The sequence below is a fragment of the Pholcus phalangioides genome, unplaced genomic scaffold, assembly GCF_987345545.1.
Source record: "Pholcus phalangioides strain wild (caught in Gottingen) unplaced genomic scaffold, Ppha-v1.0 ptg000029l_1, whole genome shotgun sequence".
In the NCBI taxonomy this organism is placed as follows: domain Eukaryota; kingdom Metazoa; phylum Arthropoda; class Arachnida; order Araneae; family Pholcidae; genus Pholcus; species Pholcus phalangioides.
In genome coordinates this window covers 10,228,428-10,350,323 of record NW_028301619.1, presented here as the reverse complement: position 1 = coordinate 10,350,323, position 121,896 = coordinate 10,228,428, and the positions used below count along the sequence as shown (strand labels likewise).

Below are 121,896 nucleotides of genomic sequence, written 5' to 3'. Positions count from 1 at the left end.
AAAATTTCATATCCTTTAAACTGATAATTTATTACATACATGTACTCTGGATTGCTTTTCAATTTACTCGAATGACGAAAATATGAAGGAATGCTAGAGGCGGTTTCTTGGTTTCTTCAACAAAAGTTGGCGGCGACTAGCATGCCAGTTGCCAAGTGATTGAGTCACATTCGATATTTCGTCGCCAATACGCCAATTTCCTCGTGTGAGGGCGTCTATTGAAATATGTGTGCTGGTTTTCTGGAAACGGTTTCTCTTATCAGTTGTGGGACTTTAGTTTCTCCGAGGAGGGCCCTAATACAGCCGAAAAAAGTACTAAAAAGGCTGAAATACTCTAAACCTTTTCTCAAAATAAACGCTGCATGAGTTTTAATGTTTTTTTTGCACACCGGTGTGCAGAACCCACTCTCAATAGTTCAGATGCAATTTAATCAGTTGATAGGTGATAACATTCACAGTCAGTTTCATTTTGTGATGTTATTTGAAATTATCATGAAATTTAATTTGAAACAAAATCATATGTACTACAAGCCTCCAAAAGTATGTTTCAAAAATCATGAGCACAGTGCCAGATAGACCAAGAAACACAGCACACAAGATATGAGCATTAAAAAGTTTGACTAAAACTACCCTTTTATTTCATGTTCAAGGTCAAGCAAATCCTAAAGTTTATATATAGCATGCAATTGATATATTGATTTGTAGCACATAAGATATTGTGCAAATTTCAGATCAGATACAGCTAAAAAGTTCCAGCTAATGTGAATAAGGGCAATAGTGTTGTCGTGTGCCACTATGAAGTGACTTTTTGACTTTAATTTAAAAAAATGTCTTTAACCCTCAAACTGTGCAAATAGTTAGAGATTTACTTTTTCTCAATACATGAAGAAAAAATTTCCTTTTTCTGTTTTTCAGTATTTCCTACTTCCTCTAGGTAACAAACCAGTTCTTCTAAAGCCCTGATTTAGTTAAAAGTAATAAAACGCAGAAATAAACCGAACATATTTAGACCTATAGCCCACATCTAAAACATCATTCTCAAAGCTTTAAAAATCTATAATAATTTAAATTGTCAACTGTCAATAAAAAAATTCAGCACTCTACCAACCCATCGGTTATAAGTAATAGGAGCAGTTTAAGGGTTAATGAACCTCTATAAAAAGAGACAGGGCTTGACAAATCACCAAAAAATCTAGGCACAAGAAAAACTTTTAGGAGCGTTTTTTTTCTTAAAGAAAAACATGTTCAAAATAATATTTCTATGAACTTTTCCAGGAAATAGCAGACTTCTTCCATGCAGATAGATATGCTGATGTGAATTCAAAAAGTTTTGTGTTGTCAACTTTAATTTAGTTACCACATGGAAAATTTTAGGTGCCAATCCCAATCTTTTAGTCACCATGACACCTGGAATTTGTCTAGCCCTGAAAAGAGATTAGGTATTATGCCAGCAGAATTTGGAGGCTACTTACTATGTTAGATATTATCTGTTCTACAGACTAAGTAAATGATGATTCAAGCATACACAAATTTCTAATGACTTATGAGGAAGAGGATGGATAGAGATCTTGATGCAAAATTACATAAGGTACCTCTTGCAATAGCAAAATGACAAACAGTAAAAACATGGTATGTGGTAGCAAGTATTACATCTGCAAAAACAAACTCAAAACAGGGAGAAAAATACAACTTAAGGAACAAACTTCTTTTACCTTATTTCAAACTTGGACAGAAAATAAAAGGTTAGTTTTACGATTAGTTTTTGAAAAAATAACTTTTTAAATTGTACATATAATTTCCAAAAACATTCTGTATTACTCTGATAGTTAGCTATTTTTTATTAATTGACTAGGACTTGGATTTTTCTGCCCCTAAAGATGAAATGTCGTTGCTGATTGGGGGTAAATTCAGGTTTTTTTTTAACCTATCAGCAATGTTGTTTCATATTTAGGGCATAAAAATCCAAGCCCTAGTAATGACCAATATTACATTGATTTGAAATAATAAATTTGTTGAAAACATGCGCTTATTACATCTTATCACAAATACATATTCAAAAGATCCATGATATACAATTAGCTTTCTTGATAAATTTAAAAAATTAAGTACATATTCAGGGGTGGATCTATGGTTGTGCGACCTATTTGGCGTTGCTGTACTAGGCGCACCAAATCAGGAGTAGAGGGATGAATAATTGAAAAATTCAAAAAAGTTTTTTCTGCACTATTTAAACTATGAATGTATAAAATGGAATGATTTGTGCAAGGAAAAAAAATTTTTTGAAGCATTTCATCTAGCTCTGGGAACAGAGCTGCAAGTTTCCGGGTTGTTTTACTGATTCAGCTTATATGCGAAAGGGATGCTGAAGCAATGTCTTGCACGAGAGAAAATTTTGTCTCCAGTTATCCCATACATATTTCTTAGAATAATTTCCAAGCTAATTGAAAGTTGTGAATTGTATCTGTTGCAAAGAAAATATAAAATGATTATTTTATTATTTATGTAATGACTTACTTCATATATGTAAATAGCAGTAAGTTTACTTTTATAAACAAACTTTTCCAAGCAATGCAAAAATCTTGGTATTAATGTAACCAATCAAATATTTGTAGGTTTTAATGTGAATACTTTATAAAAGGAATGTTTATTTGATGATAGAACTTGAGTTTTGATACACTTGAACATAATTCATTCCAATAAAGAATTGTGATTTGACATATAAAGAAACTGCCTGAGACACAAGAAAAACCCATAATGATTGCTACCAGTGGCTATGTTGCAGGGTTGCACAACCAGTTGTCGATATACCTGTCTTCATCGATAAAAACCTTTTTATAGGTCTTGATGTATTGCAGTTAGGTTATAATGTAGAGGTAAACCATGCCCAAATAACATTCAGTGTCTTCTGTGCTGGAGAAATGGCACTAAATTACAGTGAAAAGCAATAGATGCTTTCTGATTTTGACTATCATTTATTTATTTATGCAATATTGTTGGCCTAGAGGCCTATGCAAGAGGATGGCGTTGATTTACACATAGACATTTCGTAACATTGAACAAGAAATTTGTTATCGGGGGAATCAACAGTAGCGGAGGGGAGTTTGTTCCACTCAGCTATGGTATTAAGAAAGAAGCTGTATTTAAAACAGACGGCAGGGGCAAAAATAGGTTTTAAGTTTTTGGAGTGGTCAAGTAACGAGTGAGTGGAGATTAACCATGTTTAATTTTTCTTCCAAGTTCTCTTTATATATTCAATGTTAATATAATTTTCTCTCTCTCTCTCTCTCTATGGATATATTATTGTAATTGACATCTGAACCAGTAAGTTTCATGTATTTTCAGAAAGACAAATTCACAGCAGTGAAAAATACTACATTAAAGGTTGTTTTTTCTATTCATTTTTTTACATTATCACAATTCAGATAATCAAGATCCAAAATACTTCATTTTTGATGAAAATGGTTAATTTTTCCTTCAAGTATCCAGTTCTACAACAGCTTGATAGTCACTGGGTTCATAACCATTATTTTACATTCTGAAGTGTGTTACATACTAAAACCATGGCCGCGTATACTGGAAGTAGGCCCATATGCTGAGACCTTAGACAAGGGGCTCCTCTATAGTTAATTTATTGTGTAAGAAATAAAAAATGAGATTCATCTCCGAGACTCCCAGAATAAAGCCGACTATATTTGGCCAAAAAATAACAATAAAAGTTGTCTCAAAACCGTTGATATGTGTGAAATTAGCAGGTTTCTGAGCTTTTCTTATTGTCTCTCTCGATAAACTTATAGTTATAACTATATATTACACATATATCAATTGAAAATAATTTTCTTAAGGCATTTTTAATTTTCTATGTAACCTGAACTATTATGAATACGATAAGTCACTCTTGCAGCATTGATTTTCCTTCCTGGAGCATCTACAGATAAATTGCAGATTGCAGAAAAAGAAAATTTTTACTTTATATACATCTGCTCACCATACTATTTGATTATAAAAAAAAAAAAAGACATTTTGTGAGAAGCAGTGATTTAAAATGATATAAATGTTTTTTCAGTCTATCATTTTGATGCACCATCACCATTCTTATGCACAAAAAGAGCCAATTGGATTGAGACCTACATCTTCACACTCAGTATGTTCAATTAATCACAAGTACACAATAAGTAACAATTGAAAAATTAAAAATAATTTGACTGAATTACAAAATAATAAGGTGTGTTATAACCAGGGCCTGGATGTCAATGACATTTGCTTTTTTTGCATTTTTCACTGTTGGGGAAATTTTTTTAGTTTTGGTTCATTTTTTGGAATTTTCACGATTTTTTTACTTTTTAAATTTTTGACAATATTGAAAACAATTATGCAAATAGGCTTACTGATGGCATTGAGCACTTATGAAAAAATATGCTTGAATTTCTTGAAGGATAAAATAAAAGATGTTTTCTTTGGCTTCCTAACCATAGGCATACACAGGACTTTCTTGGGGAAGGGGGGGGGGGGTTTCATTTTGCCTTTCTTACTGCAAAAACCATATTTTCCCCCTCCCCAGTATGCCAGTCATGGCCCCCACATATAGCAATAAGGCCCTCCAGTCAGATTCTTCACAGGCCTCTCAATAATGAATTTCTTGTGAAAAAAAAAATTTATAAGAATTGTGTCAGGACCTCAAGCCACACTTGTGGGGGGGGGGGCATAATGTGTCAGTGTTTCTCATCAATTCATGAATTACAACTCTATTATAAAAATTGTTATTTTTGATGAAATCTAAACAAGATAGGAAAAAAATTTACATATGATTTTGATGCCGTCAAAACGTTTTCTTTTGACATTTGAACATACTGGTTTTTCAAGAGAACTTTGTTGTTATTTTGATGGATTTTTTTTTCATATTTTTATGGTTTTTCAATTTTTATGGAATTTTTTCAAGTTTTTAGGGCATTTCTCAGTTATTTTTCAGGATTTTTTAAGGCAACAACATCCAGGTCTTGGTTATGACAATGCCAAAGAAATAAACAATATGAGTAGAATCTGTGATACTGGGGCATACTTCAATATTGATTTGTATATATTATGGACATTGACATGTGTCTCCCACTATTTTAAAGGAGTATCTACACTCTGCACATCATGAATTGTTCATGAGTGATTTGCTGAGCTCCTTATTTGTCAGGATATGAATGTGGTCACTACATCAAAGAGACTATACCACACCTCCAGGATCTGGTATGGCAGAAACCTGTATAGCAATGCATTTACAATCAGTTTGTATGTGGACAGTAAAGGAAGTAGAGAAGTAGTAGGTAGAGAAAATAAGTGAGGTGATAGGTGTGAAACACCAGTCAGATTGTATATGCTCACCTAATGTAACTTGCCACCAATAAGCAATAAACTGTACAGAAATATGTAAGACAAGTTAGCAAGAATAAACCAAGAGACTTTCTGCAATGAAGAAATAAAAATATGTAATATTTGCAATGATTTCAATGAGTTTGTTGAAATTATTTTACTGTAATTGTAGAAGTACTATGATCAATTTACATTCACTTGAAAAATAAGCTTCACTACACTATAGATAGGTTAGAATACAGGTGTACACATGTCAAGCAACCATAGTATAACAGGATTCTACTTTGAATACATAAACATTTTCTGTCAAGAAAAAAAAATTAAATTCAAGTTAAAAAAATTAAAATTTTTACAGAAACATATTTTGTTGAAAATTGATATATAAAATATTTTTTTCCATTTTAAATCAACATAATTTCTATGAATGCAGAACATACTACATGTTTACATATCTTCATTTGTGACTTGATAGATTATGGAGCACTAATTTGTAAAACCAGAAAAGAGTGAATCCTTCAGAAGCAATACAGTTTACTAATATGTGCAGAATACCAACAGTTCAGATTTGAACATACAGTAATCAATCATTCTGGGAAAACTTTAGGACTTATGTCAATCTGCCATTGAATATAAGGAGTATTCACTATGGAAACAATAGATAATTTGATGTTCAAAAATATATTAAACGTAAAGTCAAACTATTAGCATACATACCTACAGAACATTCTACTTAAACAAATATCTAGTCTCAAAAAATAAACGTCTTTCAAACATGCCACGGCTTTATGGATGTTTTTATAATCAGTATTTTTTTTTAAGTTATTCTTTATTGGACTTCATATTATTTTTTAAAATCTTATTGTTCACAAAAATTTGATTCCCTCCTAAAAGAAAAATTCATGACATTAGAAATTCCAAAAATAGAGAGAGAGAGAAATTTCTTTTTACAACAACATTCTCACTTACTCAGCATAAATTTGAAACAATCTAAAACACTATATGTTCCACAAAATTTTAGTATGCAATTGACTAATTTATCTTCAAATAAATTGCTTTGAAACTTGATAATATTGTAATTACTAGTACAACACTTGAAAAACAAACATGCGTAAATAAAGTGTACAGCATAATGAATATATTTTTCAACTCACAGATTGTATGTGAGCTGCAAAATCAGATACAGGACAAACACATCAAATTCTGCTTATAATTTTATGAACTTTGCTGTACTACAATAACACACAAACTATTCTGCTAATTACTAACTATTATTCAAATAATTGTGATACTTCTTTGAAAAAAGTTTTTTTTCCTAAAATTGATTTCATCAGAAAAATCTTATTTCATTTCCCAAACCTTTATGGAATGAACAGAGATGTACAAGTGTAGGAAAAATTCACTTGCCAGTGCAGTTGCTTTCGCCATTATTTTTATCAGAAAAAAAAAAAAATTAAACAATAAAGTACTCACAGCAGATACATATCATCTTGTTTTAAAAAGATACAGAATTTTATAATAACAGCTGCAAACAGGCATGCTTCTGCTGCTCAAACATTTGTTTTGTGCTACATACGAGAAACAGCTGCACATAACAAAAAATACATATACATATATGTATTCTACATGAAATATATACAACCAGCATATCACCCCTGAAAAAAAGCATTTCAATAATACCTAAAATTAAGTTTATCCAACTAATGATCTGGATATTTCAATACCTTGATTAAATTAAATAGCACTCTCTCACTGAAAAGAAAAACATAACTTTCAAATATACCCTCCTTTACGCAGTGTTCTAAGAGTACCAACAGTACCAACATCAGAGCTATTTGGCCGCATGTTACGCAAAGTATTAAGCTGCAGCACAGGATTAGGCATTCGTGACAGTGGTGGGGGTACAGTAGGAGTCAGACCTATAGCAGCTGGACTTTTAACCATAGCTACTGGTGGAACAATTCGGCTCATCACAAAATCTGGACTTAGTACTCTAGCTGTTGAAGCAATATTCAAACCTTCACCTTCTGCATATGCCTCAATTTGATCCTTACATATAGAACTTGATGTGGCAGATAAAGAAGATTCGTCAGTCATGTTTTGTAGCTGTAAAGAAGGGTCAGAACTATCACATATGACTGTAGATGATGAATTATCAGCAGATATAAGTTTTCCAATACCAATTTTGCTTATCTGACCCATCAAGTCTACATTCACACTTGAAGAGTCTCTATTATTTTGCTTTGAAGGAGGTTGTGAACGAGAACGTCTCTGTTTTTTTAGTAAATGAAAGCCTTTAGCTATTGAAGAGCTACCAACTAAATCAGGAATACGTACACCAGTGAATGGAAGAGGTGTTGATGGAGGAGAACCTTCTGGAGAAGGAGCAGGCGTTGGTGTTGGCGATGTTGCCTGAAATAATAAATTATTAAAGTTGTGGATTTTAATGAAATAAAAAGTTCCATGCAAAACAAACTTCTTATTCATAATTCCATCAAAATACTGATGTTATACAGGGTGTTACCTTGAAATGGCAACAAACTCAGAGGGGTGATATTACTCATCAAGAGGAACAAAAATTGCCATACAACATGGTAAAGCAAACCATGTTTAGTTGGTGAAAATCTCAAAAATACCTAAATACCTATGAAGGATGTGACATCACGTAGGACAAAAAGGCCAATAATAAGTGGGAAAACATTTATTTCACAGCATGATTACAATAACAGATCTTCGTGGCTGCAACTTCAAACAACTCCTATAATCATTTCTCTTCATCTACTTTCTGACATTGAATTGTGCTGGACAGGCTGTATTGTAATCATGCTGTCAAGTAAATGGTTTTTGCACACTTATTTATTTTACTTTTTTGTACTTACTATTGTACTCCACAGGCTATGTTGTAATCATGCTGTCAAATAAATGTTTTCTCAACTTATTATTGGCCTTTTTGTCTCACTCGACCTCACACCCTTCATAAGTATTTTTGAGATTTTCACCAACTAAATGGGGTATGCGATACCATGTCCTACGACAATTTTTGTTCCGTTTGATGGCTAATATCACCCCTTAGTTTGTTGCCACTTCAAAGCAACACCCTGTATGTATTATACTCAATTTTTGCAATAGGACATCCAGAATCAAATGAAAGCCCTTTTTTCATGGTCAAAAATGATGAAATGATATTGGAATTTGCAACATAAGTATCGTTCAAAAAGAAAGATTCTTTTAAAGCAAAAACAGTTATACAGTGAAACCTCTCTAAAATAACCATTTGGCCTTCTAAGAAACTTCAAAAGTTGTTATTAATTGAAATTTAAAAAAAAGACGTAATTTATGAGGTTTTTTTATGAATACCTGGAATTTTATGTACACAAACTCAAACAACTCCAACCAACATGTCAATGACCTTACAATCAGAGCACATCATCCTTCTTAAAAATCTGGAAAAAGTTTCTACAGGTCTCTATACCAAAATAATTTATTCTCCATCATCATCTATCACATTCCCTTCCATGATTGGCTATGCCATTTTTCCTTCCTCCTCCTCACGTGGCAGGTCATTTTTATTTTGCATCCTGATAAGGCAGCAACCCTGCTATAGAAGGTTTTTTTGCCTTTTTTTTTTAAATTTTACTGAAGAAGGAACTTCATATAGTTTCAAAACATGTATAAAATTTGTTTTCCCCTCATATTTTGGGCATATCTAAGTGCTTTACTTATTCTTTCACCCAAAAGGTAATCCTTTCTAAAGATAATCTCTTTGTTTCCTGCTCCCCAAAAGAAGAATGTACTCTTTATTCCCAGTTGCAGTCAGCCATGGAATTGAAATAGTTTCAACATTATGCCAATGGGTTTTATTATTTATTGTTCACTCTGAGAAAAACTGGTCATGAAAGAAGGTGAGTTGCCTAATAGAGGTGGTTGCTTATAGAAGTTTCATTATACTTCACAGAAGTAACCAATAGAAAAGGATAACATGAGTTTACCATGAATATGGGAAAGCTGTAATTACCTAAAAGATCATTTGTTTTTTTAATGCAATCTAATAATTTTTTGTTGTCTGCCTGCACTCTATAGAGAGGTGTTTACAAAGGAAAAGCAGACTAAATGCACTTAAGAAATGCATCAAATTTTTGCTATCAACTTAATAAGGTTATGCAATAAAGGAATATTCAAAATTGATGAATGTTTACTTGCTCAACCAAAACTGAATCTGACCTTTCGATATGGGCTCATTACTGATGGAATCATGGCATGAATTCCTCTCTGTGTAAGCAGCTTTGCTAAACTTTGTCCTCCTGAAGACATGCAAGTAGGTTTTTCTTGAGGGCTGTTCAAAGCAGATGGTGGCTGAGAAGTCACACGAGTAGTGACTTGCAAAGATGGATAACTGCAAAGCAAACATTATATTATAGTAGCTAAATGTACAGAAAAAAATGTATTCTTACTTGTACCGTTTTGCAACATAAGGCTCTTTTATACCTATGAATCAATTCTTATTGCCACATTATTTTATGTATAAGTAAGGAATCTAAAACTGAAGAAATTTAATATTTTGAATTTTGTTTCAACTACCTTCATCAAGCAACCATAAAATATTTGGAAATCATCATATACTCTATGCTGAAAACAGTTTCTAGACCAGGGATTCCCAAACTTTTTATATTCAAAACACCCTTGAAAAAATTTTGAAATATCTCATGGCACATTGTGTGAAAATCACAGCTTTATAAATACAAATTAATTTTAACAATTTCTTGCGACACTCGAGCCAGTCTCATGGCTACATCACTTTTTGAGAATCATTGCTCCAAACCATAGTTTCCCAACCTTTTTTTGTCCCATCGTCCCCTTCTCCAGAAATTTTTTCTCCCATCGCCCCACCAACACAATCTAACCCCTAGGATCCTGTTATACCTGTAGCTTCTACCACTCCTTGGAACATTCCATTGTCACCCCAGGGGCATTAACACCCACATTGGGAATCACTGCTCTAGACACTGGAGTGTGCAAAACTTTTCTTGTTTTTATTGCGAATTTGGTATAGGGCCACTTTCTGTTGTATTTACACTCTCCATTCTTCTGTAGGTATACTTTAAATTAGTTTCTAATAATATTCCTCCTTTATCACAGGAGTTAAATATGACAGAGAAGAAGGATGTTTTGGCAAAGATCACAAACCAGGCATTCTTACCAAAGATCCTCTGTTACAGAGGGTGCACAACTTCCAGCTCACCAAACACTTTCACCTGGCCTATGAAAGGTGTTCCTAACAAAAACATTCTCCACCATTGACTCGCTGAATTTATGTGCTGAAATTGCATGTAGTAATGAGCTAACTCAATGTTGGCTAATTCACAATACACTCAAATTTCATACAAACACATTCTCAAAACCTATTCTATGCCAACTCTCTTATAATCCTGCTGGCGGGATCCCTTGATAGTAATCTGCACATTCCTACAATCTATCAGGTGTCTAGACACTTTTTGAACATAGAGTATACTCAACATGCAAATGATCATTAAGAACACCCAATAGAAATTAAGTAAGAGTTCATTGCATCTCATTGATACAATCAACTGTATTATAAATCAGGCTGGATAAAAAGTCTTTCCAGAAATATATAATATATCATTATCAGAAGCCATTAAACTAAGAAAGGTGATTAAAAAGTTAATTTTGAAAGTGGATATAATTGGTGCTCCTATGGCTGGTGCATGCATCATATTTTAAAGCAAATTTTTGATTAACTGTTTCTACTTTAACACACGGCCAATTTATTCTATGAATAAATGACTGTGCATTGAATTACCTAGGAGTAACACTGGTCAAGGCATTGGGATTTTGGAGGCTTGATGTTGTAAATGTATAGACTGAACAAGTTGGCATAAAGCTCTTTCCAGGGTAACAGATCTCTGAAAACAGTGAAAAATTGGAATAATATTTATGTTTTGTGATCTCTATAAAATATAATAGAAATTATTAAGCCCATTTTTAAAAAAATAAATGACTTGAATTATAAATGAAAGAAAATTATGCACACCTTCATCTTCTTCATAATCAGCCAAACTGACTCTTTCATCAAAATCTTTCAATTTTGTTTCACCCTTAATCCTTACACCCGGTCGAGATTCAAAAATTCCACCTAGATGAGGCGTAGCCAGTCGTTGCCAATGTTTCAATGTCTGTGAGCCTGAAATACCAATAAAATCATGGTTTATGTTTAAAATGAAATATAATAAGGGTGCATAGTTGAAAACCGAAAACAAGTTTTACATTAAAGCAAGAATGAAAAATCAATACAGTCCATATTGCTGTAGACTACAACTTAATAATATGGTAGCTGATTTAAAATGAGGCCATTGTCAGATGGTCCTGTTTTTTTTTTGTCTTTGAAGCACTCAGTCCTTTGAAGACTAACCCTGAAAAAAAAGATGATCTTCAAGCATAAAAAAAAATAAAAAATAAAAAAAACGGCCTCCAATATTAGATTCCACCTACCCAGTATACCTTAAGAATTTTTACCCATGCATAAAATGCACCATTTTAAAAGCCAAAACATGTTTTATACACCAAAAATTCAATTATTATTATTATTGTATATTAAAAGGCATAAAAAAATGACATTTTTAAAAATATCACCTTCTAAAGGTTTGATAATCTGTAGCTTCTCAGGTAGTTGATACCTGCGAAATGAGCGATTATAAAATATCTTCTTCATGTTAGGTGTCCACCTGTTAGCACATGTTCCATCACTATCATTGCTGAGATCACTCTCCACACCACTGCTTAATGCAGTCAAGCCTATGTCTAAGACATTTGGCCTGGATGTGCGAAACTTTCCCCCAGTGTATCTACAAGATTACATAAAAATGAAAAATATATATAATGTGAAACATACATTTTTTATTTTATTTTTAATGTAATACTTTAATTTGCTTTCTGCAAAAATTATATTAAGCCCTTCCCTTTCCTTTCAAACTGAGCAAAACTGTGGTCTTATCGCAATGGGCAATTTACTATCGAGTGAGTTGTGCTAGAGTGTGAGAGTGTGCGTATCTAACAATCTGAGTGCATATCTAGTGTTGTCTCTGATTTTTCAGTGCTGCCATCCAAATTCAAATTGTGAGTGGAGTGCAATGATTGAATATTTATACTGTTGTAGGCATGCTGCATGTTTCACTGATTGGCATTAGGAGTGGCACACATCTTTTTCTTCAAATTTTCAGCACGCACAAGTGCCTTTCCTCCCCAAACTTTGAGACTAATTAAACCCAGAAGAGAAATACTCCATTTTCTTCTATTATATATACTGAATGTGTATATTCTTCTACTAACTTGAATAACACAAATAAAAAAAGATCAATTTAAAACACCACCTCTTTTACCATCATCAAAATATGAATGAAAGGAGGATTGCTAGGAGTTGGTGATGGTGGGGAAGGAGGGTTTGAGAACCTGGTCAATTGAGAAATACTTTGCAAAACTTCTAAGCTCGTCATTGCCGTTGGGAGGGTTAAACCAGTATTTTTAAACCTGCACTCCACAGCCAATATAAGAGAATAAAATAACAACTGAATGAAATTGGAAGAATAACAAACAAAAAGAAGAAGACAAGGGGACACCAGTATCATTTAGTAAGGGACAATTCCAGGTTCTGGTGTTGCAGGGTTTTTCTCTAATACAGTAGTTAATAAATGGAATAACTTACCTCCAGGGGTAGTGAATTCTAACACAACTGATACATTCAAAAAGAAATACGATAGCAGAGTGGGATAAATCGAGAAGCTATCCATACTTAGATAAGACAACTGTAATCTTTTTTTACGAGCAGTGTATTATTAATTTTATTTTTTCGTGATACATGCTTTTATATTGGGTTGCTGCATTTTGGTTATATTTGACATCCATATTTTTTAAGGGCATAATTTTGTCAGCCACCTCATTGGGCAATTTGCCTGTTTTGGCCTTTGTATTTGTACCTTTTTTATGTATTGATATTGCTGAAATTCCACCTCACGTCAAAATTACAACTTACGTTTCTTGACCTTCATCATCTGTGTTATAGCTTTCAGCATATGCAGACTCAGTATCTGATGCAAGATCATTAAATCCTGATGACATTGAAGATAGCTGACTCAAGGATGAAAAACAAGATGAAGTCAATGCCTTGCTAGCACCTGAGCTCATAGTATAATGAGACTGCGATGAATTTAAACGATTTCGACTGATGCAACCATGATGTGCATATCGCACAGTGTCAAATACTTTTCTACTATGGCAACTGCAATAAGAAGAAAAATAGCAATTTTAAACAATTTTTTTTAACTTTCAATATGCATTACATGAAAAGTATGTAGATTTTGTTTGATAATTTATTAAATATATTTCACAGAATAATAATTTCATTTAGGAGAGATGAACAGCTTTTTTTCCCCTACTGTCCCACCTGTGCGATATTTGCTGAAGTTAAAAGAGGCTACTAATGCCTCTACTTTTGTGCCTCACGGCACAGTGTGTGAAACAAAAAAGGCAGAGTCGTGTCTATAGTGGTGTAGATGGTAGCATGCTTGCCCGGTTTGCAAGAGGGCCTGGGTTTAAGTCCCAGCGCAGACCAGAAGACTTTTCTTTCCGAGTTCACCTCAGAATAATATCCAGAAAATATCTGTTCCCAATCATTTTATTTGTTTATCTATTTAAAATATAAAATTTCTCCTTTGGTCTGATAGCAATCATTAAATCAAGATTTCACTGAATAATTGAATGACACATTGTAATTTATGTCATTAATCATATTGTTGAACACAAATAAAAATCTGAGTCTGTCACCCAGTCTTAACAGACGAGTTGGTGTGGCATTACTACACATATGGTTAATATAGAGTCAAAGAATATTTCAAATACAACCAAAATAATGTTTAAAATCATGTTTAAATTTTAGGTTGAAACAAATCTTTGGTTCAGTCTTACCTTTTTCCATCAGATGAGTAACCATCACTATCCCTGCCTAGTGACTGTTCCAGTTCTAATGCTAGAGAATCTGGATTTAAGTAAGCATTATTATATCCATAAAACTGGAACTTATTTGCACTTGGAAGACGGCTACGTTGCGCTTGTTTTACATCAGCCTGTAGTTCTTGAAAAGCTGCCATAAGTTCACCATATTTCTCTTTCATTTCTATCAATTCCTCCGAAAGATCATGTTGACATTCTTCTGCTACTTCCAACTTGCTGGCCAAACATTCGTTGTCTGCAGTCAACTATGGAAAAAAACAGATGTTGAATAATTCCAGAAATTTCGGTGCATTTCTTTTTTAATCTTATGGATAAACTCACTATTTGATTTTGTTTCTGAAGCAGAATTTCTGATTAAAACACTTACATCTCGAAGTCTCCGTTGTAAATCAACCACTTGAGATAAAAGCTGAGTGATTTCTTCTTGCTGACGAATATTATCTTCTGTTTTTTTAGCAATTTCTTCTTCGAGATATGATATCTGACAATTAGCTTCTCCTAATTAGAAATAAAAATTATATTTTAAATGTTGTTTTATCTGAAGTCAATCAATGAATAAAGAATTGTTGAAACAAGGTTTCACTGTAACTTCAAAACAAATCTCAATATCTAGAAAATCTATCTTAAATTGACATAATTTATACCTGAAAAAAATTAAATATAATACTACCCAATTGCTTCACACAATCAGTTATGAGCTGCATTTCTCTTTTCTCTTCTTTTTCAATATCACTAGATCTGGAAAATGCTTCTGTTCGGAGTATACTGTTTTCTTCTTGCAAGGAGCTGATTTTCTTGTTGAGAAGCTCCCAGTTGATAACAAGTGTTTTTTCTCGGCTAATTATGATTGAAAAATGTTTGTTACTGAGAGAGGAAAAAAGAAACTGTTAAAAATTACAAACCCAAATACTAAGTAACTCAGGAAATTAAAAATTTTTTATAACAAGCTTACACAGGAGAGCCGGATTCCAATTCTGTGTCCAAATCTTGCGTATAAATTTGCAGCAGCCCATTCTTTACAGCCAAATCATGTCGCAACTGGGTAACCTAACATGAAATAAATGAACATGAAAAAAGCAATAACACAGAATAAAATTTTCATTAATAGAGAAAACTCTAATGACAATTAAAAAATGGGTATTTTGAAAAAAATGTCTAAAATATGAAACTTAAAAGTAGCAAAAAAAAATACATGTATTCTTACACTTTCATTAGCGGTAATAAGCTCTTGTTCAATCTGTTCATTGCGAATTCTAAGGTCTTTATTCTGTTCCAGCAAGGATTGTCCAATACGGGCTGCAAGCTCTAAATCGCGTTCTTTCTATGTATAAATAATAACAATAACACTTTTACAAAATGATTGAGTAATTTGTACACATCACATTCATAATAAATATAGGTACACATATTATTTCAATATTCAATTTCAGCTTATTTGTCTAAATACAAATACAAAGGTCACAACAGGCAAACTGCAAAAAAGAAGTGACCTGAAAAAAGAAGAAAAAGCATCAGTAAAAATGGTCTTATTTAATCATTTGTCCCAGAATCACTTTTTTAAATCTATTTAGTACATTTTCCAGCAATGCTTTCAACTGTTATTCAAAGATTTATTTTACAGAATGAGTACATATGCAATAACCATATTATAATATTCATGTTTATTAAAAGTAACAGCGTAATTAATACAGTAGAAACTCTCTCAAACATTTTTGTCAACCCTTTTTTTCTCAACTCTGGCCTTTGATATTTTTTCTACCAAAAATACATTTTGGCTGTTTTATATTATGCTCACTTTTTCTAAACTTTGTAGCACAACATTGTTGAAATACAGTAAAATATTTTCAAAATGAAAATTGTTTGAGAAAATTTATTGTTTTCCATTGACCACCAAACTACACATTTGTTAACAAACCCTCAAAAAGAGCATGGTGTGATCCTATGAGAGTAATCTTCTTTCTTAATAGAACTTAGACTTACATGAATAATGTTAAGAATGTGTAAAATTACATCATGCAGATCTGCAATGATATATGTAGTTTAGGCAGTTGTACTAGAGCTAGGGAAAGTGTCACTTGAAACTGAAGAATTGCTACTACAATTTATGCCCTACTTATAACTTTACTTCTTGAAGACAGACACAGTGGCGTCAGAATTTCAACTAAATGTAAAACCTCTATATAGTATGACTACCACAATTTCAAACTTATTGGAATGTACCAGCAGTGCACACATATAAAAACTTTAATTCAGAACACTGACAAAATTATGGACATTGACGATGATGGGCTGATTCTTCACATATTAATGGAGGATGAACTTTGGGACAGGGTTTCAAATTAAGAAGAGATTGATTAGACATCAGACGCATTGGAATGGAACTGGCTATAAATCTCATAACATACAATGTGTACAAACACTCTATTTTGAACACCTCTCTATCTTGAGCAATGGATACACTGTGTCCAGTAGCACAGCTAGGTTTTGGTCAGTGGGGGAGCAAAATTTGGAACGGTGCCATGTTTTGTTTCTGCTTTAGGAGCAAATTTAAAATTATGCATTAGTAGAAAGAACTTGAAATTTTTCAGTTTAAAAAATCAAATTAATTTTATTGTTTTTACTTGATGTTATTTTTGAAATTAAATTAACTGCTTTTTAATTGATAAATTCATTTTAATTTTTTAATTAATTTAAAAAATGTATGTATAATATTTTATTCATACAAATACAAACACTAAAACACACAACTGGGAAATCACCCAAAAAGTTGTTTGGAAAAAAATTAGATTAAGGTATAAAAAATGATAGGAGAATAAAATGAATAGAAAAAAAAAATTATCTCTCTCCAAAATTAACCCAAGATATGATAGTAGAAAAAATCTTCATGCTTCCATCTAATCGCTTTCATCATGTTATACTCTTATTGTAAGTACACATCACATATACATGACTACTACTCAATCGTACATATACTTCTGAAACATTTCTCTATAGAATTTCTAACAAAGTGGTGCATGTTGTGTGGACAGCTTCCTTATATTATACTGACCATAACATATCTATGATGTAATAGTTATGCGTAGCTTGTGCTTGAGAAGTTTTGTCATCTGTATTTCCCATATTAGAAGTAAAACTAGCAGATGTCTGAAGTTTCATGTTATGCAAATACCACGTTAAAAGCCCACCTGCTCTCTGCGGGAAAACTTTTCAAACAAAAGACTGGTTGGCATTCTTGCCTCAAAGCTAAAAAACCGGAAAAAGAACTTACTCCAGTCAGTTATCACTGTCTCACTGGTAGGGTTCAAACATGGATCATCGCGATGTGAGTCCATCATGATGCCATTGCTCCACCACACCACTGCACAGTGGCTATCACATGCTACTAAATTGCAGATACACAACCAAAGGGCCTCATGAATCCAAAAAAGGTTTGGGAACCAGAGTTTTGGGAACCAAACTGCTTAGAAATTTCAAATGAATTGGTGAATGCTGGAAATTTTTGTATGTGTCCATAATGCATATAAGTATGTCTGATGCAAATTAAGCGTTTTAAATGACACTGTCCATTTTCCAAATAATTTTGTGCTTGCTGGTCTACCGCCTCCCTTTGGAGAAACTGTTCGAGGTTAAGAAACTGTAAAGTTGATTTCTTAATGGAAAACTCCCTATACCCTTTAGTTTGCACCTGCTGAAAATCCTACTAAGTAAGAAATAAAGAAAGCCTACTTCATTAAAAAAGATATGCAGGGTTCATACAAAATTTTTAAAATGAAAAGTAAGGAGTTTTTAAGGACTTTTTAAGGAGTTTCAAGCAGTTTTTAAGGAGTCATGGCAAACTTCATAACTTACAAGTTTTACAGCAAAAAAGGGGGCGGGGCACATATGCAAATTTATTTTTAATTTGCAAACAAACTTTCCCTTTTCTACATCTATATTTTTGAGAAGTGGTTCAAAAATTACAAGTTTTGATTTGTTACCCAGCATCATAAGAATTCATAAAATAATCACTCCACATACATGCTTTCTGTCGTCACCAAAGTGTTCTAAAACCTTCAAGTATTAGTCAAAAATATAACTCATAACAGCATCACATAAATTCTAAAAGTGATATTCATTCCCCCTCCAATTATTCAAACTAAAAACCACAGCCGACAAAGATTTTTCTTACAAAATTATTTATATTTGCTCTAGGCACACACACACACTTCCAGCACAACTTCCTGGATAGTAAATTGCCCATAGATGGTAATAGACCTGAGTTGTGCTTGGTTTGAAAGAAAGAAACCCCCCCCCCCCGGAAATCACTCACTCAAACAATCTGGGAATGTACCGCGGGCCACTCAATTGAAGTAAGAATTTGCCACGAGCCACTTGAGGCAGGCCACATTTAGGCCATGTGTTGAGCACATGTATGCTTTAAAATAAGGGGCTGTTCAAGTATTACATCAGCAAATTTTCAGCAATTTTTGACTCAACCCTCTTGTCAGAAAAAGTCAGCAAAACTCTCACCCTCCCCCTGTCAGCGCTCTGCCCCCTTCCTCCTAACGCTTATTGGTGGAATCTGAATTGGGGGCTTCCCCCCAGATGATCATAAATTTATTTTTTTAATCCACAAAATATTTTTAAAATATTTTTTCGAAACAAAATACCTTTATATGTTATTATAATCAATTTTTGTTAATTTCAATGCTATTTTAAGGCTAAGAACCCAAAATTGCTCAAGAAATTCACTGTGACCCTACCTCTCTAAGCCCTTGGTAACCCTTGACCCGCGGTAAACATTCGACCTGTGCAGACCAAATGTGGCCTGGCGTTATGATGTGGCCTGTCCCTAAATCTATTTTTGTAACAATGAACCAAGTGACACATTTACAGATCGCTTAAGTGACTTGTGGCAAAATTCCAGACCATTTAAGCGATCCCTTGAGTGACATGTGACAAAGTTTTAGAGCATTGGTCCTGCCACCAGTGCGGTTCTACATCACTCAAGTTATCCATGGCACATTCCCAGATTACTTAAGTGATCTGCGGCATAATCACGGATCACTTATATTACGCACGGCACAGCTCCAGAGCATTTGGATCCGCTAAGTATTTGAAGATCACTAGAGTGGCTCTGTAGGGGACTCAATAGGGAGAATGTTAGTTCAGGTGCCCACAAACTAGTGAAAAGTTTTACTCGTTTTTCACGCACAGAGTAAGACGCCATTAAGAATATTTCATATTTTTTATAAAGGGTGGTTGATGACGTAAGAATCATCCAACCCCCCCCCCTCCACGTCAGCAAATCGAAAATCCCCCATCCATGCTGACGTAATACTTAAATGACCCATAACATAAAGATAACCAAAAGTTATTTTCTGAAGGTTAAAAAAAGTGGGTTCAGCTATAGCGGCTGATCGGCTCATCCCCCCCCCTCCTGTAAAACCAGACGTGGCTCGGGCGGTCACTTTTAAAAGCCGGGTTTTACTAGCAGGTTTTCTATGCCGCACGCAACGCGAATCACCCAGCGCGACACACCGTCTATTCATCAATATGAAAAGCAGTACGACTGTTTTCCTACAGAGCGCAATACGGCTCACGACAGCGCGTTACGTCGGGCGTGATTGGCAGACTGCTTCTGGAGGAGCACGCGTTTCAGCAATCTTGCCTTCATTTTCGTGTTGTGTCTCTTCCCTTTAAACCGGAGCATGCAGCCGATAGAGTATATGACGCCAGGGTCATATACTATGTAGCCGTCCTGAGCCGATGCGCCACGCTTGGCAAATGCGTAACGTCATTATGTAACTCATTTCTGCCGACACGAAATGATCCAGTTAGGTTCACGCGGCGCAAAAAGCCTACTCCTAGGAAAACCTGGCTTCAGGGATGAACGCTCGTTACGGGATCCCAGGAGAGATAAACCCATTGTCTCTCATAGAGATCTCTTGTGTGTGGATAGAGCCTGTTCCTATTTTTTTTTGCCTTTTTATTTACGGTAACCAATCTGCGAAACAGATTCGCTTTCCCCACTGGACTTCAGTTTTTAGCACTTTAAGGCGCGGCGGCGAAAAGATACGCTTGTCGTCGTCCCTTACTCCATTGGAATTGAAATTTTTTTTCCTTTCTTCTTTTTCAGTAGTGAGTTGTAATGTGTATAAAACACGTCAAAAAAAAAACTGCGGAAAGCAGTGACATTTTGCGGTTTCTCGGAATTTTCGTAGTGAGATATTGGCTGTAAGCAAATGGGAAGGAGGGATAAAATAGGAATAGTAGGAGAGAATTGCAGTAAAAAAAAAAGACGATTGCGGCAAAAGTAGGAAATATAGGAAAGCTGCAAGGTCTGCACTCAGTATACTGCGTAATATAGGAGGTTCGAGACATCGTTTTGCCGCATAAGTAAAAACTTAAAAAAACTTTCTCACCACTGGGCATGGGGGAATTTTCGGCTACTGGTTCAATGGAGTGATGTCGTTCTACGGACCATCAATTTCTAACGATGACCAGTTTGCGACATAGGCAGGAAAACACGTCAAAACTAGCAATTCGGTAAAAAATCATATTTTTAGAAGCAAAAGCGTATAACCGTATTAATTTACTAAATACGACAAAATCGTAACGGTTGGCAGGTATGCACAACCATTGGATGTTCCAATCCCATCCCCTGCTTTCACATTTCCTATTACAAAGGGATAGGGCATTTTTTTTTTCTCTTTTCTTCCTCTTCATATTTGGGGTAAGTTTCCTCTTATTTTTTTAGGCAATGCTATTCATCACCATGGGGAATGCCTATTCTAAGAAAGATCATCCCTTCACAGAAAAAAAAAGGACTTTTTCAGGTGTGGCTGCAAAAAGTAAGAACTTATAAGGGCCCTTCCAGAGGGAAATGAAAAGTTAGGAGTTTTTAAGGAGTTTGTAAGGATGTGCGAACCCTGATATGGCATTTTGAAGTGAAGTTTAGGGATTTATAATGCTTATGGAAGAAAAAGTCTTCCAGAATCTGTTTTTTCTAGTGCTCAAAAGCTCGGAGCTTTTCTCTACGTCTCCCTAGTCTTGACACTGCCCCCTACACAAGCTAGTAGCTCTTGCCAAGGCACCTACAGGTAACGTGGCATTTCTAGGCACTAACCAATTCTCCTATACATAAGGTTAGGGGTCTCCAACCTGTGGTCCGCCATCAATTTTTTGGTGGCCCGCCAAAACATTTTGATTGACTGATGCAATATCATTCAAAAATAGGGTAAAACGAAAATTTCAGCAAAAAAAAAAAGTTACCCAGCTTCATATAGACTTATAACAAGGACAGGCTGGTCAGTCCTAGCTTCTTAGCTAGTCAGTATTTAGCTTCTTAATAAGGCATTAAATGCAAAAGAAACCACACCATACACTTCTTCATCATAAATAACTTCGAGTACATCCCATCCTACTTGAGTGGGAGAAAGCAGAAAATGAATGGAATTTCCATGGTATCACATTTATAGGGTACATGGCTGGGAAAGCAGCAGGTGGATGTATGCATCTTGATTGGTTGGAAGAATTTGTACAATATTAGTACAGTTAGTTTACTTGTGTTTTTGGTCTTTGAAGCCTTTGGTCAGAAGTCTTTAAATGAGTGCATGATGGCAAACAGTGATAGCAAAAAAAGGAGAGTTGAAGTAAAAGTGAGATTTTTTCAAGAGAAGTGGTCATCCCTTAATTTTTTCATCGAACACAATGCTAAAGCAGTTTGTCTCACTTGCAATGAGAGCATAGCCATGATGAAAGAATACAATATTAAGAGACATTACGATACCAAGTATAGTGTGAAGAATTGAAGAGACATTTTCAAAGTAAAAAAGTCAATGAACTGGAATCGAAGCTGAACTATCAACAGCCATTATTCTTCGGAAGAAATGAACACTATGAAAATTGTGTTCATGCTAATTACATAATAGCAGAAAAAATTGCAAAACGTGAGAAGCCCTTCGTTGATGGAGAATTTGTTAAAGAATGTCTTCAGTCTGAGTTGACGTGCTTTGCCCATCACAAGCTCAAGCTGGAGGATCTGTCAGCAGATGTATTCAAGACCTTCAAATCAAAATGTGAGGAATTTTTGTTTTTCTCAGTAGCTATGGATGAATTGACGGATACAACAGATGCAGTGCAAGCAGCCATTTTCATTCGTGGTATTGACAAAAACTTCAAAATTGTTGAGGAGTTAGTTCATTATAAGTTTCGACTGATATACAAGTTTTGCAGAAACATTGGCCAAATGTAAGAGTTGGACTTAGGCAACATATCTGCCATAACTACAGACGATGCTCCCTCTATGACCAGTCAGATGACAGGGATAATTACATTGATGAAGTCAAATGCAAAAAAATGTGGAAATACGAAGATCATGGCTTTCCACTGCATCATACACCAGGAAAATTCGTGCAAAAAGTTTTTCTCCAACTTTGAACATGCAATGTCTGTTGTAGTGAAAGTGGTTAACTTCACTCGATTCAAAGGACTTCACCATAGACAGTTTCAAAAATTCTTAGAGGATTTGGAAGCTGAGCATGGGGACGTAATTTATTATACACAAGTATGCTTGTTGAGCCGGGGACAGATGATTCAGCGCCTGTTTTCCTTGATGAAAAAAGTAGAGAGAGAAAACCTCCCAAACTTTTTTTCCCTTTTTTATCTTCTTTTCACAGTCTATCACGATTGTGCGACCTTGAAAAAGTAGTTTTACTACTTTGTATACTGTACTGTATTGTATTGATATACATGCAGATTGTTGAAGATATTTAGTTTCCCTAAATGAGGGGCTGTGTACAGAATTTTCAAAGAGAATTTCAGAGTTTTTACTCATCTGCGGATTTTCTCCCCTCCGGTTACATATCAGAAATTACGGTACTTTCGTGGCTATCTGCTGGCATTCAAAGACAGCGGCCTATATGGCGTAAATTTGCCTTGTTCTTACGAGATTGCAAATGCACATTTTTTTGAAAAATCATAAAGGATTTAGAACACCTGTACAAAGTGTAAACCATTTTCCGAGATCGTTCAGAAAAAAATAAAAAAACACAAATCTGTAAAACCCCAGATTTTGCCTTTTTGAAAATCCAGGTTTCCAATCCGCAATTGCGCAGTGGTAATCAGCGAAAATATGATTTTCTAAGGTTTTCCAATTTTGAGTCTACTATTTCTTTGAAAAAAGCTATGGTTGCCACGACAATCACACAAACCTACAACCATTGGCCCAGGGCTGCCAACAATACCACCCAACTTAACCCTGTTTGTTAGATTTCAATAAAAGCCACCAAATCATGGGACATGCATATGACATCCATATTTGTTATGGGCAACTTTTTCTAAGTTATCTCGTTAGGCATTTTGCCTGTTGTGGTGTTGTATTTGTATGTATGAAGGTGTGGTTAATTTTTTTTTGTCACATTCTATTGATTAAATGCCATGAGTGATACTATAAAACTTTTCTTTGTTCTTCTGTATGGGGTGGTCTATTATAGAAAAATTTTAATGGAACCATAGATATGTCTATAACAAGTTTCACTATATATATTACTTTAAAATTTTCTTTTTTTTTTGTTTAAAACAAACTGTGAAGAAAATAAAAAAACGTATTTAAGAATGAAAGTAGATAAAAAAAATCAAGGTTTAAATACATATAAATGATTAAACTACGATTTACTAGTTATAAATTATTGTTTTCAAATGTACTAACTTCTTCCAATAATCGAGTTACCGCATCAATGTCATGGTATGTCTTGGTCATCTGGCTAAGCCGATCAGCACATAACACTATAAGGAAAATTAACATTACAATTTTTTATACACTGGTGAAATAAATTAAGAGAATTTGCATATTTTATCGAATTTCATGAAAAGAACTGAATGTAAAACCACTGCTTCTAGACAAAAATGCAAATCTTATACGTCAAATACGTAAGCGTACATACACGTGTGTGTAGGCGGAGCCAGTAGAGAAACAGGCTTTATAAGCACGCGTAAGTTATGACGCATTTCATTCGCTAGCACACCAATTCTTGGTGTTATTTTGCAGCAACCGGTTAATTTCAAATTGTAACAGTAAAAATGAGTAACCACCAACGTTTAGATGATGGAATGAGGTGGATAATTGTGGGGAGGCTAGAAGCAGGCCAATCTCAAGTCCAGATTTGTAGAGAGTTCAATTTAACGCCCAGTGTCGTGTGTAACTTATGGAAACAGTTCCAGGATACCGGATCCATCAAGAGAAAGCCTGGGCAAGGTCATCCAAGAGCCACGACGGCCAGAGAAGATCGCCATTTGTTGATTATAGCGAGGCGTAACAGGAGTGCTACAACTTCTCAGCTCTCTCGTGACTTGTATGCAGCCACAGGAACCCGTGTATTAAGGGTGACTGTTTCCAAAAGACTTCATGAGAGAGGGTTGTTTGCAAGAAGACCTGCTGTTTGCGTCCCGCTCACTTCTACGGACAGGAGAATCCGTTTATCATGGTGCAGAGAGCATAGAGATTGGAGTATGGATCAATGGGCGACCATTCTCTTCACTGATGAGTCCGGTTCAGCCTAAGCACCGATTCTCGCCATACGTTCATATGGAGAGAACCAGGGACCCGCTACCTACCCTCCAAGGTCCGCGAAATCGACCATTATGGCGGAGGAGGTTTAATGGTCTGGGCAGGCATCATGTTGGATGGCCGCACACCTCTCCATGTCTTTGAAAGAGGCACTGTGATTGGTGTGAGGTATAGGGATGAGGTCTTGGAGCCCTATGTTCGCCTTTCCAGGGGTGCAGTTGGCCCTGAGTTCAATTTAATGGACGATAACGCGAGGCCACATAGAGCTCTTCTGCTCGATGATTTTCTAGAGGGTGAGGATATTCGCCGGATGGATTGGCCAACCAGATCTCCAGACCTTTACCCTATAGAGCATGTCTGGGACGCTCTGGGGAGGGCATTTGCAACTCGCAACCCCCTCCGGGAACCATCCAGGGAATGGAAACAGCGTTGTTGAACGAGTGGGACCAATTGCCACAGGAAATGATAAACTGCCTTATTTCAAGTATGAAATCATGCTGCGAGACCTGTATATCTGTAAGAGGGGACCATACCCCCTATTAACCCATTTTTTCTTTATTCTGCAACCGCTGTTTCATACCTTCCGACTCCAACGAGTGTTACGCACGATCATGTGTGTGTGTATTACAGTTATTGAATCGTTATTTGTTTTGTATTGTATCAATGTATGTACATATCAAATTTCATTAAAATCGGTACAGTAGTTCTAGAGATAATCGACCAAGTCTGCAAATTCTCTTAATTTCTTACACCAGTGTAGGTAAAAAGTTTAAAACAATATGATGTATAATTGGATCCTATCAAGTACATCTTGCAAATGACATTGCTATTATCAGTAATAATCCAAATGAATTTGAAGAAATTATGCAAGAACTGGTGAAGGCAAGCATTAAAGCGAGTTTGAGAATCTGCAAAAGTAAAATGTTATGTTCAACTCGTTTGCTTTGAAGAAGATTTTTACATGCCATATGGTCAAAGCAGATGTAAGTCATCTCACCAATTTCGGATGTCAGAAGGCAGAATTCACACTGGCTGTTTGATGAATTTTGTCTTTCCCACCTCCACGAAAAAAGAAATATTTCTTGCGATTTGATGCAAGGGAGACAATTTACATTATGTTTGTAGCATTGTTTTGGGGATTAAAAATGTAGGCAACATATTTTTTTCCAGGTAAATTTTTTCTTAAGGGATTATCCCCCCCCCCCCACAAAAAAGTAGGGATTTTTTGTAACCATAGTCAAAATCTGGGAGATGGAGTGAAAATTCGGAAGACTTAGCAGCTATAGCAACCAGCACTAACTCAGGAAACTAAAAAACGGACATCTCAAGCAAAACAACACTAAGACTGCAAAAAGTACAAAGAATGAAAAAAGATATATTTCAAGTATTACAAGAAGAGATAGAAAAAGAATCAATTGGATAAGAGACCAAACAAAATTATATAATGTCATGGAGAGAATTGAACATTTGAAATGGAAATGGGCTGGACACACTGAACGATAGAACAGATGGACCACTGGAGCTGATACCCCGGGGTGCTGAACATACAAGTGGGTGCCCCAAACAATATAGAGCAATGAAAGTTGGAAGATGGTTTGGGTCAACTGGATGGCAATAGCATGAGAGAGAGAGAAATGAAAAATTTAGAGGAGGCATACATCCAGCAGTAGATTCGAAATGGTTGGTTATGATGAGGATTTATATGATTATCTTTTGGCTCACATTGATATATGCTGTTGAATAATTTCTTACCAAAATACTTTAGGGTCTCTTCTACAACTTCTGGACTGAGTTGCAGGTCACAATCTGGTGTTAAAACAGGAGTTTTAATGAACCAATCTTCGTTCTCGTAGCCTGCATAAAAACAAAGAATAAGATGCTATTATATTTTAAAGACACAGTTTAATATGAAAATGATGTATGTTCATATGTGTTATATTTATAATGTCTGAATGCTAAATCACAAACTTAAAATCCAATAAATATTACAAATCAAACTTACCACCAAATTCTGTTAGAGTGTCAGCTCTTAATTTATAGTGTGGAATTTGCTCTTGTAGCAAGCTAACTAATTCAACTTCAGCTGCGTCTTCTGTACATATATCTGCATCAAAAAACAATATGAAATAGAAACATCTAAATTTCAATAATTAACAGTCTGACAAGGATAGCTAATAACATAGAAGTTATAACTTACCAAGAAATATACTACTACTAAACCACACATGCATCTTGTCCATATTCCTCTGCAGAACTTCTAAAAAATTGGTACATGTTGGAATGTGTGCGCCCATGTTGTGAACCAAACATGAAGTTTGTTTCTGTGTAATGCTTGTTAGTGTAGTGCTACCATCAACTTTTTCTAACTATGCGTGAAGTTTAATGATTGAATAATTGTACCATTGTAACACAATTATATATGACACTTCTATAAATTATATTGGAAATACCTGAAGTAGAAACTTAATGATCCACCCATATGTTACATTAATTTATATATAATTTTTTAAAATTAAACTGTTACACAAAGGCATTTTTTAATAAGATTTTTAATCATTTAAATATTGGTGGTACTTCGACACTTGCCTATAATTCATTTTAGAATTCATGAAATCAACAAGTACTAAGCAAATTTTTTTATGATATTGTCCCCTCATGCCAGAAGCATGAATGTGCAATGTCCTTGGAAAAAAAGAACATGGGAAATGACGTTTGAGTTTTTACTCTAATCATGTATACTTCCGTACTCTATGGAACTTATTTTTCTAAAATTTTTTGTAGTATGTGCTTCAGTAGAGATACACATTCATGTTTCAGGCAAAACTTACATAGCAAAATAACTTGTCCAATGAGCTGATTAAAAAAGTGAAAATTTACACATTCATGCTTTTAACACAAGGCGATATAATATAATGCAAAAGACCGACTGCAAATAGGCAAAGAGCCCAGAAATATTTTTATAGAAACTATCAATAAAAAGGTAAAATGAAAATTTTAGTATGCATATAGGTGGCATATATATAACAAAATATATAGAAAAATCCCAACCTTAAAATATTGGAAGGAGGAAAAGAAAAACATATAGCAGTGAGGTCACTGACCCAAAACTTCACAGAAAATATGTGTACAAATTTAATTTATGCCTTCCCATGGGACACTACAGTATTTTGCTTTACACAACTGATTAGTTCCATAAAATAATTGCCAGAGATAAAATCATGTAAAGTGAGTTGAATCTGTTATGGTCAAGATACGAGGGATTTCTTCAGAAGGATAAAACAACAAAAAAATTTCCGATCGCATTATTAACCTTTTAATGGTCAATTTTCCAAATTAGGAACATTGGCTTTATTAATTAGAGAAAATAATTTCTTATGTCAAAGAACTTGATTTTTCCCCTGAACGCGAGATTCCAAACTTAATTCCCAAAAAAAAAAAAAATTTCACCCATTTCTGGCACCTGTCACAAATTAAATTTCTTTTTAAATCACCTATTTTCAAGGAAGAATAAAATTTAATTATTTTGTTTTTAATTTTAATATTTTTTATGGACATGAGCAAGTTCAGAAAATATAAAGGAAATTTTTTTCATGAATTTTATGGTTGATATTTCTAAAGGATCAGAAGGGAAAAAACAGAAAAACAATTGAGAAAATCAATTTAAATCTTAATTCAGCCCGTAAAAAGTTAAGATACCATACAGTCCCAAAATAGAATGACGGTTTCAAAATTAATTGCCAAAATTAAATGTCATCGAAGGGTGGCGCTTTGGTTTCAGCAGCTATCAGGAATTTAAAAATCCCACCACAATCTTCTCCAAATATTCACTATATCTTGCAATCACATGGTAAGCAAAGTATAAAATTAGCATATGCTTTCTGCAATGTCACTACTAGAATGACTTCACATTCATCACTGTAAAGTCAGACATCGCCCAGGCTCTGTCATATGGAGGATATAACATTCATAACTGGAAACTTGCTCCAGTCCCAGAAGTATGGTGGGATTCTGTCAGTACATTGCTTCCTTTGTGCCACTTGAAGGATGCTATCCCCTGAATTGAGATCTGCAACCAATTCATACTCTGGCTATACAGTCCCCTGGTGCTGTACAGCCATCTGTCAGATTTTTGGTAATGAAAGAAGAAAGTCCACTAACAAAACAGCTACATAATCTCACACATTTTTCTGCAAGAATAACTTCAATAACTACCACCATTAGCTTGTTCTATTCCATTTTAAAAACCCTCAGTCTATTTTAGGACACCCTGTCTAATGTCCCCTTGTGAAAGCAGTCGATTGACAATGTCGTCATTGACAATGAGCTCTAATGAATGGGATTTGGGATAGATATGATGGACCATGAATTATTAATACATTGTCAATCAACTGCTTTCACAAGGGGGCATCCGTATCAATTGGTAAGGGACAGTTATAGGTTTTGGTGTCGCAGGAAATTTCTCTCTAATAGGGTTGTAAATAAATGGAATAGCTTACCCCAGGGGTAGTAAATCAAACTCCTGGCCAAATTTTACAGGTTGTGATTTTTTAAACAAACTTTTCGAAATTGCGTAATAGAGAGAGAGCACGCCCACACACATATTTCCCTCTTCTTTCAATTGTCTACAAGTTGGACCATTTTTTTCTCAATTTATAACATGATTTGATATAACTTCTAAAAAACCTGAATATTGTTGTCTTGCAGCTGAGTGATCAGTTCGCCAAAATTTGGTTTGACGTGTCTGGTGGAATCTTTGTGAGTTGCATCATGCCCCCCCCCCCCAATGGTGGGGCTGACAGGACTCCAGCTTTGGGGCCCACGACAATTACCATAATTTTTTTTTTTTTTCATGCTCTAAATTCATTGTAAAAGGATCTGCTTAAAGTCTGACTTGGGGGGCCTGCCTAGGGATCATATAGAAGCCCTGCTCCAGGATGTGTGGGCCATGCGTTGCATAGATATTTAAAGTTGTTTTAAAACTGTAGGTGTTGGTTGTATTACCACCTTTAAGAATGTAAAATGACTAATGCAACAAAAACTATCAAACCGCTGAATTAAAAAACAATTTATGTGCTTCAAAAAATCAGTTTTCCATTTACTTAGTATTGGTGGAACCAGAATACATTAAATACAGGTTCTCCACAATATATATTGAAAACAAGAATCAGAGACTACAAGAAAAGAAGAAAAAAAAAACTAAATTTATTTTAAAATATACAATGAAACTTTTCTGTCAATAGCAACACTTAAACACAGAGCAGTTATACAAATAATAATTATTTTAAGGCAGGGCTGTGACTTGTGGCAAGCATCAGCATGTGCTACAAAAAAGAAATTTATAAAATAATAGGAAAAACTCATTTAAGACTAAATATGAAAAGACTATTTCACTAAAAAAAGTCAAACTCTTGCCTGTTATGGTTGATGAATGACTGAACTTGGATGATGCAACTTCAGTCATCTCATTTTGAAGGCTGTGCTTAGAAACACCAGTAGCAAGCAAAGTTCTTGCAGGTGATGTGGAAGAAGAGGCTTCCGCATGGAGTTCCAGTTTGGTGCCTCAAAGAAAGCAGATGAAAGCACCAACTCTACCTTAAGCCAGTAGAGAAGCGCAAAAGCATGATCCACATCTGCATCAGGGTGAAGCTAGAAAAAAATTCTAATCAAACTGACGCAATCACAAACATTTAGTATTCATGAAGAAAAAAAAAATTAAGGTATATATTGCTCGTGAAAGACAAACTTTTATGAAGAAAAAATAAGATCTTAAATAAAAACTTACACCATAATAAGAAAATGCACAGGAAAACACAAACATCCATCCATTAACTTAACATCCAACATAAACTCTATTGCTTTATTTCTTCATATGTTGAGAGTTATATTTCTAGGGATCAACAAGGTTTGCTACTTTCTAATGCACTTTCTCTATCTTAACCTTTTTACACCCACGGCTTCCTTTATACCACTTTTTTTCTCTTTAAGCCGTCTAGATACTGTCTTTGAGGGTCTGTAGATAGTCGCAAAAGTACCCTAATTTCCGATATGTAACTGGAGAGGAAAACATTCACAGGGGAATAGAAACTCAGAAATTTGAAAACTCTGTACACGGCCTCTCATTCAAGAAAGCAACTAAATATCTGTCATCTTATTCTCCAACTAACCACGTGTATATCAATACAATACAGTACACAAAGTAGTAGAACCACTTTTTCAAGGTCGCACCCTCTTCAAAAAATTTCTTTTCTCATTGCCCCTAACTTAAGCTAACCTATACAAAACCCAAAGCTTCTACTGCCCCCGGACCATTCCCCTATTGTCAACTTTGAGAAACATTGCCTTATAGGCAAATAAATTGATGATTAAGTTGCAATTTGTCATCATTTTACGGATCCAGAATAGATTAATTGGATAATTCGAACTTTTTGCTGTCTCCTGTTCAAATTAACCAGGTTGAAATATACCTTACACATCTTTGTTACTAGAGATGGGACAAATAGTAATTTGGCCAAATATTGAATACTTGGTTGATTTTGAATATTTGGTTGATTTTGAATATTTGGTTGATTTTGAGGCTGAATACAATATTAAATGTTTGTCAACCAAATATCTTTTTTGTTTAATTCATGAAAACTATAAATGAAGCTTTTTTTTTTTTTTTAATTCAAAACAAAAGGATAATTTTGAATGATTGAAATTGATCTTCTAAATATTCAATGGCTGAATACCTGCTTTTTGTAAAATCCATCATAGAAATAAAATTAGTACTTAATTCAGAAGATCATTGAGAATAATTTCAAACAACTGAAATTCATCTTTTATTAAACAATTTTAAATAAATATTTAAAAAAAAACTAATTCTTCTAATAGTGTGATACTGATAAGCATTAATTTTTCTTCAGACACACTACAGTTTTAGAACAAATTAAGAATACTCAGGGCCACAACTAGGGGGGAGCAGGTGGGTCTGCTGCCCCAGGCACTGGACCAGAAGGGGTGTAAATTTCACACTTTTACCTCTCTTTCAACATCACAAAGGGGCGTCAAAATGCATGCTTGCCCCTGCTAACCAAGCTTCTAGTCACGGCTCTGAGAATACTATTTCAAGATATAATTAACCTTATATTATCCATGGCCCTCCCAAAGGTTAGGCTGACAGGGCTAGTACCCGAGTGGTGCAGTGGTAAAATGCTCGTCTTACACTATGAAGGTTGCTGTCAAGGTCCATGGTTCGAATCAAGCCAAAAGAACATCAGGAAAAGTTCTTTACCTATCAAGCCTGGGATAACCACTGATAGACGGCGCTTTCATTTTGCACTCAACTCCACTAGTTGGATATTGCCATATGGCGATATATGACTGGAGTTGGTGCGCGGTATAGTGTTAGTCCTGGGGCCCAAGATAATTACCATAATTTTTTTGCCTTTTATGCTATAAATTCACTATAGAAAGGATCAGTGAAAAGGATGGCTTGAGGTCCCTGCTCTGGGATGTGGGGGCCATGTATTTATACTAATGCCTTTTTCTTTTTTGATTAAAAAAACGTTTTTCTTTTATGTATTTTTTTCCCCAGAAATACAGCATAAATTAGAAAATCGGTAGGCCTATTCGATCATTTTTGTCGCACCACGGTAATTTTCTGCACACGAGGGCTAGACTCTCTCTGGAGCCTACAATTTATTGCCGATTCCAAATGTCAGGCTTGTTTTTTATACTCATCGAGCGGTTGGCGCGCTAACCCCTCGATGGGGACTCCCTGCGGTAGCAATTTTTTTTGCAGTCTGGTCGCCATTTCTATTGTACCCGTGTCAGGAATGTTTTCTGACAAGTACAAACTGTGTATCGAACTCGTGACACCTCTAAACATCCTTTGGTACTTTAGGCGAGTATCTTATTGACCTGGTCTACCGCGCCCTTCACTATAAGAAAAGCCTGACCTCAAGCTCTATTCTTTCATCCTTTTAAGCAATGGGTGCATAAATTTTGGCCTGTGGGGTAATTAGAATAATATAATACATTATTTATTTTAGTGTGATGATAATTAACTTATGCAGAAGTACCTTAGCACCAATTAGATATGTTTAAACTAATATATTGTCAGTATTTTTCATATTTGTTTCATGAAGTAACAAGTTTCACGATTGCTTTTATACTAGATGTTGTCAAATAAAAAAACGTGACAGCAACAGTCTTTGGAGGGGCCATGGCCCCCACATCCTGGGGCAGGGCTCGTAGACTTGGATCTTTGGCAGGCCCCAAAGCCAGACTTTTCATGGGTCTCTTCTATAATGAATTTATAACATGAAAATACAAAAACCATGGTACTTGTCCCAGGGCACTAGGTCTGCAGCCCTGTCAGCCCCACTCTTGTAAGGGCTATGGGAGGAACACAAGGAAAAACTTTCACAGAAATTTTGGGTCACTAACTCTCAAAAAGAATTTAAAATTAAAAGATTGCATGAGAATGTATTTTTTTTCATGCATGTATGTATGTATGTATACAAATGTATTTTAATTTTATGAAAAAATATTTTTAATTTTCTCTCTCTTTTGGGGGCATGCCCTCCTCAGATTTTTCCTGTGGCGAAAATCCGAGTTTGCAACCTGTGATTGGTAATTGGATAAATACAATTTTCTAAGGTTTTTCAACTTGGGTTAGCTATCTCTTTGAAAAAACTGTTGCCATGACGATCACACAGACCTACAACACAAATATGTATGTTACTGCCAAAGTTCGAAATACGGTCAATTCGCGCCGGAAGGCCATTTTGTGAAGTGGCCAGAGATCCCTGACCAAAGATCGATGTGCTGATGTAAGATGGTCTGGTATGAGCCAAATCCATTTTGTTTTATCGTCAACGTGTGATACATGTCTATATATTACAGTTGTATTGGATTAGCTACTTGCGACGAGAGGGGGAAAAAAGTGAAATTTAAGCGAAAGAACTATAAAAATAATTCTATAAACATATTTTTTTCTGCCAAATTTTGGAGAAAAAAAAAAGATTACCGCATCGTGACTGTGGTTTGATGGGTTGCCATAACTGACGTAGACATAATTATGAAAAAATACTTCAACTTGACGATAATCCCAAATCATGTCATTTTTCATCAGGCTTTGGCCAGGGATCACTGGCCACTTCGCGAATAGCCCAATTTCGGACTTTGGCAAAAACATATACATTACATTTCAAATCTACACATTATCGATTTGGCGGATAGATGACACCATACTGAGCACTAACAATGTCAAACGCTGGACACACACACAAGCACACTTAAATTTCACCAACAGAAATCTGGCATAGCTCCCATATGTACTTTACATATTTTCAGGTGTGAAAATATGTGGCAGTTAAATGGAGGTAGACATGGGGAGCAGTGATCCCCAGCGTCAAAGGTGGAGTCGACTGATCTAATGTATATAGGTGAAGGCCTATATGAATTGACATCATCATCATCATCGTGCCCCCCAACAATAATGACCATGCCCCCAGACTTCCAAGTCTATCTCCGCCTATGGTGGTAGATCTGAGTTGTGGACCATCTCAACGAGAGAAAAGAAAATCATTCCACCAGGAAATTGCTTCGCAAATATTTATATGATTAGGGTATCAGAAGATAAACTTCAGAATCTCATGTGCATTCAATGTGAATTCAATCAGAATATATTATTGAAAGAGCAATTTTTTCGAATTGGAAAATCAATCAGAACAGAATTTAGAGATTGATTTTATTAGTAAATATATAAATGTACCTAATTCAGTTATATTTGTTTTAGATTTATTACATGTGTTAAATTCCATGTTAAATTCTTAGTATGCTTATGGGTTTCTTTGTAAGCTTTCTCTACTAGTAGACAATGAAAGTAAAAAACCTAGTTATAAACTGGTAAATTAACCTGCGAGCACGTGCGAAGGGATGTTTCGCACCCCATGTGAATATATATTACAGACTTTGTAACTTCACTATTTTTTAAATGGGTATAACCCAGTGTAGCTGCTTCTAAGATCATCTTTTAGTAGAAGAACGTGTCAGACACGAAATTTCCTCTTTTGTTCTCTTGAATGCAGCAACTGGGGTGTTAAACACTCCCTTGCGCGTCCTGGTGTTACTTTACTTGTACGAAAATGTCTCTCAATTTGAGTTCCGAAGATAAGATCAAATACTTAAAAAGTTTTTGAAGGTGTTTATGCGGATGAAAAATCAATAAATGAGTCAGATTGGTACGTGTTGTAGGAATTATACTCTCTCTTCTGAAAAAAAACTTGTGAAGATACCGTGGATGTTGTAGATGAAATGGGTGTTCCATATTCTGCTGCTAAAATTTCAAATAGATGGCCTATAATAATATTTTTTACATTGCTGACCATCGCTGCAATCAATGCAAGGGTGCTCTTGTTATCAATGAAAAAACTGCCAAAAGAATTCAAGAAAAGAAGGCTATCTTTCATTTAGAAAGGCCCTAGCCCTTCAACTAATCAGATCCTAAATAGTAGAAGTCTGCTAACTTTTAGGGAGATTCTCTGAACAAATTCTTCAGCTTCTAAACCATTTGCAAAAAAGCTAAAGACTTCATACAAACGTTGTTTTTTATGTGCATGCGCAAAAGATGAAAAAACAAAAACGAGCTGCTCCATGAACAGCAAGAATACACTATCAGTCTTTGTGTGGAATAATTAATGTAAATTTTCCTATCAAATAAATGCTGATAGTCACTCAAAATTTCTTCCATTTTGATTAAATATAGTTTTCAAGATACATATTTACTAAAATTTAAATAAAAAACGTGTTTCAGAAGAAATTAACTAGTGGGGTGCAAATCACCCCCTTGCGCGTTCTCGTGTTCTTACCCGTAGTGTCTGTGCTCCAGTGTTAAATTTTTTTTTTTTTATGAACATGTGGATTGAACAGCTTTTTAGAAAGAAATTATTTGATTCACAGGGATAGCAGTGAATGATGGGGAGGGGGGGGGGACCATACACTGATTTTTTTCAAGAGGGATCCACTTTCACTCTCAAAGGACCACAGATTTTGACAATGATCTGGGTCCCGGGACACAGGTAAATCAGAGTACAGCGGCCTCTGAGAGATGAACACTGGTCACCATCCATGCATTATAAAGTTCAAAAGGGATTTAAAATTAATTTTAGAATTATTTTTGCTATTTTTCTTATCACATTCTTTCATCTCTACAAGAAAATGTTCTCCCTCCCACTATTAATCCCTATGAATGCCTCTTGTTTAATAAAGATGAAGTTCTCTGTGAACCAGAGTTATGATTAACCTACTCGCTCAGCCTGCATGTTTCACTGAATGTACACAAGTGAAAATAAAAATTATTTTGGTTCTTTCAGATATAGATATATTGGCAAATATTTTTACTGAGACATATATAGGCATAAAGGTACTGAAAATAATAGGAGGGCCTGAAAAAGTATTGGAGGAAGGGGGAGCTTAAACCCAATATTTAAAAGTTATTACAAATATTGTGACATACTACAGGGGAAGGGCGGCTCAGGTTCATGAGCTCAATACAAGTTTATACCTATGGTGAAAATCTGAATTTCTCAATGGATTCTATGAAAAAGATCAACTCTTTACGATCTGAACTTATGAAGTTCACAAGCAGAACTTATAAGACACAAGCAGATGAAATTTGTAACTAGGACACACATTTTTTAATAAAAAAAATCATGATAGGAGTGAAAATATTAATGCAGTACGATCCAAGAATAAACACAAGAAAAGCAATGTAGATGTACCCAAAATGTGATGAAAACTGTCGTGTCTACCAAAATTTAGCACCTAGATAAGTGAATGCTCGCTTATCCAGACATAAAGGCAAAAACTTCCAAAGTTTTTTTCGTCCTAATAAGCAAGCAGTCTCTGCTATATGAGGTTATGTTTTGCAGTTTTTGCTTTTTTTTAATATGCTACTGAAGAAGGAACTTCGTGTAGTTCCGAAACGAGCATAGCTGTCATTTTCACCACATTTAGGGTATACCTATGTTGTTTTTATGTTTATTCTTCCACCCAAAAAGTAATCTCTTTCTACAATCCAAAAAATCAATTATTTTTCACCCACATGTGATTGTGAAGACTTATCCTTTTACACACACATAAAATAGTATTTAATCTTCGGCTGAATTTGAGAAATCCCGTTATTTATAATTATCACAAACACCGGAAATTAAAAAAGGTAATGACATTATTTAAAAAGTGAGCTCGCGATGTATTGCGAAGTATTCAATAAAATCTCTCGATTCCATTCATTCGCGTCGACTGTTTTAATCGAATGTGGTAAAAAATAAATAAAGTAGAAAAATGCAAAATGTTAGTCATTAGCAACTTTTCATCGAGTTTAAACACAAAAAGAGTTAATAATGTTGAGATTGATGAGTGACTCATAGAGAGGATGTTTATTTCATAATATCAATATCTAATGCTTATATAAAGTTTGAAAAGAAACTATTGCGTCAAATCATTTAAATGGCTCGACCTTACCAAGAAGAGTTAGGAAGCCCGTTCATAAATGTAGGTAATTTATTGGAGATTGGCGATCACTGATTGCGTGAAATAATGTATTGGTGGCCCGCCGAAGGACATTAAAAATTTTGGTTCCTATTCAGTTGACCATACTTATTCCGCAAAGGTAACTACAAAGGGTAAACTTAAGCTTTGTTGCCACTCATGAGTAGATCAAGAAAAATATCAACAGAAAAATTGAATATCATGACCATATGCCTCCGATTTTGAACGGGACAAACTTGTGGCTTTTTGGATATTCCCTCTCTCATAAGTTCGAACCCGGGACCGTGACAGCAACCTTCACTGTGAGACGAGCATTTTACCACCACGCCACTCGGGCGTTTAATTCATCTCTGCCCCCACAGGAACGTCTTAGTTCTGCTTTCACTAGGAAAGTCCCTATATTCGATTTCTATTAACTTTACCTTTATCTACATATCGTGTAGGACAGTCGTTATCAAACTTTTTTCACTCGCCGCTCCCCATAATAGTTTAGTGGATATTTTCACTAATAAAAAAAACCACTTCAAAGCATAAATAGGTACACAACGCTCACTTTAACGTGTATTTTAAATTTCAAATAACTTTTTTTTTGTCGGAAATCTGTGTTTCCCATAATATAATAACAAATTTCTGAAAAATATGATTCCTAAGACGTTCTTCATAGGCTTCTAATTGGGGGATTTATTTTATAATATATATATATATTGGCCTATAATATATATATATATATATAAATATATTTATATATATATTGGCCATGAACGTGGGCCCCACTTTTCTGGTGATACTGTTTATGTGATAAAGTAAGAATCGGATGAGTGAGATGGTTTTTAATACGTGATTTGCTATCAACATTTATCTAAATACGAAAAGATTAGAAAGCGCTTGATTACTGAATGTTTTGTTATGTCGAGTGCCTCTTGTTTACGTCTTCATAAAATTTACATGGTGATTTATTTACCTGCGCAATTTGTTATCAATATGTAATACGTTAACTTCTTTGGATGAATGCTACGATTTAAAGGCTATGCTATTCAAAAATAAAAATATGATAGTTATTTTTCTAAGAAATAGTTGGGAAAAAATTAGAAACACAACTTAGAAACAAAAATCCCACGGTTCTCTTGCGAGTTGAATGGTGTCACTATCCCGGATGCAACTAGGGTCACCGATTTGGGAATTCTCATTGACGAGCGGCTTAGGTTTTCTGAACATTGTTCAGCGGTAGTCAAAAAAACGAATAGAATGCTTGGTCTCATTTTCAAAAAGGTCTCTTCGCGTTCTCCTAAAATCATTCTTCCGCTTTTTCGAGGCTTAGTTCGCCCTGGAATGGAGTATGCTGTAAGGTTTTGGAGACCATACCTACAGAGGGACATAGACTTGGTTGAAGGGGTGCAGAGAAGAGCTACGCGTATCCTTATTGGCACACGGGGCTAGAGTTATGAAGAGAGACTTCATTTTTTGAATATGTTTACATTGGATGAACGCAGGTGTCGAGGAGATATGATCGAAGTGTTCAAAATTTTCAATGGGATGGATAGGATGGACCATGAACTTTTAGTACACCGCCAATCGACTGCTTTTACAAGGGGACACTAGTATCGATTGGTGAGGGACAATGCAAGGTTATGGTGTCGCAGGGAATTCTTCTCTTATAGGGTTGTTAATAAATGGAATAGCTTACCCCCGGAGCTAGTAAATTGTAACACAATTGACACGTTTAAAAAGAAGTATGATAAACATGTTGGGGTAAATCGACAAGCTATCCATACTTAGAATAAGACAACCATTAGTATTCTTATGGGCATTGTATGATATTTATCACGTGTATTGTTTATAATTTTTGTTAATTGCATTTTTAATTGGGTTGCTGTATTTTTGAAATGTATGACATCCATATTTTTATGGGCATCTTTTTCTCATCCACCCCGTTGGGCATTTTGCCTGTTGTGGCGTTGTATTTGTATTTTACGTTGTTACAGTGACTACGTATTGTCAAATAAATTATTGGTCTTAGCGAGGCCAGTCTGTAATGATCACACACACACATGCGTACAAAATTGCAGTTTAACCCCATAGGGCAATTTCCTATCAATTGTTTTTGCAAGCGTATATTTTTTCTGACTGACTGAAAGTGGGCTTTTTGTTGGAAAATTCCAGATCTCTTTATCCTTATTCTTTTCCTTCAATAGTACTGCCCCGTGCGGGCTTGTGAATATTCTTTCGATCCAGACCGGTTTATGCGTTAAACACCCGGCCACCAGGCAATACTAAACGTTTTAAACGGGAACTTCTCAAACAGGATCTACAATATATTAGTAATCGCAATGCTTCACAGCACTTATTTAGCTATGGGGCCGTTTAAGTATTACGTCATCATCGATGGGGGGGAGGGTTTCCGATTTGCTGACTTTTGATGACAAGGGGGGAGTGGGGTTTGGATAATGCTTACGTCATCAACCACCCTTTATGAAAATATGAGTTAGGATTCAGAGGGGCAGAGCTGATGACGAAATTTTGCTGACAAGGGGGGGGAGGGGGGGGGGGTCAGCATTTTGCTGACTTTTGCTGACAAGGGGGGGGGAGGGGGTCGAAAATAGCTAAAAATTTGCTTACGTAATCCTTGAACGGCCCCTATGACCTGATACTGTAAACAGCGGCGAAAGGTAGTTGAGAAACGATGAAAAAGTGTGTATAATAAATCGATAACGATAATATACTTGAGAAAAGATTGTAATGAAAATTTCTTTTTCACATAATATCATACAATTATGAAAAATAAATATTACTCAAAATTGATAAAAGAAAATATAATTCTAAACCTTACCTATGTTTGAAGATGGTCCTCTGTGGATTTGTAGTAGGTGAAATAGAGCCCAAATTTCCATCACTAACTGACGCAAGGATCCACGAAAAGTTGGAGATTCAGGCCAAAAATTGTGGCGCGTTCCTCTTTTTCTTGAAAAAATTCTTAAACTATTTTTTCCTTTTCTTATGTATCTTCACGTCAATTTACTCGACTGGTCGATAGCATAACGTTCAAGTTCCATATATTGTATGTTACGGCCAAAGTCCGAAATTCCAGATGTAACATATACGTATTTATATAATCTTTATAATGGGAAATAATTATTGAGACAACCGTTAATTATTAACTACTATTGAAAACTCGGCATTATAAAAAAAATCCGCTTCCCTATAAATTTATGTAGTCGAAACTTTAGGAGACATGTTCAGAGAAGAGATGTCTCTGCTTGAGAGAAAACATTTCTTGTCTCAGTCTATTGATATAAGGATAATCATATACAGTGTATCCTCAATAAAACGATACTCTGCGGACAAAAAAAAATATTGTTGTAGAGGGATTATCGTTATATCGAGAGACAACATTGTAAACATGTGTCACCAAATTTATGCTGTTGTTGACATTTTTTCTAAATCTGCGTTATTGGTACCATCAGAAAATGCGTTTCAAAGTATTTGTTCCCCGTGAAAAATTGTAATTAGTTGTTTGATTAATAACGGTTGGTGAGATAAAGGCTGTGCTAGCACTTACAGGACACCCTGTATAGCCCAGAATCCACGTGTCCCTCACGTACAAAGTGCTGTTTTTCTGTGGGTGCGATAAAAAGGTATGCAAGTTATGTATTGCATAACTTGCACATTATAGCCTTCATTATTTAATCTAAAAATCCTGGAAATTAGAAGACAAGTTCATTATGAAGAACATAGCAAAGGCTTCGTAAGTTTAAATCAGCAATGGATTGTTTCCATGAAATAAACCCGTACGTGGTAGGTTTTTATATGTAGAAAAAGTTGTAAATGAAGCCTTGCTATATAGGCCTAACTCTAACAAATTAACTATACTTCACCAACTCTGGCCATATCGCTATATTGCAATTTACTGCCATTAATAAGATGGGTTAGAAATGAAGGCGCTGTCTATCGATGGGCGCCTCAAGTTTGTTAGGGAAAATATCTTATATACATCCTCCCTTGGGTTCGACCCGGGACCGTGACAGCAACCTTCGTGGTGGTAGACGTGCATCTTACCACCACGCCATTCGGGCACGACAAATTAACTAGATTTTAGAAGAAATCACTAACAGACATCATGTTCTTTTCAGAAAGCATCGCCTTGAATCACTTGACCCCCCCCCCCCACTTCTTCCCCACAAAGCAGATATTGCAAAAATGAAATGCCTAAAAACAAAATTTTAGGGTTTGTGTCATTCGCGGTCACCCCTGGAACGTAACCCCTGCGAATACGGAGGGACGACTATACTACTTCATTAAAAAGATATGACATTTTGAAGGGGTTTAGTGATTTCTACTGCGCTAACTTAAAGGGTTAATGAAAAATAAAAATGTATTCTAAATGTGGATTTTCTTTTTACAATATTTTTTTTTAAATATTTCCCGACACAAAATTTTTTTACAGTCTATAATGATCTAGGTAGGAACTGTATTATGTACGTCACACACATAGCACACATAAGGACTTGCACGTCATATGTATCGACTCGACGCATTTGTTTGCATCACGGCACAGAACGCAGTGCTACGACTAACGATTTTCAGTTGATTTATATCGTCTTTTCACACATCGCATCATTGAACATAACTCGAGGTATGAAAGCAAAATATTAAAAGAGGTAATGGAATTTTCCCAAATAAATCAATGAGCGATGTTTCAATTTATTTTACGAATTTGAATGCATTCCCAAATTGAAATTTGAGCACATTTTGTCGTTTTGTAAAACTTTTCCTTGTAACATACCTAATTTTTCTTTCATCCCCTACTTAACTATTTGAATGGCAATCAGATTGCATATTGCCAATTTTTCCCCCTACATAAATATTTTTTAAAGTTTCAATTATTGTTGTATATAGAGGTACATTGGCGTACGCAAAGGGGGGAGGTTAAAAAATAATCATGTACGAACACATTCAAAAATGGATAGTTTCTTGGTTTTGTATTTACAATGTTTTAGTTGCTGTTTTTTTTCCCAACAATGTGGCCACATGGCGCTTTTTGTGTCTTGTTATAGTCTGTGATACTTGTATTCGCATATTAAATAATGTATAGATTTCGTTAACCATCTCATTTTGTATGCCATTAATTTTACTCCAAACAAAGCCTAAAACATTTGAGAATGTTAATCATCGAGCGAATATAACAATTCGTGTGATAGTGGTGTATTAACGTAAGTATGCTTCTGATGCTATCGCTTTTATCGAATTGTTTTTCCCGATTACCATGACTGAAAAGGATTGTTAAATATATATATATATATTTATATTTAATGTACAACGCATGTACACATGTACAGTATTTCTTAATTTTGATTAAAGAGGGAAGGGAAACTGCACCATTTTATAACATTTGTCACTTCCATGAAATTTGAGAAAATTTATTTGTAAACACCAAAATTTTTTAATACCGTATTCCTTCTCATTATCCGGCATGACGTGAAACTCGAGGGAACCAGATTTTTGAATGTTGGGGTCCGATCCGTTTTCGGCAGTGAGGATTAATAAGGATCACAATATGCAATCCGCCAATTCAATGGTTTTTTAGAATACAGATTTAAAATTTTTTTTTGCAGAATCTGTGACTCGAATTTCCCGGCATGCCGGCTAATGCGGGGGGAACACGGTATACCCAACAGATACTGTATTTCATGAGTAGTGTAATGTCTTTTGTGAAATTATAATATGAATTTTCGGGAACGCTTCATGAACCTCAGTGTTTCCATAATATAAAGATTACAGTAAAGTCTCGATTATCCGAAATGAACAGGACCGAAACCCCCTCGAATTAATAAAAAGTCTGATTATCCGAAAAACAATAGAAACTCATATGATGTTTGTTTTACTTGAAAATATATCATATTGCAAAAAATATTTGAGCGGACCCCTTGTCCAAGATGTTTGGTTTAGTTTTTCACCAGGCGAAGATTTGCAAAGGGTCCTACCCTTGTATTGAATTTATGGAATTTATAGTGAAAATAAAGTAAAATCTAAGGCCTGTCTTGGGCTGGAGCCCCGTCAGACTCACATTTATACACAGGGAAATTATATACTTAATGCACACGGAGGCCTAAGCCATTCTACATATAACCCCTAGGAAAAAAGTATTCAATAATGGGACAAGGAAATTAGGGTGATGATAAACGTTTATTGCAAACCAGTGAATGAACCGAATGAAATTAATGAAATAAGATAAAATAGCATTTACAGGGTGATCAGCGAATAAGCCCTTATTTCAAAATTAAATATCTCTACAACAAAGATCAATAGAATTAGGCGGTAAACGGTACGTTTATTAGCAAAACTGTAAGAATGTTGTACAGAAATTTCGAAAATTTAGTTTTTTTTTTAATTTTTTTAAAATTTAAAAAAAAACAAAACTGGAGAGATTTTGGGGTTCCGAAAATCCTCATTTGTGTGAAGAGAAACCACTGCATCCTCCAGAAGTTACTGCATGGGCTGCGGTATGCGCCAGAGGCATTATCGGCCCCTTCTTCGTGCGAGAAACGATTACTACTGAACGTTACGTTACAATTTTGGAACAATTTGTCAGCACACATGGCGCATACCGCAGCCCATGCAGTAACTTTAGACGAATGCAGTGGTTTCTCTTCACACAAATGAGGATTTTCGGAACCCCAAAATCTCCAGTTTTGTTTTGTTTTTTTTGAATTTTAAAAAATTTAAAAAAAACTAAATTTACGAAATTTCTGTACAACATTCTTACAGTTTTGCTAATAAACGTACCGTTTACCGCATAATTCTATTGATCTTTGTTGTAGAGATATTTAATTTTGAAATAAGGGCTTATTCGCTGATCACCCTGTATATAGCATTATTTTGTAAGTAATTGACAAAAAGAACATATGCATATATTCATTTGATGTGGTTGGTCATCATGGATTTTGTGTAACCTTTCCAAATGCAATGAAAAGTGCACAAAAAACAAAATGCTTGAAAAATATGGTTATTCTGACTGATTCAGTGATAGGATATATCAAGTTTGATATCATTCCTTGCGAACATTCATCAATCTACCTCTTCTAATTTCGTTTTTCCCTCTTTTAACATGTATTCAATGCTCTGTTTGACATCATTCCTAATTTCTTAACGTTTAGCCACGTTTGAAAACATTTCAGTAAGGAAACCTCTTAAATGTCTTATCAATGATTTGCTGCATGCCCCCTCCCATATCCGGCAGCAGCACCCATAAAATGATATTTTTGGAGGGCCCCCAAGGAGAAAAAAAAAAAAAAAAAATATATATATATATATATATATATATATATATATATATAAGAATCGTCCGGGGGACCCCCGGGCTGGATCCCTGCCAGCCCCACACTTAGGATAGGCATGATCTGCTAGTACTGTACTAGAATACTAGAACAGTGTTTCTCAACCACCGGGCCATGACATCAGTCAAACCGGGCCATGAGTGATTCACTGTTTCATTTTGTTCCCTTTGTTGCTTATTAGTCTTGTGCATGATTGGGCCTTCCATTCACAAAAAAGAAATCAGCCAGACCGCGGGCTTACAAAGGTTGAGAACCACTATACTATAACATGCCTTTTAAGTACGTTGCTACAGCTACCCACCAAAAATTTTCTGTTCTTCGTTTCGTTTGCATGTTACATACCTTTTTTTCCGAACAAAAAAAAAGTCATTATTAAATACTTTTTCCAACAGAATGATTTTGTTTTCCTCGCTATTTTTCATTCTATCTAAACTACTATATCTATCTAATTCAAACATAAGCCTAGCGAATCTTATATTATTTCATATTATTCGATTCATCCACTGGTTTGTGATAATCTTTTCTTTTCATTTCCGTATCGCATTATTAAATACTTCTTACCCAGGCGTAATTGAAGTAGGTATACTATAGAAAATGAAAGCAAACTATTTTTCTTTGATGAAATAATTTTTCTAAGTTGTTTTCTTTGAGCCTGACCATTTCACCGATTGCTATGGGAAAAAACCAACTCTCCCCCTCCTCCTCTCGTCGCTGTTGCGAAATACATAATTAATGGCTGTCGCTTGTGCGAAATATATGATTATTGTGAATTGGCATGTTTACCTAAGGATAAATGTTCAGGTGTTGGGGTCTCCAAAAAGTCCTAAGTCAAAGTGTTAAGAATTATAAATGTGCGTCAATCTCCAGCCTACGGCAAAGTTGTCATAACACACACACACGGGAGATACCAATTCAACTTCACCGCTGTGCCGGTCATGGGACAAGATTCCGGGCTTTCACCACAATACTAAGTGATGAACCCGAATAACAACCTTCGCATATCGTAGTTACACTTAATTTTCGGATACGAGTGTGTTTATTTCGCGTCAATGTATGTTATTGACTACACATTTGAGTTTCAACTGGTGAGGGATAGGTCCAGGCATGCACCCAACAAGGGAAGGGCTGACAGTCCCGGGGCCCGGGACTATTACCATCATTTTTTTCATGCTATAAATTCCCTATAGAAGGGCCCATGAAAGTCTGGCTTGAGGGCCCTCAGCCTAGGGGTACTGCTCCAGTATGTGGAGGAGCATGGATCCAGGTTGTGGTGTCGAAACTATAACCGAGAAGCTGCCCATGATGCTCAACATGATATATCAAGTGATATCATAATTATTAGGGAGAGTAACTAATTTTTTCATTGAAAAAATTTCGAGTGTTTTAGTTATATAATTATAATAATTTTTTTGTCAACCACTTTCGATGTCGTTTGTGGTCTGTTTTATTTATGCCGAGCAGAATAAAGTCGGTGGATATATGCTCCGTGGATAATTATGATGAAGATGAACTGCTTCATTCGCATTTTCACTTAAAAATGATAAATGCATAAAAAGTGATGAGAGCGTTTTCTGATTTTATAAGGTTTAGTATTCATGGTTATTTCTCAGGTTTTTCATGATAATCAATTCACATATTTACATAAAAACTCATTTGAATAATAATCGCATTTTAGAGAAGTTATAAGAAAAGCTGAAAAAGAACATTTTAAAAACCGCTTCTTTAAAAAAAATTAATGTTAAGCATTGCATTTTGACAGTAATCGCAATGGTTTTTGCTCATTAGTTTATTTTTTATTACGGAGCCCTTTGTTCTAGTGTAGAAAAAGTAAGAGTGAAATTTAATTTTCAAAATAAACGAAATAAATAGAGAATTAGTGCCAAGTGTGATCATACATTATATTTTTTCACAACGCAATGCAACATTTAAAACCGGCAGGTAGAATTTCTTACCAGTGCTTTTGAAAATCTCAGAATTCGAGTAATATTCATCGAAGTTTTGGGAATTTACGTATTGAAAAATGTTGTACATTACGTTAATCATGAACGAAGCTTTTTTGTTGATTACTGCGATACTAAAATTCGCACCTAAGAGTGAACAAACAATTATTTTATGTACGTCGTTTCTTGACTTGGCACATTACGGAGTTTTATCGAAGAATCGCAGTTTTTATCATCAACGTGAAGGAGAATTGATAAGGTATCGAATATTGTCATTTCGCTCAGCTTAATGTGTTGGAGGACGTGTAATAATGTTTTATTCGAAAAAATACATATATGTGCATTTATATATGCTGTATTTGTCTATAATTTATTCACGCTTTTTCTAATGTGTAAATAATTGAATTTTTATAATGACGAATATTGTAGAGGTAGATGAGGGTAAGTTTCTTGTTACATAATACTTGTCACGTGTAACGTTGTTTAAAACTATTCATATGCTTCTTTCTATCAGGACTGATGACGAGATGATCAAAATATGATAGCGAGACAATAAGGGGGGGAAATGGCTGGGTTTTGTTCAATGTTGACACGAGTTTAGAGCAAGTTCATTCCAGCTGGAATCTGATTTGTTTACAATACATATTTTACACATTTTATACAAATACACAAACACTTTTTTTAATACACAAACACAAAGGCCACAACAGAAAATTGCCCGACAAGGTGGCTGAAAAAAAATATGGATGAATGAAAAATTTTCATGATGTTTATATCATGCATATGTTAGAGTATCGGATTACATATAAAAGATATTCAACTCTATCAATTTTTACCTGTTTTTTATAACAATCTAGAATTAAACATGTCGGAATTCGAACCTCAGTTCAGACATCGATGTATCGAAGCCATTTTGGAACCGGCTTCAAAATGTGGGTTCCAGTGTAAACTGTAGTCTAATTACAGCTCAACTGTGTTATTAGTCTAGAATGGTATAATGTTACAAATGAACATAGTTGCTGCAGACTGTACCCGAGTGTGAGTTTGGAAAATTCTTACAATATGAAAAAAAGAGAACGCGTATAGCATCAAATGCACGGAAAGTTAATATAAGTAATATAAAATAAATTCTACTTTCACAGTTGATTTAGATTAAACACGTGGATTTAAGAGTATTTTGCGTTACTTAAACTGTGATTTATTGCTCATTGTTTATCACCGTAGAATATTTGGTCTTTTTTATATGTTCCAGATCAAACTCATCTCACATCGAACATGAAAACTTTCATTTTACCAAAACAATGGAAGGTGTATGGTTTTTTGCTAGTGGTGACAGCTGTCCTTATTCTATATTACTCCTCATTAGAAAACTTTAAAGTAAAAGCAGTTGCCAAACTAACAGCCCAACAAACAAATTCTGTTCCGGAAATAAAAAAGTTTTCGAAAGTGACTGACACAACTTTGAATTTTTCTGTTCATCATACTATTTCAAACCGAAATAAAATCTCGTCATATGAGGCACACTCGCAAACTGTTAAGGGCTTTTCATCTCATATCACAAGTATAATCTTCAAAACCACGCAGTCTTTAGCTTCATTCAGCGTTTCTCCGTACGATGTAAATACACGACATACTATGAATGGAAAATTTGCTACTGTTGGTAAAATGGCAGCTGAATCTTCTGAGAGAAAACTCAGTTCAAGATATCGTGATATTACAACCCACAAGTTTGCAAGAAGAAATCATACTAAAGCCACCACAGTCCGTGCCTATATGATTTCTAATGTTAGCTCCAGAAACCATTCAGCTACGATGACTACTAATATTGAAACCTCTAGTGATTTCGCGGTTCCAGCTCATTCTGTTCGTATGAAATCAGTCAGCTCAACATTCTTTCCATCCAGAAGGACCCCAAATCAACGTAGAATATCTTCTGTTTCACCAAGTTTTCATGGCAAAACTTCAATGAATGAAGTGTCTAAAGTCTTCCCTACTGCTGCCTCTTTTGATTACTTGGTATATTCCAAAAACTGTAAAATTCCTGATTTGGACCCTTTTCACGACAGTGTGAAAAAGTTCATTAAATACGCTAAGCCATTAGACTGTTCTAAAGACTACGCTGCACTGACTTACAGCGACGATAATAAGTTGATTATAAACAACACAATCGCATATGAAAAAGGATACAGTCATTTCCGTTGTTGTTATAGAGCATTGTACAGGGACGGCGATGGAGAAACCGACGATGAATATAGGTAAGCGATATCCGTAAGTTGAAAAAAGTGGTCTCTTTTTTTTCCTTAAAATTATATTGTATGTGGAGCAGATTATCTTAAGAAATTCTCATCTATTTTACAGTAAAAATACTGTATCGCATGCAGTATGTAAAATAGATGCGAAAAACCGAAAATAGCGTAATCCTTGGGTTTTGCCAAAGCAAACTGCTATAATTTTTTTTTTTTTTTTTTTAATAATAACGTGATCTTCACGTATTCCCAAAGGATCAGCATGATCCGTCCAGGGAATTTGTTAGTGTTAGGTTAGTAGACATCCATGCCCGAACCGGGATTCGAACCCAGACCTGCACAGTGAGAAACTAGTTCCCTAACCACTCGACTGCCAGGCGGCAGTCGAGTGGTTAGGGTAGAGCAGTTCTCCTAATGTCGGGCGTTTACCCGTGACCAGGGCCGCAGCTAGATGCTTGGTCACCCGGGGCAAGCGCGCATTTTGACGCCCTCTTGTAATGTTGAAGGAGAGGTTTCAGAATAAAATTTGCGCCCCCTCGGGTCTACCACCCGGGGCACGAGATCTGCCTGCTCCCCCTGCCCGTAAATGTCAGAATTTATTCATTAATCAATTATGTATTATGCATTTTAATTATATATCATTAAATAATAACTCGTTGATTGTGCATCAGGTATTTCAACATTGTCGAACTTGTCCACCAGCTCGCTGCGGTGAAACATAGAATTCACCGGTCTTTGTGCTTTTACCGTATCATATGCATGTATATGTATGCGGTTTCAAGAAAGTACTTATTTAACTACTAACTCAAGTGATGGCCATTAGCCAGAGGTTTGTATGAAAAGTGGAGGTATATATATATGCTTTAGAGTTCTTAAAATAATCTGCTCCGCTTTCAGTGACGTTCTGTTTTGAGGCACGAATCTCTGTCGAGGTTCATTAGGTTTTTGTTTTAACAACCAAAATCTTTTAGCCTCACGTACATTCAACGCTTATTTTTTTTACAAATCTAAGTAGATAGTATATAAATAAATATTAAGTGACATATTCCCACATGGGGGTGGAGATACGGGAGATCATGAGAAAATTTAAGTTAATCAAGTTAAATTAGGTTTATTAAAATAATTTATCATTTTATTTAAGATTTACTCGCTAATCATTTTATTTTAGATTTATTAAGTCCTTGTTCAAAAATTTATTTAGATGTATTTAATGTAATTGGGTGTTTTCTGTAACTGGATTGTAGTTTTTATCTTTCTTGATTTTTGAGTGTGTCATTAATGACCTTGAATTATGGAAGTGCCTTGTTCGAACTACAGCTTACCATTCACGATGTTTTTTTTATCTAGCTGTTGGTTTTGTAAAATGTAGTGTAGGGAAAGAATATAAAGCATCACAATTGTGCGTAAGTTAAACAAAAAGAAAGACATCTATTTCATAATCAAAATTCTTAAAACTCAGGATGATACTCTCAAGAGTATTCATTTATCTCAAGGAATGAAAAACGAAACTAAATTTGAAGTCATGATGATTACACAATAATTATCTAAGTGAATGTATGGAATGAAGGGATGAATAATTATATCAATCACGTGTAGTAACGATTTTCTTCGACAAAAATACCACTTCATTTGAGAATCAGCCTGGGTTGTGTATGAGTTTAATATTTCAAAGATTTACACAGCTTTAAATAGGCATCGGTTATTAAGAAAATCATTTTTTTCAAAATTAAACCTTCTCGCGGGCCACCTTTTTTCTTTCGAATTTCTCAAAAAATTTTGTGATTTATTATTGTTCTGAAAATACCAATAAATGAAACAATTTTTATTTTATTTAATATATTGGACTCGTATAATAGGACGCCTAAACTATTATAGCGCGATATACATTTCCCAAAGGAGTATTTAAGAAGAAATATAAGAAGTAGGGGGAAGTATGCTTTTTCCGCGGCCATTGGAAAAGGTTGAAATTAATTTTTTAATGTGTTCTCAACTATATCTCGAGTGTAAGGAATTTATAGCCACACAAAAAAAAATTGCAGTGGCCTACATACAAAAAATCTTAATTTAGCACTATTAAATTTAGTCTATACTTGATGCGCTTTTTGTAGCTGCCGTTTTTGGACCACTTTAGTAATAAGCTTATGACGCTGTTTCCGTTACTCTCCCTCTATATTTCAATCCCTCCCTAAATTTTAACCTATTTCCAGCCATAGTTTTATCGCATATTTTAGTGCAAGCTCGGTCTTTCACGTGATAAGAAAAGTGTCTATTCGATGATTTGAGTCTTGTTTTAGTCTATATATATATAACTAGTTGTTATCGGCGGCTTCGCTCGCGTGAATTCGGTAATCCGAAAATTCTTCCTTGAGATCCCTTTAGGGAGTGAATTTTGAGACATCCCTTCTCAGCGAGTCTTTGCATCATAAAATGAAGATACTGACCAAATTTCAAATTTATAGTTTCAGTAATTTTCACTCGGCATGATTTCTCTGCATAGCATTTCAACCCCCTTATGACCCCCCCTTAAGGGTCAAATTTTGAAAAACCTTCTAAGAGTGAGTCTTTATGTCATAAAATAAAACTGCTGACCAAATTTCATAAATATGACTTCACTAGTTTCGGTTAGGCGTGATTTCTATATGTAACCGTTGATGACCCCCTCTTATGACCCCCTCAGGGGTCGAATTTTGTAAAACCCCTTCTGAGTCGGTCTTTACATCATAAAATAAAATTACTGACCAAATTTCATAAATATAGCTTCAGTGGTTTTGGTTCGGCGTTATTTCTCTGTATAACCTTTGAACCCCCCTTATGACCCCTTTAGGAGTCGAATTTTGAAAAACCTCTTCTTAGTGAGTCTTTACGTCATAAAATTAAACTACGGACGAAATTTCATATTCATAACTCCAGTGGTTTTGGCTCGGCGATGATGAATCAGTCAGTCAGGACATGTCATTGTATATATACATATATAGATGACATGTCCTGACTGACTGATTCAATTCACTGATTTATCATCGCCGAACCGAAACCACTTTAGTTATGAATATGAAATTCGGTCAGTAGTTTTATTTTATGAAGTAAAGACCTACTAAGAGAGGATTTTTCGAAATTCGACCCCTAAAGGGGTTATAAGGGGATTTAAAGGTTATACAGAAAAATCACGCCGAGTCAAAACCACTGAAGCTATATTTATGAAATTTGGTCAGTAATTTTATTTCATGACATAAAGTAAAGAAGGTTCTAAGACATCTAAGAAGGTTTTTCAAAATTTGACCCTTAAGGGGGTCATAATGGGAGTTGAAATGCTATGTGGAGAAATCATGCCGAGTGAAAACCGCTGAAACTATAAATTTGAAATTTAGTCAGTATCTTCATTTTATAATGCTAAGAAGGGATTTCTCAAAATTAATTTCTTAATGGGGGTCTCAAGGAAAAATTTTCGAATTACCAAATTCACGCGAGCGAAACCGCGGGTAACAGCTAGTTATTGTATATACGTACTATAGAAGAGGACCAAAGTCTTAAAAAAAACTCACTTTTCATAATTTTAAGGAGAGCTTTAAATCTTTAATGAACGAAGAAGACGAATTTTTAAAAATTCTGTACGCATGAATTTGATATGACACTGACGTAGTAAAGGCAGTTCTCAATCGTGGCTCTTTTTAAATTACTGCAAACATTCGAAACCTATCCTGTACGGCGTCAAAAAAAATCTTATTTCTCGATGATGAAAAACATCTCTGAAAATTTTGAGTTAGACAAAAATTTTGAGTAAAAACTGTGAATAAAAGTTTATTTTTGAATAAAATACATTCTTAGGCAGTTTTTAATCAAATAAAATAATAAGTAAAATAAACTGATGAGGATCCAACTGCGTTGGAGGGAATACGTTCCGACGTTGCCGACGCAGTCCACATGCTGTTACTGTTATTACTTTTTCCCGCACAGTGTAGTATGTTGCATCGTATATTCAAAATGAGCCATCATAAAAAAATGGTGCATAATTACTAATTAGTTTTGGTAAGTGTGATAAATTGTCCGTAGAAAGTCAAATTTAACATATATATCAGGAGTATACGCAGGATCGATCTTTCGGGGAGTGGTACAAGAAATTTCTTACACAGAGGTAAAGGGTAAAAAAGTAATTGATTTTATACCCTCTTTTTTGTAATCTAGTGATTATGCATAATCGCCGATTATCACATACGATTACACTAATCTTTGTAAACTCCTCGCATTCACAGCCAATTGTGTATGAATTTCATTAATAGCGATTATGCATAATGGTTCGATAAATTTCCATTAATTAACAACGATATATCATATCTACTAACGCCAACCAGTGAGCATGCGTAATCATTGGTAAATGTGATTAATTTCCAATACCGTAATAATCTCAATTTCATTTTCTTATTCATTTAATCAAATACAAAACGACTTGTGAGCCCCGAAGAAAAATAAATTTCAAAACGATATTTTATTTTCTTCAAACCCAACTTCAAAACTCCATATTTATTTGCTCCAACTTCGGCAAACAAAAAATGTTAAAGGCTCCACCTCCATGTGTGCCCAAAACCTTCGTTTCTGATATGGTATTAAATAGAACATGTTAAGTACCAGGTGTGAACTTTACGAACATTTATTATTTCACAATAATTTAAAAAAAAATTCTGAAAAATGGAACAAATTATACACCACCTTGCACCATTTCCAAATCAATGTGGTTTTAATGGAAGAGTATTATAGATCCGCAGTTAATTTTTTTAAATCAACTTTAAGTGTTTATGTGCGTTAGTAGGTGATTCTAATAAGATGACCCAACTTGTATTTTGCTAAATTTGTTGTATATTTTATTCTTTGTTTACCTACATGTCTTGTTTGTGTGTATATACAGTACATATAAGTATACTAAATAATACTTGTAAGAAATTGTGTACTAAATTTACTAAGAATTGTGTTTTCTTTTCTTGTTTTTTTTTGTCTAAATTAAATTCAAATTGAAAATTGAAAATTAAATTCCTCCTGAGACAATTTTAAATTTAGTTACTGTATAGTTCGTCATTGACTGTGATGTCACGAATCACAAATGTTTAAAAATTAGTTTATTTGAACAAATAATACTCGACGTCATCTTTTTGGACTTTGCCATGTTTTGGTATCAGTCTTCAGAAGAAACAAATACAGTCGAACTTGATTAATCCAAAGTCACTGAAAAAAAGTTCGAATTATAAAATTAATCTATCCTGGATCTGTAAAATGACTACAAATTGTAACTTCATCGTCAACATTCACATAGGATAATAATTATCAATTATTAAAATTTTTTATCCTAGTTACGAAATTGTTTCTCAAATTTTAATAATTTGTAATTATAATATAATTGATCTTAGCTGTTACATAATTCCACTGCTCTAGAGAATCAGCATCACTTCAGAATTTTTTGACTATGTTCAAAGTTTGATTTACGGAAACATTTTATGATCATCCGTTATGAAATCGTTTCTCAAATTTTGCTTGTAATTTTTATGCTACCAAGGAAATAACTTTCATTAACATATCACAATTTGAACTTTCCGATACTTCCTTAATGACGACAAAAAGATTCAGATTGTGATTGTTACACCTTGATCTATGGATTGAAAAGCATAATCGATATTAAGTGGTACACATTCTCGATGCACTCCGGTTAAACAATCTTAAAATATGCATTAAATTATAAAAAAAAATTGTAGAAAAAAACAGAATTTTCAAAACTTTAATTTGTCTTTAAAGATTTACTTTTAACAACCTGGTCGAGAAAAGCAGAGTTTGACTTGTAGAATTTTTAAAACTAAGTTTGTGCTAAAACAAAAATTTCAATTTTCTTCCTCCAACTTCGAGTTATTCAAAAAATTCGAAAAAAACAAATTAAACAAGAAATTTTAACATTAAATTAGATAGAAAACTCAAGGGATGTTCGTAAGAGTTTGAATTAACCAAGTTCTACTGTATAAAGCCGAATACTTTTTTTAGTATTGAAGTATTATATTCTAGCTTTATTTTCTTTTTCTTCACACTCACCTCCATTGCCGATGAATTTTCACCCACAATTATGAAGAACTTCACCTCAGCAAAAGAAATTTTTCCTGTAAAAAGATCCAATTATAAATATTATTAAAAATATACACGGTGTGTTAAACGAAGAGTGTCCGAAAGGAATGAAAATTCTACAGTTGATTCTAAAATTAAAATAAAATATAAAATTTATCAGCAAAAACAGTAAATTTAGTTGTCATCCCGTTAAATCATAATTGGAGGAAACAGAAAAATTGAACGTTTTCGTCCCATAATCGAAAAGGTGTTAGTTGACAAAATTTCCCCTCTTTGTCTTATGAGGAAAAAAAAATTACCCTCATAACATTTGAAGAAGAGCATCGATAATCATTTTGAAAGCCATCGGCGACTGAAATCCTTGACCTAACGCTATATACAGCTGAATTCAACTCTTTATTTTTCTTATCGTCAGAGGGTTCAGTTTTGGAGCAAATCTTTGAATTTTTATTTCTCTCGTTATTCTTCGTGAAACGCTCATTTGTTTTATGAATTTAATAAATATTTATTCATAACCCATTTCTAATTCATCAATTTAAGGAAGTCGTTAAAATAAAATCACAAGTTATCAAGTACATGCGCATAGACCATACCTACAGAGGGACACAGACATTGTTGAGGGTGTGAAGAGAAGCTCTTCTTGGCACACAAAGCTTGAGCTATGAAGAAAGACTCGATTTCTTGAATATGTTTACATTGAAGGAACGTAGGTGTCGGAGGGATATGATCGAAGTGTTTGAAATTTTCAACGGGATGGACAGGATGGACTATGAGTTATTGTCCATCGATATAATGCACCGTCAATCAACTGCTTCGACAAGGGGACACCGGTATCGTTTAGTAAGGGACAATTCCAGGTTTTGGTGTCTAAGGGAGTTTTTCTAATAGGGTGTTGTCAATAAATGAAATAGTTCACCTCCGGGGGTTGTGTATTCTAACACAATCGACACGTTTAAAAAGAAGTACGATAAACGTAGTGGGATAAATCGAGAAGCTATCCATACTTAGATAAGACAACCGTAATCTTTTTTTATGGACAGTATATTATTATTATTATTGATTATTATTATTATTGATTATTATTATTATTGATTATTATTATTATTGATTATTATTATTATTGATTATTATTATTATTGATTATTATTATTATTGATTATTATTATTATTGATTATTATTATTATTATTATTATTGATTATTATTATTATTGATATACTGTATATATGCTTTTATATTAGGTTGTGTATTTTGGTTATTTGGCATACATATTTTTTATGGACATAATTTTTTCAGCCACATCGTTGGGCAATTTTCTTGTTGTGGCCTTTACATTTGTATTAAAATATGAAAACTAAAAATAATTACAAAGTTTAAAAAATAAAATCAATTTATTTAGGCCTGCGCATAAAAAGGTGCCAAAATTGTATCATATACGCAAATATTAGAAAAATTTGAACAAGAAAAGATGAATATTGATTCGTTACATTTTCTTCTGATGTTTTGACTTGATTATACACTGAGTGGCCACATTATTATGACCACATCATGATATTTCGTTAAGTCATTTTTTGTTTGTATTGATTTGATTCCTCTTGGCTTGGACAGTGCAAGATGTTGATAGGTCGTCTGCTGCAATTCGCTGCACTATTACCGTTCCATTGTCTTTTAAAAGTCTGGAGACTCTCCGTTCCACCCGAGCATTTACCAGTTGGTGACGGCCACAAGTTGCACGTTGAGACCCAGTTTTTGCCTGACAGTCCCGTCTTTAAACACTTCAAATGCAGCTGCTCTTGAACAGTTTACAAATGCGGTGGTTTCGCTGATACTCGTTCCATGGCTCCAAGCTCCTACTGTCATCAAAGTCTTTAAATCACATTTTTTCCCATATATTCACACACAACAGACAATTCACCTATATTGCCTCAGGAACTAAGCTTTCTCCTTTTTTTATACTCGCCTAGCTTTCTAGCGGCAACAGTGATACTAAGCCATAGCTCACTTGCTTAAAACTGTCATCTGGTTATAATAAAATGGCCACTGAGTATATGTGTCTAGCTTTTAATAACGTTTTTTATAAACTAGCTTTTTCTCATCTTGGTGTATGTTCGAGGTGCCCATAGCATACTTAGTTGTGTGTTGTATACAAAAACAACCAAATAAAAACATAATTTATAAACAAATCTTCTAAAGAACTTAAACTTTTTATGCAATTTTATTGACGAATGAAAAGATTTTCTTTATTACTAAAAACCGTGAAACCTATAAACTAGTCTTACAATAATTAAATTCAATCAAATAATTGAATATCTTTCATAGGTTCAGTGAAAATTGCATAGAAATGTCCAATCAAATTAGCATCGTTCAAGAAGAATTCGTGAGAGTTGAATGTGAAACAGAAAACGAGACCATGTTCTATCAAAATTATCACAGTTTTATTCAAGAAAAGGCTGATGTAGAGAAGAGGTGCAACGATTCATCTAATAAGTACAGCGTATTGGTAATTGGAGTCGATTCTATGTCTAGAATGAACATGCACAGACAACTTAACAAAACTGCAACTTTCTTATTGGAGAAATTGCATGCCGTTGAAATGTTTGGTTTCAACAAAGTTGGTGATAATACATTTCCGAACTTAATACCACTTTTAACTGGATTTAATGAATCTGAACTCTCGAATGTTTGCTGGGACTCTTCCAAAAAACCGCTTGACAACTGTGATTTTATATGGAAAAAGTTCCAAAAAAAGAAATATAGGACCCTTTATGCTGAAGATACTCCTTACATATCATCATTCAACTACGTTAAAAGGGGATTCTACAACCAACCGACTGATTATTATTTCCGACCATTTATACGTGCTTATGAAGATGATTTCGGTAGAAAAAAAGAAGGTAATTGCCATTTATGCGTCGGATCTGTTTCTGAAACTGAAGCGGTTCTCCATTGGACAGAAAAGTTTGCAACGCTATTTAAACATAAACCCTATTTTGCCTTTTCTTGGATTAATAGCTTGAGTCACGATTTTTTGAATTCTGGTTCTTCTGGAGATCACATGTACCTTCATTTTTTTCAAAAACTTCACTCCTCTGGATCCTTAGAAAATACATTTGTTATATTAATGGGCGATCACGGAATGCGATGGGGTTCGATTCGCTCCACGTACATTGGTCGGTTGGAAGAACGATTACCGATGCTTATGTTCGTAATACCAAAAAGGTTTAGGAATGAATACCCTGAGGAAGCACGTAACTTAGAGCTGAACAGTCACCGTTTAATAACTCCTCATGATATATACGCTACTTTCGACCATTTAATGAGCATTGATGAAAAATGGAAATCACTCGATGTAAGTGACGTGCCAGAAAATTTGGTCACTATCTTCACTAGTAGAGCTCTAAGCTTGCTGCAGCCTATTCCAAAAGAAAGATCTTGCAGGGATGCATTCATACAAGAACATTGGTGCACATGCGAATTATATCTGGCAGCAGATCCCCATAGCTCTGAAGTTCAAATGACGGCATATTTTATAGTAGATGAGTTGAATGATATTTTATCTCCTAGAGCTAAAGTTTGCGAAAGATTACATTTAAAGAGCATTAAAATGTCAAGAGTATTACCGGCACATACCGATCCAAGCATGGGGAACCATATCGGTAATATATATTCACTTATCGTGGTGACGAAGCCAGGAAATGGCATTTTCGAAGCAACTGTTAGGTTAGATGAGAATGAAGAGGAATTCGAATTACTTGGAACGATATCTCGCCTCAATCTGTACAAAAACCAGTCAGCATGCGTTGACGATGCCATATTGAAAAAGTACTGCTATTGTAAAAAACCTAAAAAATATTCATCTAAATCAATGATCCTTTCTACTAGACCACACTCCACGTCAACTTCATTCCATTTCAAGCATCCGTAGTGTACTTCAATTTACATTCTTCCATTTAATGCGTATTCCAGCATTCAATTCACGTTAAGTTACGTTATCTTTCCCTTAGAATATTTCATGTATCATGGAATATTTTCCAGCTCGAACCTCTGACTGTCTCCTCGTACTTCTAGTACACGCATACATGACTAAGACGCACTGAAATGATTTATTTTATTAAGAACACACGTACTCTTTCGGGTAATACTATTGTGATAAACTGATGGACTCTAGTCACCTTCGAAAAATTCTGTAAAATATCAGAAACAAATATAGGACGCTGTTAACAACGCCCTCTTTTGAGCATTAAAAAATATTTATTTTCATCATAAATTTCGATCGTGAGAATCAATTAGGTACAGTATTTTTAATTCTTTTTTTATGTGTGTTGTTTCATAAAAGCTAATCGACAGTATATTAACTTTACACGGTACATAGAAAAATCCTTTCTACCTGAAATAACTTGCGAACGGAGAGAGCTACAGCTTATGCAACTTAGATAACGGCATGGATAAGTGACTTTTCCCAGTCAGATGCAAAACACGTCAATGCGTAAAATGATAATCAATAAGAGATATAAAAATTTTAAGTGAAATTTGTGCTTGTCTCTCTTCTACCAAAAATAAATTTAATGCGCAATATCTGGATGAAAGTTCACAAAGTTATCGATAATTAAAATTTTTGGTGCTAGTCTTGAAAGAAATATGAAGATGTGTGTGATTGTAAAAAGTGAAAACAATTGGGGATTTTAAATATCGACAATTCCACGAATTTTTCTGCAAATATTACCGAGGTTAATTTCATTAGGTATAATAGAGAAGTGAAACTTTTACCAATTGACATTTTTTGGATCAGAGGCCACATGCAAATTTTATTTTTTAATATTCTGTATACCCCCTCATCCCAATTATTTTACGCACTGCTGTTTGCTGCGTGAGATCGAGTATAGTCACTACTAACAAATTAACTAATGTGGTCTACATTACCCAAATTGTGCAGGTGTAGCTCTAGGCGCCGATCCAGAGGAGGATGATAGACCCCTACCATAAAAAAACCCGAGTGCACAAAAAAATAATATAAAGGACGTGTAGTCATCTCTGGTACGGCATTTACTCCCATTAAGCCACCCACGCCGACAGATTACTCTGGATCTGGCGCGGCGCGTGTGTAACTTTCATCGTTCGCAGAATATTTAAGGTTGGAAAGACTTTTCAATGTGCATCCTATTTATGTTTTACATACCCTACTTAAGTGATGTGGGGAAGGAAAGGTCCCAGGAAAATTTCTTGTTACTTCTGTCATTGCGACGTTAGTCACTATATTAGTGATTTTCCTTTCGACGTACATAAAGCTCAAGTTAAGTTGTAGTACTAGCTCGTTCATATCAATTTTTACTGATCATATTCTTCAATTCATGAACGAATATCCCGTCATCACAGTCTTTTTTTAAGTTTCAAATTGAATTGTTGCAACGCTATTTAGAATTTCCACGTTGTAGACGAAGTTTTAAGAGACAGATATCGGTTTTATTACAATATTTCAAAAAACAGACGTTGTTTATTTATTTTTATTTACTTCACAAATATAAACGTGTAATACACAAATTTAGACATGTGTTACACAAATTTAGACATGTGTTACACAAATTTAGACATGTGTTACACAAATTTAGACATGTGTTACACAAATTTAGACATGTGTTACACAAATTTAGACATGTGTTACACAAATTTAGACATGTGTTACACAAATTTAGACATGTGTTACACAAATTTAGACATGTGTTACACGAATACAAACATATTAATTCACAAAAAATACATACACACATATCACAAACAAACACTTTGTAGCCTCAAGGGACTGAAAAGTCCTTCCAGCAGGCCTTAAAGGTATAAGCTATAGAATATTTAATATTATTTTAATTTAATAATATTTAATATTTAATTTTTTTTCGCTAAGGACACAAAAACATCAAAATTGTTTGTAAGGCCTACGCTGATATCATTCATAAATTTATCAGTTTTTCTTTGCTTTAAGCCGACCTTACAGATGAAAAACTCTGATAAATTAAAAAAATAAAATACAAATTTGTGACTCTAAGTAAATATCAAGCTACAACTGTTTAATTGAGATTTTCTTTTTTTTTTTTTAATTCATCAAGGAAATGAAACGTTGTTTCTTTCTTAAACCGAACAAAAAAAACTAAAAAACTTACGTATTTTCCGTGCCAGGGTGATAAACCGCCAGTTATGAATTAATCAGCGATAATATGAAATATAGCAATCCTTTTACCTCTTCGGTCCGTCCATATAGAGGACGGAAATAATGGCGATGTGATAATATCTAATGCGAGAAAGATGACTTTTTTATGTTCAAATATTCTTTATTCATTTAAATTAATTATTTATCATAAAGTGTGATTATTAGTTTGAAAATTACTTATTCATAAAGTTATCATTTTTTGAATATGTTTACATTGGATGAACGCAGATGTCGAGGAGATACGATCGAAGTGTTCAAAATTTTCAATGGGATGGATAGAATGGACCATCAACTTTTAGTATACCGCCAATCGACTGCTTTTACAAGGAGACACCAGTATCGATTGGTAAGGGACAATGCAAGATTATGGTGTCGCAGGGAATTTTTCTCTAATAGAGTTGTCAATAAATTGACTAGCTTACCCCCGAAGGTAGTAAATTGTAACACAATTGACACGTTTAAAAAGAAATACGATAAACATGTTGGGGTAAATCGAGAAGCTATCCATTCTTAGAATAAGACAACCATAAGTATTCTTTATGGGCGTTGTATAATATTTTATCATGTGTATATATTGTTTATAATTTGTGTTAATTGCATTTTTAATTGGGTTGCTGTATTTTTGAAATATATGACATCCATATTTGTTATGGGCATCTTTTTCTCAGCCACTTCGTTGGGCATTTTGCCTGTTGTGGTGTTGTATTTGTATTTGTATTTGTTATAATTATTGCATAATTATACGCATTATCCGTGCCCGTTTCACTTGCACTCTAAGCCGATAGTTTGTATCCCGACATTCCCGGGGGTGAAGGATTATGATGCCCTTGCTGCGTGTGGCATAAAAAAAAGCGGAATCGCGTGCCTGCGAAATATAAATGGCTATCGCATCGATGCGATTTCGCTATTATTTTGTCGTGATGAGTCGCTGCTCGCGCATAATTTTTCAGGGGTGGCTGAGCAGCACGCGAAGCGCGTCCGCCACCCCACACAGGACTCAGCAAGTGCGACTCTCCGTGCCGGGTCGGGACGGTAACTATTGGCTTTGAGCTCAAGTGAAAACAAAGTATGATGTAAGTAAGAGGCTGAAGAGATAAAACCGAAGTCATGAGCTGAGCATATTGAAAAAAACTTCAAAGCAGTTTCCCCCAGAAATCAAAATATCGTCATAAATATTTTTTGTCGCCAAAAAACGCTAACCTGGCACGAATAATGCGCAACTACCCCGATATTTATAGGATTTCTCTTTCTGATATTGTTTCAGAGTGAGGAAATGAATTTCGAAATTTAAAATGGTCAATATGCACTTCAAACTATTTGAAGTAATTACATCGTTATCCAAATCAAACTTTTCTGACTCAGATGATTCAAATCAGAAAACAGGCACTCGTTATTTGTTAAATTAAAAATAGTTCATAAATCCAATGATAGGTAGCACTGCAGCATTCGTTCTACAGGTGATCAATCGGTCCTCTAGGTACTTGGTTTTAAAAAATATTTTTATTTGCACTACAGTTTTCCCCACAGCAAAAAGCAGGAATTTTCGGGGACTTTATTCCTTGAACATGCCAACGAATGTTATCTTTCAAACCACACAACCAGGTCCAGAAGTCATATATGGTGAGATCGTGCGAGAGAGGTGACCAAGCTGTTGAAAAACAACGCCTGATCACCCGTCTATGAAAGTTTGCCGTAAAAGCTGTTGAATAATATGGGAAATGTGTGAGAAGACGCACATTCACGAATAAATACAGTAGGACCACTCAAATCCGGACTCCTCGGGGCCTAGGTGATTGCGGATTATGGATAAACTTTTTGTTCATTTCCCAAGTTTTCATATCTAAAACAGTAATATGCCTCTTTAAGCAATTTGATTCATATTTTTCTTTAAAAGAATTAATAATAATTAAAATTAATGTTGCTTATAGTAACAGATAATTTAATTAAAACCATAACTTCTAATTTACATACATACCGTTACTAGCTTTCCATAGGAAAAAAAACCTAATTTTTTAAATCTTTTTTGCAGTCATTCCTTCGGATCCAAACAAAACTGATATAATAATTTTCTTTTTTTGTATCTGAAAGATCGTAAACAGTAGATTTTTTGATTCCATGTTTTGCACTTAATATTTGTACTAGTGTTTTCACTTTCTAGTTTTTTTTCTTCAAATGCCCAACTTTCTCACGTATACATAAACCGCATCGAGTTTCTGTTTGCACCATGTGCCTGCCACATCACTAACTTGACGTTTTCAGCTTGTTTGGAAATTTGCTTAAATAATCGCAGAAAATAATATAGCGCTGGAAAAGTTCTAAACCACACTAAAGTTAACTGTACAGTGTGGAGAAATAAAATGAAAAAAGAAAAGTTCTTCTGGTCAAATCTGACTTTCTGACTAAGGGGCCATTCAAGTATTAAGTCAGCAAATTTTTAGCCATTTTTGACCCGCCCCCCCCCTCTTTGTCAGTAAAAGTCAGCAAAACACTGACCCCCTCCCCCTAATCAGTAAAATTTCCTCAGCAGCTTAGTATCTTCAGAAAAAGGTGGTTGATGACGTAAGCAACATTCAAACCCCCTCCCCCTCCTTGTCATCAAATCAGAATCCCACTCTTCCCCCGATGCTGACGTAATACTTGAATGACCCCTAAACACACATTCATTGAGACACAGTTGCCATCATCGTTTTCCAGAAGAACGAAAATCACAGCGGACACCAACAATAAGTGGTACAAAAAAAATAAAAAAACGGCTAGTATGTATTAGAAAAATCCGAAATATATATATATATATATATATATATAGAATTTAGGTAAAAAGAAAAACAAGGTCCGTTTGCAAAAAAATAAAAATAAAAATTCGGCTGAAAAATGACAGTATTTCGGAGGTCATGCTGCATCGTGTTGAGGACGCATTTACGTTTTTTAACTTATGGGATTACAAACTTGCCAACATGTCACAATAGCGTTGACTCGCTGCGTAACAGGTTTTGATCCGTATTGGAGTCACCCATTGGCGTACGCAAAGGCTCCCCCGAGCCAAGATTATAGTGATATTTTGCAGGAAAAAAAAGTAAAACCCCTATCAGAAGGGAAAAAAATCTGAACCCCCCCCCCACCTCGAGAAAGTTCTGCGTACGCCTATAGAGTCACCTCTTCGAAAAAAATAAGGACCAGTCACAACGTTGCGCAGTAAACATCCCTGTTAAGGCGTTTCTCATTTTCCTATTTTCTAAGTGTAGTTATATATTGTTTCATATCTAGATTTATCATTATTATTACTATGCCTTGAACTCGATTAGTGTTGCGTAGGCATTGCGATGGAAGGTTTCCCTGATCTAGGGGGGATAGTAGCTGATACCTTCAAGTTTAAGGGTTTTAGAGAGGGCTAGGTTGGAGCTCGAGGTCGAGAGAGAGTTAGGGTTTTGGAGACAACGGGAATAACGGAGCCACCTGTCGGCGAAGAAGTAATCTCCACGAAAAACGCCAATTACAATTCAGAGGGGGAATGGGTGGTGGTTATAGAGGATGAAGAAGGTGATAGAGTGATATAATTACCTGGGGAGCCTGGGAGGTTTGCGATAGGCTTAGGTCAGGTTTTTTACTCTCAGACCAGATAGTTGATAATAATAACTATTGACGGGGAACTACCCACCTCTGACTCGGATGGCTTCTCGATTGACACTAAATCACAGGGCAAATTAAAATGTAAGCTAATAAATGCCAGGAGCTTGGGTAAAGGGAACGATTTTTTAGAAACTATGGATAGCTGTGGAGGGCCTAGACCCAGTAGATACTGTATTCCATTGACTATTGTATTCCCCAGTAGATACTGTATTCCCTATTAGAGAAAAACTCCCTGCGGCACCACAACCTAACATTGTCCCTTAATAAAGGGTACTGGTGTCCCCTTGTCGAAGCAGTTCATTGACGGTGTATTAATAACTCGTGGTCCCTCCTATCCATCCTGTTGAAAATTTTTAACACTTTGATCATATCTTCCCTATAAAGGGAGGTGACCACGAGATACGGGAGTACATAACGGAAACGTGCGACGAAAACAATTGTATTGTTTTGTTCTAAACTGCACATACTCGAAAGGAAGAAAAAGATGCACTCCAACCTTACTCCGAAATGCGGGATTCGAATAATCCGGTTTGTTTTCATCTCGAGGTGTGGAGTTTCACTATCTGCTGATTGGTCTGTTTCTCCCCTTTTTCCTCTCCCCTTCTGTGGAGGCATCATCATCACACCCTTACATTTCAGAACCCCCTCCGGCCATTTTCTCTATCCTCTTTTACTAAGCGCGGGCGTCTCTTGTTCCACCCCTATGAATTTTTTTCTTCCTATAGTAGCAATTCTCGTACAGCTTATCTCTTCGCTCTACAATAACCGCAGCCTTTAGAAGAGCGCGCAGAGAATTTTTAAGGATGAAACCGAGCATTCTATTCGCTTTTTTTGACCACCGCTGAACAGTGTTCGGAAAACCTCAGCCGCTCGTCAATAAGATGGGGTGACCCTAGTTGCATCGGAGAATCACATTCAACTCGTATGGTTGCGGTTATAGTAGAGCGAAGAGATAAGCTTTACGAACATTGCGACTAGGAAGACAAAATGCATGGGGTGGAGGAAGATATGTCCGCGCATAGTAGAAGAGGATAGAGAAAATGCCCGGGTGGGGGTTCTGAAATGTAAGGGTGTGATGATGATGCCTCTGCAGAAGAGGGAGAGAAAAAAAAGGGAGAAACGGACCAATCAGCAGATAGCGCAAATCACCGTCTCAAGGTGAAAGCAAACCAGATTGTTCAAGTCGCGCAACTCGTTGGGTTGTCTCTTTCTGTTCTTTATCTCGCTGCTCGAGTGTTGTGCAGTGTAAAACAAAACAATACAATTGTTTTCGTCTCTAGTCGCTATCATGCACTCCCGTACCTCTTCGTCGCCTCACTATGTGTTCGGCCTGAGAAACATGTTCAACAAGATCCTCTCGGAACTAGTGAGAACTATCGAATGGAAATTCTCAGCGAAAAAACTAGGCGAAGAAAATGGGGCCGGAGGGGGTTCTGAAATGTAAGGGTGTGATGATGATGCCTCCACAGAAGGGGGAATGGAAAAAAGGGAGAAACAGACCAATCAGCAGTTAGTGAAACTCCACACCTCGAGATGAAAACAAACCGGATTATTCGAATCCCGCACCTCGGAGTAAGGTTGGAGTGCATCTTTCTCTTCCTCTCGGGTATGTGCGGTTTAGAACAAAACAATACAATTGAATTGTTTTCTTCGCCAGTTCCCATTATGTACTCCCGTATCTCGTGGTCACCTCCCTTTATAGGGAAGATATGATCAAAGTGTTAAAAATTTTCAACGGGATGTATAGGATGGACCTTAAATTATACCCCGTTATTAATACACCGTCAATGAACTGCTTCGACAAGGGGACACCAGTACCCTTTATTAAGGGACAATGTTAGGTTGTGGTGCCGCAGGGAGTTTTTCTCTAATAGGGTTGTCAATGGAATAGCTTCTCTCCGGAGGTTATGAATTTTAACATAATTGATGCATCTAAAAAGAAGTACGATCGGTATAGTGGGCTAAATCGAGGTGGTGTCCATACTTAGATAAGACAACCTCAATCTTTTTTATGTGTGTGTGGGCAGTGTATTATTTACTATTAAATTTTTTTGGTGATATGTGCTTTTATATTGGATATTTTGATTATATTTGACATCCATATATTTTTTTCCAGCCACCTCGCTGGGCAATTTGCCTGTTGTGGCCTTTGTATTTGTATTTAAAACTGTACACATACACCATACGGTCTATACATATCAAGTAGTTGTTTCCACAACCACTATAACCACATCTATGGGCGCAGAGTTTTTTTCATCGGCCTGGAAGAATTCTAAAGCTATATACAGTGGATCCAGCTCATAAGATTCCCATTTAGAGCGTTTCCCGCTTAGTACAACTCATTTCCGTGCTCCCACCTATTTCTAATTATTCGTCGAGATTTCCCGTTTAAAGCGTTTTCCCGCTTACGTTTTTCTTGATGGTTTTTGGAAAACGTTATAAGCCGGATCTACTGTAGTTCTTTTGTATTTTGTTGTCATGTTTGTTGGAGACATTGGTATTCTACGTGAGTTCTTTTGATAGCGTAATTAACCTTAGCGCAGCAGCTTCATTCTGGTTGAACAGTTTCGCTAGCAGATCCTAATTTTTGTCCAATGTGCAAAGTGGTAAAATCACTTTTACAGAATAATTATTGTTCTATTCATCTGACTCGTCAACTGCATGTTGCGAATAGCCCCGGTTTAGGCGGATATATCTTCAATATTATTATAGTGCCATCCACATCTACAATTTTTTTACTAAATTATTTATTTAGAAAATTACTTGCACATCATCAAAAATATATCAGTTGTCAGAATTCCATATCATTTGAACCAATGCAATGTCATCAACCGCCTTCTGAGCATTGGAAACGTTCAATTTCGACCACCCTATACTTCATCCGACAAAATGAATTGATGAATGTCAAAAATAACATTTTTTCCCTTAAAATATTATAATATACAGACAAAGTGGATATGAGACATCACTTTTATCGTCATCAGCCGTTCATTCCTTCATACGCAGGTGAAAAACGCAATGTTTACAGTACACTCTTGATATACCTTCTGGCAGTCTCTGTTAATAACGCTTCTTGAAAAAACATTTTGTGATGTTTTAGAAATCATCAAAAATTTTGAAGAAATGACTGAACTTATACTTTCAACATTTTTCGAAGCATAGAAAAAAATAGGAACAAAACAATTATACCTTTCCGTTTATGAAAAAATGTTACAACTCAAACAAAACTACATTTTTGAGAGAAAACTTATGCATAATACATCTATCATATTCTTATATAAAAGATCGTCATAAGTGATGCTAGACCACCATTAGCGATGTATGGTAATCATGTGGTTTTAGTAACTGACCAACGACCGTTACATTATGCGGAACAACGTAGGTTCCTGAGATTTGCGAGTGCTGCTGTTACCCTTGTTTCGATCTTGTAAAAAATTTTCATGGTATAAAAAAAAATTACGAATGCGTGGAAGGGATTTTGCGAAATAATATCATAAAAACCTGTGTCGTTATGGAATTACTATAATCGAATTTTTTTCAATCGATACAGAACATCACTTCAATATGGGCCGAAAAAAACATGCATGCGCACAAAATGCTTTTTACAGAAGAAAGACGCATGTGTTTGGATTTCAAAAATTTATGAACCTATGATTAAATATTGCTCGACCAACTAATTAAGGCACTTTATTGCACTTAAAAATTCTATAAGCGTTTAATTTGTCTGCAATGCTTGATAAATAGAAAAAAATGAATAAAATGACGAAATCTTTTCACCTAAGGACTGAAAGTTTTCAAATTTTGAGTTGTGTCGTTCTTCCATAAATGCAGAGATGTTTCGGGACTATGACATTTCTCAACGCAAAATTTTCCACATCGAACCGTATCAGGTGTTTAGCTTTGGCTTTACAGATCTTGATATTTCAATTTTTTAAGCAATAAATCAAAGAACATATTGTCGTAGTTCATCTTCAACTCTCTCAATCTAACATGCAGACAATTATCTTTTTAAATGGGCTATAATCAATACCAGTTGCTCCCGAATGAAAACTGACACTAAAGGATTTTTTACAAGGAATTGTTGTCTTAGCTCTTTATAGCACTGAGCCCTTCGTTATTCGAAGAGTTAAGTTTATGCATAATTATAATGACGCTTCATAGAAAATGACATACCTTATGCAATACAGAAACCAACATCTCTTATCTCAAGTTTACATTACAAAGATCAAAATTGGAATAATTTTGACAATTTTATTAAGTTATTAACTATGTAGACAGCAGAACACAATGACAAAACAATTCGCTTTAAGTTATTTTTCGTTATTTGGTTAAAAATTTATCAGAACTTTGACATTGTCGATAAAACTACATCAATTCACTCCAGAACACCTATTGATACCTCATGAACAGAACCGACAATCAAAAATTTTCCTCTGCATTATTACGTTTTCTTGGCCTTAGTTATCTAAAATCAGAATTTTTTATTCAAGTTGAATATAAAGTTGAAATATAAAGACTATTTGCATCTAAAAGTAGCTAATCGCCAAAAATATAAAAATCCCTCTAGAATCAACCAATTATATATATGAATGCACACATAATGTTGCGCTAAGGCTAAAGGGAAAGAAATTAGTGTTTGGTAGAACTGAGAAGAAAAAAATGCATCGAAAATACTAACCTTATTTTCCAAGAAATTCCTAGAACACTGAAGTTGTCGAATTTCTACTCGAACGTGTTGACTACAAATGCGCTTTTACATTCTAGATAAACACGCAAACTAAATATCTAACCATTGCGTAACCATCGAGAAAAACTTGAGCGATTTTGAGTTGTTCCCCCCCCCCTTTTTTTTAATTCATTGACAAGTGATGATGAAAAAAAATGAATCCTTAGTCAACACCATGTCGTGCAATAGAGAGAGATGTTCGCATTTGCGTAATTCTTACAAACAATGCACCCTCTTCCATCAAGATGAAGAAATTGTAGGGTTATATGTTTTCCTCCAAAAGTCACATCTTAAAAAAAGAGCATATAATGTATGAAAAATAATTTTTTCTCCCTTTTGCGAAAGGATTGAATCCTATGAAGTTCTGCTGTGTGAAATAAATTGTATTCACAGAATAGTTGAAGGTCAGAGGAACATGTAAATCTGTGCCCACTGCGATTTGGTGAATGAAAATCTTATTATATCAGTTATGACCTTATGTTCTGTCATGCGTGTGTTGCTGACGAGAGCATTTAAATGCCTCAAGGAAACTCTAAATTTCTTTTTAATGCCCAACATATGCTCGTACACTATAAAATAGCACTACAAACATACATGCAACGTGTGATGGATTTCCGCGGCGGGTTTTCACTTCCTCAAAATATTTTGACATTCGTTAAGATTATTTGATTATTTCAACACGAAGACATCAAAAATTTCCGCAACGATAAATAAATCACCTCGCAACTCAGCTTATGCGTAGCTAAGCATAAAAATCACGGATAACATGACCAACTCATATACAAGATGCAGCTGCACGAAAAGATATTCATCGGTTGTTGCACTACCGTTATGACAAGCATTATGTCGCAGATCTCGGAAAGAGAATCAAAAGGAAGCGAAATTTTACAAGAGGCACCCTTTACCGCAGAGAAAATTCAAATTGATTCGTGTCATTGGAAAAAGAACACATTCAAAGAACAGCTGCGGCTAAAATGTTGTAACCCTGTGATTCATAGTGTATTATGACTCCAAAAGAGAAAAAGACTGACTCTCTTTAACTTTTCTTTCTCACAATATATAACATTTCTTAATTTTTTTTCTCAAGAAGAATAGATTAAATCTACAGTTCATACACGTGTTCAAAATATAAGGACGGAGTACCTTTCGACACATGTTAAGAAAACTACACGCGAATACCGACAAATATAGCAAGAATTTTATTTCTTGATGTCTAGCAAAAAATAAAACATAATTTTTGTATGGAATTAAGAACGGAAAGAACACTGCTGCAGTGTGTTGGAAAAGGCTTGATTTTAACGCCCATAAAAAGAGTATGTCTAACTGCTTCAAGAAATAAACGACTTTAGTGACCTCCGTACCGTTTTCTTGTCATAGTGCCAGTTTCAAGCACCTGTAGCTTTGTGCGAGAACTGATCATGACGCCGCCCCAGACCACCATCCAAGAAGCACGATATTGGTATGCCATGCTCCCTCAAGTAAGATGAAATGATAACTTTCTTTCAAATCGAGAACAACTCAGGTCTATCGCCATCTATGGGCAATTTACAACCTAATGAGTTGTGTCGGAAGTGTAAATGTGTGTACCCAACAGTCTGAATGCGTATCTAGTGGTGTGTCTGATTTTTCGGTGCTGCCATCTATATTTCAGAAGTGAAGTGTAATGATTCAATTAAATTTGTACCGTTTGTAGGTCTGTTGCACGCTGTGGCGAGACTTTTTAAAGGGGAGATCGGCTCACATTTGCGCGTTGAAGTTGGGAACAAAAAAAATGATAACTAGAATCCGATTGCAGATTCGAACGAAATTCATTAGAGAATAAGCATTAGCCCATTCAACCTTACTCCAAATTTCAGCGAAAATTAGCACCACTCTAATCGCTTTCTATGATGTTCCTGGAGGCACACATGCGACAGTCCTTCGAATGTGAAGGCTGGGGTGTTGCAGACATCAGGACATAGTTTTGACGGGATACTTCTCGTTCGTGTACGGGATTAGAAATGAATTTTCACCTGTTAGCTGTTTGACGACGATTGTGTCTTGAAGTTTACTCTAAATAATAGTCATACTGTGCATTCATACAGTGGGAGACCTCCTTCTGTCTTTCGGGAACAACCTCCAATTCTTTGAAATATTGCTCAGAGTCTGGATACAATCCTATGTGCAATTCAGGATTCCATCGGAACAGTGCCCCCCCCCCCTCTAAATGACGGGCCTGCATCGGAACAACAGTTATTCCACTGGTCTTCTTCCAGCTCAGGGTAATTCTTCCCCACGTAAAATCATCGGTGTCTTTGAGATACCAAATCAAAATTTTGAAAAATCAAATTACTGCTGCTATTCCATCTTTTAAGAAATTGCTATAAACTTCATACGAGTATATCGTACTCATCCACCTTATATCGATTCACGACTGTCACGTAAACCACGTGCATTCCCAACAGAAATTTACATAGCCTATCGTTGCATCTTCGTATACGTAGACAAATTGCCATCGCAATCAGCGCCTTTCCCTTTCTCGAATTGGTACATATGTATTCCATTCCGTCCTTATGTTTTAGACGTGTGTACGGTATGAATGATGTTAGTTAGCGTAATCTAAAACGATAGAAAATATGTGTCCCTTTCACCCCTTTAAAAGAAAAAATAAATAAGGTACACTGGGGGTAAATGGAATCGCTTTTTCATTAAGGAAAATTCCACCAAGTACTTATGTTAGAGAAGTCAAAAAGAGTATGGAGTAGATTTTTCAAATCATTCTGTTTTTAGGGATAATGCTTTAAACTTTTTCTGCGGTGTCTCCTTTTCAAGATTAATTATAGTGGATAATTTAGTGGGTCGTTGGTTTCACTCTTGATGTGGGGGCAAGTGGAGCCTCAGGCTGATTTTGATTTGAAATCATTCAAAAAATGATGATCATAAATGAAGGAAATGTAAACAAAAGGAAAAAAATCATTTGAACCATAAAAAGCCTGGTATACAAAGCTTATTAACCCCCTTAGTATGCGGAAAACTCACAATGAGATAATAACCCTTCCCTCTCCGCCCCCGTAAATATTAACCGACATTATATGAGGCAAATGAGAAGTATATGTGAATTTTCCCCAGACTTATCGAACTTGAGAGGTGAAGAAAATGGCAGAATGTCATTACTTCCAATCACACTTTTGTCTTGAATGTTGGGCCATTGAAAGGTAGATGTACCGATTCTTCTTATAGATTTTTTTTCCTGACGAATCTTAACTTCGATTTAATTGCCCAATGAACATCTTTACTGACTTTTTATTTGGGAGCTTGACAAGAACCCAGTTAACAACCTTTGCTTCTGGAATGGTTTTAACGCTACATCTATTGAGTTTCGTTGATCCTCTATTTTTCTCGACACTCATCTTTTAGGTCTATAGAAGCAGCTGCGTGTGTGTGGTGCTGACTCAGGAGATTTATCCCTTTCTACAGTTTTATACCTCAGTTGATAAAGCCAATGCAAGTAGGTACGAGGTTAGCGTAGGCCTATATTCATTGGTTTCACTTGCCTCAACTGAGGAAAAACGGAAAAGTTAACCTTCTTAATTTATACTCTCCTTGAAGAAATATCATATATATATTAAAATGACAGACTGAAATAATAAGAAAGGAAGAACTTGTATGGCATCCAAATATCGATATTAGATCAATCCAATCTTTCAGAAATTTTTAAAATGTTAAAGGCACTACAGATAGCACCATGATCTTAAACCTAATTCCTCCTTAAGAAAGCTCCTTGTAACCTTACTAGATCGGCTAGCGCACCAAGCATATTTTCACTGAAAAATTGAAATTTTGAAATTTAATTAACACATAAACACAAACACATATTACTTTACAATATTAACCCAAGCGATCATTCGATCCGTCCAGGGTTCATTAATGCAAAATACTTGGCAACGGACCAAACAAGTAAAACAACACTCATATCTTGACTTAGGTACATAAAAATTAATATTCACTATGTTTGTCACTAGAAATTGATATCATTAATTTGTAATCGTAAATTTCCCATGCTCATTTGAAATTTGAACTTGATCAGATTAAGTACAGAGTAAGTGCAAAAGAAAAATTCTACTGGACACCGTTAACTGAATTTCTAGTTTCATTGTATTTTTTTAATGTTTGGAAAAATAGGGTCGACAAATTGTAAAAGGTTTTTTAAAAAAATTAGTTCGATAAAGAAATGATACCGTGAATGACCAAAACAAGGGTGGCAATTTTCTAGTCCAGTGGTTCCCAAATACTTTTACGCCCTTTGGAAATCTTAGTGTCTGCTATGGACCCCCATTTATAGCAGCAGAATCTACAGCCATCTATCAACGGGAATGTTTTTGAAGAATAGAAAACATTCTAGTAAATGCGATGCGATGGCAATGAAATTTACTGAACTGCAAAAGAACTAAAACAGCGTGTCATACTCTTATAGTATACTTTTTATACTATATTTATGTGGTATACTACCACAAGTATAATTTTTTAAAAAAAAAACCCATGAGACAAATAATTACTACTGCAGTCTACCAACATTGCAGCGGTGTTTCTGAGTGTTAATTTGACTGAAACTTTTCTTTATAAGCAATTTTTTTTTATAATTCTACAATTGGGCAGTGGACCCCCAATAAAAAACCATAGACCCCTGAAGGTTCAGGCACTCCCAATTGGAAACCGCTATACTAGTCGATCGCGATTTACGGTTTGCCAACAACTAATTTAAAACATAATTGAGAAATTATTATCTCAAGGCGAGTTACAATGCGCATAAATTTTCCAGAAGTGACATTAATTGTTTTTTTATTAGTTTTCATCAAGGCTATAAAATGCTCGCTTACAGGTGATTGTGCATTTCAAGGGTTAGTCTATGGTTCTACAATACTGCGCTTTTCACAGACATCCATAAGTATAATTCGTGGAAATCTTAGGCTGGCTCATCCCCTATATCTGTGTGAAGTGTGACGTCAACATTATCAACAGCCATTCCTAGAGCTTCAGAAAACCCAGGCTGGCTCATCCCCCTTATTTGCGTGAAGTGTGCGGTCAGTATTATCGATACAGCAAACAACTGTTCCCTATGCCGTTTTTTTAACGATTAGACGTCACTTTGAACAGGAAACTGGTTTTTCCAAATTAAAATGGAGGATGGTGAACCCACTAGGTATTTCACAGTCGCCTCAGATGGAAGGGGATGAGTCCGCTCGGTATATTTCAAACGCCTTATCTATAAGTCATGCCAATCTAAGGCACCTGAAATATCGAGCGGACTCATCGTCCTCCATCTTAGAGCGACAAAAGCAGTTTTCTGTTCAAAGTGACGTCGAATCGTTAAAAAAAAAACGGAGCAGGAAACAGCTGTTGGCTGTAGCGATAATACTGACGTCACACTTCGCATAAATATACTCAATGAACCATCCTGGGGTTTCCATCAGCTCTATGCGAATCAAACAATGACGCTTAATCATTCCAAAAGAAACACCGAAATTCACATCTTTGAATTCCAAGAATAGTATTCTGATGATTCTGATAATTTTGTGGAGGGGGGAGTGAAAATTCATGGCAAATACATTAATCAGCGATTGAAGGGTTTACTGTTCAAAGTATGTGATAGTTGATAGACCTAACCCAAAAATACTTGGAAATTGTGATTCTACTGAGAATTATGAGCAGCAATGTGTCACCCAACCAGTACCCACAGTAAATGATAATGTTTCCATGGTTTTTCACGACCGTGATCTACATAATGCAATATCCGAATCTGCAAAAACACTACCACCTGAATCTGCCAATATAATATTGTCCATTGTTAATTTGATTGATGCCCATTTGAAGTCACTGATGACATTTATCTCTCAGCAATTTTCGGTTTACACAAGTGAGTTGTCTACTGTCAAAGCACTGCTCAGTAATCAATCCATTGAACTTAATGATTGCAAAGAAAAACAGACGCAACAAATTATATCCACTCTAAAATACGAGCTTTTTATTCACGATTACCATAACATTAGGAGTCGTCAAACTATCCATTTATCTAGTATTTATCATGCAATAGTTTTATTATGTCATTCTATTTTTTTAGTGCTACTCATTTTTGATAATGTGAATTATCTTAACTATTGTACCATCATACTAGTTATTATAGTATTAAGTCAACTTGATCTTACTCTTTGCTATATTTAGTATAATTTATGCCCACGGTATTTATATCCAATCATCTAACTTTTGCCATAGATATGATCCTTTTAATTCGAAATTAATTGCTAAGTTACGAATTTATATTTTGCATTCTATACTTAATAACAAATGATCATACATTAATATGTTCACTTACACTGTTACGTATTTTTTGGCATTTGAACCAATTAATTCATCTTCAATCCTCCAGGGTTTTTTAAATGGGATATTTTGTTTTCTAATATGTCTAACAATTGTGAAATAAAACATTTCACACTTCATACCCTGGAGGATTTTGAAAATTTTTTAAATTCATCTATGGTTACTGATCAGAAATCGATATGATCAAAAGTCAATATTGTACATTTTAATATTCGCAGTATAAGATCAAATTTTAATTTACTTTCATCATACCTAGATTTAATAATTAACGAAATTGACGTTCTTGTTTTGTCTGAAGTGTGGGTTTACTATACTGATGAAGTTGATTTTTACAAAATTTCTTAAATTAACTTAATTTCTTGTTGCCGTGACTATAATAGATCTGGAGGTACTTTTGTGTATACAAATAAATTCTGTTAATTTTTTATTCACGATTCATTAACCATGCTTACCGCCGAAATGATTGTTTTATCTTTAACTGAATTACAAACTACTATACTCTGTCTATACAGATCTCACTCTTACTCAATTAACAATTTTGTCGATGAATTTGATGCTATATTGAGAAATGTAAAATGCAAAAATGTTATTTTTCTTGGAGATGTTAACATTGATTTATTAAGCTCTGATTCTAGCGATATTCAATATTACATTGATATGCTTTTCAGCCATGGTCTATCACCATTAATTAATGTTGTAACCAGACCATCATCGCAATCCTGTTTAGATCACATTTTTATTCGTAATTTAAAAAACATTACTAATATTCATTCTTCTGTATTTACTACTGATATAAGTGATCACTATCCCATTCTTTGCAAGTTTATATTTTCATCTCCTAGATTGACGGCTGCATTAAATTCTCCTACTGTAAAATTTATCGATTATACAGCTATTTCTTCTATCTTTCTAACCATAGTTTTAATTCTCGTTCAAATGACCCGGGCAAGGCATTTGATGATTTTATTCTCTCCCTTGAAACAATTGTTAATAATCATTCCCGTTGTCACTTGGTTAATTCGCGTATGATTCCTAATAAATGGTTTACGAGAGTTTATGAACTGATTAAAATCAAGCAAAAAAAAGCTATATTTAAAATCCAAAAAATATCCATTTGATGATTTGATCGTATCTGCATACAAAAGTACAGTTTCCCATGTTAAATTAAAGGTAAAAATTGCCAAAAAAAAATTATTATTCTTAACAATTTCACAGATGCAATAACCCAGATTCGAAATGGAAATTTATCAATAAATTATCAGGTACTAAAGATAAACAATCTAAATTGCCTTCTGTAACTAACCTCTCTCTACTAGCTAATAATTTTAATTCATATTTTATAAATATATCTCGTTCTAATTGTGTTATACCTTTTGACTTCAAGTTTTTTCTTTCTCGTAATTCAAATTCTATTTTTTTCTCTCCTGCTAACCCCCACGAAATCCTTCAAATTATTCGAAAACTACCTACTTCTGCTTCCTCTGGTATTCTAAACTCTTCTATTTTAAAAATTCTCCCTTTTTGCACAGTCTCCACTCTGACTACTCTTATCAATTCTTGCATTTCGGAAGGTGTTTTCCCGGATAGTTTGAAAATTGCATCAGTTATTCCAATTTATAAATCCGGTGATTCTAACGACCTCAATAACAACAGACCTATTTCAATCCTTAATTCTGTTTCCAAGCTGTTTGAAACCATAATAAAATCTCGACTGCGTCCTTCTCTACTTAAATCTAACTTTTTCTCCCCCAAACAACATGGATTTCTACCTAACAAAAGCACAGAATCTGCTCTTCTAGATTTTACTTCAACTGTCTATACTAATATTGATAAATCTTACAAAACAGTTGCTATTTTCTTAGATATCCGAAAAGCTTTCGATAGCGTCTCTCATGAAATCTTGATAGAAAAAATTAGTTTCTGTGGTATAAGAGGTGTTCCTCTTAAACTTTTGCGATCTTACCTTAATAATAGATACCAATTTGTTAAGTGTGGTGATAAATATAGCAATATTATGAAAATTATTAATGGAGTCCCTCAAGGCCCCTTATTATTCCTCATTTTCATTAATGACGTTTGTAACATTAACATTGTTGGTAACATTATAACATTTGCTGATGATACAGTCATTATTTATAGCGCTAAAGACGACCAAACGTTGACTAATATGATTAACCAAGACTTAATTAAAGTACGCAACTGGTTTTCAGCTAATAAATTAACTATTAATGTATCCAAAACCAAATTCATCTATTTTTCATTACTTAATAACCCTCTACATAATATTAATATTTTTTTCCATGATTCTAACTGCTCCCCTAATGATTGTCATTGTAATCCTCTTGAACAAGTACATTCTATCAAACATCTTGGTGTTTATGTTGACTCTAACCTTAAATGGAATTCTCATATCACAAAACTTCACATCAAACTTCGTTATTTGTTGTACAAATTTTTTTACCTCAAATTTTATGTCAATTCCTCTTTTCTTTTAGAGAGTTCTGTACTACTCATTTTTTCAACTACTTTACTGTCTTTCCGCCTGGGTACTGACTACATTACTAACTTATATCCTTTGGTCACTTTGCACAAAAGAATAATTAGACTGATTACCACAATGATTATTGTACTCCCTCACTACAACTTTTCCATTCTCTAAACATATTACCTCTTCGACATCTCTATTTCTTCAAATCAATAGTTATTTTATATAAAAAAACAACATTCTTTACCTTTGAACCTTTCGTTCTTCTGCAAGAATCGAATCCACCTATTTACTCCCTAGAATCTATAAAACGATTGGTAAGAAACATTTTTCATATCTTATCCCTAATTTCTATACCTCTTTGCCTAATCAACTCCTTAACAATAATACTTCATTATTAGTTTAAAAAAAAAATTAAAATGCTACCTGTTGTCAATAAATAGTATTGAAGAGCTTTTTATGATGAATGTCTCACCTATAACTTCTTTCCCTTAAATGAAAGAAAAAATGGTAATTTTTTTTCCCCTTACTACATTTGGACTTGACATTTTTTTTTTTTTAATTAACTTCTTCCCCCTTACTTATTTTTTTTTCTCTTTACAATCGAAATATTATCACCACATGCCTACGACCACCATGACCTATCATGTTGCATTGTGTTTAGTTTTTTTTTTTCTTTTCTTTTTACATTCTGTTCAGTCATGTTCTGTCAATTATTTTTTATTTATTTATTTTTATGTTTATAAGTTTCATATCAAATTGTAAATTGTGATTGCCAGTAAGGGCCATTAGACTCCTTGGTAATTTTTTTCTCCCCTTTCTTCTGTATTTCTCATTTCTGACTAATAAAGTATTGTATTGTAAAAAAAAAAAACAATGCAACGGACGTCACCGTAGAAGTCGATTAGTAAAAACAGTAATTTTACTATTGAAAAAACTGTTAATTTTGTCATGCGGAAAATTGAATAATTAAATTTGTCATTTTTTCAAAACGAAAGAATAAGTTTAATGCAAAATAATTCTTCTAGAAGATGATAAATCATAAACTTGTAGGAAAAAGAGAGAAGCATCAAAATTAAAAATTTGCTTTGTGATTCGATAGGAGAGGTTTTCCATGCTTATAGAACCAATCGTGTGGAAACAACATTCAATAAACGCAATTCCAGAAGTCTAAATCGGCCGTGGAATTCACTTTGTGGAAAAACTCGCTTCCTGAAATTTGAATCTATGGCCTTGTTGCCTGCAGTGAGCGGTGATGGTCGATTTTTCACATTCTTGATTTTTAACACAGCGAGCATGTTCATTTAATCTAGTTTTTGTGCCTCCGTGTTTGTCTTATGTAGCCAAGCGGGCAATCACAACATGGAAAATAATAATGCCTCATTATTTTCTCAGCGTTTCATACTTATGTCGCGAAAGCATTCAACATTTTCTCAGATCGAAACACATTAGACCGTGAATTTGAAACCATCAGAGCAATTGCCAAAGACAGGGGTTTCAACACCAAGATTGTTGAAGAAATGAGTAGAAAATTCATGAAACCAGCAAGAGAAACCACTTTGGAAAATATTACTGAGAAGCCACTCAATGAAAGTGCATTTATATACCATACGATCCAATAGTCTCACTTAAGATCAAGCCGATTCTCAAAAAGGTTTAACCTTAAAGCCAGATGTGCCTACTAAAAACTTTTGTTTCAAACCCCCTAAAGATGCTATACCACAGAATAAACAATGGGGCATTTATTATGTTCCATGTGGTGATTGCCCACTTGGCTACAAAGGACAAACACGGAGACCCATACAAACTAGATTAAATGAACATGCTCGCTGTGTTAAAAATCAAGAATGTGAAAAATCGACCATCGCCGCTCACTGCTGGCAAGGCGGCCATAGATTCAAATTTCAGGAAGCGAGTTTTCCACAAAGTGAATTCTACGGCCGATTTAGACTTCTACGAAAGCACATACATCCGGGACTTCAAAAATAAATTAATAAACGACAGTAAATCAACGCCACCGATCGCGTCGAAATGACTTAAATTACGAGCGGGAATTCGAATAGACCAATCGGATAGCTCCATTTCGCAAGCAGCCAATCAGGTTGTTGCAAAAGACACGCGCAGGCGCTTCAGACGTATTGTTTTTTCGTTCCGCTGAGCAGCCCAGATTGATTTGGTAATCAACTCGGAAATTTGGAAACTCGGTCAGCGTGTTTTACTCTTATCCTCTGAAGACGATACACATAGATTTTTTAGTATTTCCTGGTATTTGCCTTATTCGTTGACGATTTTTTAGTACATTATATGTGTAGAGAAAAATCATTAACAGGAGTATAGAAAGAAAGACGGAAAGGAAACAGCAACTTCAGTTTGAGATAGGGTTACTATAAAGCTTCGTGATGGTGAAGAGAGATTAAAAACGGAGAACTTGGTTTGAATTTATTCCACTGGCGTCTGGACGCAATATTAGGTCCGCGATCGTTAAAGGGCTAATTAGCACCTCTTGCAGATAGAACGCCTCCGCACGGGTTGCGAAGTTCATCTGTAACATCATTAAGACTACCTAGCAAGTTTGCCACATTTTGAACCACAGCATCCTATTTCGTTTTTTATTTTGGCGTAGAATCTTCCTGGTTGGCTCACAAATACTGCTTGATGATTGGATGGGGGCATAGAAATCGCCAATTCTGAGCCCGATCATTTCTTTTCCACACATCGTTGATACTAGCACAAAAAGCGTACGTCTCGTGGAGTGCGGTCGCATATTTTTTGCTCCGTATTTTCCTATTCTATTTTCAGGTACACGGACCGGTACGTGCCAAGTAGCCTGTCTCAACCGGGAAAATGAAGAGCGGTGTTTTACAATGCTGCCTTTTACATGCAAGATTGGTCCCGGAGAAGGAGGCCCATTGGAGACATTTCCAGAAAATATGTCGAGGACAAGAAGCCGGATGAACGAGTAACCGAGCTAGTAGAGGCAATTGCTCAGCTCATGTTTGGGCTGAGTAAGGAACAGGTGGCAGAAATCCAGGATACTACTTCCACCAAACGCTCCTGCAAGACTTTCTCTCTTATCAGGTCAACTTACGAGCTCTTCGAGAGATCCAAGAAGCTGACATTGGAAGCAGAAAAGATTAATGCCAGGACGGAGCTGATAGATAATTTCTATCTAATGACCGTCATCGCGGACGCGACCCACTGCGAAATCGTCCGAAGACGAGCCAAACCGAACAAGAAAAAGGTACCGGAAAGTACTCCAGAGGACGCCGGTGCCCCGATCTTCTCTCCGGTGCCCTTCCCGCCTTCTGGAAACTCAACGATGGTAGAGGATGCGGCGGCATCTTCAGACGACGCCCAAGCTCCACCCACTGCAACGTACGAGCCAATCAGAACGCCTCCTCCTGAGGAGACCTCTGAAACTCCGCCTTCCAGCCTGAGCGGACCAATCGCAGCGCACTCAGTTCCAAAGCAGCGAAGAATCCCGCCCATCTATGCATCAGCGAATGGGAAATGGGGGAAAATCGCAGCGGAGCTGGACAGCATATGCCTCAGGTCTTTCGAAGCCAAAATTCAGAACGGGAAGGTTCTGGTCTTCCCCTCCTCGACTGAGGACCAGGTACCTGACGGAAAAAGGGATAGAGTACCATTCTTTCTCTCTGGACGCTGATAAACAAGATAGCTATGCTATAAAGGGCTTAGACCCCTCGTCCTCAAATGAGGACATCATTCTCTCCTTACAGGATATAGGTTTCGTCCCGAGTAAGGTTCAACAGCTACGCAGAAGAAGAGATGGAGCCAAACTGCCCATATGGCGGGTAGATTTCCCGAAGGTTCCGGACTCGTCAGCGGTCCTGTCAATCAACACTCTCGACAAGATCGAAAAGTTCCGGCCACGAGGTACAGTCAAACACATCATGTGTTTTCGATGCCAGCGGTGGGGACATCACTCATCTGGATGCAAAGCACCCGAGAGGTGCGTAAAGTGCACCAAACAGCACCCAACCAGGGACTGTAAAAACGTACGCGGGGTCGACAAACCTCAGTGCGTGAACTGTCTCCAGTTCCACACAGCGAACTATAAAAACTGTGAGTTCTCTCTTTACAGCAAGAACTACAAGCAGGCGGAGAAGTCGAAACGCCAGAAACCCACTAAGGGTGCCCAAAGAGCAGCGTCAACGACTCCAAAGCCCAAGCCAGAAGCTGAAATCCCGACAACAGCCGAAGTCTCAACATCATACTCGCCTGACACCAGTCTGGACGAATCAGAGACTGACCCTATGGAAAAACTCAAACTGGCCTACCAAGACGTCATGGTCAAGCTGGTCGAGGAAGACGGTCTATCCAGAAATAATGCCATGAATGAGGTCCGAATGGCGCTATTCACCACCCAGGAATTCGTAGCAGCAGTTCTCTCAACTCCCGGCACCAAGGAAAAGCTGGCTGAAACTGCACGACGGTCCCAAGAAAAACGCCGTCAGCAAAAAGCGTTGAAGGACTCCAACGCTTAATCCCTACAACTTGTCTCCGGCCGGACCTCCCCCCCCCTCTTTTTCTCTTCCTAATCTCTTTTTGTAGCGTCCCCTTTCTTTATGTTAATTTTACTTCTCTTCTCTAGAAAAAAAATCAAAAAACCCCCAAAAAAATTTTGAAAAAAGAAAAATTTCTCTATCTCTTCTCTTTTTCCCTTTCACTACTGGACTTTTTCATTCCTACAACTTTCTCCCCACAGGTCAACAGCCAATCCTGCGCAGGCGAGCCCTTGGCCAATGGCGTTCCGCTGCTGGACTTGGGCAAATTTTTTCTTTTTCTCTTCTAGGTGCTGGTTGGACTCGGCGGCATTTTACCTAGCGAGAAATTCTTAACGGCTGGAACTTGAACTTTAAACTTTAAAATCCCACATTTGTCCTTACACCACATCTTACACACACATTCACACACACGATCCAATATAGGCCACGTACTTCGTGGCCCGCATCTAAGTCTGGCAGAACGGCCATAAAAAATTGTGCCGTGGCACCAGCGAACCAAACCTCAGTTCAGTTCCGTTCATACTAGCACAAACAGGGAATTTTTTCCCTGAATATTCTGAGTAAAAATGGACTACGGCTGACGTCAAAAGCAGCTTGCGGAGGACTTCTATCTCTAGCAGGTGCTGGGTTAATACGATGAAATCTTTATAGTCGACATCCCAGAGGACCGAACGGGCTAACAGAGTGTCCATTAATGGGTGGTGAAATACATTGCACAGTCACTGCTCGATCTTACTAAACTCCAATTTCCCATTTACGAACTTTCGATTTTTCCAATTGTTCAAGTCCATTTCGAGTTCGTAAAATCGAACGCCGACAGTATCTACCGGTAAAAATTTCTGTGGTCCTCAACTTTGAGGCGAGAATGCGAGCCGATCTCCCCTCTTTAGTCTCGCCATAGAGCAACGGGCCTACAACGGTAAATCTCCAATCATTACTCTTCACTCATAGTTGAAAAAATTTATGGTACTACACATAACAAGCATTACACAGTAACAAATTCACGTCAGGTTCACAACACGTACTAATTCATTAGAAATTCCGCAGAGGAATGTGGACAAGGTGTATGTGTGATTTAGTATAGGGCGTATAAACTCATAGGAAGTTTTTTATATAATACAGCAGGGCTGGACAAATCACAAAAAAATATAGGCGTAAAAATTTTTTTGCTTCGAATACTTCTTTTCACTTTTTCAGGGCATGGTGAGCTTCTTCATTGGCGTACGCAAAGTGGGGGGGGGGGGTTAGGTTCTGACCCCCCAAGTCGAGATTATAGTGTTATTTTGCAGAAAAAACGTAAACACACCCTAAGAAAAAAAAATTGAAAACCACCACCACCCCCTTGAGAAAATTCTGCGTATTCCTATGATTCTCTTTCATGCTGCTATAAGTCCCAAACATTTTGCGCGGCTTTCAGCCTATAATTTAGTAACTAACAAAGAAAATTTTAGGCATCAATAACAATTTTTTTGCTGCCATGGCGACCTATCGCTTGGGATTTTTCCAGCTCTGCAATACAGTAGAACCTCTTATCCTACGGCGTAGGAGGTACAGATAAAAGAGGAATATTGAAATCATTGTAAAATTACCGTGATTTTATATATACCAGACCTGCCAACCTCAGAAGAGAAAAATCCTACTCTATTCATAAAAATGCGTAACGCAGCCCATTTTCCAATATACGGGAAAAAATGTGGTGGGGTACCCCATACTAAAAATTCATTAGAAAATTATACAATTATAATCACATAGAGAGTAATTGCTTCATGAGAAAAAAAGATGGTTTCCTTTAAAAAAAGGAAACGATACCGTTAATGCCTTATCTAGAATGAAATAGTACACTCCAAGGTCAATATAACGACCCCCTTCGTCCCGTTGAAAATGGACGTTATATTGGGAAGGTCGTTACATCGAAAGTAAAGCATATATGATAGTTGTTCTGTGGAAATACTTAGGAATTATCCTACCGGTTGTTGTAATGGAATGTTGGAATAGTCGGTCCATAGGTGTCAATTCACAGAGTTGAAAAATCTGTAGTTTATCACGTGATGGCACATTCCGTGTCAAAGAAAACATGTCACACAAATAAAATGGGGGAACTCGTTTTTTAATTTAAACGGGTGACCATATATAAATCTCGTTTTCCGGGACGAATATTTGATTTTTTTCGCTATTTATTTTTTTCGAAATTTTTTATTTTATTTTCCGAGGCGTTTCAGTTAGGGTTTCAACCAACTACATTACTTTCTACAAACATAGACAATTCGTCACGTTGTAGTTGTGAGGGATAGATGGGTGGGTAGAGGGGGGGAAGAGTCTAAACCCTACGCGTGCGCCACCCGTTTCCCAGTATAACTCCGGCTGCAATAAGGCGAGGTTGTTGCACTTGTTTGTGCCATTTTCATCATAGATCGTACTCGTTCAAAGTGGAAATGTCCGTTATTTTGTGATTCAAGTGGCATTAAATGCAATATGTTACCAACCTATGAAGATGTTAATCAAGTTCTATGAAAGAAACCGTCATAAGACAAAACGTGATAATGAAATTAACAAAGAACCCACGTATAAAGAAATAGAGAACATTGTCGTGACAAAAGTTGAAGAAATATGGTCAAGAGCTTCCATTCCTTCTGTCCAACATAAACGAGTGATAGCGATGTTAAAGGCGTATCATCTGAAATGCAAAACTCTTTTATAATCACACCCTAAAATACCAATAGAAGAGTTTCACCGTAAATTATTGTTTGGCATTTCATCCTGCAAGTGTAAGAACATCGAAGAGTACATTTCTCCCAAACACAAAAAAATACCTATCAGAGAGAAACGCTTCCTAATCGACCTACGAACCATTACAAATACAAATACAACGCCACAACAGGCAAATTGCCCAACGAGGTGGCTGACTTAAGAACATCATGGATCCCCGAGCCATTTTTTGGAGGCCCTACCTACTACTACTACACCACACAATCAGATAGTGACGATGTATTCCAGCCAAATTCACAACCCTCAACGTCGGCGGCTGCTGTCATATGCCTACCGCCACGAACAGTGTAGTAGACTACGCTTTACTTTCAAAAACGTGTGATAGATACGACTACGAAGTATCAGACAGGGCTGGGGTAGATATTGCTTCAGCAATTCTTCACACTTCCACTTGATAAATTATAATTATTATTGATAAAAATAAGTTTCTCCGGAAACGCTATATAGCACGAAAATTGGCCACGGAAGATGACAAAGTCCTCCAAATATCTGCTTTATACTTCAATGGACGGAAGAATGACTAAGTATATCAGAAAAGGACGGAAAATGTATAGACAGAGCATTATTGAAGGGCATATTCCATTGATAACGGAACGAGAGTCGAAGCAGCAACTTCTGCACATCTGAATGAATAGAACAGTCTTCGATTTCTTCCTGGAATCAGAAATATCTATGGAGTCTTTAGTGGCAGTTGGGTGTGATGGAACTAATGTAAACGTTGGTAAATCTGAAGGTGTCATACGTCTGCTTGAAAAAAAGGTAGATAAGCCGTTACGGTGGATTATATGTCTTTCTGCAGCACTTGCTTCTACATACTGACGACAGCACATTCGGACCCAAAACGTTTTCAGGGAGAATCGGCAAAGATATAGAAATATGTGTTGAAAAAAAACGGTGTTTCGTTTCAAAAATTACTTCAACAGAGTTACCCAAGTTTTCTATTCAAGGTGTTAGCACAGACCAAATATATTTGTACAGAATAGTCTCAGCAGTTTCAACAGGCATATTTTCTAAGGATTTAGCGAACAAATCGCCAGGCAAAATGTCTCATGCATTCGATGTGGTATCTCCTTCTGAAAACTTAATAATTCTAACAACCTACGTCTTCAAGTTTTACGCTCTAATTTGTTTTGCTATCGAAATTCACCCTTCCTGTAAAGATGGAATACAGCACCTGCTCAAACTCATCGCTGCAACTATGTACATGCCCTCAGAACTGAAAGGAAAAATATACCCCGTAATTCAAACATAATTTAACATAATAAATGTTGCTCATGCAATTTATATTTGTTTTACGGACACACACATTAAAAATTTTATTTAAAATCTTATATATATATATATATACTCTTTAGCAACTCATCAGAAAAAGTTTTTTTTCTTTCAAAATACGCATGTATTCTTTTAAAGTTAATCCGGAGGCAGAAGATAACCCATTCTAAAAAAAATTATATGCGATCTAAAGACATCATTTGGCACCCTTTTCTTGCTGTGCCGGACAGAAATAAAAAAAAATCTCCATACAACGGTGACTCACCCTAATAGTCTCCCCCGATCACGTAAAAACATCAAAAAGATAAAAATCCATTAGATGGATGTGCTACAATTATATATAATGGCCAACGGGGGTCAAACTGCAAGCTTACGCCGACGACGTGGTGGTTGTAGACTCAGCAGCCACAGTGGAAGGAACAGGTAAGCTGGCGGAAAAGGCCCTTGACATCTTGGATGGATGAATCCGGAGACGCCACCTCAGCCTCTCGAACCAAAAGACCACCTTCATCTGGTTTTCGAACAAGAGGCCCCTGACCATTCGAATGAACGGAGTCGCTATCAAAAGGACCAAGCTCCTCAATTATTTGAGGCTCCAAATCGACGAGACGACTTATCGTGGGAACACCACATCATATCGCAGAAGAAGAAAACACTTAAAGTTCTCCAACGGATGCGAAGAATAGCCGGCCCGCAATGGGGCATTCCTGAGCACCTGAAGAGGACTCTTTACCTGACCGTGACGGAAAGAATTGCAACGTACGGTGCGGCCATCGGGTTTGCGAAGGCCAAAGTATAGCTGGGGAACAGGTTAGACACACTTCAGAGGCCGCATCTCTTACACATCTCGAGGGCCTATAATCCCCCACTTAGGTTCCGCTTCGAATACGAAGTCAAAGCGACAAGGCTCTTGCGTCTGCGTAAGTCCATAGATAGGACAATCCGGTCCATAGACGGAGAGACGCTGTCTCCAGGGGACTTCAGCGCCAAGATGAAGGTTGGACGACACACCCGAGCAAAGATCTGCCGGACGGGCAAATCTCCGCGGAACAACTCGCTCACATAACACAAGACAGAATTTACTACACGGACGGGTCTAGATTAGAGGAGGCGAGGGGGGCCGCCTACGTCATCACGACAGGCAAGGAGATCATCGCTACTTGGAAGGCCAAGCTGAAGACCAGGAACAGTTTTCCAGGCGGAGCTCCTGGTCATACTGGAAGCAGTCAAGGAAGCAGCAAGGAGAGGAGTCCCTGCGCACATTATGACGGACAGCCTTTCCAGCCTACTCCCTCAGGAGCCCTACATCAGAACACGAAATGGTCAGGCGGGCCAGAAACGTACTGATTAGACATCCAGAGATCCAGCTTTCATGAGTCAAAGCCCACGAGGGCACCTGGGGCAATGAGATAGCCGACCAAATGACAAATGATGCCACCATAAACGGAACTGAATGGATACGGTCAAACTACCACACTCAGCGACCAAAGCGATGCTAAGGGCGGACCTCCTTAGGAAGTGGCACTAGATGGGACAATCCGGAGAGGCCAACGGTTGCTCCACCCACGAGGTGCTGAAAACTGTGGGTCTGAAAAGTAGCCATTGGAGGAGGGAGATGACTGTTCGTCACAGGACACGGGCCATTTTCGGCAAATTTGAGGAGGTTCAAACTGATCCCGAATGACAAGTGCAGTTGTGGGTCGACGGGCTCTAAATGTGTGGCACTACGCCACAACCTGTGAACACAAAAGGATTTTCCACTTCCAGGCTCAGGATGAACAATACGAGACCGCCTGGATCAAAACAATCTTTGACAGACCTGACTCTACAAGGAAGCTGGTGGAAATGGTCAGATGCCTGAAAAATCACCCAGAAAAAACCAAACCGGACGAAGATATCAGCCCACATGAGGAGACACCAGCAAACAGGGGCCAACTCAGGCGATCTGCCAGACGAGTCGAAATGCAGAACAAGATCTCACCGACGAAGATGATGCGGAGAACCCGTGAGTTCTTCATCACAGCACTTCACGAAATACTTCTCTCGGCAATGGCTTCAGAGGACCAGCGCCGCTGTCTCACAGCCATGGCTTGGTCACCCAGAAAACGGTTGTCGCACTAGCGTGTAACTTCTCAGGGAGGGAAAAGGCCTGTCCGGCCACATTGGAAGAGGCAGATTGGCACCCTTTGGTGCTGTAGCACCAACTTTTGAATTTTATATGTCGTACATGCATATGACGGCACACGATTTGGTATTGTTTGTTTCGTCTGCACATGTTCTTTTATTGTATCTTGTCATTTGATGTGGCACACGTGCATTTCTCTGCACACTACTCATGGCAATTGTTACTTTGATTGTCGCACCCGCATGTAACTTCCCAGGGAAAAAGGCCAGAAAGCCCAGCCGGCCACATTGGAAAAGAGGCAGATTGGCCTCCCCACTTGGTGCTATGGCACCAACTTTTGAATTTATGTCATACATGCATAAGCGGCGCACGATTTTGGATTGTTCGTACTGTGTGTGTGTCTGCACGTTTTTTTTAATATATCTATAGTATTCTTTTATGTGGCACATGTGAATTTCTCTGCACATGACTTTTGGCAAATTGCAACTATGACTCGCACCCGCATGTAACTCAAGTGAAAAGGAGGACAGGAGACCAGACAGTTCGGAGGTGCAGGAAATAAGATTATGTCGACAAATCAAACAACTTCATACGTAGTGAAGAATAACGCGCCGATTGAGGCCCTTGTCGTGAGGCGTTCGATGTTCCTGTCTTGTAACATATTGTTCTTTCATATCCACAATAGAAGTTCGTGGAGTAGGGATGATTGGTGTGGGACATGGGGGTTGGTCCGACCGTTTTGTGCTTTCCCGGCCGGCTTGTTTTCTCCGGCACGCCCACGATCAATGAGCTTATACCGCAAAAGCGACAAAGCCTGGGCCTGCACGGTTCTAAACTAAATTTTTTTCTTTCAAACCGAGCACAACTCAGGTCTATCACCATCTATGGGCGATTTGCTACCAAGTGAGTTGTGCCGGAAGTGTAACTGTGTTCGTACCTAACAGTCTGAGTGCGTATGTAGTGTTGTTTGATTTTTCAGTGCAGCCATCTATATTTCAGAAGTGAAGTGAGTGATGTTATGATCGAATTACATTTGTACTGTTTGTAGGTGTTGCTCTGTGGCGAGACTTTTTAAAGGGGAAATCGGCTCGCATTCGCGCCTTAAAGTTGGGAACCACAGAAAACCAACTTCAGCCGACCACCACTGTGGCGACGGTGCGGTTCGAGCCCGGGACCTCGCGACGCGAGTCCATCATTCTGACCACTCAACCACCACAGCGGCTCTAAACTAAACTATATACAAGGTGTCCCGTAAGTGCTAGTACGGCCTTTATCTCATCAACCGTCCGTCGCACAGTGGTGCATTTTGCGAAAATCGTGGCCAAAACCCCCAAAAAATGTTTTGTCGTTCGACCCTGATTTTTTCATAGATGAAGAGTGAATAAACCCAGCAACTCCTAGAGATAGGCCTCTGCACTGTTTCATTCAGACTACCCAGCAAGTCTGCCACATTTTGAAACACGGCATCCTATTCCGTTTCTTATTTTGGCATAAAATCTTCCTGATTGGCTCAAATACCGCATCGTGATTGGATGTGGGGCATAGAAATCGCCAATTCTTAGCCCGATCATTTCTTTCCCGCACAACGATGATACTGGAACGAGCAGGGAATTTTTTTTCCCTGAATATTCCGAGGGAAAATGGACTACTTGTTGACGTCACAAGCAGACTGCGGAAGCCTATAGCCACTAGAATAAGGCTATTCCTTATCTAGTCTCCTTACGCAGGCCTTCTATCTCTAGGTGCTAATAAACCCCGGCTTCTCCTCGGCGTACGTTTTTTTTCGTTCATCACCTCTTAGTTTTCGCCCAGGAGCTCCAATGTGGTGATTAGTATCCAATCACCAGATTAGGCTCCAATGTGGTGAAGTAGCAGTGTACCGCGCATCAATCAACCTTTTACAAAGCCGCTCTCGTTCAGAAATTTCGTTGCTCTCCATGGAATTTTAGGCAGTTATTTCTTTTCTTTCAAGTGTGTTGGCAATTTAGAAATACATTTTGAATTTCATTTTTGGTATTTTTATTAAAAAATAAATTATTTTAATACCAAGTCATTTTTTAAAAAAAGTTCATTTTTGTGAGTGGCGGTAGAAAAAAATGACCTGTGTGATCTCCTGAAATTTATTTCTCAACAAACTTTAACATGTTTAGTTTATAAAAAAGGTAAAATTAGCTGCTAATATTTGCTACTCCGCTGACTTTTCTTCAACATGCCATAGCTGAGGCTTGCTTATACAAAAGCGGAATAGATTTGAATTTGAGAAAATTTCTTTAAAAATGGCATATTAATGCTCTGATATCCGCAGAATATTTGAGCTTAAATACTGAAAACTTGAAAATATGCCCGATTATTATTATTTTTTTTTTTTTTTTTGTGTATTTTAGTTTCAAACTCAAGGTGCTTCACTCTGAAAAAAATTTAGATTTTTAACGAAATACTTATAAAGGATCATAACTCAAATTTTAAGCAGCAATCGCCGATTTAGAAAATCGCTTAAAGAAATGAACACAAAATGAAGTTTTAAATGCTTAAATTAAGTAAAATTTGTAGAGTAAAGAAAACGCAAAAAGAATGAATTGCAAGTCTCGACTGGTCTTAACAAACGTTCTCATTTTCTGCGAAGTAATGTACATACAAGGAATCGGTGGCGAACACATATCAGAATTTAATGGGACTAATAAAAGAATAAAAAGGAAAATAACGAATGAAAAAAGAAGGTAACAGCAAATACATCAAAAACTTCAAAAAAGTTTCTAGCAAAAATTCTCAAGATGTGATGCATCAATTAATTTTTTACGATCCATTCATATTTAGCATAAGGAAGCAACGAATAAAAATTTTAAGATTACCGCAAAACGTCTTCAATAACCCAAAACTTGTTTTGACTATATATATGTATATACAGGGTGATCAGCGAATAAGCCCTTATTTCAAAATTAAATATCTCTACAACAAAGATCAATAGAATTATGCGGTAAACGGTGCGTTTATTAGCAAAACTGTAAGAATGTTGTACAGAAATTTCGAAAATTTAGTTTCTTTTTTAATTTTTTTTAAATTTAAAAAAAAAACAAAACTGGAGAGATTTTGGGGTTCCGAAAATCCTCATTTGTGTGAAGAGAAACCACTGCATCCTCCAAAAGTTACTGCATGGGCTGCGGTATGCGCCAGAGGCATTATCGGCCCCTTCTTCGTGCGAGAAACGATTACTACTGAACGTTACGTTACAATTTTGGAACAATTTGTCAGCACACATGGCGCATACTGCAGCCCATGCAGTAACTTTAGGCAAATGCAGTGGTTTCTCTTCGCACAAATGAGGATGTCGATTTTTCATAATGAAGCATATTAATTGCTGAAATCCCGCTAGCATTTGTCACTTCCAGTGGAGATCGTGATAAGTACAGAGTTATGCAAGGCGTGCCAAAGGATAGATAGCGCTGTGACGGCCCAGAGAAATATTTTTAGCCGTGAAGAGACCGGGAAAGCCTTGATCGGGATCATCGTTGTGTCCGTGATCATAATTATCACTTTATCTAGCCTTGCATTGAATGTGTACGACGACCCCAGCTTCAAATTTAGAGGAAACTGTTCTCGTTCCCAACCTCTTGGTGATGGTGTTTTTTTTTCACGAAATGTAATACAATTTACGACATTCGTGTTTTTGTCAATAACATACCGACCGACGATAAAAGGAATTAATTTAAATTCCAGACAAATGTATAAACTTATCGAGCATGTAATCGATATCTTGATATGAATAAATAATCGAACTGAATAAATTTGTAGTCTGTCTCATTTTTGAACTACACGTGAAGGTCATTCACATAACATTTTAATTAATATATATATATATATATATCATTTAAGAAATGTAAAATCTTCAAAAAATAAACAATTTTAAGTAAATAAAAATCGAATGATTACAAATATAATACAAATAAAATAACAAAGATAATGAAAAAACGATATATAGATGAATAGTAACGATAAAAACATAAAGAAAATAAAATGTTGACACAAAAAGGTAATAAAAATCAAATAGATAAACGATGAAACATTAAAAATAAAATTTTGAATGATTGAAAAATAAACGAAATGAAAATAATATGATGACACTAAGATAATAAAAATCAAATAGATAAAATAAAGAAAAATTAGAATTTTTGAATAAAAGTTTGAATAATTAATAAAAGTAAAATATAAAATAAGTTGGAAAGGCTTGAATTTAAAAAATAATATCAATGAAAATAAAGTGAACTAAAACAAGTGAAATAAATAATTTTTAAGTGGTTGTGAATGGAATATAAAAATAAACTAAAAATGAAAAAATAAGCTAACACTGAAAATAAAATGATGACACTAATATAATAAAATCAAATAGATAAAATAAAGAAAAAAATTAAATTTCCGAATATAAGTTTGAATTATTAAATAGAGAATAAGTTGGATAAAGCAAAATAAATTTTTAAGTGTTTGAAGTGAATAAAAAATAAAATTGTTAAAATAAAAGCATGAATAAAGTGATATAATGAAAAACTAAAAGTAGGTTTAAATTTAAAAAATAATATATCAATGAAAATAACAAAGATGGTGAAAAAACGATAAAAAATAAAGAAATGAAAATAAAATGTTGACACAAAAATAATAAAATCAAATAGATAATATAATAACGATGAAACATTAAAAAAATTAAATTTTGAATGATTAAAAAATAAACGAAATGAAAAAGATAATAAAATAAAGAAAATATTAAAATTTCCGAATAAAAGTTTGAATAATTAAATATAGAATAAGTTGGATAAAATAAAATAAAGTGAAATAAATAAATTTTTAAGTGTTTGAAGTGAATAAAAAAATAAAATAAAAGTGATCCAAAGACGATGGGTAAAAATAATAACGCTTGGAAAGTGAGCGTTTTTTTTTGGATCATGTTTGATTAACTTGGATATTTTTTTTATAAAAAGGCTCTTCTCGAAGCAGCATAATTTGAACACTAGTGGTTAGTTAGCATCATCATCAACCACAAACGAACTATATCTTTTCAAACTTGAGGATTGAAAACAGCTAGAGAAAAGATCTTGGTTAGTTTGGTGGCAAAATTGACATTTTCGCCGTAATTTGGCGACTTAATTTTTTCTCTTTTAAATTCATTTCTAATACAATTTCATGTCCAAAGAGAAAATCGGGACATTGATAAAATTTTTTTATATAACGACGTAGTGAATAATTTTCACGGAAGTTAAATATCGGTAGTGCTGCCATCTAGTATCGTCATCAACGTGGGTCACGTGATCGACCAGCTTGAGAAAATTTTTTAAAATTTATTTAAAAAAAAAAAAAGGTTTGTGGAAAATAATTGAAAAACAGTAGATATGATTCACAATGTTCGCCTTTTTCACCAATAACTCCGTGGACGATCGTCGATCATAGGAACATGAAAATTAGGAGGGACGCATTTTTTTTAACACTTATTTAATATACGTACTATTATTTTTATATACTTATTTCATAAGGCATTTGTCTAGCAAGTCTATTTGGTTCAGTGGTTAGCACACTAGCCTGGAGAACGAAAGACTTTATCAGTTGTCATGGGTTCTAATCCCAATAAGTCGGTAAAATAGTTTTTTTTTCCCAGATAAATAGGACAAACCGCGATTTTGAAAATACATCCGACATTTCCCAGACGACAAGTAGCCTGGTTCGAGAGGTGTGAAATCCGGAAAAAAAAGGAAGTCGGTCGAAAAATCGAGAACATTTCCGGTGGCACCATCTAGCGGCGGAAATTGGCGTGGCCCCAGAGCGGAGCAGCATAATTTGTACACTAATGATTAATTAGCGTCATCAACGTAAGGAAAAGCAGCATTACAAAGAAAATCTTCCCCCCCCGACGAAGAGTAGGGAAAGTGATAAGACGGAAGGTCCATCGTAGTGAGCGTGCCGAAAAATTACGCCAAAGTGCCCTCGGAGTGGGAAGACTATATCTCAGTAAATACCTAGAGACGGAGGGTCCCTGGAGATGAGGCGTGCCAAAAAAGCGCGGTATACCGACGCGTATACTACTTATATATATATATATTGAAAGGCACCGTACATGGACGGCGTCAACAATCAACTAATAGCTAGTGAATGACAAAGGTGCCTTTCAACATATATATACGCTCCAAGGTTGGAATATCCTGTTTCCATAGCTTAGATGGTAGAGCACTCGTCCGGCAAGCGAGAGAACGGGGTTAGAGTCCCCTGGAAGCAGTGATGAATTTTCTTCCTTGTAAACTTCATCTCCACAAATAACCAGTATTTCGATGAATCTTGTATTGACAAGTGCAGAGGACGTTTCTATATGCCTTTATAATGGTTTTTCGCGTTTTCAATACTCCCAGTAATGAGGCTTTTTGAATCATCAGCATCGCTTTGAGGGTCAGGAACAGGGTTTAAGCTAGATAAAAAAAAAAATTCGTTTCGCGAAAATGGGGAGAAAAGCTTTAGCGTAATATAATGATTGATGGTTGGATGTTTACTCGATCCGTACCTCCTGTACGCATTTTTGCGAAAGTGGCTACCACTTCTTTTACGCATTCTAAGATTTTCGTTCTCGACCGTAGCTCAAACCCAGGTCAGGAAAAGGATGATCCTCATAGAAATCAGTGTAAAAATTGTCGATTTTACTGTAGAAACGCGGAAATTTAGTGGGGTTTTCTGCCACATCGATAATTTTAAAAACTGTATTGAATTCTCGATTTTTGAAATATTGAGTTCGCTTAGAGATATGCGAAGCCCAGAAAATAAAATATGAATTAGCCAGACCTACTTTTGAGTTGGATATCCATGCAACAACATTGATTTCAACTTTTTATTCATATCTTCTCAAGCATAAAAATTAAGTTCTTTGTATTCTTTTAATTTATTCAACTGCATAAATTGATATAGTTTAGGATGTTTTAAAATTAATTATGGGTCCGTAAAGTACATCGAAGAAATTCCACAGCTTTAACTAAGAATTTTTGGAAGCTGATACGGGCAGATGTGGATAATTTGAAGTTCAAGGAAGGTGGGGGAGGGGAGGAATCGAAATACACAGCGCCCCTTAAAAAAGGGAAAAATATTCACATTTCTACGTTTCTTTAAATCTATATTTTTTTATTTCATGCGTCGTGCAGGAAGTCGCCATATTGGTTAATTTAGACACGGTTTGTGTGTCCCTCAAAGAAAGAGGGAGATATCACGTGATCCAAAAAGCCTCATTGAAGAAAACCCGGGCAGCGCCGGGTATTGTAGCTAGTTAACCATGTAATATAAAGATTGTTAAAGCCCGTGCGTATCCATGTATTTGTGATTCGCCGTAGGGAGGCGCTTTGGAAGAGAGTAGGGGGATCGACCTCTCCGGGGAGGGTCGGTCTTTTCTTCTCTCTCTCTTACAGCGCGCTCCTCAATAAGTTTAAGTTTGGGTTCTCTACTTGAGAGACACGCACGTACTTTACGGGGCCTCCGTTCGCCCATCTTAATGATTGTTTCTAAGCTGTTTTTAAGCAATTAAATTAGTTATTATTGTTACTCCATAGTGTTGCGAACTTATGTGACTCGATTCTCTGTCTCTGGTGAGAACTAGTTAGCTACTGAAAACAAACATACAGTCCACGAAAATACATTGGTCCGTCGAGCCGGAGGTAGAGGAAAGACGCCATTCAAACCACTATGGAGCGCATCACCGTCCTAAATAGGAAAAGAGGGACTATCAAGGCGAAAGTCTCGCGTCTTGAAGGACAGCTAACTGATGATGCTGAACTGATGGACATCGTTCAAATTCGCAACAAATTGAGCAGTGTCGCTGAAATCGCGGCTGACACCAGAAATCTACGAAACGACTTCTTTGAAGTGCTCAAGGACGAGGAGGTAGAAAAAGAGGAAGAAGAACTCCTTTGTCTTGAGGACAGGATAGAAGGAATCAAGGTTCGACTAGATAGACTTCTCTTAGATGAAGTGAGCATAGGCTCAGAAACAGAATCATCTGGGAAGGCTCAAGGCAGGCGAGGGCTACAAATGAAACTCCCTGAGCTGCAGTTAGCCAAATTTTCTGGTTCATTCGAAGAGTGGAACACATTCAAGTGCCACTTTACTGCGGTCATCGGCAACAACGGTGGACTTTCGGATGGACAGAAACTGCTTTACCTACGATCATCGCTAGAAGGAGAAGCAAAACATGTGGAAACGCCAGACGATACCTACTCATCACTGATGAAGGCCTTGGAAACGAGATATGAAAACAAGCGATTCATAGTGAACAGCCACATCAATGCCATTATATGTTTCCAGAGGCTAGAAATAGAATCGTCGAGGGATCTCAGAAAGCTAGTGGATGAACTTTGCAAACATCTTAGAGCACTGAAGCTCGTCGGATTGGGGACCGACAAGCTCTCAGAGTCGCTTCTGATAAACATCGTGCTTCAAAGGGTTGACAAGGAAACAAGAAAGAGTTACGAAATGTCCTTATCTTCCAATGAAGTGCCTGAGTGGAAGGACTTTCTAGAATTTCTCCAAAAACGTTGCGCTGTGCTAGAGAACATCGAAAGATCAAACATCGATTCTTCTTCGGTAAGAGTGAAAGCACCAAAATATGCCGGAGGAGTAAAAAATTTGGTGTTGGAGACAAAAGAGCGCGAATCTTGTCCAGTTTGCTCCGGAAAGCATGCAATTTACAAATGCCGGAAATTTCTGAACATGCCAACAGGGGAACGCTTTCATTTAGTGAGAGGGAAAGGTCTATGTTTCAATTGCCTCTCGAATTCACATCGCATAGCCGGTTGTCAAGCAAGAAGTTGCAGCCGGTGTGACAGAAAACATCACACCCTTCTCCATAGGCAAGAAGTAAGCGACAATACGTCAAAAGGGAAAAAAGAAAGTGAAAGAGGTCGGGAGGAGAAACAGGACAGCGAAGAGAAAAGGATGACCCCTTCAGCTGAGCTCGACCCTCCAAGTTCAACATCGGGGTGTTTTGTTTCGGATAGCTCCAAGCAAACGCTATTGTCCACGGTGGTGATAAGCATCATGGATATCAACGGGGAAAGGAGACCCTGCAGAGCACTTCTCGATTCTGCTTCACAATCGAATTTTATTACCATCTCATGTGCAAGATCGCTGGGGCTGAAAGAAGAAAGAACACATATATCTGTGTCCGGGTTGAACGGAGCAACAAACATCATCAGCAGAAAAATACGAGCTACGATTGTTAACGAGGAGAGAATTGCTGAGGAGATAGAGCTGCTTTTAGTTCCGAAGATCACTGGTTTAACTCCAATGAGGCCTGTCAACGTTGCCTCCCTCCGTCTTCCAAACCACATAAAGTATGCGGACGCCAATTTTCATTCTCCTGGAAAGATTGATGTATTGCTCGGAGCGGAGAACTTCTTCCAATGGATAAGGGAGGGAAGAATAAATTTAAATTCCGGGCTGTTACTCCAAGAAACCGTTTTCGGCTGGATCGCCACTGGCAGAGTCCCACAAGATGGGAATAATATTTCTACGTGTCACTTACTGACAGAATCCTTAGAGGAAAACTTGAAAAAATTCTGGGAAATAGAAGAGGTGAATGACCTCTCCCCTTGCCTTAGTCCCGAAGCCATTCAATGCGAAGAAGATTTTTTGCGTAGCTACTCCCGCAACAACGATGGTAGATTCATTGTCAAGATGCCGCTGAAGGTAGACGAAAATGCTCATCTTGGACATTCAAGGAGGACCGCTGAGAGATGTCTCAATTCTCTGTGGAGACGTTTCGAAAAAGATCCAAATCTCAAAAAATTGTATGTGGACTTCATGACGGAGTATAAGGAACTACATCACATGAGTGAGGTTACCGATGAAGGTGAGACAAGCAAGGTGTATTATCTGCCTCATCATGGAGTCTACCGGCCTGAAAAAAGTACAACAAAGCTACGGGTTGTATTCAACGCATCGAGCCCTACATCCACAGGTGTGTCACTGAATGACATAATGCCCAAGGGTCCAGTGGTGCAAGATGATCTATTCTCAATTTTGCTCAGATTCAGATCGCACAAGTATGCATTCACAGCGGACATCGAAAAGATGTACCGGCAAATATTGGTGGACGCAACCCAACGAGACTTGCTGAGAATTCTATGGAAAGATTCTCCTCAAGGTCCCAACAAAATGTTCCAACTGAACACCGTCACATATGGCACGTCCAGTGCCCCTTTCCTAGCAACTAGGACTCTTGTGCAATTAGCGCGGGATGAGGGAACGCGATTTCCTTTGGCAGCAAACTGTTTGCTCAATGATTTCTACGTCGATGATGTCCTAAGTGGTGCATCGAGTCTGGAAATAGCCAAGAAGTTGCAAACGGAGCTGATAGAGCTACTCCAGTGTGCACAAATGAACTTGCGCAAGTGGTGTGTGAATGTGGAAGACTTGATGCCTGCATCACCAACCTACAGTGCCCAGGATTATCCAGTGCCAGACGGAACCGAGTCTACTGTGAAGACCTTGGGACTCTGTTGGAACTCCACTCAGGACTACTTCTCATTCAAGGTAACCCCTAAATCTTCTCAGTACACAAAGCGAGCTGTATTATCTGGAATCGCTACGATATTTGATCCTCTTGGCCTTATCGGCCCCGTCGTTGCCAAGGGAAAAATATTCATGCAAAAACTATGGCTACTTAAACTTGATTGGAATGAGCATTTGCCTCATCCCCATGCTAGAGAGTGGCATAAATACATTTCGGAGTTGCACGAAATAGAGACCTTTCGAATTTCCAGATTCGTTGGCATAAATCCTGAAAATACGGTTGAGTTGCATGGGTTCGCAGATGCATCTCAAAACGCTTATGGCGCAGCTGTTTACATCAGATGCATTTCTCGTTCAGGTGACATAACCGTCAGGCTGTTGTGTAGTAAGTCTAGGGTTGCACCCCTGAAATCGCTTACAATACCAAGATTAGAGCTATGCGCAGCACTGCTATTGTCCAAATTGATTCGTAAATCAACAGTAGCATTACGAACGTCCTTCGGAAGAGTTATGTTGTGGTCAGATTCCACTATTGCTTTGGCCTGGATCGGCACTTCGGCACACCAGTTGAAGACCTTCGTTGCGAATAGAGTATCAAGCATACAGGAGCTGACCAAGGAATATCATTGGGGTCATGTCTCTTCGTCCCAGAATCCTGCAGATCTTGTATCTCGAGGCGCAAACCCTAAAGAATTGCTTGATAATTCACTGTGGTGGAATGGACCTGAATTTTTGATGCAACGCATTGATGTTCCTCTCCATGATTGTGAAGATAGTGTTACAGATGCTTCGTACTTGAAGGAACTAAAACCGATTGCGGGCACCACACTGACCATTGTCAACGACGAAAAATTGTTAGATTATGTCCTGAATCTGTCGAATAACTATTGCAAGCTTGTGAGAATTGTTGGATACATTCTCAGATTTGTACACAATTGCAGAAACAATGGTTCTTATCGAAGCGGGCCCATTTCAAGTAATGAATATGAAGGAGCAGAAACTACACTGTTGCGCTGGATTCAGCTTAAGGAGCTCTCGCAAGAAATAAATCGTTTGAAAAATAGTAAATCTCGTCACCTCAAGGGGTGTTTGAAATCCCTTAATCCGTTTATTGATGACAAAAACCTTCTTCGCGTAGGAGGGCGACTCCTCCATTCTTCATTAGATTTCGATCAAAGGCATCAAATCATTCTTCCAGCGAAGAATAAGTTGACTGTTCTAATTTTTGAATTTTTCCATAAGAAGTACCATCACATCGGGCCGCAAACATTGCTGTATTATGTTAGACAAAGATTTTGGCCGATTAATGGAAGGAATTTGGCCAGAAAGGTCGCTCACAATTGTGTTGCGTGTGTAAAACAGAAACCAGTGGTGGTAGAGCAGTTGATGGGAAATCCTCCACCGGAAAGGGTTAATATGAGCCCACCATTCACCAACACCGGCGTAGATTTCTGTGGTCCTTTCTTCGTTAAGTATAGGTTTCAGAGAAAAGGTGCTCTTCATAAGGTTTATGTGGCAATATTTGTGTGCATGGCCACCAAGGCTGTTCATATTGAGATGGTTTGTGATCTAACATCAGAAGCATTTGTGTCAACTCTAAAGAGATTCTTTGCCCGACGTGGCAAATGCAAAACACTATTTTCGGACAATGCCACAAATTTTGTCGGCGCCCAACGGGAAATAACGAGACTTCACAACCTGGTGAAGCACCCAGACGACAAGTTGGGAAATTTTCTCGTCTCAGATGGAATACGTTGGAGATTCCTCCCACCCAGGGCCCCACATTTCGGTGGGTTATGGGAGGCTGGAGTCAAATCATTCAAACATCATTTGAGGAGGGCAGTGAGCAACTCTCATTTCACCTATGAGGAATTCACGACAGTTATTACCGAAATTGAAGGTATCCTCAACTCTCGTCCCCTCACCCCAATTTCATCGGATATCAATGATTTTGAAGCCTTGACTCCTGGGCATTTCCTAATCGGGCGCCCAATAAATGCTATGCCCGAACCTGAGCTTATCGGTGTTCTCGAGAATAGACTTTCTAGGTGGCAAAGAGTGGAAAGGGTAACTCAGTTGATCTGGAAAAGGTGGAGTTCTGACTACCTAAGTAATTTCCAGCAACGTAACAAGTGGCAATTTCTGAAGGACAATGTCAAGCCAGGAATGATGGTCATCTTAAAGGAGGACAACCTTCCCAAGTGCAATTGGATCCTTGGAAGAATACTAGATGTAATCCCTGGACGCGATGGCTGCATCAGAGTAGCTAACGTGCGTACGGCCCAAGGCACAGTCAAAAGACCTGTTTCTAAACTGTGCATTCTTCCCGTAGTTGTCAGCACCAATTGTTAGACAGTGACCAATTGGAATTACTAGTAAATATTGCAAACATTTTATTTAATTCATTGTGCACTTCGCATTGATTCGTATTTACCTTTAAATTGCACATGTCATATGTTTACATAATTTGAATTCATCTGCAACTTATGTATAGTATGCAAATCATTAGTATGTATAGAGTGCAAATCATTATGTTAGTATTTTTGGTATGATAAATCATTAGTTTGTTTAGTAGGATAAATTGTTAGTATATTGTACAGTTCAAGTGTAGAGTAATATGATACGTAATTTGAATGTGTTGAAATATAAATATTTCAAGGCCGGGCGGTATGTTAAAGCCCGTGCGTATCCATGTATTTGTGATTCGCCGTAGGGAGGCGCTTTGGAAGAGAGTAGGGGGATCGACCTCTCCGGGGAGGGTCGGTCTTTTCTTCTCTCTCTCTTACAGCGCGCTCCTCAATAAGTTTAAGTTTGGGTTCTCTACTTGAGAGACACGCACGTACTTTACGGGGCCTCCGTTCGCCCATCTTAATGATTGTTTCTAAGCTGTTTTTAAGCAATTAAATTAGTTATTATTGTTACTCCATAGTGTTGCGAACTTATGTGACTCGATTCTCTGTCTCTGGTGAGAACTAGTTAGCTACTGAAAACAAACATACAGTCCACGAAAATACAAAGATGTTTTCTCCAGTTACTTTCAGTATACTTAATTCGGAACTTCTAACATATAGGGGATGCGCTGGAGATTGCAATTTACCAAAGTTTGCGATCCGACCACTGTCCATAGCATTTTTAGGTACCCTCCCACAGCCAGAAGTTGCAAGGGTTAAGGTCAGGCGAACTGATGGCTGGCCACGTGTCCTATCATCCTGTTATTGTCAAAATGGGTCTTCATTGGTATTATAATGTGCATCTTGATAGAAGTTGTTCTATTCACACACTGATGCTGTGGAAGTGCCGAAATGATGTTACATAAAATAGATTATACTGCTGGCCAAGTACAGCATTATCTACTTGCACTTTTTTTCCTTTTGCTAAAGAAATTTCCATTGCTTCAGAAGTATCCATGCAAATTTTCAAGCCATTCTGACCAGTACTTACTGTATAGTTTTGGAATCAAAACTTTAATTATAATCACCCTGTATATTGATAGCTGATTATTTTTCATAAATCTGTTACTACACAGTAGAACCTTGATTAACTGGGCTTAACACACAGTGAAAGTATTAAAAAAACCTATTGTATATTAAGACTGGGAGATACACAGTAGATGTGCTACTTCTTATGGGAAAGAAAATGAAAATGTCTGTGGGGAAAAGTAACTACTAGTACACTAGTCTTTGTCTTTTAGGGACAGCTGGTGTCTTTATTGGAGTATAGCATAGCTGCCAACTTTTGAAAATGAAAATTCGGGAGATTTTCGCGCACACCCGTATTTTATGCTAAAACCACTCCCTAATAAATACAATAGGGATTTTTCCAAATAAAATAGGGATTTTCCAAACATAAAAGTTAAAGCGTAGGGAATAAAATCCCTACTCAAAAACTGAAGTCAAATTAAAATAGAGATTTTACACACATGGAAGTTAAACCCTTGGGAATAAAATTCCTACGCAAAAAACAAGTGGAATTGGAGGCCAAAACTTCAATGATGTAAAAATAAATATTGTGTTCAATCAGAAACGCTGTGAACAAACATTCTGCGTGAATGACCCCAAAATCATCGGAAGATGAAGGAAAACACCGTCAATTTTTGAAGAACACTGACTTTTTGTGACACTTGCTTGATGTTTTTTTTTCACTTCACGACTGATGATGGCAGTCTTTCCATGACCGATGTTTATGTCCGTAACACAACTTGTACAAAAAGGAAAAATCAGCCCTCTTCTGGAACGTTTGATGAAAGGAAATTCATCGGAATAAGTATCTTTAAAATTGATTAAATATGTTTTTGCTTATCATTATTCATGCTTTGTTATATCGCACGTACGTAACTTCAACAAAAGAAATTTTGACCACATGTGCATCACCATAATCTTCAATTATTATCCAGGACTATTGGCTGCTAAGCCATTTCCCTGCACGATAAGACAAACAATTGTAAAACTTCCTTAAAAAGGGAATTTCCCCATTTACGACGTGTGACGTCATTTCGAAAGGGGAAAAAAAGAGGCTTCATGCCCCACAAGAAATTCCTTAGGGATTGTTTTCATAAGCGGGGATTTTTTTAATGAAGTAGGGAATTTTTAGGGACAATTAGGGATTTTTGTGATTTTTGTAAAAATTCGGGAGATTTAAGAACATTTCGGGAGATCGAGCGATGAAGATAAAATTCGGGAGACTTGGCAGCTATGGTATAGGACCACCTGCCCCTAGCATGATGGTGTCACTACTGTTGCTGCTTCTTTGTGAAGGGGGAAAAACCCTGAGATAATACACCACTACATTTAGATGTGTGATGCAATCCTTGTTCATGAATTTTCTAAAGATAGAGCATCAGAATGTAGCCAAAGGTTAGAAAATGTGGTAAGAATGAGAAATTTTGGCTTCTGTGTATAGCTTTAAATAACTAAGATACTTCATATGAAAAAATATATATATTCAGGACACTTTTTGGAAAAAACCACTTATACCATCTGTTAGTGTAAATAACAATAGTGAAATGTTAGTATAAATAATGTGTGATAGATGGCAGCATTTACAACGCATGTTATACCCTGTTCGGTGTACTACTGTTGTCACCATTCCTCTTGTAACCGTCGTCGTGTGTTGTGTAGTTTGCAGTAATGTTTCTGTAATAAAAGTATATTTAAATTGATCAACGGACTCATCGTAACAGGTTATGTAGCCCACCGCGTAAGATTTATTTTGTGACTACAAACTAGCGAGTTCCGATGTTTTTTAACGATCTTTCTCGCGCCGATTAGTTTTCTCTCCAACATGGCGACCGCTGAAGAATACGAAGCCTTGAGGCGGGAATTGGAAACTCTGAGACTTTCGATGTCGACGACTTCCAGAACTGTGACCACCAGTTTCGCTGTAGGCACGTTGCCGAAATCGAAACATCTCGAAGGATGGAAAATTTCACCGATTGGAAATTCGCCATGAAAAACTTCCTCATTGACTGTGGTTTGTGGAGTTGTATTGTGCCAGGAACCGAACCAGTCGACAACGCATTGGATCGCCGAGCCCTAGCGAAAATCGACTTGTCTCTTAAGCCTGCGACTGCAACGATAACTGCCAAAGCAGCATGGGACTTGCTCAATGACACCTTCTAAGATAAAGGTATTGTTCGTGTAAGTAGGCCTATATTAGAGTCCTCTGGATATTCGTTTTCATGATTGCCGTACAGTAGACGAATACCTGAATAAATTCACGATCGTCGCGGAACAACTCGAAAACGTCGGCAAGCCGTTGGACGACCACGTCATCAGTGGTTTCATTCTCGCGAAATTACCAGACTATTACAAGCCTCTCGTCCTGGGTATTCGCGGATCTGGACAAGAAATCACGACTTCATCCGTGAAAAGCCTGCTGCTGGAAGACGTAACTGAAGCTCCGAAACCGCCATCGAATTCTGTGTTTTTCGCGAAAAAGCAACCTGCCAGTGCTACAAAAGCAATCCGTTGTTTTAATTGCAATGAGCGCGGACACAAGTCTACGACCTATTCGAAACCAAAAAGGAAAAATGGACAGAAAACTGCAAGTAAGTGTTCTGCTAATGCAGTTTGCTCTGAAAAAGAAATTGCTTCTAGGGCAACTGTTTCTTCCGTCTTTTCTGCCGCAGTTTTCTCTGATAAACATGAATGGTTCATAAAAGACTCTGGTGCATCAACTCATCTCAGTTGTTCATTGCCAATTTCACACGATGTATCATCCGAAGAGGTCCGTCTAGCCAATGGCGAAAAATTGCCAGTTACAGGGCACGGGGACGTAGCCATAGTGCTCAGCTCTTCAAAAACACTACATGCTAAAGATGTCAAGTCTGTACCTACGCTCGCACTGAATTTGTTAAGTGTTAGCAAACTTGTACACAGTCAGCCTAAGCTATCAGTCATCTTTGATGAGACCGGTTGCAGGATACTAAAAGAGAAACCCATGGTTGACAGCTCATCTGTTTTCGCAACTGCAACAGAGGTGAATGGACTATCGTCTTGATAATGAAACAAACTTTGTTTGTGCCACTTCAATGAAGCAAGACACCTGTCAGATATGGCACAGGAGACTGGGTCACCTTAATTTCCGTTCCCTAAGAGAGCTGCAAAAACCACTTTATTTCAAATATGATTTAAAATCTGATTTTGAGGATTGTGATGTTTGTGTTCGTGCAAAATCACACACCCCAATCAAGCAAGACACGTGCAGGAAATCTTCTGGAACTTGTTCACTCAGATCTCTGTGGCCCGATGCAAATCTCATCAAAAAGTGGAGCTCGTTATTTTCTTACTTTCATTGATGATTTCTCTCGCAAATGCTTAGTATACTTTCTGAAGTCTAAAGATCAAGTTTTTGACAAATTTGTTGAATTCAAGACATTTGTAGAAAATCAGATGGAAAAAAAAAATCAAAGCCTTACGTTTTGACAATGGTGGAGAATATGTCTCTGAAAAAATGGGGAATTTTCTGAAAGATGCTGAAATATTGCATCAGCGAACTGTGCCACATACACCCGAGCAGAATGGAGTAGCTGAACACCTCAACCGCAGTTTGATGGAAGCTGCTCGTGCTATGCTTTTCAACTCTAATTTGGACATTGTGTTTTGGGCCGAGGCTGTCTTGACAGCTACCTACATCCTACACCAGTTCTGAAAAATCGCACTCCCCAAGAACTGTGGTCCGGAAGAAAACATATTGCATCTTCGCATTTTTGGATGTCAAGCCATGGTTCATATCCCCCAGTGTAAAAGAAAGAAGCTGGATTCTAAAGCTTGGGATGGTATCCTTCTTGGCTACAGTGATGAAACCAAGGGTTATCGCATTTACAACCCCCAAACAGAAGAGGTGCAAATTGTTAAAGATGAAGTTTTTGAAGACCAGTTTCCGTTTGGCAAAATGGATTCATCGAGCCAGGATCCATTTCCGTCGCCTGAAAATGCTGCTGATACACAGTTTTCAACCATTACTATCGCCTTCTCTAGAGACTGAAACATCATTGGAAAGCAGTTCAGAACAGTCTTCTCCTTCCCATACTGTGAGGACACCTGACGTTTTGCCAAATGTTCCGATTAGATCTGATCGCTATCCTGAACGTACACGACAACAGAACATTCGTATCTTCAATGATGATTTTGTATCCTTCCAAGCTTCATTGTGTGAATGTACACCTGGATCATTGACTGAAACTCTGAACAGCCAGAACGCTGAACATTGGAAAAAGGCCATTGACAAGGAACTGAAATCGCATGATGAGATTCAAACATGGATTCCAGCTGAACTTCCTCCAGGTCGGAAAGACATTTCCATGAAATGGGTATTAAAGATTAAGCAGACTACTGATGGTTCTATTGAAAGGTACAAAGCCCGTTTGGTTGCTCGTGGATGCTCTCAAAGCTATGGCCTTGATTATGATGAAACATTCTCACCGGTCATCCGAACAACCTCGATCAGACTTCTGCTTGCCCTTGCTGCTAATCACATGGATGTTGTGACAGCCTTCCTCCATCCGAAGTTGGATGAAGACCTGTATGTCAAGCTTCCACCTGGATCCATTGTTGTCTTTTGAAATCTGTCTATGGTTTGAAGCAAGCCAGTCGTTCATGGTATATGTTACTACATGATGTTCTTCTCGACCTTGAGTTCACTCCGTCAGAATACGATTCTTGTGTGTACTTCAAGGTCGAAGGGGAGAAAAACAATCATTGTGGGAATATATGTGGATGACATTCTAATTTTCAGTGATGATAAATCTGCTACTGATGATCTCAAAACTGCCCTTGTCAAAAAGTTTAAGATAAAAGACCTTGGCGAAGTGAACCATTGTTTGGGTATGAGGATCACTGACTCGTGATCGAAAGAACAGAAAAATTTTCATTGATCAAGAAAAATATCTGAAGGATGTTGTCCATTTTGGCATGTCTGATTGTCATGGTGTTGCCACTCCTCTTGAAGTAGGTCTTAGTCTATCCAAGAATGATGAACCGAAGACTGAATCTGAAAAGGAAGAGATCTCCTATGTACCTTACAGAGAATTGGTTGGCTCTCTCATCTTCACTGTATATTCAAAGAGGCCCGATATAGCTTTTGCTGTTGGTCATCTAAGCAAGTTCAACAACAACCCTGGAAAAGCTCACTGGACTGCACTGAAACTTGTTCTTCGATACATCAAGTCAACTGTTTCTATGAAAATGATGTATGAAGCTGATCACTCTGAGCTTTCTGCATATGCTGATGCAGATTGGGGAAATTGTTTGGACACCAGAAAGTCTATATCTGGATATGCATTCATGTCAGGAGGAGCTGCCATCTGGATGTCAAAACAGCAACACTTCGTAGCTCTCAGTTCGACCGAAGCTGAATATATGCCTCTAAGTTCAGCAGCTCAGTATAATAATGTGTGAGCTGAAATTGAAAGGACATCAGAAATCCACTGTGATTTATTGTGACAATCAATCTGCAATAAAATCTGCCAAGAACCCAAAATTCTGTGCTCGCACTAAACACATTGATGTAAGGCATCATATTAGATCCAAGATCAGAGAAGGGGACATACTCCTTGAATATGTCCAAAGTCAAGATATGATTGCAGACATACTTACAAAAGGACTGTCAAGACAAGCTCATCTCAAAGCTTTGCAAAGAACTGGGACTTGTCACCTGATTTTCACTAAGATAATTCAGACAGACTAAATTAAACGGGGGTGTTAGTGTAAATAACAATAGTGTAATATGTTAGTGTAAATAATGTCCGATAGATGGCAGCATTTGTAACGCATGTTGTTATACCCTGTTCTGCGTACTGTTGTCACCATTCCTCTTGTAACTGACATCGTCATGCATTGTGTAGTTTGTAGTAATGTTTCTGTAATAAAAAATATATCTAAATTGATCCACAGACTCATCGTAACACCATCAGCATGTACCCCAAGAATATAAATGTAGTAAAAATGAAAAATTATGGCTAATAATGAACCAATATGACAGTTTTTAAGGAAAAAATGATATTTAGGCCACTTTTATTTGATTTTTGAAAAAACAAAACTGGTTTCTTTAAAAAAAACCACTTGGTTTAAACGAATGTGGTTGGTTTTAAACCTAACAACCCTGATACAAGGTGTCCGTAAGTGCTAGCACAGCTTTTATCTCGTCAACTATCCGTCGTATAGGTAGGAATTCCAATTTAAAAAATGATCAAAAGGCATTCTAAAATTACCCTGTACAAGTTTTGGGAATTAAAATACAGTATAACAAAATAAAAAAATCTAAATTTTTATAAGGTTCCTTTGTCCACTAACTTCCCATTAGAAAGATGTTTTCATTGGGGGGGGAAGAGGCCAACAAAAAAAATCCATGTTTCTAAGTGCAATATTCACAGATATATTTGAATTCGAAAACCGGAGGAAATTTGGGAAAGAACAGCGTTTAATGCAGAAAAACAGTTTTACCCTAATTGAGCGTGTATACTAGAGCAGAGTTTTCCAACGTGAAAGCTCGCGCAGAACCCTTAATGATTATGAGACTATTCAGCGAAAACTTTAAGTTTTGAATATTTCTTCAATATACAGGGTGTCCAAAAAATCTGCATTCGCGGAACAAGAATCAAAACTTCTAATAGATAAAAAGTCTAAAAATATTTGCGAGTTGCACATAGTGTGACCATATGACCCATACTTTACAGGACAGAATTATTTGTCATGATATTTGACTATTTTAGTTTTAGTAAAAATGTTAATTTTGTCACGCTTGCTAAAAAAACTCGCTTTGAAATTTTTAAATCGTGAATTTTCATTATTTTAACATGAGTTATAGGTCCTACATCAATGTATTGTCCGGTTTTTTTTCATTAGTTAATCCTAATTATGTACAGTTTCAGAACAACGAAAAAAACATGGTCATTTAATCTTTTTTTTTTTTTTTTTTGCCACCATTATTTTCTGCACAATGGCACTAATTATACAGTTCACAGCCAATTCCTAAAGGCTTTTTTTTATGTTTCTCACTGAGAGGTTCACACTCCAAACGCTTGGTGAGCAGACTTTCCTCAATAGCAATGTGCTGTTTGATCACCATGGCGCTGTTTTTGTAATAGTTCTTGTATCAGAAAGACACTGGCAAAGACAAAAGAGGGTATCGAACACACATCTCGGAGCATCTTGTGGCACAGTTTGCGAATATGTTATCGACCTGGCTTAGATATGCAAAACAAACAAAATTTCTTGAAAAAGCAAATTTTTTCTTTAAAAAAAAAAATATATAAAACTTAAGTAATACCGTAATGTGAATTAGTTAAGTAGTTTATAATATTTTGAAAAATTTAATGCTATAATTTTTCTCAAGAATGATTATGTAACAAACAAAATGCCCTTAAAACCATTGATTTTTTGTGATATTTTCTTTGACGTCTATGAGCTAGTGGCCATCATTTTCAGTGAAGTTTCAGTTGTATGATTTTCCCCTATATACAACGTTTAGGACGTTTTAGATATGTTTAGGCACATAACTACTTGTGATAATGAATACTGTTACCACCAGTAAACATTACGAGAGTTTTCGTTTTGATTTTCTTCCAATATCTTATTTTTCATTTGTTCAAATGATAGGTTCACAAATCAATTTTTTTGTTAAAAATTTTTTCAAACTTCAGAGTAGAAAAATCGTGTTCAACGTTTTGTAATTTATTGTTACACAATTTAAATTAAGCATCTACTGTGAATATACCGAAACGAGTGATTCGTAAAAAATTTAATAATTTTCTATATCTTCAGCTGACTTTTATGGCGAGTTACAATATAGCCAATTTTTTATATCATTACCTTCTTCTAGCTAAGATTAAATATAAAATTTGATCGCAAAATATATTTTACTCTAAATTATTAACAAAGTTCTAATTAGTAAGTGTTGCGTCAATATCAGCACAAAAGTTTAATTGCCCACTGTGAATGTAAACTTTGTATTTCTGCAAATTACTATGCAAACTATGCGAAATTATTCTATAAAATTTAATATGAAGACATTTCGACTGATTTGCGATCAATTAAATTTTCTAATGAGGCAGAGGCGCCGAAATGAAGAAAACATTGAGGGGGCTAGAAAGTTGCCATTTGTCCCGTATATACAGGCTCTAGCATCTAGCCCTTATGCCGGAGTGGTGCGTTGCATTGTATGTTCATTAATTGTTGGAAGCTCAGCCCCTCGTAAAATTTATTGGGGCGCTCAAACAGTCTCAGTACCCAGGTTCTGGTGCCTATGCAATGAGGATGTTTACTGTAGTTGCTGATGAAACGTATTGGTTATTTTTTGATTCTGCACGTTATTAATACAGTACCAAAAAGACAAAATATATCAGTCAGTACGATAATAGATTCATCAATTCATTAAAAGGGTTTTAGTTAATTAAAATGGTGCTAATTAATAAATTGATTAAATGGCTTTTAATTAAATAATTAGCATGCAATTAAAAGTAGTTGGTTGTTTATCAATTATTATCTTCTGAGTAAACTATTTCAAAAAGGGCCAAACTCATAGAAATTTTATTCACCGGGCCGCGGTTCCAAAAAGGTTGAGAACCACTGTAACGAACTGCATAGAGATGAGACCACCTCAACAAGTTATGACAGCTACCAACAAAGCAATACTTAATTGAAAAAGTAGAAATGCAGGAAAGCATGAGAAGATATTTATTATAGCATCTCAAATTTTTTGTTTTCTTATTCTTGTCACTCAAGATTTGAAGATTTTTCTATTATTTTTTTTTTCCTTCAAAAATTTCATTAAACTAATAATTAAAAAAAATATTTAGATATTTTTTATATACTTCCTATTATAAACTAATTATCTTATTCAGTGAGACACTTGCAGACAAATGTCTCAATGAATAAGATAACATCTGATTTGGTCAAGACATCATTGACCAAGTTTTCTATAGACTTGGATTGACTTTTGATGCAGTTTCATCTTGAGCTGACATTTGAGTTAATTTTTTTCCTATTCTCTCATGTACATCTAAAAACTTTGCTACACAGCGATCAATGCAAACACTTTCTCCTTTTGCGAGCTCGGCATCTGTGTATTTTGTCCTCACACATTTACGAAAACATGATTCCGTCATACGATTGTACATGTCTGACATTATTTCAATCTCCAAGTTCTTGACCAGTTCCATCTTAGATGGATCAAGCTGAATGCCACCAGATAAAGCCATTTTTGAAGATTAGCTACAATGTCACAGGATAGAAATAACTATTTTAAATCTTTAATTTGATTCTCTTGAAAAATTCCTAGATCTTGCTGTTATGCGTTGACGGACTTTCATTGATTCGTACCTTTCTTGGTAAATGAGCTCCCTCACACCAAAAAAAGATGCAACGCCAAGAATAACAACTGCAGCACTGAAAAATAAATCAAAATATTACAACTTTTTCATGTACATCATAAAATTTCAATGATAAATAAAACTGATTTATACTTTTTCCCCAAATTTATAATCTAAGAAGGAAGAATAAACTAAAAACATCATGAGCTCTGCTTTTGAACAGCTAATATATTTGAATATCAGAAAGCATAATTTTAAGAGTGATTAGCAGATTAGCCATTCATTTGTTTAGTGACATGTATTCTGTGTAAATTATATTGTATAGTGTACACCCTTTTCTGCCCTGTGAAGATTTCTAGTCACTAAATAATGGTGGGATCTCCAACTATTTCACAAGATAACCAGATGAACATAACAAAACATCTTTATTTTACTACTACTTAACTGTACATGCACCTCATACACATTCCTCTACAGAATTTCTAAAGAATCAGCACATGCCGGAATGTGTGTTCTGAGTGTATGTGTGGCCCTAATGTATTTATATTGTTGAGTTGCACTTGTTTCATGTTCATGCTGCCATCTGTCTTCTCTTTTCTTGAGGGCCCGGGAGAATCACAAAAACCGGTTGAAATTTTCGACAATTGGCCAGGTAGGGCCTCAGAAAAATTACTTGGCCCTAGGGCCCATTATGCTCGAGATGGCACTGAAAAATCAAACAACACTACATACGCATTCAGACTGTTAGGTACACACACAGTTACGCTTTCAGCACAACTCACTAGGTAGTAAATCGCCCATAGATGGTGATAGACCTGAGTTGTGCTCTGTTTGAAAGAAAGTCTTAAAAGCAGCTCAGCTACCCCCTCCTCACAGGACAGAGCGATGTTTTTGAAAGTCTGAGGGGAGTAGGATGATGACTGTCATGTGTAGGTTTATGAGATCTCTTTTTTGGTTTTTTTGGTACAGGACTGATAAATTTTTCCAAAATTAACCATCTGTGGGTTGGCATCTCTGTTTGAGGACTTGAAGACACAGTCAGAGTGTTGAAACCTCGACAAACTAATGAAAGTCATAGTGAAAGATGCATATGACAACATCAGTGATTATGACGTCACATCGAGGATTGTCAGCTGTGATGAGTACATGAAATGGATGGCCGATTGTGAGAGATGGCGCCACTTTCTAGAACTGGAGAGTGTGTGCGGGCGAGCATGCGCAGAGGGTGGATGAGGATAGCGAATGACGACGCAGTGGACGAAAAACAGTATACGGATAATGTCTATAACTTTCTATGCAAATATTATAGTTATGATTAAGTCTAACAATTATATGATTAAATCCAACAATTATTTGGGAATTTACCAAAAATTTAATTTTTCCATCTTATTCTCACTTATTTTAATTTTTATGGCAAAATAAGTGTGGTGCAGGTAAAACTGTCAAGTTGTTAAATTGAAGTGATATTTCCACATGATTTCTTCCATATTTATCAAAAACTAACTTTGGATAAACTAATAGCTATTATTCATAAAATTTATCACAATGTTTCTTTCATCTTACAATGCATTACAAAATGATGCAGATTTTTTTAAAACTTTCAACTCCATTTGAAAGTTTTGGAATTTTTAGCTCCATTCCTGTTGCCAAATTTGAACAGATGCTTAATTTGGACCACCACTTGCTCTTAAAAATAGGAGATGATTAGCACATTTACTTGATACCAGAGGGCAGAGCTACTGAAGTGCGTGTGTAACACGTTTGGTATTTCAAGTTGCATTTTGCCTTGGTTTGATTACAAATCGTCTTTATTACAGCTACTTATTATTTTTCACCACCTTTTCTTAAGGCTTAAAAAACTTGATTCAGAGGTAAGTACTGTTTTGTTATCAATTATATATTTCCTAACAATTTTATTTTATTTTTAGTAATAAGCAATTAAAATATATCTTTATGATCATTTATCTTTAATTTAGGAAGCCGCCATTTTGCAAATGGCAGCTTCCTAAATTGGACCAGTCAATGTTGCTGTGCCCGAGTAGCGCAGGCTACCGTCAAGGTCCACAAGTTCAAATCTAGCCAAAGAACATCAGAATCAAGTTCTTTACATGCTGAACCTGGGGCGACCACAGATAGATGAAGTCTTCATTTCCCACCCAACTCCACTCACTATAAATTGCCACTCAATATATGACTGGAGTTGATGTGTGGTAAAGTAGTCAATGTTGAATTTTGTCCTATTTAGACTGGTCCAATTTAGGAATATAAACAAAATGGTCATCTAATTTTAATACAAATTATATTTTATCATTTTAGCAACTCCCTCTTTCCTATTATAAGCATTATAAGAATATCTATTTATTAGCCTTATATAGGCCTTAAGCTTATATCCTGATAGTTTCTTTTTTCTATAGGGAAATGCCCAAAAAAGGGAAGTATGGGCAGTTGGGTATTGAAGATTTGGAGTTGTACACCAGAGCTTTAAAAAAGAAATAGAACTGAATGCAGCTGCTCGAATATATGGAGTGCAAAGGCTACTCTCAAGCACCATTTGGGGAACAAAACAAAAGATGTGTTTTGGCTTGATAAGCAGTTTTTTCGTCCACCTACCCACCTTTTTCTACTGTGTTTGCTCTCCGGTGATATCGAGTCTAACCCCAGTCCAAGGGTCGCCCATTCTCTCAAAGCTTCCCAAATTCAAACTCGATCAAGTTCCCTTTCTGACCGTTTAAAAGCACCAGACAACCCTCCCCCCACCCCCAATTTCTCCATCCTTCTCAATATCCAGGATACCCAACTTGCCATACTAAACCAACTCACGCTCCTATCCCAAAAGCAAGATTCTTTCAGTATTCAACTCAACAGATTATCCGAGCATCTAAGTGCAATAGAGGATAAATTTCTACCTATTGAGGATCTCCAACCTCTCCTCGGACCACTCTAAACTTCGTTCTTTGCTCGCCTCAAAAGTTATCAAACCAAATTTTTTGTGGCATACCAGAGGCCTCAGACATTGAATCTATCTCAACTCTTGAGGCTGAAATAATTAAATGCTGCTCCGATCTTCTGGAACTTGAAATTTCCGCCTCCGACATCGACCGTTGTCATAGAATTGGCTCTAAAAGAATCCCCAGTTCTAGACTTTCAATAATTAAATTTAATAAATTCAAAACCAAAACTGAAATTCTCAAAAATTCATTTAAATTAAAAACAGTAGTATTTCAATCTTCAAGTACTTTTCACCTGAGACATGCAGGCTACGTGGGCAAATCTTGGGACCCTCCCAAAAATTTGGTGAGTCCGGATTGAAAGTTAAACTCTTTCATAACTTTGCCCTTATCAACATCAAATACATTTGGGATCGCAGCAGTAATGAGATTATCCTGTTTTCCCCAAATCCCTCCCAGTATTACCCCTCTGCCTTCGCCCTTTCTCCCTTTAGTCCTCACCTCATGAACTGTCCCCTCCTTAATTTCCCATTTTCCTCTCCAAAATAATCCCTTCAGAATTGGAACTGTCAATACAAGAAGGATAATCAATAAAATCTCTTCCTTCAAACCCATCCTGCTGGCTCATTTTTCAATCCCAATCTCATCCTTCAAATCCCAATTTCCTAGCGGTTACAGAAATATGGTTGCATAGTAATATCAGCAACACCAAATTCTACCACCAAATTCCTCTGCCTTTCGTAAAGATAGAAATTCCTCCGGAGGGGCGTTGCCCTTGTTTTCAACAGTTCTATCCCCCAATTGAAATTCCTCTTGAAACAAATATTGAAATTGTCGGTGCAAAATGCCATCATCCCAACTGCACTCCCATTGCAATTTTTTCCCTTTACATCATACCCCTGCCTCGAACCCTCACTACTTCATTGAACTTGAAACAATTCTGGACTGATTTCATAACTAAAACCTTCTAATTATAGCCGGCGATTGGAATCTACCCGGCATACATTAGTATAAAATGCAGTTCCTCTCGGGAAACCATGGTATCAACAATAGAGTTCTTGACATTGTTCTCAAATTTAACCTCATCCAAACCATCTTGGAAATCTACTAGAATATCCAATCACTCAATTTCTACTTTAGACCTAATTGCAATTTCTAACAAAATCCTGGTTTCTCATTTTTCTGTTTCTGATGGCTGTTCCGACCACAAAATTCCACTTTTAGATTTCTTCCTTCATCTCATACCATCCCTCCTTTTAATTGTGCCAGAAAACTCAACTTTAACAAGACCAACTACCCTCTCATGCAAAATATACTTCATACTCACTTTCCTGACTCCATCTCCACTTCTAACGATATCCAACGTGTCTGGAGTAAATTAAAAGCTGTTATCGACAAAGGCAAAGCCACTATTCCTACCAAAAAAAAACGCCCATCTAAAAGTTTCTTAAACCCTTGGATCAAACGTGACATTATCCATCTGAAAAGAATTCAGCATGATGTCTCTAAACTCAAATTTAACTACTCCTCTACACTCAGAAACCAAATCTCAGTCTCCAGTCATAACCTCAAAGACCTTATTTCTCACCATAAATCCAACTAATCCAATCCCATTCGTTGAATAGCCTACCTATCTTAAAACAAATTCCTCAAAATTTTGGAATTTCCTACGCCCCAAAACAGCCGGCACCTCATCGCTCAAAACTTCCAACTCTGACCTAATTACTCCCCTTGATCTTGCCTCTGAATTTAACTGGGCCTTCTCTTCTGGTTTTTTTTTTTTTTTGCTCCCACTCCCACCAATACATCTTTTCTGATTCACTTCACAACTCCAGTCCCATCTCTTTTTCTAAAGCTGGTCTCCTGAATCTTTTAAAAAACTGAAAGCCCACTCTACTGACCCCAATGGAATCCCCAATCATATCCTAAAATTCTGCACTGATGAAATTTGTAACTATCTCCTCATTATTTTCAACGTCTCACTGAACACACATCTAATCTACCCTGACCAGGGTTGGTAAAAAAACCGGGTTTTTTTGGTTTAAACCAGGTTTTTTTGGTTTAAACCAGGTTTTTTTGGTTTAAACCAGTTTTTTGTTTTAAATAATATTAACATTAAAAACAATAAAATATCTGAAAAATCATTCAAACTTCCAATAATTAACTAAAATAAAATGTTTATTAATGTAATTAACACTATTCCCATGCTAATTAATCAATAAATATTTCTTACATTTTAACAAAAACCAACTTTTGCAATTTAATTATTTTTTGCTTAACTCAATGGATTACTGAGTGTTTGAAAATTCTTTTAATGTTATTATTAATCATGTAATATATAAAGGTTTTTCTCCAGTTACTTTCAGTATACTTAATTAGGAAGCTATTTTGCAAAAAGTAATAAAAATTAGGTGAATATAATGTATTTAATGAAGCATAAATAATGCAGATTAATTAGCAATGGTTTACGATATACGGGGTGATTATAACTAAGGTTCTGATTTCAAAACACTGTAAAAAAAGAACGATTGTCAGAATGACTTGAAAATTGACATGAACATTCCTGAAAAAATTCAATTTTATTTGATAAATGGGAAAAAATACTTAAAAATGTAAAATTAATGACATCATCCAACATGTGGGAAATTTGCCCGCAGAATGGAAACGATAGACAGTCATGGCAGAATGATACCTTAATCATAACATTTCACGATTTCATAATTCATGGAAACATCACAAAAAATGAAGTAATTGAACAAATAACTACAACTTAATTAAGAAATGTTAAATATGTTGTCCACCGCGTGTTCTGGCTATGAGGTTGAAAGCACAAAAATTCTTGTTCAACAACAGAATCAGAGTATGCCCCATGGTCATAATGTGGATGTGCTTGCAATTCAGCTTTATTAAACCACTTAATCTGACCACTGTTTATAACATTTTGAGGTATCCCCACAGCCAGAAGTTGCAAGGGTTAAGGTGCATCCTGTCAAAATGGGTCTTCAGCAGCTGCTTTGCTGGTATTGCAATGTGCATCTTGATGAAGTTCTATCCACACACTGATGCTGTGGAAGTGCCGAAATGATGTGGTTGCACAAAATAGATTATACTGCTGGCCAAGTACAGCATCGTCTACTTGTACATTTTACACTTTTTTCTTTTGCGAAAGAAACTTCCATTGCTTCAGGAGTATCCATGCAAATTTTCAAGTCATTCTGATCAGTACTTATTGTATAGTTTTGGAATTAAAACTTTAATTAGAATCACCCTGTATATAGCTGATTATTTTTCAGAAATCTGTTATTATTCAGTAGAACCCTGATTAACTGGGCTTAACAGTGTGAAAGTATAAAAAAAACTACTATTGAACATTAAGACTGGGAGATATACAGTAGGAGATGTGCTACTTCTTATGGGAAAAAAAATGAAAATGTATGTGAGGTAATGTAACTACTAGTACACTGGTCTTTGTCCTTTAAGGACAGCTGATGTCTTTATTGGATTATAGGACCACCTGCCCCTAGCATGATGGTGTCACTACTGTAGCTGCTTCTTTGTGAAGGGGAAAAAAAAACCCTGTGAGATAATACACCATTACATTTAGATGTGTGATGCAATCCTTATTCATGAATTTGCTAAAGATAGAGCATCAGAATGTAGCCAAAGGTTAGAAAATGTTGTAGGAATGAGAAATTTTGGCTTTTATATATAACTTTAAATGACTAAGATACTTCATATGAAAAATATATATATTCTGGCCACTTTTATGAGACTTTTTGAAAAAAAACACTTATAAAATCTTATGTCATTTAAAGATATACCATCAGAATGTACCCCAAGGGTATAAAATGTGGTAAAAATGAAACATTTTGGCTAATAATGAACCAATATGATATTTTCAAGGAAAAAAATTTATATTTAGGCAACTTTTATTTGATTTTTTGAAAAAAACCACTTGGTTAAAACCAAGGTTTAAACCAAACAACCCTGACCCTGACTAGAAGATTAAAAAGATAATTCCCATCCATAAAGCAGGTTCACGGTCCCACCCTCTCAATTTTAGACCTATCGCAATCACCTCTTGCTGCAAGCTCGTTGAACACAAATTGTCAAGGAAATCTGTACCCACCTTGACTCGATTAACTTTTTCTTTCCTTACCAGCATGGATTTAGATCGTTATCTGTATCTACCCAATTAACACTTTTCATGCATGACTTGATAGACACCATTGACAAAAATCTTCAATCCGATATATCACTTTCCTAGATTTTTCTAACTCAGACGTGCCAACTTTTTTTCGTTCACAAAAAAAATCTAATTTTTTTTTTTTAATCAATTAAGAAAAAGTTCCATTCATTCGCCCTCCCCCCCAAGGCAGGTTCTGCATTGCCTCTGAGCAAAATATAATTCCATGTCAGTCTTTCCATGTAGAATAGAAAAAGAAATCACATCTACTGTTCATAAAACATGAGTGTTTCCTTTCGTGGATGCTATCAGTGATTGATAATCTTGAATATATGAACTCTTAAAAGCTTTAAGAGTTCATATTTCGCTTTATATATATAGCTTAAAGTTTTATATTTTCTTTCTGAAGACATATTTAATCGGAGGAAACAATTTAAAAAACTTCAAATACAAAGCTGCTGACGAGAAAACTTGTGTTTACCGCACGACTGTTAATGGAATACAATAATGATAATACAGGAATTTCAGCAACCAAGGTCATGCCCCTGATAAATGATTGCCGATAAACGCTACGTAAACAAAGTCACGTCTTCGCCAATTGTTTAAATGCGGTCACCAAGACTTTTTTACAACTGCTCTATGGAAATGACCACAGCTGTCCTCTATGGGTGTTTTCCCTAACAATGATGGCAGTCATTGAAGCCACGACAATGTGAAAGCTCGTGTAAAATCTAATTTTCTGCCAAAATCTGGAGAAATTTTAACAAATCTGGAGAGCGGGAAAGAAGGATGAAAAATCCGGAGTCTCCCACCTAAATCCGAAGAGTTGGCAGGTCTGTAAACTTCTAAAACCTTGGTCTAAATGTTCAACTGCTTAAATGGATGGAGGCCTTCCTAATTTACCGTAGCAAGTTTGTCTCATACAAAGGCCAGAACTCCCCATTCCTTCGTATCAAGTCTGGCACATCCCAGGGTTCAGTCCTCTTTACATTATTTCTAATTTATATAAATGATCTACCCGACTCCATAAACTGCCGTATCAGACTCTTCGCTGATGATTGTGTCATCTACAAAACATTGTCCAATCTTTCCGACCAAGAATCTCCCCAACACAACATTAACATTATTTCCGAATGGTGCTCAACCTGGAAATTGCCCCTCAACTTCTCAAAAACTGTTTTTATGAAAGTTACCCATAAAAGAATTTCTCACAATTTCCCTTACTCGATAGACAATTCTTTGATCTCTGAGGTGCCCATTATAATCTCTCCTATCTCTGCTGGAATCTTCACGTTAATTAGGCCTACATTTTTAACAAAAATGTCTCCAAAAACTTTTTCCTTCGCCATAACCTGAAAAACTCCACCCATCATGTCCATCACTTGTGCTTACTAGACATATATTCGTCCTGCTTTCTCCTATGCCTGTGAAGTCTGGGATCCCCATACCCAAACCAACATAGAAAAATTAGAATCTATCCAAAATAAGTCCACTCGCTTCATTTTTAACTGTTGATCATCTGTCTCCATATCGGAACTCAAGCGTCAACTCACTATCCAACCGCTCTCCTCTCTTCGACTTATCTCTTGTTTTTCTTTTCAAAATCCTCCATGGGTTTAATATTGACACTTCCAACATTCTAATTAAACCCTTAAATTTCTCTGTTAGACTCAATCATTCCCAAAAATTTCAGCCCATCTTTGCCTCTTCACATTGTCACAAATTTAGCTTCTTCCCGAGAACTATTATCGACTGGAACAACCTACCACCAAATATTGTAGATTGTACTACTATTTCTGAATTTTCCAGTGTGTTCCATCAATCATTTTCGTCATACATAACTTCAACATCCTCTTGTATAGGCCTCGGCCAAAACAATATTGAATAAATAAATACATAGCAGCACTGAAAAATCAGACACCACCAGAAACACTTAGATGCGCTCACCAGACACACTTTCAGTACAACTCACTCCTCACTTGGTAGTAAATTGCCCTTGGAGATAGGACCAGAGTTGTGCTTGATTTGAAAGAATGTGTTTGAGGAGAACTATCAAAAACAGTGCTAGAGTAAATAAGTCTATGTCAGGGAAGTGTTTTAGACCTCTGGGTGCTCTATTTACGCTTAATGTAGATTTTTTGATTCCTGAATTAATATTAAGATATGTTGATAATATCACTATTATCTATATACAGGGTGATTATAAAAAAACTATCCCGACATATGGGCCCCTAACTATCATACCATTCACAGAAACTGAATGAAATTTTTTGAGCAGCTCAGCG

General features: G+C 36.3%; 5 protein-coding genes, 1 long non-coding RNA gene and 1 pseudogene across 6 annotated transcripts; 4 read left to right on the top strand and 3 right to left on the bottom strand.

Annotated features, from left to right (window-relative positions):
• Positions 1-601: 601 nt before the first annotated feature.
• milt (trafficking kinesin-binding protein milt) lies at positions 602-37,586 on the bottom strand. Its single transcript, XM_089252475.1, has 16 exons — positions 37,430-37,586; positions 30,335-30,568; positions 26,925-27,026; positions 26,675-26,776; positions 24,065-24,141; positions 15,578-15,694; positions 15,326-15,420; positions 15,044-15,210; positions 14,741-14,871; positions 14,329-14,618; positions 13,397-13,642; positions 12,001-12,212; positions 11,402-11,551; positions 11,171-11,273; positions 9,574-9,745; positions 602-7,764 (listed from the first exon to the last, which is right to left on the bottom strand). The coding sequence occupies exons 2-16, from the start codon at positions 30,381-30,383 to the stop codon at positions 7,126-7,128; spliced, it is 2,652 nt and encodes an 883-aa protein (XP_089108601.1). The 5' UTR covers positions 30,384-30,568; positions 37,430-37,586; the 3' UTR covers positions 602-7,125.
• Positions 37,587-47,985: 10,399 nt separating this feature from the next.
• Positions 47,986-59,329, top strand: LOC149067673 (uncharacterized). The gene is made up of 2 exons (XM_089252476.1): positions 47,986-48,982; positions 57,385-59,329. Exons 1-2 carry the CDS (start codon positions 48,003-48,005, stop codon positions 58,988-58,990), a joined length of 2,586 nt encoding a protein of 861 aa, XP_089108602.1. The 5' UTR covers positions 47,986-48,002; the 3' UTR covers positions 58,991-59,329.
• Positions 53,941-69,719, bottom strand: LOC149067672 (uncharacterized). Its single transcript, XR_016195332.1, has 3 exons — positions 69,570-69,719; positions 55,037-55,101; positions 53,941-54,184 (listed from the first exon to the last, which is right to left on the bottom strand). It is a non-coding gene; the product is annotated as an uncharacterized LOC149067672 (long non-coding RNA).
• Positions 69,720-96,843: 27,124 nt separating this feature from the next.
• LOC149067671 (uncharacterized) lies at positions 96,844-102,021 on the top strand. Its single transcript, XM_089252422.1, has one exon. The coding sequence runs from the start codon at positions 96,844-96,846 to the stop codon at positions 102,019-102,021; it is 5,178 nt and encodes a 1,725-aa protein (XP_089108548.1).
• A 2,928-nt stretch (positions 102,022-104,949) lies between these two features.
• LOC149067670 (uncharacterized) lies at positions 104,950-106,167 on the top strand. Its single transcript, XM_089252421.1, has 2 exons — positions 104,950-105,052; positions 105,362-106,167. The coding sequence occupies exons 1-2, from the start codon at positions 104,950-104,952 to the stop codon at positions 106,165-106,167; spliced, it is 909 nt and encodes a 302-aa protein (XP_089108547.1).
• A 1,913-nt stretch (positions 106,168-108,080) lies between these two features.
• LOC149067669 (uncharacterized) lies at positions 108,081-108,566 on the top strand (annotated as a pseudogene).
• A 3,384-nt stretch (positions 108,567-111,950) lies between these two features.
• On the bottom strand, positions 111,951-112,518 carry LOC149067668 (mitochondrial import inner membrane translocase subunit Tim10-like). Its single transcript, XM_089252504.1, has one exon. It carries the CDS (start codon positions 112,364-112,366, stop codon positions 112,085-112,087), a length of 282 nt encoding a protein of 93 aa, XP_089108630.1. The 5' UTR covers positions 112,367-112,518; the 3' UTR covers positions 111,951-112,084.
• Positions 112,519-121,896: the final 9,378 nt, after the last annotated feature.

Bases quoted from the DNA above. Each gene is read 5' to 3' on its own strand.
- LOC149067668 (XM_089252504.1), bottom strand. From the start codon at position 112,366: ATGGCTTTATCTGGTGGCATTCAGCTTGATCCATCTAAGATGGAACTG.
- milt (XM_089252475.1), bottom strand. From the start codon at position 30,383: ATGACTGAAGTTGCATCATCCAAGTTCAGTCATTCATCAACCATAACA. The intron at 26,777-26,924 runs GTAAGTTTGATT...GTTTTTATGCAG, and splicing joins CACTCTAACAGAATTTGGTG to GCTACGAGAACGAAGATTGG. The intron at 11,552-12,000 runs GTGATATTTTTA...TTGGTATTTCAG, and splicing joins GATTATCAAACCTTTAGAAG to GCTCACAGACATTGAAACAT.
- LOC149067673 (XM_089252476.1), top strand. From the start codon at position 48,003: ATGAAAACTTTCATTTTACCAAAACAATGGAAGGTGTATGGTTTTTTG. The intron at 48,983-57,384 runs GTAAGCGATATC...TATCTTTCATAG, and splicing joins GAAACCGACGATGAATATAG to GTTCAGTGAAAATTGCATAG.
- LOC149067670 (XM_089252421.1), top strand. From the start codon at position 104,950: ATGGCGACCGCTGAAGAATACGAAGCCTTGAGGCGGGAATTGGAAACT. The intron at 105,053-105,361 runs GCACGTTGCCGA...ATTGCCGTACAG, and splicing joins GACCACCAGTTTCGCTGTAG to TAGACGAATACCTGAATAAA.
- LOC149067671 (XM_089252422.1), top strand. From the start codon at position 96,844: ATGGAGCGCATCACCGTCCTAAATAGGAAAAGAGGGACTATCAAGGCG.